Genomic DNA, 144,179 nt, shown 5'->3' with positions numbered 1-144,179 from the left:
TTCGAAAATCCAAAAAAGCAGATATTTAACATTTGTATTCAAAACTTATTTTGATATCTTTTGGTCAAAAGATATTGGCTTCGCATTGGGAAAAAAAGAAAAAAATCTGGTTGGAAATATACTCGGGGTTCAGACCTCTAAGAAATTTTTAGTTGGATGGATTTGGGAGAAATTTTTTAAAATGCATTTTTTTTGGCAAGGGGTTCCCCTTGGATTTTTTCCGAAATATTAAAAAAAATAGATTTTTAAATCTTTAACCTAAATTCATATGCCTGTTAATTTTGAACCAATATCTTTTATTAAAAACCAATTTTGAGACCTTGGTCAAAAGATATAGGCTTCGGAATGTAGGAAAAAGAAAAGAAGAATATGTTTGGTTAGAAACCTCTAAGAAGAAAAGTTTTCAGTCACAAAAATAGCTTAAAAATATCTTTGTTTTGATGTTTCACTCGATGGAGTTAGAGGAAATTTAAAATGTATGTTTTTCGGCAAGGGATACCTCTTGGATTTTTTCAAAGTTCTTGAATTTTCGATTTTCTAAAAATTAAAATATCATAAAATTAAAATAGAAAAAAAAAATAGGTATTTCACCCAAAGGTACTCTTCGACCTTGTTCAAAAAATTCCATATGATTTTTTTTTTCAGCAAAATCGTAGGAGTTGTTTATTAAAAAATTAAAATTTTTTATAATTGGTATATTACAGTATTAATTCTTTTAGTTTGTTAATAAAAATTAAATATAATAGGCTTATTTATTATAGGCACCTCACACCTTGCAACTACCTCCTACAACTAATAAATACCGAGGATATGGTCCCTCAAAACCCAAAAACAAAAAAGACTACCCCCAAGCCCCAAATTAAACCGACCTGTAACACAAAACCATACGAGAAGTAGGTAAGTTTAAATTGATATTGAAAAAAATTCATACAATCTTTAAGTAACAACACAATTTAAAATTCTCTTATCTCTAAAAACACTGAGCTTTAATCGTTTATATACCAACTACAACAACAAATAAATCAAAACTCCCAACTAGGTACTAAAAAATTATTTGATTAATGAAAAATTAATCACAATAAATAAATGGCAAATGAAACAAACAAGTCCAATGAACTATGAGTGAAAACTCTACAAAATAAAATGAATTCATTCCCTGTATTATTAATTTTCAAGTTTCAACTTTCAACTCATATTAACAAACTCAAATCTCTACTCAATTCTCACTGAATTCCTCCTCAACTCAAAAAAACAACTCAAACAAAATACTGGTTTTTTATTTTTGTTAAACACTTTCAATGGATTTTTGAGTTTGTTTTGATTATTATTGCCACTTATGCTCAAACCAGTTTTGAATATAATATTTTTGTATCTTTTTTTCTTTAACTCTATATTTACAACAAGATTATAATGGAGTCAGAATCAGAGAATGGATAATGGATTTAATAAAGATTTAGGTACTTTGAAAACGTATGTTGTCGTGTATATGTGCTGATAGACGTCATTTGATATTATGTTTCTTTTAATATTCTTTTTCTCTTTTATCAACTTAAGTGGAAAACTTGCTTTTGAATAAGGATTATGCTAATCACATTTATAAGGTATATCTTATCGAATTTGTATATGATGATAAGTATTATATTCAATTAAGTATTATTTTTCTTATAGGTATTTTAACAATTTAAAAATTCAAATTTTTTGTATATAAATTGTCTAAAAAAGTATGTAAACTTCTCATATAAATGTTTATTAAAATTATTTTAAGTAAGTGGATGTTTAGTATGAATATCACACTATTGATACTAACCGGAATAGATTCTTGGCTTAGACTTATGAGAGGTTTTAATATAGCTTCACGAAATTGATAAATGTAATTAGAACGCATGTAGGACGGAGGGAAATAATTAGAAAATTGTGTTTTGAAGTTAAGAAAAATCTTAAGAACTTAACTTATGGTTATTGGGTTTTAGATTTTAGTTCAGGAAAATGTGGAATTTAACAAATTCGATATTTTAATCTGATAAAATGATATTTCCCATGGTTGGTTGATAGGTAGCTATCTTGCTTTACCGTTATTGTTATATTTAAATGAAATTTAAATAAAAAGGTGAGAAGAAACAAATAATTGTGGGCATTTGAGAAAGATGGCATAGGAAAGATATTAAAGTCGAAAAGATGCAGTTGTACCTAAAAAAAATAATTAAATAAGGTAAAAAATCAGAAAAAAGGAATATGATTCCAGATTTTAATGTTGAACATTAAGAGAAATTATATTCGCTATTACCTATAATTGAAAAAGGGTTAGGTTTTAGTAAGAATGGATAGCTTGAATAGAATTCAAGCTTTCCGTAAACCATGTTTACCTGACCCTTAGAATTTTTGTGTTTTTTTTTTTTTCCTTGACCCCACACAAATAGAGTTGTATTGTACTGGAAATGATGATGGAAAACGCATACTCCCAGATCTTCGGAAGGCTAGTGTTTTTCAAAAATAACCATAGTCAATTCAGCATTCAGCTTAAGAGTTAAAATGAAAACCTTTTAGAGGCAAAAAAAAGTCAGTATCGCAATATTCTGTCTGCCAGTAATTCTGTCTGTATGTCTGTCCGTCTGTCCGTCTGTCTCTATCTTGGGCTACAGGCCAAACCACTGAAGCGATTTGCTTAAAACTTAGTAGTTATGAGTTTTGAAAGATTCTCTAGAGGAAAATAGTTTTTTTTAGATCATTATTAACATGTCTTAAGAATACCTCTAACAATCTATATTTAAAAAAAACCCAAGTACTTTGGCACATAAGGTTCTATAATTTTAAAATATAAACAGAATTTTTTGAACCTTTCTTAACGGTACCTACCTGTAATATAACCGTTTTCCTCATTTCTGTTTTTGTTTTTTAAAAAAACAAAAACCACTCCAAGAATTTCTTCAAAACGCATGCCAAATTTTTTGATTGAAATAATTTCGAAAATGTATAAATTAAAAATTATAAAAAGAAACTACTCCAACAGTTCTTTCTTGTACAAGAAATCAAATATCATACCCTATCGTTTGGAGATTAAAAAAAAATTCAAAAGGTGTTTTCGCAATTTTAAAAACATATTTTAATCCATTTTTACATTTCATATAAAGTAAATGATAAAATTTAATTTAAATTATTCTTTTATGAATGCTATAAGAAACTTTTATATTAACATTATAAGAAACTTTAACAAACTATTAGAGCAAGAAGGTGCAACCCATTCCTGCACATTGAAGCTATAGAAATCACTATAGCTAAAAAAAAGAGCATTATTTTGAACTCTAAACCATAAAATAGGGTAATTTTTTTATATTCAATTTCAATTACCTAAGCAATAAAAAATTTAAAAAAAATTCAAAGTACGTCACTCCATTTTTGAAACTATATTTTTGCATCAAATATCATAAAAATAGGTAAATATTTCTTAAAGAAGGTGTGTTTTTTCATATAAGACCTCCTGATTCCATAATAATATTTTGAAGTTCTATAAGTGGAATGTTTTTGATCCTTAACAGTGACTCCTTCTTATTTGAATCTTTTATTACATAATTTTAAAACTTCACTGACTGTTGCCAAGGACCACTTTCGTAAAATTATTATTTTTATCTAACCCGATTTCCATGAACAACATATGGAATCATTTTGCTTTCCAATAAAATTGTTGATTCTCCCTTCAAATCTTCAAAGCAAAATCCCTTTACGTAAAAACCAAAAAAATATATCTATAAAAATATGTACCTCCTAATAAGAGCAATTTTGATGTCATTTTAATCATTGATATCTATAACCCATTATGTTTGTTAAATTTTGTATTTGAATTTCAATAAAAATACCATAACAAACATTTACCATATATTTACTTTTGTTGTAACAAATAAATCAGCACATCGACAAGCACATTATAATTAATTGTCTTCATAAATATAATGCAAGTCATCGTTCCTACCTTTTATGTCTCCCATTTTTAGTCTAAAAATATCATCCATATAATTTTCCTAAACATGTCGCTCTTATTAAAGGTACATGAGTGTGAATGAATGAATAAAATAGTTTTCTTATACTTATTTTATTTTTGATTTCTTAAATCAGAAGCTTGTTAATTTATAGACTTTTGAAGTTCATATGGCACGTGCCTTATTTCTTATAAAAATAAATCTTATATGGGATATAGCTACAGAAAAGCCTTTGGACCAAAAACAAGACACAAAACATCATTCATTCAAGAAGAAGGTACTTACTTACACTTTGGCTTAAAATAGAAATTGTAGTCGTGAGTTTTATGATGTTCAAGTTCAATACTCTAGAGGATTAGTAAGACAACAATTTCCTTTGAGGTTTAGTAAATTCATTCTCAAAATAAAATAAAATCATTTAATGTACCTAGCATCTTCTTGGTTTTAATCCTTTATGTATCTGTATCTTTATAGTATTGTTATAGAGAAGCCTGTATGCTTATCTAGCTTTTTTGCTTAAATCATAAATATCTAATTATAGCTACCTTTCAAATCAATTAAAAATTGCATATTTTTTTTAGTTAATTTTCTTTGCTTCTTATTGATTCCTTTTATGGTCTGAAATGATGAGTTAAGATGGATTATGTCCGAAGTTTATAGATACAATTTGTTTCAACAGCAATCTGAAAATTCAGTCTGTCTACTGCTATAAACATTTTGTTTACATCCAAACACTTAATTTCTACTCAATCTCGTCTCGATGTTGAAGGTCTGAGAATCTATATAAAATACATTGTATAGAAGCGAATGAAGCTGGGTAGAGATATAAAAACATATAAAACCAGTTTAATCGATTTTTTAAATGACACCACGACAAGACTAAACAAAACATTACAACAATCAGTCAAACAGGTTAATTTTCAAAGAGAAAATAAAATTTCTCTTCAGCTTTTGTTTGAGTGGAAATAATTGTACTAGATTTTTTACTCATTTTATCGTATATTAGTGAGATTTTACTTTCAACAACAAGTTGCAGTATGAAATGGTTTTATCATACTCAAACATAACAACCAAAACAACCCTATTTTCAATTTTTATTTCTACTCTTCGACTTGTCGTTGGTTGGGGTGGATTTTTTCCGAAAATCCATTCCGAAATACAAAGTGCTTCCATACTTTTTGGTTATTGAATTTTGCAGTGCACCCTCGCTCGTTCGAACAGAAAAAGAAGATTCATATCGAATTAATTGAAAAGATAAAATCTAATGATTCATGCATGATAATCAAAAGTTCAATTCAATCAATTTTGTTATTATTAGGATTTATGAGAAATGCTCTTGTGAATAATTTAAGAGAATTATTTGTTTTTTTTTAATAAAAGATAAAAGATATTTATTTTTCTGGTTTCATCCAATTACCAAAAGCTACCTATTAAAATAGTTTCTAGAGAACTTTGAATACGTTATTGCAATTAAAATTTAATAATGTCGATTTTCAGTTATGGATGGGTAAGTTTAGAATTGAAAAATAAGATCTTTTTAGGCTTATTATAAGAAATAGTTCTTCGAGGGTCTGAGGACAGCGCTATAAGAAATACAATAGGAATCCGACTAATGGACGTTGGACCTATGTTATTCTTTCGGATATCGTGATGCAGATATGGAACTAAATTTTACAGGTGCAGGAGCAGGTAAGACCAATATCTGGAAGCAAATCGAATAAAGAGTTGTGCATCACAACAACAACAAAAAAAAAATACTTTAATGAAAAAGGGAACGGGTCGTTATTCTGTATTCCAAAATTCTGCCTTTGACCAAAATTCTGTATTTCAATTAAAAATGTATGAACATAATTCTGTTTTCCATTATTCTGCTTTTCTATTATTCTGTATTTCAAAATTCTGTAAATCCAAAATTCTGTTTTCAAAATTCTGGAAATCCATTATTCTGCTTTTTGGAATTCTGTATATTCCAATCCCATACATACTTGTCTTGCCTGTTGCCTTTTGGACAATTTGTATTTTAAATTAAGCCGTTTGGTAAAACGAAACTTAAGGATTTATGTTCTACATAAAACCTTATGTGACAGACAATAGGGAATAAGAGTTTATGTTCTACATAAATATTTAAGTTTCGTTTCAGACCTTACAAAAAGAGACAAAACCAAATAAAAAATTACAAAAAACAGATTCAGATTCTTAACTAAATATTACTATTTTGGTATTTAAGATATGTCATTCAAATTCAATGAAAAAAAGTGCAGAGTTTTGGAATACAGAATTTTGAAATCCAGAATTTTGTATTTATAGAATTTTAGAATACAGAATTTTGAATTTACAGAATTTTGGAATACCGAATTTTGGAATCCGAATTTTGGCACACACCTACAGAATTTCGACCTCAACCCAATGAAAAAGCTATGAAGTTATCGGAATGTAAAAATTCCGTACATTTCTGAAAAAACTAATCCAAGTATTATAAAAATCAAGCAGGTAACTCTAAAAAAATAAAAGGAAATTTCACTCATTCTTAGTGGACCCTTGGTTATTTCTTACCGTTAGATACCTGCCATACAGCGGTTTTTTATTTCTGTTTAAATTTGAACTAAAACACTCACAGTTTGGTAACTTTAATTAACCTACATATAAAAATATTGAAAAAATTTCAAAAATATCAATTTTGAATTTTCTTTTAATGTGATGTTTATTAAAATTTCTTCATGTTAAGGTATTGTACCTACCAATTTTTTTTTTGAAAAATATTTGCAAAAATATCAATTTTGAATTTAAAAAAAAAAAGAAAATATCAATATTTTTATCTATTTATGTATATTGAAAATTTTCATATTCGAAAAGTTAAGAAACTAGTCCAACACATTTCCAAAAAAATGTAAAAGCATGCATCGTTTAAAATTAATGATATGTAACTCTATTCGGCAACGAAAATAGGGCTTGAACCAAGCCAAGCCATACTTTTCTAAGGGATTTGTATGTGCTGATTTCACTGGCACGTCACTTTTTTGAAATTTTTTAATATTAACAGGTCAAAAACGTTAAATTTTTTATTGCAAAACTACTTATACAATTTCAGAAAGCCATATTTTATCGTCTTAAATATGTTTATTCTTTTAACAAAATTATTTTTTTCGAAAAGATATTTGAAATATAAATTTATGATATCTCAAAATCTTAGTGGTTAAGGTAACTTATGTTTTTTGAAGCAAATTTTTGGATTTGGATACAAAAAAAGCAAAATAATTCGGAAAGATATATTTTTTTAGACGAAATATCAAAAAGCATTTAATTCAAAATTAGTTTTTGAGACTCTATAACGAAAAAAGTGATGAGTAGAGGTCAAAAACTAGACGTGATGGAATAAATCTGTAAACAGTTTTGAATTCAGAACACTCAATTTCAATTAAAATCACCTAACAGAGTTCTTGCTCCCGGCTTTTTTTTTGTTTTTTTTTTGCCGATAAGTGTAATTTTTAAAATACATTAATATTTGTATTTTATTCTATAAGATGTTTTAACATTCTCAGTAACTTTTACCATAAGAACAAGAACTTGCGAGGTGCAATCCAGTTATGCATTTGATTTGGATCGCTTTTTTATCAGCGAATTGTTACAAAAACAAAAAATCGATTAAATAAAATAATTTGTGGTTGATATGTAGAAATATCAAAATAAAAAATTAATCGATATTAAGTTCTTACCGTTTTAAGAAAATATTCTTTTGTTATTTAAGTTTTATAGCAACATTTCCACTACATAAAACTAATATAAATAAATAGATTTCTCTGCAACACCGAAAAAGGAGTACTACACTTCAAATAATATGCAATTGATACCAACAACATGAAAGCAAACAATTTTTGAATAACAAGTACCTAGTACATATTAAATAGTTACCCATTGGCAGTGGATTGAAAATAGAAAGCAATGTAGTTACAAAATCATTTTATCAATATAAATTCAATTTTGTTAAATATTGTAATCTTTTTTTTATGTACACACTTGATAAAGTTAATCTGACCACTCTATTGGTTGCTTTGAATTCTGCTGCAATTCAATGGAAAACAATATATTCTGGAATGGGGTGTTTCATTTGTTATATAAACCTACAAATTGATATGATTCAGTCTACCTAAATGGTAGTTTTTATTGGAAAACATATTAAAAGCTGGATTTTACATAAATTGACAATGGTGTGTGGTTGCGATAAAATTAAAATCGTTTTAAAATTAAATGTGAATTTTTAAAAATTTTAATTCTTGTTAATAATTTAAACAAAACAAGAAATCCTTATCGAAATAGTTTCAACCTTTTTTATTTGTAATTCCCACAAAAAAAAAAAATAAAAATAATAAAATAAAAATCCTCTAATTTTTTTTTTTCATTTTAGGATTTTAAAAAAATTCTATTTTTAGAATTAAAACTAAAAGTTATTACTTTTTTTTTTTTGAATCCAAGAGTTTTAATGCCAGCTACAAAATTCCAAATAAAAAATGTTATTGTTCTCAAAATACATAGGAGTTGTGGCGTTGGTTGTGGTATGCCAGGTATTTTCTCATTAAATCTATTAGATTGCATTTTTATTCTTAAAAACCTATAAACACAAACTAGTTTATAGAAAAAAAATACCACAAATTTTTATTTCTTATTATATGGAAATCCACAAGATACCCTTCAGCTTTTATGACTTTCTATATAGAAAATTTAATAAAAACAAAAAACTAAAAAAAAAAATATGTTTTAAGAAAAAAATAAATTATCTAAATATTTTGGATTAATTTATAAATTCATTCAAATTTAACAGAGTTTATTTATTTTAAAAGTAAAAAGAAAAAAAAAAAAGAAAATTGAAAAATTTATAGAAAAACTAAGAATTTAAAAACTAAAAAAAATTTTAATTAAAAAAAAAAAACAAAAAATTGGTTTAGATTGGAAAAATAAATAAATAAAAACTAGATGTAGGGAAATTTTCAGAAAAAAAAAAAATAAGAAAAATTAAAATAAAAATAAAACAGAAAAATAAAATAAATTAAAACATAATTAAATAAAATAAAATATAATAAAAAAATAAAATAAAGTAAACTAAAATTTGATTAAATTAAAATGCTTGAAAAAAAAAAAAAAATACAAAAAATACAATAATAAAGTAAAACAATAAATAAGAAGGAAATCGTGTTTCCCATTTTCGTTTTATTGAACCAAATGATCAAAACCACAAAGTATATAAATAAAACACAAATTCCTCAAAGTCTGAAAAAATAAATCAAAATCATTTCGAATGCTGAAAAAAATTAATCCACATACGGAAAAAGTTCTATAGTATCTAGAAGAAGCAGCATGACATCTCTCAGAATTCAGACTGAATTACTCCAAAATGCATCTCACAAATATAACAGAAAATTAAGCAGATGATATTTCACAAAATACCAAAAAAAAATTGAGATACAAATTTACTCTCTCTAGCTCTCTCTCTCTCTCATCTCTGAAATGAGAACAAAAATAAAAAAAAAGATTCTATGAAAACAACATGAAAACATGATTATCTCTCTTCTCAAAAATCAAACATAAAAAAAATCCAAATTGAGAGAGTTGAAAAAAATAAAACCACCCAACAAAATTCTTCACTCATTCCATAGATACTTTAACAAATATTTTTGAGATACAAATTCGAAAAAAAAAACCCACAGAGAAAAAATCTCAAGAGTACGCATGTCAGCTACACTAGCGCCACAACCCTCCATAATGTTGAGTTTTCAAACTAAAATTTCAATCCCAATTTCATACAATTTTACTCAAGTTCGTGTGAATATCTTTTATAAAGAGAACAAAGTATCTCTCCATTATATTTTTCATTTCTATACGAAAAATCCATTGAACTATCTCCCATCCTACTCAATCGCCCGATATCAACCCTCTGCTAGCGCGAAAAAGAACCATTTTTACAAACTCTTGGTGAATTTTCCGAATCACATCAGTTCGAGTTCGAGCGTTGATCGTAAAGGACGTGTACTGTCTTCACGTTCGGTTATTAGAAAAAAAAAAACGGGTTTTATGTAGTAGTCTACCATACCTACTAGTTACAGTATAGTATCTGAGAGTTTCATTCAGTTTTTTGTATCTACCAAGAATTTAGGGAGTGATAGATAGATTTTTTTTTTTCATTTCCATTCCTTCCTTCATATAAAATTTTTTCCATCGACTTGTTATATTTTTTCGTCGTGAGTGTGGAAAATCTCAAATAAACGAAAAGATATAAAAAACCAAAAAAGTGAAATTATATATTTCCAAAAAGGAAACAAAAAGGATGTAGGCTATGTGATTATTCGAAATTCAAATTTTTGGCAAAAATGTGTAAAATTTTAAAATTTGATTTTTAAAATTCAAAATTCCCCCCTATAACAAAAAAAGATACAGTGACCAAGAAGTTAAAATGAAAGAAGTGTTAGAAAAATGAGTTCTTGTTTAAAGCCTCATCCTTGAGATAAAAAAAATAATAAAAAAAAAAAAAATTAAACAAACCTCCTTTTACCTAGGTTGTGTGAGTTTAATTTAAGATTTATATAATTTTTAAATTTTTTGGATTTAAAACAAAAAATTGTGAAAACTTAAAAAAAAAAAAATAAAAAAAAAAATGGAAATATCCTACCAATCGGTCGCGATAATAACTATCCTATTAGGACTTCGTGTCGCTACAATCTCAGCTAGCGATGGAGGAAGCATGTACGCTTCGATTACAGGTTCGCCAATTCTATCCGGTAATCATTGTTCCTGGGAATACAATGGAACCACATCAGTTACCTGCGAATTGCGAACGATCGAACGAACAGGATTAGATCTGCAAGGTGCAGATGGAGCTAATCAGCTGCTAATTAAATGCAGCGAATTGTACCTGTTTGAAAGTCAGTTGCCCCAAAATTCATTTGCAAGGCTTCAGACATTAGATGAGCTTAGGCTGGATGCCTGCAAGCTTTTACAATTGCCCAATAATGCCTTTGAAGGCTTGAGCGCTGTTAAAACATTGGCAGTCAATACAAAGAATGCCGATTGGGGACCAGCCAAAACACTGGAACTCTTTCCGGATTCTTTGATTGGTCTGAAACAATTGACCGAATTGGATTTAAGTGAGAATAATATTCGAGCTTTGCCAGCTGGATTTTTGTGTCCAGTGGGAAATCTACAGGTTTTGAATTTAACCAAAAATCGTATTCGATCGGCTGAAAATTTGGGCATTACCGATATGAATTGCAATGGTGGCAGTGAATTGCAAATATTGGATGCAAGTTTTAATGAATTGCGATCGATTTCGGAAAATTGGGGTATCTCGAGATTGAGAAGGTTACAACATCTTAATTTGCAACATAATAATATATCTGAATTATCTGGGGAAGCTTTGGCTGGATTGAGCTCCCTGAGAATTGTCAATTTGAGTAACAATCACTTGGAGACTTTACCTGAAGGGCTTTTTGCCGGCTCCAAGGAACTTCGTGAGATCCATTTGCAAAACAATGAATTGTATGAATTGCCAAAAGGATTGTTCCATCGTTTGGAACAGCTTTTGGTTGTGGATCTTTCGGGCAATCAATTGACGAGCAATCATGTGGATAATACCACTTTTGCCGGATTGATAAGATTGATAGTCTTAAATCTCGCCCACAATGCTTTAACAAGAATCGATTATCGAACTTTTAAGGAACTTTATTTCCTGCAAATTCTGAATCTTCGAAATAATTCGATTGGACATATTGAAGATAATGCATTTTTGCCACTTTACAACTTGCATACTCTGAATTTGGCTGAAAATCGACTTCACACTCTCGATGATAAGCTTTTCAATGGGCTCTATGTGTTATCGAAATTGACTTTGAATAATAATTTAATCAGTGTTATCGAACCGAGTGTGTTCAAAAATTGCTCTGATTTGAAGGAATTGGACTTGAGTTCGAATCAATTGAATGAAGTTCCAAGTGCATTGCAAGATTTGGCCATGTTGCGAACCCTTGATTTGGGTGAAAATCAAATACGAACTTTCGATAACAATAGTTTTAAAAATCTTCATCAACTTACCGGCTTGAGATTGATCGATAATCAAATTGGAAATATTACTGTGGGAATGTTTGCTGACTTACCACGCCTGAGTGTTCTGAATTTGGCTAAAAATCGTATCCAAAGCATTGAAAGAGGTTCGTTTGATAAAAATTTCGAATTGGAAGCAATCCGATTGGACCGGAATTTCCTCTCCGATATAAATGGTGTTTTTGCGACTTTGGTATCACTTCTCTGGTTAAATCTGTCAGAGAATCATTTAGTTTGGTTCGATTATGCATTCATCCCGAGCAATCTAAAATGGTTAGATGTCCATGGAAATTACATTGAAGCTTTGGGAAATTATTACAAACTCCAGGAGGAAATTCGTGTAAAAACACTCGATGCCAGTCATAATCGTATCACAGAAATCGGTCCAATGTCGGTTCCAAATACCATCGAACTAGTCTTCATCAATAACAACCTGATAAGCAATGTCCAACCAAATACATTTGTCGACAAAACCAATCTTGCCCGTGTGGATCTCTATGCGAATGCCCTAAATAAGTTGCAATTACAAACACTGCGTGTTGCTCCAGTTCCACCAACAAAACCCCTTCCCGAATTCTATTTGGGTGGTAATCCCTTCGAATGTGATTGCTCGATGGATTGGTTGCAACGCATCAACAATTTGACCACCCGCCAGCATCCGAGGGTAATGGATTTGCCCAACATTGAGTGCATCATGCCACATGCTCGTGGGGCGCCAGTTAGGCCATTGGCCACCCTCGATCAGACCGATTTTCTGTGTAAGTACGAATCGCATTGTTTTGCTTTGTGTCATTGTTGCGATTTTGATGCTTGTGATTGTGAAATGACTTGTCCGAACAATTGCACTTGCTATCATGACCAAATTTGGGCACAAAATGTTGTCGATTGTGGTGGCATGAAGAGTGTAGAGTTGCCTAGACGTGTCCCAATGGATTCAAGTATTGTGTATTTTGATGGAAATAATTTTCCAATTCTCGAGAGTCATTCGTTTGTTGGAAGGCGAAATCTTAAGCAGCTTTTTGTGAATGGCAGTCAAGTGGTGGGAATTCAGAATAGGACTTTTGAGGGGTTAATGAATTTGCAGATATTGCATTTGGAGGATAATAAATTGGAAATATTATTTGGATTTGAATTTGAACCTTTGACTAAATTGAAGGAGCTTTATCTTCAGAATAACCTGTTGACTCATATTGAAAATACAACTCTAGCTCCTTTAACCTCACTTCAAGTTCTAAGAATTGATGGAAATCGTCTTATCACGATTCCTATTTGGCAACTGCAACTGCCTCAGTTTAAGCAAATGAGAGCTTTGACACTTGGTAGGAATCAATGGACCTGTCGGTGTAAGTTCCTTCAAGAAATGACTGTCTATGTGGCTGACAATGCAGTGATTGTACAAGATTCTCAGGATATTTATTGCATTGCAGAAGGTGGTATCAAGAGAGAATTGGACTTTAATGCTACATCAGCATGCACCGATTACTTTGCAGGAGGCTCAATGCTTCAAAATGGTATTCCGAAACCTTACATTCCACTTTTGGCTGCTGCCTTGGCTTTGATATTCCTTCTTGTGGTTGTAATCGTCATATTTGTTTTCCGAGAGTCTCTCAGAATTTGGCTATTCTCTCATTATGGTGTACGAGTTTTTGGACCTCGATGTGAAGAATCTGAAAAATTATACGATGCTGTTCTCCTTCACTCAGCAAAAGACTCTGAATTTGTTGCAACTCATCTGGTCTCAGAGTTAGAAACTGGCCGTCCACCATTACGCGTCTGTCTACAGCATCGAGATCTCACTCATGATGCCACACATTATCAACTTCTTGAGGCCACAAGAGTTTCCCGGCGAGTTGTAATCCTTCTGTCCCGAAATTTCCTTCAAACTGAATGGTCAAGATGTGAATTGCGACGTGCCATACACGATGGTCTTCGAGGAAGACCTCACAAACTTGTCATCATCGAAGAACCAGAAGTTCTTTTCGAAGCTGAATCCGATATAGAACTCCTGCCATATCTCAAAACTACAGCAGTTCATCGAATTCGACGAAGTGATCGTCATTTCTGGGAAAAACTTCGCTATGCTCTGCCAGTTGAATTTCCCTATCGTGGCAATAACTACACCTTGGACCATAATCATGAACGAATCAAGCAGCCTGCCAGTCCTGGCATTCTCTATCGTCAGGCTCCACCACCAGCTTACTGTCCCGATGGTGAAGATCCCAACTATTCATCGGCAACAACTGCAACTCCTAGCCCACGGCCAAGTCGACGTGGGGCGCCAGGTGAATTAGCCTCCCACGCCAATACTCTCCACCATCCACACGCCCTCTATCAGCAGCATCAAAATCAAGCTTACAGCGGTCGTCCGCCATCGGAACACATTTACTCGAGCATCGATTCGGATTACTCAACGTTAGACAATGAGAATATGATGATGATGCCGCCACCATCGCCGCCACATCCTACTGCCAATAGTCTCCACCGGGTGATGCAACAACAACAACAGCATCACCAGCAACTTCATCATAATCCACAAGCTCAAACATGGCGGCCACAACAACAGGCACCACAGCATCATCATCATAAACAGTCATCGAGTAGTAGTTCCACTTCAACAATGCCCCATCAACAACAACAACAGCCCCAACAGTTACAACAACAACAACCCCAACAACAACAACAACAACAAATACAACAGCCAGGACAACAACAGGGTCAACATGTGCAAGCTTATTTGGTATAGGCTTTGGAAGAGTATCATCAACAGCGACAAACCACCGCTGGACGTGTGGCATACAACAATTTTAAACTAAACAGCTAAAAGTAGTGTTAATCTCCCCAACAACAGCCCTCTCATCAGCATCGCAGAAGCGCAGTCATATACATAATATAAATATATAGAATATAGTTGCAGTTTAGCAGCACACTAAAAACAAACAAAGAAAACAAAAAAAAAACTCACACACACTCTCGCTAACTTTCTATATATTTCTTCATATAAAAAAAATATGCTCTGACGTGTGCAAAAAAAAAATAATAAGAAAACTTCAAAAAAACAACAAAAAACACGTATGTAAATAGCTTTTTTTATTCAATGTAAGTTGTGTATATTTATTAAGAAAAAAACAAAAAAATATTTAGAATTTAAGAAAAAATTTTCTATTTAAAAAAAAAATTTTCTTTTTCAAATTTTTTGATGAGAAAAAAAAATGAATTTGAAAAAAGGACACACAATTCAAACCCAGTGATTAGTTAAATTTTGTTGATAAAAAAAAAACTATTTAGGCGTATAGGAAAATATTATCATCCTTAAATTAAAAACATACAAAATAATGTATTTAAAAAATTAAAACTGATTCGAAGTGTATCTTTAGCTGAACTAATGGTACTTTTGAAATTTTTAGTCTAAAACGATTTTAATTTAAAAAATTTCAATTTAAAAAATACCAAAGTTTTTATTTGAAAAATTAAATATTAAAATACTGCATACTCAAATCTTCTTAACTTTTCTAATTTTGTAATTTTTTACATTTTTATATTTTTTTTTGTTTATATTATTTTTACAACTTATTTAAAAATCCTTAAAAAAAAAATAAGAACAAAAAAAATAAACCAGATATTTCTCTGAATTAAAACTCACATCTTCTAAAAGCAAATTCCTTTCCTTTTACATGAACTTTTTTCGATACGATACCATTTCTTCTTAATTTTTTTTATATATTAGACAAAGACACTTCCATAAAAAATAATAAATACAAATTTCGCCATCTTGATTTCAAGATTTCAACCTCAACGAATAGCAGTTGTGTTTTTAGTAGAATTCGATAACTAGTCAGTAATAAAAACTAACTTATTGGAAACTACTTCACCTTTTGTTCTTCCAGTAGCAATTGGAAAAAAATTGAAACTATGGAACATCCTACAAAAAGAGCATTGAATCCTTTTCGTGAAAAAAAATTGCTTTAATATGCTAAGTTCCCACGAAAAATGTTTAAAAAAATTCTTGAAAATCTTTAAATATGGGAACCAACAAAGTTCAGAAGAACATTATTTGAAGTCTGTTACAGAAATAATTTTGCCAATACTTCAAAAAGCAATAGCTTTTCTGAATCTAAAAAATTCGAATTTATAAATTTACAATTTTGTAGAATCCCAATACAAAAATCTCATAAAACCTATTTTTACCGACTTCCAAAAAGTCATAACTTTGGACTGAGTGAACCAATTTTGATAATTCTTTTTGTATTGGAAAGTTGGTTAGGGAACTATTAGAAAAACCATAAAAGCCATTTAAGTTGGTTTTGTTTTTTGATAAAAATGATTATTACGAAGATATTTTTGAATGATTTTAACGTCTTATTTCTCTTATGTAAAGTGTAGGCAACCAACCACTGAACTTAATTTTTAGTTCAAAACAAAAAGTTGAAGGAGGTAATAGAAAAGTATTGTTTTATCTTTGAGGAAAAAAAAGCAAAACTTTAAATAAAGTTTCACTTAGGTATATTTGTTTGATTCTGAAAAATTAGTGCAGACAATGGTTCACAATTTTTCAATACAAATTTAATGAACTTTTTAATATTTCCAAACTGTTCGAATTAAAAAATTAATTTCCATCACTATTATTGCTACTTTTTGTAATATTGTTTTATCAATAATCTTGAATACATCGTTTGCAGTCAATTTTTAACAATTTGAAATTCTTTGACTTCTTTATAAAATTTTGAATTCAATAAGCTTTGAATTTATTCTTCTTCTTCTTCCTTTTTCTCGGCGCTGTTATGATCTCGATGTCGAGGGGATCATAACTATCCCACGTAACTGCTTCACACTAGTGATCCGCCTGTGGGGTTCGCCGGGTTGACCTCAGAAATCGGCGGCAAGCCTCCCGGTTTTGTATTGTTCCATTTCTAAGGCCAACTGAATGCTGGTGGTTTTGCATTTGCTTGTACCAGGAGTTTTTAGGCCTACCTTTCTTTCTATTTCGTGTTGGAACGTTGTATTTGAATTGTATAGCTTTGAATTTATTAAAACTGCAAAATGGAATTGAAATTCTGATGAATTTGCAAGCAAACTCTTTAGCGACAACATTTTTTGCAAGTTTTGGGTTTCTGGCCTAAAAGATTTGTTGATCAATTTAATGAGGTAACATCTTATTTTTGAGATTGCATAAACCTTAAATAATTAAGTGAAACAGATTAGTTTAGTATATTAAACTTTTAATTATCTACTTTTTGACAAAAGAAAATTCTACCTGTAGAAAAATTAAGAAAAAATCAAGGGAAACAAATAAAAAAAAAAACATCCAAAACGAGAGCCGATATTGAAAAAAGAACAACAAAGCTTTCAGGCTTAGAGTTTTTCTTACTGAAAAAAAAACCGAAGATTGATGTTTTGTCATGGTTGTGTATTTTCTAAACTTCGGCTCCTAAAATTTAGGTAAAGAAATCAGTTAGACCATTTTTATGGTATTAACTGTTTCGTCACTTTATCTTAGTTAAAGAAGTTTCAAATACTGACGTTTTTGAATGATGTCAAATCTGCTGTTTCTGTCTCTCTGAATAAACTTCGGAGAAATCAGTTATTGTTGTAAATTGACTGTTCTAATTTTTGTAAAAATATTTCAAAAAGATCAAATTTCGATGAATTTTGTTTAAAGAAACAAATTAAGTTCCAAACTATTTTCTTTCAATACCTTACTCAAATATCTTTAATTTCTTGCATTACAGAGTTTCATAAATGGTTATTCAGCAGAAAAGTTGAATCAACATCACCGAAATTTCTTAATAAAATGTCAGTTAAAGAGGTGTTATTTACTTATAACTTTATTTCTTAAAATCTTTAACCTTAAAAATCTTTTTTCCTGTTAATTCATGCCTTCAATTCCCTTAAAGTCTCTTAAATATTCATATAAATATATTGAAACAGATGTCATTTGCTTAACTACATTTCCAAAAAAAAAAAAATATTACTTAATCCTTAAACAACAAATAAAGGAAGAAAATGTCCAGCCCTCTGTTACACACTGACATTCATCAGAATAGAAGCTTATTTCCCTTTAATCTTAAATTTCCAAAGAACTCAACATCAAAAAACCCACCCACACCCTCTTTGAAATTACAAGAAGCAGCACTCGGCTCGACTATAAACTTTAAGTCCTTTTATTTTCTTCCTCCTTTTTTCTGTCTTTCTCGCTCTTTCTAGAGAATCTTGAATATATTTTTCCTACTATAAAATTAAATTAAAGGCATTGAAATTGTATATAAATACAAAAGAGTGTATATATACTTTGCAGAAGTTTCATCAAATTGCATTATAGTCCTTTTTGCTCCTTTCTATACTCTCCTTTCTCCATCAGTCAGTCATCTCCTTTCCTTCCAGTTAGAATGTAACATGATGGTTTTGTGAAGGAAAATTTTTGTTCGTTTTGTGGGTGAAATTGTTGTAGGTTACTTTTCCAAATTGCATCGATCGATAAATTATTTTGAAAACATATACTCAATTCTAGTATTTCAAATATATACCTACCTAATACATACATACATACACATATAAGTACAATAGAAAATTGCAATAACATAAAATTCTATTGTTGGTCTTGTTATTGCAGTTTTTGAAAACTCTAAAATCAATAGAGAAGACAGGAAAGAAGTCAGTTTTTTTTTTTAACACATAGGAGACAAAGATTTGTATTTGTCGTGTTCCTGTTTTTAAGGAGGACTTCTCTAGAAAAATATAGGTACCTACGAAAGCTCTTATATAAGGTACCTTAAAGATTTAAGAACTTCGTTGAGATGCTTCGACTAAAAATTTTTTGTCATTAAAATCTTAAAGTTCTCTTGTGTTGAGGATTTACTTTTATTAAGGCTCAGTTTTTCACTGCGAAATTAAAGCCAAAGCGAGATTAAAGTTGACTCACAAATAAGTTGACTTAATTTGTAATGATTTGGTCCTGAGTTCCAGTGTAGTAACTTTTTGGTTGAAATCGTTCAGAGGCTTTTGAGAGTTTTGTCAATCAGGAACTTTGATTAATTTCAAAAGGAAACTAATGCAGTTGCTTTGACTTCTGCAATATTACAAAAAAGTAAAACAAATTAGTAAGGCTTCACGCAGAAGAGCTAGAAAACTATTAAACATTCGTGAAGTGCGGCTAATTATACGATCTCTATTCCTTACATGGTTTGTTGATTCAGTTTTTATATAGTTAAAACTACAAATGTATCAATTTTAAAACTTTATACTGCTGGTCAGTTTAAACTCAAATAATAAACATTCGTGAAGTACGTTTTAGGATTATTTCACAGCTTTTCAAAGTTCGAAATCAAGCGTAAGCTCATGACTATAGTTAACAGAAAAATTATTTTTGACTAGGTTTTAGACTTTAATGATATACATTCGTGAAGTGCGGGTTTACAAAGATTGAGCTTTCAAGCTTCTTAGAATTTGAACTGAATGTGAAAACCTTCGCTATTATATAAAATACTATTGTTTGAAAATAGGACCGGATCTTAAAAAAAAAAAAAATTAAAAAATCCATACATTCGTGAAGTGCGTTTTAAGAATCAAGACTATTGCACAGCTAATTCAGACTCAAGAGTAAATTTGATGGATATTCCTAGTTAAGGAAAAACTTTTTTTTTCCAAAGAATTAAATTAGATACCTTCATTGACAAACATTCGTGAAGTGCGGCTAAAATAAAAACTCCACATTTGATGGTTCATCTTTTTGACTCAACGCTAAAGCGATGAATACACTAATAAAATTTTAGCAGTATAGACCTAGAACTTAAAAATGGCATAGGTACCTACATTCGTAAAGTGCGTTTCAAGAGTATTTCACTGATAAAATCAAAATTCGGAATAAAAATTAAACTGATGAGAATTCTCTGTGAGAGAAGTATATTTAATTCATTAATTGTGTCGAATTAGGCATTAAATTGGCTACCTTTAATGACCAGCATTCGTGAAGTGCAGTTTAAAATGTCTCAGTTTGGACAGTCACATTAAACTACCTTCTGGAAATTTATGGGCTTAAGGTAAGAATGCAATCGTCTTACTCCAGCTCAAAATTGCATTCATTCGTGAAGTTCGGTTTTGTACGATTCTCTCTACTTCTCAGTTTTTCTAAATTAACCAAAAATAATAAATATTCGTAAAGTATATAAATAGAATGAATACTTGTACTGGTTTATGAACTTAAAAGTAAGCAGAGGAATGACTAGATATTATCAGAAATGGATGTAACTACATCTACAGGTGTATGTATTATTTAAGAACTGTAATGCACCCCATTAAACCCTACACCTAAAGTATTAATTAAACATTTCGCTGCCCTATTTATACGTTATTTGTGTAATGTATCAATTGAATTTTGTTGTAAGATAAAATTTTACAAAATCAAATTCCAAAAAAATCATTACAAATTAAGTAACATTGTTCGAATTCCCATATCGAAAGATAAACTACTTTGTCTGCGAGTGTTGTTACAAAACTTACAAAATAGTATCTACAAGACATGGCACATATCCAGAGTACTGAATATAGAGTATTTTCTATGTGTTATCTTCTATTTTGCCCTCACTCGTACAATTAATTTCGATAGACTAAACAACTTTTAATTGGGTTTTTTCATTAGCAAAAGAACATTTTCCAAATTCGATATACTATACGATTTTTCTTTCATTCTTTTCTTTTGTTCCAAAAAAAAAAAAAAAATGCCGAACCAAATAGATAGTAGGATATAAATGTAGGTGGGTGTTTTTATTTTCTTTGTTTTTTTTTTTTCTGGATAGATAGAAGATACATTATTATAGATACTTTTTTGTACAGTTACAAATGAAATTTAGGACAAATTGAGAAACTTTACCACAACACAAAAGAGACAACAACCAAATTGACAAGACGTGCTGCTGATTACAATGAAATTCATTTGTGTGTTTTTTGGAGGGTGTTTTATTTGTTTTTATACAGATACAAATGTATCTTTTACATTATTTATTGTTTGTTGTTTGATGAGACAGTTTATGTGTCTTTCACTTTAGTTTTTTTTATCTCTTTAAAGTTTGATGAGTTAGTTGTTTTTTTTCTTATCAATTTTAAACATAACATTAACATTAGTAATTAAAGTGCAACAGCGAGCTGCTGAAGATACAGTATCTTTTGGTCCAATTTAGGTCATCTCATTTTCGGTCTATATCGTATATCAACCGCAGGCCTTCTTCCTACGCACCATCTGTAATAAAAAAAAAACTACAACAACTTTAGACAACTACTCACACACCTCTTCCGAACTCAAGTATAGTGTTTATAGTTAGGTAAATGAGGGAATATACAGGGTGTCCCAAAAGTAATGGTTCAAACGAAATATGCTGATAGGCCAACTTTAGGGCTCTCAGAATTTGGTAACTTGTTCATCCCAAATCTTTACGGTTTTCGATTTAATGCAGTTTTTGTAAATTTCGATAAATCCCGACTTTGCAACAGTATTTTGCTTCCTCCGCTCATAATTGATTTTTGTTTTTTACAATTCTTTCACTAAAACATTGCCTGATAATAAGAAATAATTAATTAATCCAAATATTTTTCATTTCATTCGCCATTTTGCTGCAAATTAATTAACAGTTCCATGTTTTATAAAAACTCAATTTGTTACTTTTATTTCAGAGCAACACCCTGAAAAAAATTTGTATGGTGTGACCCTGGTTTATTATTTTGAAAACTTGCCGTGTTAATGCAGATTTCAAAAATGTATAAAAGTTTCCAAAGTTAAAGTTAGAACTAAAGATATTACAATTTAAAAGCAACCAAACAGGGTCTTTCAGAGAAAAATAACAAAGAAAAATAAACAAATTTTGTCGACAGTTGTTTGTTTATTTCTTTTTGAATAAAAGCCTCTATTTTTGTTTGTTATTTTGCTCTGAAAACCTCTGTTTTCTTGCATTCAAATTGTAATATCTTTCGTTCTAATTTCATCTTTGGAAACTTTTATACATTTTTGAAATCTGCATATTAAAATGTAAAAAAAAAATGTAAAATGAATACACATATTTTTTAGGGTTTTCGCTCTGCAGTGTTCGTAAAATATTTCGTTAGGGACGATTAATTTTTTGCCCAGTTTGAAGAAATGGGTACACAAATCTTGAAAAATATCGATATTTTTACGTTTTTTCGGAATTTTTACTGTAGCTAGTATGTCAAAAATATATCGATTAATTGATAGCTCTTCTAAAATCGATTTCATTTAATGATGAATACCCTCCATCTTGCCTCCATATTTCAAAAATTAACTAAGGACAAATCTCAATATTTATCGATATTTCAGTATTTTTCCCCAAAGAGCTATAAACTAGTTTCACAAGAAATTTTTTATAGAAATTGTTCAAAGAATTTGACTTATGTTGAAGTTTCAACAAAACCTCACTTCCATTATAAAGTGATTTTTTTAAGAGAAAAACTTTAATTTTTCAGAATTAATATATAAAATGTTGAATTTATATCTACAAATACCCAGGTCATATTACTTCTCCCTTCACCCTTCCCGACCCTTAAATAAATATCATAAACGTTTGAAGTTTTAATAAAGGTTGAACAATATTATATTATAGATATCATTTGGTTTTAATAGTGAGAAAGGTGACTTGTATAACTTCTACCTTGAGGACAGGTTAAAATTGTCATATTTTAAAACGACACCCATCTTCAACTTAACTCACAAGCAGATGCAAAAATCAGAATGGTATATCAAATGTCAACAAAAAAAGTCTCTGTGTCATATTATACATTTTTTTTTTAATATTCAAAGACCCAGTCTTTGAGTCAACTTTAAACCAAAAATAAAAAAAAAAATGTAAAACCAATTGAAAATCATAACTCACACAATCTGCACAGTTTTTTTTTTTTTTTTTTGTTCAAAGTCCAACATGGATAACCGAAACCCCTTTGGCAGAAAAGTATCCATTACACATTATAAATCCCCTTTAAACCCTTTATGACAGTTTTTTTTTTCAGTATTTTGTTGTTGTTGTTTTTAAATCCCAATGTCCGTAAGAATGAAAACCAATAAGTTCATATTTAAGGTAAAGAAAAAGGAACTTGCTACCTGAGTTTGTTTTTTTAAAGGTACAGTAAAAAAAAAAACTGTAACAAGAAGAAAACACCAGGGAAAATAATTATGAAAGGTCATATTTTACTTAAGTGCACTTCACCCTCTAAACAATTTAATGAGCCATAGCTTTATGTTAAGGTATGTGTTTTTGTTCCTTTCGGTTTTAATGGTTGGTTCCCTTCTTTTCTTGTAACCGACCCTAATTTTGTTCCTTCTTTGTTATTTTTTTTTTTTTTTTTCATATTGTAATAATTCTGCATTCCCATATATTAAAGATTGTCCACTATTCAGGAAGTACGAGTATGTAGGTATTTTTTTTTTAAATCATGTGTCCTAAATCCTTGTATATACGGAAAATCGATAATCTTTCAAAAATTTGTATATCAAGGGTTTTGAATCCTCATAAGTGTGTATAAACTAGGTACATGTGACAGAAAAAAAAATAAAATAAAATAAAATAAAAAAAGAAACCGATAGGGGTAAATAAATTGTTTCCTTATTTTTGCTCATTAAAGTCTTAAAATTATATCCTTTACTTATATATACTTACATCGAGAATTTGTGTCCTTTTTTATCTTTTTTCCTGTACATTTTTTGTTCTTTTGTAATTTATTTATCTTTCTTTATTTCTTGTCAAATATTAAAAATAAAAAAAAAAAAAAATACTGTATGAAAGAAATATTCAAAGTTCCGTGCTACTAAATTAAAAATTTATAAAAATGCCTACTTAATAAAAAAAAAAATAAAACAAAAAAAAAAAAGAAAAAACAATTAAAATTTATTATCAAAATATAGACTGAGTGAGAAATTGTAAATATAATTTTAAATTAAATAAAAAATAATAGAAAAATAAAAAAAAAAATACATTTTAATAATTTTTTATTATGAAAAAAACTATTTCCATTTTTAACATTCTTGAACACAATTGTTTTTGTTTTTTTATTTTGTAATTTTTGTTAAATATTTTATAAATTTTATTTCACAACAAAGGTACTGGGTTGTATGATTGTTAAGGGCTCTTATAAATAATTTACTCTCTGAACTTCACTTCAACATTTTGTCTCATTTGTGGATACCATTAATCTCGCAATATTTACATTCTTGCTCTTCAAGGAGCCCCCACTATTTCATATCAGTTTGTGCACTGCCCTTTTATAAAAATTAAACAAAAAAAAAAAAAAAAAAAAAATAGATTCAAATACGATTTTAAAGACACACAAAAAAAATGTTTCAAAATATAAAAAATCAAGTCAAATCACAATCCCAAGCACATTGTACCTTCTATTTATTTTATTAAATTTAAAAATTTTATTCATTTAAATCTATTTAAATAAAAAAAAAATACTACAAAGAAAAATTAAAATTAAAAAAAAAAAAATAGTGTAAAACTCTCAATGCAATGCAGGAAACACAGGTAACCTGATTCTCTATTAAAAATTAATAATAAAAAAAAGAAAAAACAATTCAACTATGTAAAATAAAAAATAAAATTAAAAACAAATAATAAACAAAACTAAAACTTGTAATACCTACAACATAGTTATATTAAACAAAAACAAAACAAAAAATTGTATTTCAAAAAAAATATTTATATACACTTTCGAAACAAGATTAAAAAAAAAACTTAACAAAAAAATAAAACACTGAAAAAAAAAAATATATATTATATTAAAACAATTCTCACGTTTTACACGAATGCATTTATTCTAAACATCATCAACAACAACAAAATATTTTTGTCTAAATTCGTACAGATATAAAAACTAAAAACAAAAAAAAATTATTAAACAATTATAACACAGAAAAATAAGTATATTCATAAAAAAATGTAGCAAAAACACAATTAAAATTAAAACAACTGCAGCCATTTTGAATATTTATATAGAAAAAAAAAAAAAATAAGAAAATTGTAAAAAGATATAATTTATTAAAACAAAAAAATGATGATGTATATGTATGTATGTAATTGATTAAAAGAAAAAAAAAAATAATTAAAAGCAAACAAAAAAAAAAAATGCATAAATATGTATATAAAAAATGAATGGGAAAGAGAAATAAAAAAAAAAATATATTTGTGATATGTATTATAGTGTAGGTATTAAATAAATTGTAATATAAAACAAAAATAAAAAAAAAACTACTAAGTAAAACAAAACGCTATTATAATATGTTTACTATTATTATTATTAAAAAATTATTATTAATATTAATTATAAAAATGAAAAAAATGAAAATGGGAACTCATTGATGAAGGAAATCCAATATACTTAAAAGAAAAACCTAAAACTCGAAATAAAGTAATATTATTTCAAAATAATTAAAAAAATATAAATGTTTTTTCGTTTTAATTTTCTTCTTTATTTGGTTTTTGAATGTTTTGATGTTTTTATTTAGGAGGGAAGATTTATTTTGAGATATGATTAAATTTGAACGATGGGTAAGCTTTGAGGAATACAAAATGGAACTGGATAGAAGGAAGATTGGTTCTCTCAGTAAGTATTTAATAGAAAAAAAAATAATAAATTACACACTTGGGCCGCCTTTGGTTAGACTTAAAAGATCATATAAAATGTGAGTTTATAAGCAACAAATAGCAAATAGCAGCAATAGCAAATGGTCGTACCAAGTTTATAATATAAGAAAAAAAAAAAGAAATCGAATTTTAAAAAACGCTTGAAAATTAAACAGTTTGGTAAAAGACTTCCGTCTTTAATCAAATGGAAATGGACTTAAATTAAGATGAAAATCTTCTTAGTTTTATCTAATAATAAACTTAAATGAAATTTTTAAATTTTAACCTTTTTTTATTACATCAATTTCGTCATAACACACAACTTGCAGACAAAAAACCATAAAAATGTACATGTGGTATTTATAAGCATTGCTCGAGGCACATATTTCCATAAAAATCTCAAGCTTCAAGTTGCTTTTTCAAGCACTCCGATACAACCATTTTTAACAAAGATACTGTTTTTTTTTAATCCATATATAGTGGAACTGGAATAAACAAAAAAAAGAAACTATAAACAATTATTTCATGTCTTAAACCCTCCTTAAAAAGGCTTCAAAATAAAAATAGTAGTTTTTTTTCGTAATAAAATGAGCAATTAAAACGCCACCCAATACCAATTTCTGGTTTCTTTGAGATAGAAATATAAGGGGGTTCGAAAATATCCCAAATTAGATCCTCTAATCTAGATAAAGGTTTAGTGTCAAGGTTGTCTGAGAACTTAGCAGACCTCTTGGTTTAAGCTTTGACATTTGAAACAATTCAAATTAATTTCCTCTGAAGCACGTAAATACTTGAATTCACTCGAATTTAATGTGAATATCAAAAACTAGATTAAAAGCAATCCCTAGCAACACTTTTGATTGTGAAAAATTCTCAGAAGTGATGCAATATATATAACAGAGATATTTATCATGAGTTTCTGAGAATTTTTTTCTGATTACTTTTGGTGTATTGAAATATAGTAATAAAGTTAACTTTTGTAAAGGTAATTGTCTGTTATTTCTTTAAAGCAACAATTGAATAAAGTTTAAATTCGATTTATAAATTGATTGCATTTTACATTCAATTGAATCATAATATTCTGAGAGTAAAGTTTTTTTTCAACTTAAATTGAAAATGCTAAATAATTGAATCCGTGTTGAAACAAGTCCTATTAAGTAAGAGTTAAACAACTTATTCCATTGAAGGTTAATTATAACTTCATAATCCCAATGAATAGTATTTAAGTGCCGAAGTATATCCTAGAATACCTAGATGACACAAATATCGATTGTTTACAATAATTTAAAACATTTATTTACAAATACAAGGAATGGTACCTATTAATTTACTGATATGCATCACTCGCAAGTCCTTGAAATTTTTATCACTTCAGGTTTTTCCATTATTTTGATGATGATTCGGAAAAAATACACAAAAATCTGAGAGGGCCTCGTCTAGACAAATTTGATACATTTGTTTTTTAAAGGTCAAAATAAAAACAAGAATGAAATTTTTGGTAACAATTCAATATTTGTTTGAAATCATTGGAACTATTTTTTACCTGTTCAATGTTCACTGCAAAAAGTATAGTTTTGCCGTTCAAGGTTTTCCAAGCAGAGGGCTACATTTAGCTGCCGGGGCTCCAAGCAAGACTTAATTTTCGAGCTTTGATGTATAAAATAAGAATAAACAAAAAAAAGTACGTATACGCCATACTTCTTTTTTATTTGCAGGCCCTTATGTATAATTTGAATTTCGCTAAGATTATGCAAGTAATATTTTTTGGGGCCCTAAGCCAAGAAATAATATTTTCAAATTAACTCGAAAAATTTGGGCCATAGAGAAAAAATTATTAAGACAAAAGTTGTAGAAAAAAAATGTCTACAAGTTTTGATCAAAAATCCAAAATATTCGAGTAATTCAATGAAATTTCTTTTTCCTTCAATCCAAGATCGCGGCTTTGGCTCAAGCTCGATTTTACTGAAAAACTGATTTAATGCTCCCAGTGGCCTCCTCTACCATTATATGAAAAACAATTTCACGATTAAATTTTTTCCATTTGAAATGTTTGTTCCGACTATGGGTTAATAGACCAGTGCCAATAATTTTTGAAAATAAAAAAATTATTAGCAGCATAAGGGTGGTTAAAAAATTAAGGATAAATGGTATATGAAAGGGGAAAAATAAATTTCCCACAAACAAATTGGGGGAAAGGGGGTGGGTAGGCGAAAAAGTAGGGTGGATGTCAAAAATCGTGTTTTTTACGATTTCTGTCAAAAGTAGAACTCCTATCGAAAAAAGTCAAATGCAAAAGTTGTACATAATAAAAGTGTCTAAAACTTTTACTCGAACCATTTTTTTATATAACCTCAAAACCGAAAAAATGTTTGATTTTTTAAAAGTTGGGAATGCAGTTATATAGATAAGAACCTTTTTTTAAGATTTAATTTGAAAAAATAGCCGATTTTTCAATCAAAAAAGTTACCTACCGAAAAAATTTTTTATTTTGAAATGTTTGGAATGCTTTTATTTAGATTAAAACTTTTTTTTTGTGGAAAAACTATAGGTACTTTTTTTTAAGAAAATATTGACAAAAGTTCAAAAAACAAGTAAACCATTTTTAATATCGATTTGTCCGTAAATGACAGTAATATTGGCGAGGAATAATTTTGCATAGAAACCAAATTATATTTTTTTAATTGCCTTCTTAATTTAAATCTAGCATTAGAATAGCTCTAATGTGCAAAATTTTTCAGATATTGAATTTTGAACGTCCAAAACACTATTTTTGTGATGGTTTGACATGGTAATATTTCAAAAACGTGATTTATTATTTTTATCTTTTACAAAAATGGTTGGATTTTAACAAAACTTGGTTAAAAATTATGTTCTTAAGTTTTTTGTCTATTTTTAATGTTTTTTGAGCAATGAGTAAATTTTTGGATTTTTGACGAATTTAATATGAAAAAAATAGCCTATTTTTCAATCAAAAAAGTTACCGAAAAAATTTTTGATTTTTGAAAAGTTTGGAATGCAGTTATTTAGATTAAAACCTGTTTTTTTTAAGATTGTGTGGAAAAACTATACTTTTGTTTTAGAAAATATTGACATCAGTTCAAAAAAACAAAAATTATTATGTACAACTTTTGCATTTGACTTTTTTCGATGGGCGGTCTACTTTTGACCCACCACTACTTTTTCGCCCACCCACCCCCTTTTCCCCAATTTGTTTGTGGGCAATTTATTTTTCAATTTTCATATACCATTTATTCTAAATTTTGTAACCACCCTTATGCTGCTAATATTTTTTTCAACTTTTGCCCTCTGAAAACCGGATTATCACTGGTCTATAATATCTGGTTGGTCAAAGCTACTTACGAAACTTTGGTCCGCAGATACCTGCCTACGAATGTAAGAACAAAAATTGGATTAAAACTTATCAAGAATTCAGGAACATACCTAATATAGGTAGGTACGGTTTTATGCATTGGTTGAAATTAAAGCACATTGTACCTACCTATAGATAAGTATCTAGTAAAATATCTCATCTTCTCATCATCATCACATAAAAAAAAAAAAAATCAAAAAATCAACAAATTAAAAAAAAAATTAATTAGAAATTATACACAAACTCACGGATATCTAATTTTATCCTTGTTTTTATTTATATAAAACAAACAATTAACAAAAAAAAAAAAAAACAAAAACACACGCAATCCACCGTGATAACACGCAACATATTATTATTTGCTGACGCGTCGCCATCGTCGTCGGTCGTGTCATAATCATCAAACATCAAAATAGACTCAAAAGCAATCAAAAAACACAAAATGCATGCATCCCCCACCAATTTTCTTCATTCCATCCATCAATGTCAAATCAATTTATAACCCACCTATACGACGGGCGACCCGTAAACTGGCCCCCAAACACAAATTGAAAAAAAAAAAAAAAAACAGATTGAAATACATTCGATTATTTTTATAGATACAATCCAATTATTTAACTCAAGTCTTTTTAATATTCACAAACATTCGTTATTTTCCCTGGAGTCGGTATATCGTCCTTCCTCTCTCATACTTATTTGAGTTTGGATTGATATTTTTGTAGTACACATATTGGAATATGTATATGAAATGTCAAAACGCAATTCAAAATTCAATCAATGATTTTCGGTGCACAGAGTATCTTCATTCGTCGAGCTATGTCCATCCGTCTCTATATTCCACATAATACTCAATCTGCCCACAATCCATATGCCACATAAATTATTTTATATTAAGTTTTTTTTAGAATATTTCCCATTCAACATATTAAACCAGGGAATCGACCAAGCATTTTCGGACATGCTGACATATAAATTCAAACAAAAAAAAAAGTGGGAACAAATTTATGAGGAGTTATAACCCTATCTAAAGGTTTATTTTATTTATGGGACGCCTTGATAGGCTTAGAATATTTTAATTTTCCTCGGAAAATCAGAATGAAAAACAAAAAATAAAAGTTTATAATATTAATTGTTTCTGTTTCTTGTTTTACAATCCACACATCAGCATCAATCTGGTAGAATTAAGATCTATACCGTGTGTAAGCTGTTTTGTAGTCTTTTGGAAAATGGGGGAGGTAGAGGCTCCAAAACCAATTAGAGTTGTGATTAAAAAATCTGAAAAAAATTATTTATGAATGACTTCGAAAATGAAGAAATAATGCTAAGCAGATGTGAGTTTGACAAGAAAAATTAGGCCAAACCAATAACAATCAACAATGCAACAGGATGGTGCGATGGAGTCTTAATTTTCACTAAGAAATAAAAAAAAAAAAAAAATATGCTTTTCAGCGAGGTCTTTGCGTATATCTTCAGCTAATTTTGTGTGAATTTATTGTAATGGTGTTTTCATTAAGTGTGATATCGAGAATTATGATGTTGAAATAGTTTCATGCATCCGCAATCCAAATGCATATATCGTTCGAGAAAATGATGATAAGAAAAATATAAGTCAGTATGTTCGATGGCGAGAGCGAAGGTCATCATCATCATCATCATAACAGCCTTTTTGGAATGCATATATAATGGAATAAATGCATTCTTTGTAATTTATTGTTTTTAAATTTCTAAGAATTTTTTTTTTTTGATAATGGATAAAGGGGTGGCTATTAATGTCAAGATTCATAGATTGGTGTTAATTAATGGGAATTAGAAATTATGAAAAACTTTGACAATCACACGATACTTATGATTTTTTGTGTGCATAGAAAATATTTTTTTAATGAATTTATTCAGACAATTGTTGTTGTTTAAGTTACAAATTTTAATCATTTCAAAATTCTTGGCATACCAAAAATTCTAGGAAACTTTGAAAAATATAAGTTCTGTCGACCATATAATCTTTCAAATAATTAGAGTTAATTCACTTAGAAGTGATCTAATGAATACTATAATGGTCCTGATACTTTAAAATGTTTTCGTTTTCACATGTCTTTAATTAAGAAAAATTCCTAGCCAATTCATTTGTATTGATTAAATCAAGCTTATGATTATTGAAGCATTATTTAAAATGCTACCAGGACCTCCTCTTACTGAACTTTAATATCTCAACACAGAAAAACCTTATAAAAAAAGTTTCTTAAAAATCTGAGTCGTAGCTGGCTCTTTGAGGGCCAAGTATCAAATATTTTTTGGGACTCCTTCTTTCCTATGACAAATTTTATGTTTTGATAGGTTATGCTTTTATAGTAGCAGATAGCAGTAGCATAAGGAGTGACGGCCGTAACGAATGTACCGATTAACATCAAACTTGGTATGTAGCGTTTTTTGTTGGGTCTATTCAAAGGGGTTTTTGGAACTAGTTTCATTTTATTACAAATAGCGGTACTTGATGTCATACACAAATTATTTTGAAGAAGTTTAGTTTTCTAAAAAACGGCCTCAACAATGCAAATATGTAGTTTCAAAACAAGGCCCTTATTGCAACAACCACTTTACTCTTTGCAAATTTGCAAAATACGAGTAATATTTTTCTGCAAAGTAAAAGTGCAAAGTGATTCACCAAAAATTAAAAGCCTTTGACTTTGCACTTCGCAATTTTTGATGTTTTTTTACAAAGTAAAAAGTAGGGGTGTTTCACTAACTTAAAATGGAACTTTGCTTGCAAAGTATAACAATGTAAATAGATTCAACTTCTTTCGGTTGTTAAAAAATTTGAGATTTTGTGTTTTAAATTATTTAACAACGATATCTTTTGAAATAATATTTTATTTGTATTCTATTTTTTAGTCATAGTTAAGTACTTATGATCATGCTTTGCTGCTATTCGTTTAAAGAAAAAAATAACACAATTTCTAATTGATTGCAATTGTTTTAAATTTTTTTAATTCAAATATCTTTAATGAATTATGAATTTTAAATCTCTCACGTAACTATTACTATAGATACTCTTCATCTTCAAAAAGTCGTTCAAGAAGATTAATTTTAAATTATAATTTAATATACCCGAACTTTACACGGCAATTTGCCAACCGCAAATTAAATTTTTTCCTTGCATATTATTGCAAAGTTTTGCAGATTTCAAATTGCCAAGTGCAAATTTTTTTGTTTGGTGCAACTAAACCATAGAATTCTTTGCAAATTAGCAAAACTTTGCGCCTTTCAGAAAAGTGCTTTGTGCTTTGCAGATTTGTGGTTGATGAAACAAAATTTGTAAAGAAGGAATGTTTGTTTTACCTTTCAAATTGCAGTTTGGTGAATCAAAATTTTTAAAGTTAAAGTTCAAAGTGGCAAAATGTAGTTGTAGCAATGGGGCCGAGGTCTATCTCTTAATTTTTTTTTTGAAAATCATTATTAACGGTAGATACATGCGATCGTTTATTTTTTAAATATAATTTTCTCCTAAATGACTCATTCAATATCAGGGGCGTGCACTCCCTTGGCGCAAGCGTGGCGGCGCCCCGGGGCCCCGACCGACCCTAGCTAGAAACTGTTAGCATAAATTGAGTTATGAAATAGATTAAAATATATTTGAATCACTTTGGATACAAGGAAGACAAATTATGTCATTCAGTGTATAATGTATAACACTGGTTAACAAAATTAAACTTTTTTTTTGTTGCCGAAACAAAAATATACTTTTCTGAAGGTTTTCGATGTGCTGAACTTGAATCTGAAGTCAAAAAAATTAATCAGCTCCCGTTTTTGAAATATTACCGTTAGAACATGCAGTACTTCGGACCTTATTCTTTTATATAAGGAAAATTTTTTGAGCATATTTAGAAACGGTTTTCATAAGTCCTATTTACCACCTTTTTAAATCTGTTTAAATCTTTCCGATATCTTTTTTACTGCCCGAGATATCCTCAGTTGTTTGGTATTTTTATAAATTTTATAACGTCATTATCGTCTTTATGATATATGAAGCCAAACCCACTTCCTTCAGTTTGAGATATCTCGGGCAATATAAAAGATATTGAAAAGATTTAAACAGGTGTCGAAAGATGGAAAACAGTTCTTATAGAAACCGTTACTAAATATGCTCAAACATTTTCTTTATACAAAAGAATAAGGCCCGAAGAATTAAAAAAAACGTATTTTTTCATTTTCTAACGGTAATATCTCAAAAACGGGAGCTGATTAGTTCTTTCTGACTTCGGATTCGAGTTCAGCACACCAAAAACCTTCAGAAAAGTATATTTTTGTTTCGGCAACAAAACCCTTGTAAACCAGTGTAATGCATTGGTAGCCAAAAGCCAAACAATATATATTGATTTAAAAAAAGGTTACCTCAGGGGCCCCAAAAAAATAAACTGCTTTTTTAAAAGAAAAATTATAATTTTATCTTAGGGCCCCAAAAAATATTAGTTGCAACCCAAAAAAGCAAAAAAAGCTTTGTTAATGGCATACCAAATATTACTTCAAGTTAATACGTTAGGGGCCCCAAAAGCCTTTTCTTCAGGGTGTCAAAAAAAAAATTAAATTAAAAAAAATGTTTTTTTTAAATTAAACTACATTTGTTGATGGATTACTAAATATTACTTTAGGAGTCCCAAAAAATATGAATCTGGGGCTCCAAAAATATTATATGAAGGGTCCCAACAAATAATTTTTCAGGAACCCCGTTAGTTGAGATGCAATCAAATATTAATTTGGGGGCCCCAAAATCTATTACTAAGGATAACAAAAATATTCATCAAATTTTTTGATGGCATGACAAATGTTATTTGAGGATGCTCAAAAGCTATCACTTCAGTGGTTCAAAACAATCAAATGGAAAATTAAATATCAATTCAGGGGCCCGAACATAAATACATCAGGGCCCAAAATAAAAACATCACGTTATTGGTGGCATTCCGAATATTACTTCAGAACAGAGGAACCAATACCTATTAATTCTTGGCTCCAAAAAAATTATATTATACATATTTTAGGGGCCTCTAGGCACTTAATTTTGAGGCCGGAAATATAATATATCAGGGGCCCCAAAAGAAATAAACTATGTTTGATGATGGAAAATCATCAATCAACTTCAGAACAGAGGCCCCAAGAACTATCAATTCTAAGCTAAAAAAATTTTATTTTAGGGGTCTCTAAATATTTAATTTTGGGGCCCCTAGTACAAGTATTTACTACTTTTATGATAGACTTTTTAAGTAAGTATAGCAAAGTGGATTACGAACATATTAAAACATTCAAATAAACCTAAAAATAAATAAGCCATACAAAAAAAAATGTATGGCGTATACGTACTTTTTTTTTGTATCTAAGGGGCCCCCAAATATTTAAGGGGCCCCAAAATTTAGTCTTGTCCCGGGGCCACATGACTAAACGTACGCCACTGTTCAATATCAACAAAATTTTGTATGCAACGCATTTACACTGATTGCAATTCAATTTGGTGTACTTACGTAATGGTTTTAGCGATTCAAACTAAACTGCATTTTTCTTTAAAAATTCGTATAAGGGAAATATGGTGTTACCCGTTTTTTGGTGATTTAATTTGGAAAAAAGTCAGTTATTTAATTTGTAACTTAATTTAAAAAAGACACAGTAGGTATCTGATATTAAAAACCTATTTATTTTATTTTTTCTATATTATCTCAGTAACTCATTTACTCAACTATTTAAAGAACCACAAAAGCAAGCAAGTTCATACGACCCAGGCATTTATTTATGTTCTTCTTTCTCCTGATTAATGAAAATCAAATGACTGCTACTATTTGTTCAAATTAAAAATCTACATGAAAAATAAAAATAAACAAAATGTTTTTAATGTTTTCATTTTTATTCATTTCGAATCAGGGGGCAATCCGAGAATAGATAAAGAGCAAAGATTATAGGTAATATATAAAAGACTCAACAACATCGTGTTTGAGAGAAAATTATTTTTATGACATTTTTTTCTTTCTATTAAAAAAAAAAAAAAAAACAACACAAAAAAAAAGTCTTAAAAAGGAAATAAAATCTAATAAAATCAACCACAACCAACGACCACCATCATAGGCGGATCCAGGGGGGGGGCACGGGGGCACGTGCCCCCCCCCCCCCAGAACTTAAAGTTCATACTTAAAGGAAATCAAACTATAAGAGTTTTAAAAATATATGAATAATAACAGAAAGAACTTGAGTGAAACTCTTGTCTATTTCTGGCTGAAAATACGAATTTTGTTGATTGTTGCATTCCTTTCCCATGAATAGCTCCACCTCACAAATAAATAACAGGCTATTTGTTGGGTACACACGAATTTTTTTTTCGATTTAAAAAAAAGTGAATTTTCAAAGTGATTTTGGTGAAAAATTTTGATATGGACATCGAATGACATTGAATGATATCAAAAAAATAATTGTATATGCAACTCTATTTTTTCATACAGAGGGGTCAAAAAATTTGCACTTTTTTCGTTGTTTTTTTTTAACATTAGTGTTTTTAAAATAGCGGAACACGTCACAAAATTGCATAAACTATATACACTCCGCTTCAACTGAATAAGCACACAAATTTTCAAAGGTATTTTTTCCATTTTTTCCTAAGATTGAGCTTTCATGTAACATTTGATGATGTTTACATTTAGCTTGCGATGTTGAGAAACCAAATCAGAAAGAATAATTCTTAAAGTACCGCTATTTTTTTTCGTGTTCTCTTGCAAAGCGTCCCATATGGAAAAATGCAGTTTTTTTTTGCGTCAACTGAATAGACACACGGTCTTTCAAGGTCAATATCTTCGTTGTTTATGAGAGTTTTGAGGTGTTTGGCATACCAAATCAAAGGTTGAAATGTTCTCAGTGAGATTTTGTCATTTAATTAAAATTTAAAAAAAAGTAGTAGATTAAAAGCTTTGAATACTGTCGACAGAGCTAAAATTAATTTGTTAACGGAACAAGTACTGACCGGGACTGCTATAGCTACCAAAATTGACCGGAGTTTTAGTGTGTTGCCTATTCGCACCTAAAAAATAAAAGTTCGTACAGGAAAAATATGAATTAAGGTAAAAAAACGGCAAAAATAGCAGTTAATCGACGAGAAATTTTGAGATCTGCCTCCAATTCATTTGACTCTGGGGCAAAAATCAAACAAAAAGCTGGTGTTTCTGCAAGTGTTTCAACACTCTGCAGAGTAATTAACAGCACGGATCATTTTAACCCATTAAAAGTCCAAAAGAAACAAACTTTAAACAAGCAACAAAAAGGTATTCGTTTAGAATTTTCTAGACTCCATATGAGCTTTAAAAATGAGTGACGCAAAGTGGTTTTTTTCATTTGAAAAAGGTCAATTTTGATGGCCCCGATGACTTCAATTATGAATCCATCAAAATTGACCTTTTTCAAATGAAAAAAACCACTTTGCGTCACTCATTTTTAAAGCTCATATGGAGTCTAGAAAATTCTAAACGAATACCTTTTTGTTGCTTATTTAAAGTTTGTTTCTTTTGGACTTTTAATGGGTTAAAATGATCCGTGCTGTTAATTACTCTGCAGAGTGTTGAAACACTTGCAGAAACACCAGCTTTTTGTTTGATTTTTGCCCCAGAGTCAAATGAATTGGAGGCAGATCTCAAAATTTCTCGTCGATTAACTGCTATTTTTGCCGTTTTTTTACCTTAATTCATATTTTTCCTGTACGAACTTTTATTTTTTAGGTGCGAATAGGCAACACACTAAAACTCCGGTCAATTTTGGTAGCTATAGCAGTCCCGGTCAGTACTTGTTCCGTTAACAAATTAATTTTAGCTCTGTCGACAGTATTCAAAGCTTTTAATCTACTACTTTTTTTTAAATTTTAATTAAATGACAAAATCTCACTGAGAACATTTCAACCTTTGATTTGGTATGCCAAACACCTCAAAACTCTCATAAACAACGAAGATATTGACCTTGAAAGACCGTGTGTCTATTCAGTTGACGCAAAAAAAAACTGCATTTTTCCATATGGGACGCTTTGCAAGAGAACACGAAAAAAAATAGCGGTACTTTAAGAATTATTCTTTCTGATTTGGTTTCTCAACATCGCAAGCTAAATGTAAACATCATCAAATGTTACATGAAAGCTCAATCTTAGGAAAAAATGGAAAAAATACCTTTGAAAATTTGTGTGCTTATTCAGTTGAAGCGGAGTGTATTATAGAACTGCTGGACATGTAGAACAAACTTGCATTTCAGAAGTTTGCCCAAGTTTGCACCCCGAAAATAAAGACCCCTTGAAAAAAACTCCTCAAAAGCGACCCTTACTTATAGGCTATTGATTATGTCATTTAGAAAGGAACTAAGACGTTCAAGGGTTTTTATTGCAGGAATCGTTCAATGGGCTATAAAAGAACATAAAACCGCTGAGTGCTATTAAATGAGAGGGTGGAAACTGAAGATAGGGGTGTAAAAGCCCCCTTTTTGGTTTTTTCAATATATCTCGTAAACCGAGCAAAATTTTAATATATTGCTCTCAAAACTTTTTGTAGAGAATTGAATTTCCTATAAGAATAATGTTTTCTAAAAATTGAAAAAAAAAATTTCCATACCAAAATAGTCGAAACAATCATAAAAAAAATATCAAAAAAATCGATTTTTTGAGTTTTTTTGCTTTTTTAGTTGTACATTTTTTTTGGGTTGAGATAGACATAAACATTGCTCCAAAGAAAAAAAGAAGATTAAATTTCCTTCAAAACCCTGTACTCACTAAATTTTTTCATTGAAAATTAACCGAAGTATGGCCATTTTAATCTATCTTTTTTTCGCATTTTTAGTTTTACTCAAGTAAAACAGAAACATTTGAGGGGAAAGTACGATAACTTAAGCACCAAGAACTGATAATGAGATTTTGTAGAGGGATTAAATACAATCATTGTTTACTATGGAAGGGGGGATCTATGTCCCCCCGTTTTGGCGGGAGGGGCAATTTTCTAAAAAAAATACTTAAAATAAAAAAAAATTATTAAAAAACAACGGCAACACTCACAGTTTTGATTGATACTTTTTCCAAAAGCTGGAATTATAAACTTAATATTAATTTTAAAATGAAGTTATTTTAATCAATTGTTTTTGAAATACCCGTTTTCAAAGTCAAAACTTGTGAAAAAAAAGTTTAAAAAGCACATTGAGTACAATTTTCACAAAGACTGTGGACTTCAATACGAAATTGATCGACAAAGTAAACTGCCTTAATTGATTTCTTATCAAATCATGAAAATCATAATATTCCTATGCCTTCTACTTTTTGAGAAAATTGAAAAATAGACAAAATACTTTCATTATTGGAATCACTCGTTTATTTCAAAAACAATTGATTAAAATAACTTCATTTTAAAATTAATATTAAGTTTATAATTCCAGCTTTTGGAAAAAGTATCAATCAAAACTGTGAGTGTTGCCGTTGTTTTTTAATAATTTTTTTTTATTTTAAGTATTTTTTTTAGAAAATTGCCCCTCCCGCCAAAACGGGGGGACATAGATCCCCCCTCCCATAGTAAACAATGATTGTATTTAATCCCTCTACAAAATCTCATTATCAGTTCTTGGTGCTTAAGTTATCGTACTTTCCCCTTAAATGTTTCTGTTTTACTTGAGTAAAACTAAAAATGCGAAAAAAAGATAGATTAAAATGGCCATACTTCGGTTAATTTTCAATGAAAAAATTTAGTGAGTACAGGGTTTTGAAGGAAATTTAATCTTCTTTTTTTCTTTGGAGCAATGTTTATGTCTATCTCAACCCAAAAAAAATGTACAACTAAAAAAGCAAAAAAACTCAAAAAATCGATTTTTTTGATATTTTTTTTATGATTGTTTCGACTATTTTGGTATGGAAATTTTTTTTTCAATTTTTAGAAAACATTATTCTTATAGGAAATTCAATTCTCTACAAAAAGTTTTGAGAGCAATATATTAAAATTTTGCTCGGTTTACGAGATATATTGAAAAAACCAAAAAGGGGGCTTTTACACCCCTATCTTTAGTTTCCACCCTCTCATTTAATAGCACTCCGCGGTTTTATGTTCTTTTATAACCCATTGAACGATTCCTGCAATAAAAACCCTTGAACGTCTTAGTTCCTTATTGCTCTGTTTTTTTCGACATAATCAATAGCCTATTATAGATTTTTATAAATATTATTTTATTGAGAAAATTTCTCCAGGGATACCTCTAAAAATATGTAAAAAAATAGTGTTCCAAATTTCAAAAAAATCGGTGCAGTAGTTTTGAAGTTATGAGGAGCACCGGCGTTGAAAACATTAGTTGTGGGGATAACGATTTAAAGTTTTGAACTCTGGACTAAAAGACTAAAACGTTCCTAAGGGTAGTATTAAAATACTTATAACTTGGTCAATTTGGCTCCAAGAGACCTACGATTTGAACACAATATTCTTGAGGTATAAAACAATTTAACCCCTTGTAGCCCCATGTGACATTTCTGTAACAAACCGAAAAAGATTGCATAAAAGCTCTACAAACTATTTTTTTTTTCTTTTGAAGCTTCTAATATTATAATCTTTAAGTATTGCTTTATCGAAATAGTACTTCAAATTTCTAATAAATAGCACCAATATTTTTTATTGACAGTTAATGTTGAAAGTTGGGCTTTTTTTTGAAAATAAGCAAATTTGTGTAAAAACTACGAAATTCAGAAAAAAAATAGTTTTTGTTAGTAAACCCCACGGGGTTTTATTTTTGTATTTTAGGAAAGTGCCTAAAAATTAATATTAGATAGTTTTTTGCTTGAATTTTTGCATTTTTATATAAAAATCAATTATTTAAACTTTTTTTTTACTCCCAAAATATCGAAATAACTAAGTAAATAATGACTTTATTGAATTTTTAAAAAATATGTTTTTTATTAAAGATAAAGGCCAATCGATTGACTTATTAATTTTTAAATTTACGACCTTGGGTTACAAAAGGTTAATGCAAATAAAAAAAAACAAAACTGGGTTTCCCGGCAAAAAAGTATGATTCAGTTTTTTTTGTTATTCTTAGGAACTTTAATATTTATTAGAATGAAGTCTTTAGTATTTGACTAAAAACTACTAGGTCATTAACTAATGGTATAATTATGTCCATAATATTGCAAAATTTTATACAAAATCAATTAAAAAACGTAAACATTATTTTTTCATCTTTAAAACTTAATTTCTCAAAAACTATTTGGTGAAACAACTTAAGTCAAAAAATTAAATAAAGAATTGTACGTGCATTTTCTGATTTTTTATATTTTTTTCTTCCGGCTAATCCAGGAGTAAGAGGGTTAGCACTTAAGTGGCTTTTACTGTAACAAGAAAATGAAATATAATAATAACTTTTTGGTCATTTGGTCCCTATTTGATGTGGGAAATGTGCCTAAATATTTTTGGCCAGGTTTTAGACCACTGTGGGTCGTTAAAATTTTCTGCTTGTTAGTCAGTCGTATGGTACTTCACTTTATTTCTAACTGTTATTGCTGTTTTTTTTGCCAATCCGTCCCTTGTGCCCCCCCCAGAAAAAAATCCTGGATCCGCCCCTGACCACCATCATCATCAACCAAAAAATGAGGAAAAGAAATATATTATTCAGAGATACAAATTTACGTGACAATGCAGGAACAGTGCCGTAGTTTGGTTTGGGTATAAATGGTGCATTGACTCCCACCGACACGCACGCACGCACGCCTCTCGGGAATATTACGTTGAGGCTCAAGAAAAAGTTCAGATAGTGCTAAGATTTGTTTTGTATTTATTTTGGACTCAATTTAAGTAGGGAAGAGTATCCATTCAATATAGGTATTGTATTGTTAGGTTCAAATTTCTTCACTAACTACGCCACTGGCTAAACGAACTCAAAAACCATTAATGCGAAGGTGGTTAAATTAATAATAAAAAACAATAAAAAATTAGGCCCATCGCGACTTGGTGGGTAGAAACATATGTACATTCTACAATAGCCTATAAAACAAAACCCATTAAACAAAAACATAGTCAAGCATATTTTATGAAGGTATCCAAACTTGCCAAAGCAAAAGTCTTCAAAAAAGGGCCAAAAACAAAACACATCAACTTTCGACTTTGGGGGCAAAAAAAAGTTTAGTCGCGGACTAAATCGATTGATGGCAAAGATAAGTGGGATATATTTAAGAACGAAAAAGTTAAACAAAACCAATTCGAAAGAAAACACAAGAAAAAAAGCCTTTAATTAGGTTTATGTTTATTTCCTTGAGTGTTTGAGTGAGTTTCCTGTGTGGTTTTTTTTTTTTTTTCTTATTCTCAATGGGAATTTGTTTTGTTTTTGGGAATATATTTAGAACATAAACTTTTTCTGGAATTTGTTCTTTTCTAATTTTACGATCTTAATTATTTTTGTTTTTGTATTTTTTTTAGTTAATGAGTAATAAAATTTTATTTTATTATCATGCGGTTGGTTGGAATATGTCATCGGGTGCAATAGACTGCGGTGATCCCATCCCTCTATACGTCGATATTATAAACTCTGGTCTATGCCTACACTTTATGTTAAATCAATTAGATGGTAGTTAAAATTTTTAATTGTTTAATATTTAATTTGGTTTATGTGTTTATGGGGAAATGAAAAGGAAATTAATTTTTTTTTATTATTATTTTGTATATTTTTTTATTGCATATTGATAACTGCACGTGCTATGTGTTTTTAATTTTTAATTGATAATGCCAGAGAACGCATTTTTAAACAAAAGCTTTTATAGTATCACGTTGATAAAATACAAACTAAACGTTGGCGCATGCATTAGTATGTCTGTTTGGGTTTTATTGGGCGCCATAATTTCAGAGTGGGAATTGTTCGAACTATACACTGAAAATAATAAATTTCGTAAAATTACGAAAATCGTTTCATACACTACATTTTCGTTGGCCCAACGAAACTTTCGTTGGCTCAACGAAAATATGTAATTTTTCGTAATATGAAAACCTTCATCAATTAATGAAAACGTTTCATACACTTTTTCTCCCTTTTTAGTGCCAAAAAATCCAATTCAATGAAAAGATTCATCAATTAACGAAAAATTTCATACTCATTTTAAAGAATAAAAATAAGAATTTTTTCCTTACTTTATCAAAGTTTTAATTAAGTAACGAAAAAATTCATTAACTTATGAAATTCAACATTAACTAACGAAAATCTTCATAAGCTTATGAAAATTCTTCATATACTAATGAAATATTACATTGGCTTATGAAAAAATACATCAGTTAACGAAAAAAATCGTTGCCTTACAAAAAAAAACGTGACTTGGGTGCATTTCTGTTTTAATGATAAAAAATTGAATCTTGCTTTATATAGTTCACATTAGGTTTTTGTTTAAAAATCTATGTAAGCTGAGCTGAATATAAAAAATATTTGCGTATTGACAAGGTGTCTCACGATAAGTCGGACTCATCAGTTGACTTAAGTGAGCTCCACCGGGTCGAAACGCCAATTTTTGGTTTGGACTATATTAAATTTAACAAGTCCAATAAAAAAATACAATTAATACAACGAAAAGTTTCGTTAGCTAACAAATATTTTTTCGTAATTTAATAAAAATGTTCATTAAATATACGAAAAAATTCGTTAGCTAACGAAAGTTCTTTCATAAATTAATCAAAAAATACATTGACTAACGAAATATATCACCGTGGTTAATTAAATTTAAGTTAATCGATGAAAAATTTCGTAAGTGATGTAAAAATTCATTAACTCTCGATCAAAAATTTTTATGAAAAATTTCATTAAAATACTAAAGTTTTCGTTGATTGATGAAGTTCTTCATTAACGTATGAAAGCCATTTCGTTGAGCCAATTAAATTTTTCATCGGCTGAAAATTAATTAAATTTTCGTTGGCTCAACGAATTTTTTCGTTGTATTTACGTAAGGATTTGGTTCAGTGTAGACATGCTAAAAAATCTTTAAGTTTTAATTATTTTGTTCTGTTAGTTTGTGAGAAAGAATTTTTACAGCTTAATGAATATCAAACAACTCAATATATATTTTACTAAATTCTCGTTTTGATTTCCGAATATACTGATAAACAGTATTACTTTAGAATCGAGTTTAGAATTAAGTTTAGGTATTCTTCTGCATTCTCCAAATACCATCAATGCAAACGGGACCAAACATTGACATAGGACATAGAGTTTTAAAAATAGGTACCAACATGGGAGACTTAAAACTATCATATTTTGATATTTTTAAGAATCTTTCAGGTACCCTTAATACTATCCTTTTGCGTTAAGCCGCATACAATAAACAATATTTTTCCATAATCAAATTAATCAAATCATGACAAATTCTTTAGAGATTGTGAATACCAACAAAATTATAAATATACTTATAATTATTTATAATTATTATTTTATTTGATTTCCAAAAATAAAATATGTATGTGGCGTGTGGGTGTGGTGGGTGAGAACAAACAATAGTTAATACTTTTGTCATCGTCACATTATTTTCCTAATTGGGAGCTGACATTTTGTTAACCAAATGCATGCCATAATATACAAAAAAAAAAAAAAAAAAACAATCATTCCGGAATTGACTGAGTTATTTGTTGAGATTGAGATCCATTTATGGAAACTATTTGTATATTCTCACATGTAATTTGAGGATTTATTGACAAAATAAATTCAAACGAATAATTTGTTTTTTTTTTTTGTGTTTGTTGAATTTATTTATTAATTTAAATAGGTTTGTTGTTTTTTTTTGTTCAAGAATTTTTATTGTTTTTTATCGATGTGTTTTATATTATTATTATTATTATTTGAAAATTATGCATAAAATTGTGTTGGATTTGCTTTTATTTTTTTTTTTTGTTAAGATGATTTTATATGATACGCTATCGTCATGTTATTTTATTCATTAATGGTTCATTTTGAATGGAATCAAACAAAAAAAATAAAATGATTAGGCTTTACCTATAATTTAATTTAATGGGTGTGTGAAACTAATCTTTAATTAATTTTAAAATATAAAATTTATGCAGTTTTTTTTTTAAGTAGATGCTTTACTTTTATTAACATTTAAATACATTTTTTTTTAAAGCGATTAAATTAATTTAAAATATTTTTGTTTTTTTTGGCAGCAAATTTTGTTATATTAAAATAAAGTGTAAATATACTTTAACATTTTACGAATACATGAATTTAAACCTAAATTTAGTATTAAAATACACACGTAATTTATGTATATTGTGTATGAAAAAATATATAATGGAAATAATAATTGAAATTAGAGCTTATTTTGCCAAGCATTAGTTTTTTGTTACATAAAATTAGTAAGCACAATGTTTATTGTTAAAAAGATGAGGATTGTTCCTATAAAAAAAAATAAATGATTTCAATAATTTTTTTTTTTTTTTTTCATAAAAAAATTTATTTTTTATTATATTTTATTTTTATTTATTTTGTTATTGATTATTGTTTTCATTTCAACAAAATTCAACATTTCAACAACTTAAAAAGCGTTCAAAATTTAATAACCTACGTACACATACATATATATATAAAACACTGTTAATAAATGACAGGAAATGTAATTTAGATTTAGATGTTAAAGGAAATGAAGACCGAAAAATCAGTACAAATAATGAGAGAATAGAGTCCAAAGTACTAAGATATGTTTCTTTAAATTAAAAAATATTCTTTTATGAATTTTTAAAAAGAAATACTCCTATATTATTTTAATTAACTGTTAACATGAGAGCAAGTACATGCGACCCAATCGTGCATTTTATTTAATTGGTTTTGAAGCAACATAAGGAACCTACACAAATTAATAAAACAAAATGATGTGCCATTAAAAAAAACATTTATCGATAATAATTAAAAACAACAAATCAAAAACATTTTGAAATTTTTTGAAAAATTCATAAATTACACTGGCCAACAATTTTCAACTTTTTAAAATTTTCTAGAAAGATTTATATTAAATTTTATAGATTTGGGTTCAGTAAGCTCAAAATATTGGTTTCTTTCTAGCAACTCTAGTTTTTGAAATATTTATTTTTTTATACTTGGGGAAATACACAAAAAAAAAAAATTGATAATAACAGCTATCAAATTAACATTTTTGTGTGACAAAAGTAGTCCAACAATTAAAATATCAATTTTGATATTTTATCATATCATTTTGACATTTTTTAAAATTTCAATTTGACAATTAAAATATCAATGTTGACTAGATTTTACGTTTCAGTTTATTATAATGAAACCTATTTCTTTCTTTTTCTTTTTTATTATTTTAAGTAGGTACCTATTTTCTTTCTTTTTTCAAAACAATACTGAAAATGAATATTATTTACAAAATAGTGGTGATACTATTTTTTCTATTATAGATGATATAATTGTTTTGTTATTTTCTCCCAAACTATGTGAAGTAAAATGTTATTGCCGATCAAATTTTTTCAGTACATCTAACATTTTACTTCTAAAAAACACAAAGCGCCTTTAAATTAGTACACATTAAGAATTTTTTATTTAATATTTTCAATTATTTGGAATGAGAAATTGATATGAAAAAATGATAAAAAAAAAATATCAAAAAAAAATTTCAAAAATGTGACCTTTAAATATCATCATAAAACACATTTTATAGAGCATTTTTGGCTGATATTTAAAAAATGTTAATTTGATATTTTAAAAATGTTAAATTGATTTTGGTTTCTTTTTGAAGTGAAAACTTCTTTAGTATCGTAGTGATTTGAAACAAGATGAAACGAAAACGCGACACGACTTCAACTTGTTATAACTTTTTTGTTTTAATAGATAGATGTATGAAATTTGTACATACTGTAGATAGGTAATTCAATAAATTACAATTGTACAAAATTTCAATTAATTTCGTATTCAAAATTCGGAGATAACGGTAAAAAGATATTCTTTTCCAACACACGTTATATCTTTTGATCTAGTGCACATACAAATTTGATTTAACTTTAATACGCATGCTAATAACATAACCTTTTATTTGATATACCACACATAACGTTACGTGCTCTACAAGTTACACAATCTTAAATTGAAAAAAATTTAAAAATACCTCAAAACACCTGTGGAGATCTGTTGGCGATGACCAGCTACTAGTGTAGGAAGTACCGTAATCTCAGTCTGGAAATTCGACATGGTTGACTTTAAAAAACTCTAACTTCTCTTGTAGACATCTTTGAAATAAGATTTATACATCATTATACAAGGTGAAACAATAAGCTTTCACATGGTATACAATTTTTTATAGGTTTTCAAACAAAAAAATTGATTTAATAACATGAGAACATAAAAATAAATATTTTTTTGCTTTTTTTTATGAAATTTCATCGAGTTTAAAAAATTCTAGCTCTTTTTGTAGATGTGTCATAGGTCTGATCGATATATATATTTTGAGCTAAGACAAAAAGCTTTCAGATGATATAAAATTTATATAGGTTGTCATATCAAAAACATGGATTTGAAGGTGATAGAATAAAAATAGGTAGATTTTTTCTATTTTTTTTTTTTTTCAAGAAAAATGATTTTTTAAGGTTTCACTTCTACCACGTGTTAATCGCACACATGATATTTTTTTTCGGTGTATTCATACTAATTTTAAAGTTTTTCTTATTTTGACCGTTTATTAAAATTTTCCAAAAAAAAATGTATATTAAATTCAATGTATTGGGGGTCAGTAAATCTAAAAATCACATTTATTTTTTTCTAGGAGCTCTATTTTTTGAAATATTTTAGTTTTCCACATTTTTGGGGATAATTTTGTACTTATTTTAAAGTTCTGCTTATTTTAACTGTTTGCTAACATTTTCCTAATGCGTTTGGGTTCACTAAGCCTAAAAATCACACTGGTTGCTTTCTAGGAGCTCTATTTTTTAGATATCTTAATTTTTCACATTTTGGGGGTAATTTCATACTTTTTTTTTTTTTTTGATTTTATTATTATGTACAAGCGTACCTATTTAAAGTTTTGTTGAAAAAAATTGGTTTAGTTAGTAAAATAGAAATTAAAACAAAAAAAAAATTGTATGAATTTCTATGCCTTTTCATGTATGAATAATTTAAAAACTAGAGCTGCTAGAAAAAAAAACTAATGTTATTTTTGAAACCAGCAACCTAAATTTAGTAAAAAATGATAAACAACCGACGGTCTAGAAAATTTTTGTGTGTTGGGCAGTGTTATTTTATTTTTTTTTTTTTTTAATGTTTTATTAGTTTTAACATTAATTTTGTATCAAAGCCGTGAAAGCCTTTTTGAAAATCAAAAAGGATAAAACTTAAAAAAAAAAAATACTTTTGAGAATTCAATGTAATAATCATGTGGATTGTGGATTTCATTTCACTGGAAAGCTGTGTCATTTTTCTTTAACATGGTAAGGTACAACATCTACGAGAGTTATCAATATCAGATAAATGTCAATCATTTAATACAAATTTAAAATAACGAACGACAAAAAAACGAACGTATATTTTATCTTCCCAGAATTACTTACACAATTAATGGTGGATGTTTGAGAAACTCACGTGTTTTTATATGCCTATGTACGTGAATTCGGAAAAAGATTATTGAGCCAACCAGATAATCAATGTTTTTGACATATAATGTCAAAAAAAAAAGTTTTGCAAATACCTATTCATTCCATTTTGATAAAAAAGTAATATTAATTTAATATCTATATGCAATAATTTGAAACTTTTAAATTTAATCACAAAAATAAGTTAAAACTAAATTAAGACCCTATTTTTGTATTATTATTGAGGTCAATTTTTTTTCATTTAAAACACCAAAATAAATATATTAATTTTTGTTTGCTCTAAAGTGGTAGTATCACTTTAAAAGTAACACCTTCATTTTATATTTGTGCCTCAATGATATAAAATACGAATAATAAGATATTTTGAGTTAAAAACTTGTGAAATTGCCTTTCTTTTGAACCATTCTTTGTTTTACTTTATCAAAATTAGTTCAGAGACCAAAATTGAAAAAAATAAAATAATAACAAATAAATAAATCGATTTGGATATAATAACACAAAACTGGTAACAAACGCATTTCATATCTGCATAGGCAAACGCATATTACCCAAAAAAAACTACCTCCAAACACCAACACCAACATCTGGCCACATTGATGTCCGGTATGACCATAACATCAAAAGCTTTTAATCCGTTTGCCATCGTAATAATCTTTGTGGGCCAGCGCAGCAGTCCAGTGCGAGTTTGGCAAAAGCAAATTCAATTCCATTTCACTACTCTTATGTTCATGCTCCTTTGAATCTCTGTCGGATTTTAAATAATTTTGCGCCCTAAAAGTAATATTGAGTGCTTGTATTGAAATTTGTAAATAAGATAGTAGGGAATTAAGAATTATTCTGTTTTATTCCATTAAGATTGTCATTTAAAAGCAAGTTAGAAAAATGGTCACTGTGGTGTATGAGTAACATCTTTTTTTTTAAACAAATTTTTGTGAATTAATGATTTCAGATGAGTTTAAAAGACCATTTCATTTTTCCTACTTAACTTTGTTCATAACTTTGATTCAAATTGATAAAATTCTACTTATCCTTGTAAAACAAAAACATAAAAAGTTTAACACTTATACATTTTTTTTACAAAATGATACCATTGATTTGACGCAAATTTTTTTTGGCCTTCCTTTCGTTGATCACTTTTTCAAATCCAACACACACCCAAACATCATGACAAATTTCCTTTATGCATATATGTATGCAACAACATCATGGACTGTGGTCAGAATCGTATAACATTAATTACAACGAATCGAATTTGTTACTCACCTGACCGACAGGATATGAAATGATTATGGCAACATATAACCAGGGCGAATATATCTCCATATATTGAGGTTGAATTTGCTTTGGTAAATATTTATGAATACAATTGGCAGTACCATTATAGTGTAGCATAGCCTAGCTGAAGTAATATTAGCCAAAAGTGAAGTAATCAGAATTAAAAAAAATTGAATTGATATGTGACATATCCATATGGTAGGTAGGACTTTTTTGTTATTTTATTAAAAAAAAAAATATTGTGGGTTTAAATAAAATAAAGTTTACAGGTGCAAAAAAGTTATTTTTTTAATCGATAAAAATGTAGGACGTAAACGTAAACTCCGGGATGTGGTTTTTAGTATTTAAAATATCCAATGTTATAAATTTTTTTTTAAATTAATTTTGTTTTATTAATAAAAATAATATATTTTCGATGATTATTGAATCAAGCAATTGAGTGCATTTGGTTGAACCAGCCTATAGATGGCGGAAAAAATATAAATTAAATTAAATACATATTTGTTAAAACAATTATTTTTTCGAGGGAGTTTAAACCACAGCTATATAATATATAACTAAAAACTAGTTTTTAAGAATTTAAAGAAAGTGACAAAAATTTATTTATTTTGTTCTTAACTTACTAATAAAAACCTTAAAACATTACATAACTATCAAACTAATATTTATATACACTTACCAATAAGAATAGGTATTACTTGCCCACAAACGCTTAATCAAAAACGCTTAACTAAGTGTTAAAAAAAGTAGAAAAAAAAAAATACTTAAAAAAAACTTTATTTACCACAAAAACTTTTGGAAGTAATGGCTTCATTTATCAGTTTTTTTTTTCAAATAAAAATATCAAATGAAATATGAAAGCTTAAAACAAGTTATATACGTTTGCTAAATATTTTCAAAATTGGTTTTGGGATTTACAGATGTTTGAATCTGAAAAATGAAAGATCAATTTTTTTTCCAAACAAATTTTTATAAATTATTAGTTGCAAATTAATGACTGGAGTAGTAGGTACCTTTTAAATGAAACAATTATTTGTTTCTCCTAAATTCAGCAGTTTTTTTTTAATACCTATGGTTTTTGGATTTTTTAACTAATTTCATTAAAACTGTTTTCTACGTTTGATGTCTGTAAAAAATCAGTGATCACATATTTTTTTTTTTACACCGGAGCAGTTTGCATTTGATTAGCGGTTGTAGTTCCACATCCGAGGAATATGAGTATAAGTCCATTCGGAGGCAGATCGCAGATATCTTTTTTAGTTTACAAATATGAATTTAAAGTGAACAGCCCTATGCATTTAGGTATAATAAATTACAAATTTATTTTTTTTTTCAGTTTTTTTGGAAAAAAAATCAAGGAGTACCACCCCTTGTCGAAAAAATGCTATTTAAAAGAATTCTTCCAAATTCATCGAGTGAAACATCAAAAGAAAGGTCTCCTTAAGCTATATTCATAACTGAAAATAAAAAGTTTCGTGGACACGGTGGACAGGAAGCATCGATAGGTTGCACAAAAATGTCGACAAAAACTGCAAGTTGGGTTGTATTTGTTGATGATTATACGTGCAAAATCCGTTGGAATTGAAATCCTAGCTGCTCCTTGTCAAAAGTTATTCATATTTTTGTATTTCTAATCGGTACAATTTGGAATAAAAAGTTCTTAGGCGACAAGAATTGATAAATGTATTTTGTAGAAGAGTTTAATACAATAATTTTTTACTACGGGAGGGGGGGTCCATCTCCCCCAGTTTAGTCGAGAGGGGCAATTTTTTTAAATATCACGTTAAATACAAAAAAAATTAATAAAAAACAACGGCAACACTTACAGTTATGCATGATACCTTTTTCAAAAGTCAGAATTGTACACTTGATTCTAATTTTTAAATCAAATTATTGCAATTAATTGTTCTCGAAATAATGAACTTCAAAGTCAAAATTTGGGAAAAAAAAAGTAAAAAAAAACACATTAAATACTATTTTAACCAAGACTGTAAATTTAAATATGAAATAAATCAATGAAATAAACTGCCTCAATTAATTTATAATCAAATTCTGAAAATTATATGCTTCGCCTTCTAGTTTTTGAGAAAATTGAAAATTAAAAAACTACTTTTTATCAGATTTGTTTTTTTTTTTAGCTGTTTTCGTGTTTACATAAACATAATGCTTGCAAGCAGTATGCCCCCTTGAAACCCCAGCTTGGGCACACTTTTATAGGATTTGGGAAGGGTGCGAGTTTGGGTGAATCAAATTTTCTCCAGAATTCTTCAGAATATAAGCGAAAATAGTTAAGAAAATGAAAATCTGATAAAAAGGTAATTTTTTTATTTTCAATTTTCTCGGATATTATAATGGATAGAAGCATATGGTTTTCAGTATTTGATAAGAAATTGATTGAGGCAGTTTATTTTATTGATTTATTTCATATTTGAATTTACAGTCTTGGTTAAAATAGTATTTAATGTGTTTTTTTTTTAACTTTTTTTTCCCAAATTTTGACTTTGAAATTGAATATTTCGAGAACAATTAATTGCAATAATTTGATTTAAAAATTAGAATCAAGTGTACAATTCTGGCTTTTGAAAAAGGTTTCATTCATAACTGTCAGTGTTGCCGTTGTTTTTTATTAATTTTTTTTTGTATTTAACGTGATATTTAAAAAAATTGCCCCTCTCGACTAAACGGGGGGAGATGGGCCCCTCCCTCCCATAGTAAAAAATTATTGTATTAAACTCCTCTACAAAATACCGTTATCAATTCTTGTCGCCTAAGAACTTTTGATTTTTATTCCAAATTGTCCCGATTAGAAATACAAAAATATGAATAACTTTTGACAAGGAGCAGCTAGGATTTCAATTCCAACGGATTTTGCACGTATAATCATCAACAAATACAACCCAACTTGCAGTTTTTGTCGACATTTTTGTGCAACCTATCGATGCTTCCTGCCCACCGTGTGGAGGTCTGGTTGCTGAGTTATTCGCATTAAAAATTTTTTTTTACCAAAGCTTTGAAAAAAGTTTTTGTATACAGATTTCAATGACAAAAAAATCAAAATTAATGTAGGAATCCAGAAATTTTATGCACTAAAGGGTCGTATCCAAACATTCGTAAATCGTAAAAAAAATTTTTCTGAGTCAATTTTCAATCGATTTTGCATAAAAAATACTTTTTTGGATTTGGAAATATATATCAAGGGGCACGGTAGTGCCCAGCCAAGTTCTCTTGCAACTTTGGCACTACACAATTATTTACATTAAACAACTCAGGCCATTTTCGACCCCCTTCTAACTTCCACACCAAAGATGCTAGAAATTTCAAACTCGCTACATTTGTTGAGCTGGTGAAAACCAAACTCCTTTCAGCTTCTTACGATGAGTAGTTTCAGAGATATAGGGCTTCAAAAATCGCAAAAACCGTAACTGACTCACTGACACACTGACAGATCATCAAAATTATAGAGAACTTCCCGTTATCGTAGAAACTTGAAATTTTACACGGTGATATGACTTGTGGTGTATACAAAGGAAATTTCAACAAAAACATTACTGTTAAAAAAAAGATCCAAGTTCTCCTATGTTAAAATTATGCTGGCACAAAAAGTACTGAGAAGTTTGGGTTCAAATTCGTATCAATAACATTTTGATTGTTTACTTGGCAATTTTTTGAAATAACTTTAAAAATCGGTAAATAAAAGAATTGTCAAGAGAACAATCAAAATTGTATTGATGCGAATTTGAACCCAAACTTTAGAACTTGGTACACTTTTACATCTCAGTACTTTTTGTGCCAGCATAATTTTAACATAGGAGAACTTGGCTCTTTTTTGTAACAAAAATGTTTTTGTTGTGATTATTTTTAAAAGATTACTTAAACATTACATGTTCTTGTTCAAGTTTTTTGAAAAAAAATCGATGATAAAGTTAAAATTAATAAAATTTGAATTACATATTCTAGAATTTTGAGAGGTTTTGTACGAAAAAACACTCTTCTATTTTATTATAATTTTTAGTTTCATAAATTATTTATGTAGGTATATTTCCAAATCAAAATTAATAATGAAACTATTCACCCAACGAGCTTAGCAAATAAATCTAAAAATATCTACTAATAAAAACAAAAACTAAAATATTCAATCTACAATTCTACATACCTAAGCCTATCATGTCAACGTATAGTATTTTCATCAATATCCCATATGGTCTAGTGGCTAGGATATCTGGCTTTCACCCAGAAGGCCCGGGTTCGATTCCCGGTATGGGAAGTATTTTTTTTTATTTTTTTTTTGTGTGTTATTTTGTCAGAAAAATAAAACAAATTTGACTCATGTCTTACCTACAGCATTTCGAGATCAACTTATAAGCGTCTTCTCTGTCATCATTATGTCATTGGACTTCAAGTATCTCTGTCACAAAATTTCAATATTATAACTTCTTGTATATAAGGTTCCATTCCCCTTTTGTTCTATATTTTTTACATTATATCTCTTAAAGACCTTAATTACTCTGTTTTTTATATAAAATACTTGTGTGCAATTGAAATCAATTCAAATCGCAGCATGATGCTAAACGCACTTCTTCATTACAATATACAATGTATAAACCAGACGATACAAACGCATTGCGCTGGCATCAGCCATCAATCTTTTCCCACAGATCATCTGCTTTTTATTTTTTGCTATATTCCATTATGATGGTTTTTTATACATACTCATTCAATCCGTGGTCATTCACTATCTCTATATGAGGAGAACATTAAACTCAATATAAAAACTATATAGAGTTATAATGACCATATATAATAATGACTCGCTGGGCAATTGAACGAGTCTATTATTTGCACTGCATAAATTAAACATGAACGAGATACGAGACGAGAGTAGATTCAGCGAAGAAGTGAGATGAACTAATTGAAAGAAAAAAATGAAAAAAAAAACTATCTTCTCTGCCTTAAAGGTCATTGAAACGAGCCGACAATCGGATTGCGATTCAGATTGCCAATTGTAACAATAATATAAAATGTACAAAAAAAAAAAAGTAATAAAAGCCTTCCCTCAAGCCTTCAATGTCTTCGCTCGCGAAAGTAATGAACTGATCATGATTTTAAGATAGCAAAAGAGTGTAACTTCTTATTATTCCAAGAATCGTAACGGCTGGCGCGGTGGCGGCCATCCCCACAACATCGGCTATAGAGGTTTCGGGTATGACTGGGCTAGTTTTGATGAAACAGTGTTGCCACTTTAAAGCTACCAAATCGCTTTCTTGGTAAAATCAACACAAGCTAAAACTTCATAATATTTTGACCAACCCACATAGGAGTATTTGCAGTAAAAACCTGGTCATAAGTCGATTTTCTGAAAATCAAAATTGACACCAAAAAGTTTGGCAAAGTGGGTGCAAAATAAACCTGTGTCAATATGCTGCACTCATTTTTTTGTTTTTAGATCGTGTCTTGTTAAAAAATGAGTTCAAAGTTAACTGTTACATCTACCTCATTTTTATTTGAATTCGGAGTATTTTGGTAAGTTTTATTCTATATGCGATATCGAGGTGTTTTGATAGAAATCTAAAAAAATTTAAATGAAGAATTCTTCTTCAGTTATTTATTAACGATATTAATAAAGTTTTGAAAATTTTAGATGGTTTTTTCTATTTTAATTCGGGCTTAGAGCTAGTATCTAAAAACTTGATATTTTTGGTAAGTTATTATTTGAACTTTAATGATTTTTTTTTTTAGTATACCCCGTTATTCTGCGATGAATTGAAACTTATGAGTTAGTTTATATATTCTTTAACACAATGCAACAAAAATTGGGTGCTCTTAGGTGCTCTTTAGAGAATCGAGGGTCAATTAGTTTTTCACTTTCTGATAGAAAATACTCCTTACTTTATGCAACGTTTTTTATTTTTAAATTAAATTTACTGATGTTATTAGTGTATTTTATTTTGGGTGATCTTAATTAAGGTTGGGGAAAAGAGAAAAGAAACTGAGAATTGCGTATTAGGGATGAGGAAAAAATTTTGAGAAAAATAATGACGACAGGCGAAGTACAGGCCATTAATCAATTTTTTTAGTTTTTGGTAAAAAAAATAAAAATAACAAAAACTAGATTTATATTGTATTTTCTTGTAGAAATACTCATTTTAAATAGAAATAATAACAAAAACCACGAAAAATAATTATGGCCAGGTTTTTGATGACAATACTCCTATGTGCAACGGTTCTACAGCTTTCAAACCTCAAGATGCTTAAAACCATTACGAATCAATCTCAGATTTATTCGAAAAAGTGGTAACACTTCACCAAATGGCATCTTTGTTGGCAATAAGGCGCACGTTTGTGCGATCTCTTCTCTGAACCCGCACGAATGCTTTCCAAAGTATTGGTTGATTTTTGCCTCCGATATCGCCAATGCGATCCACTTGTTCGCACCTGATCAATGTTCGTGCCGGTAGCCCAACTATAAAAATTGAACGCAAATCGAATTGAAATTTCGAACGAAAACAAAAATGAAAAAAACACTTTAGGCGAAGTATGTTTGTAGCTGCTATATAAAAATTCTTCTTCTTTGGAAATATCAAGCATTCTTTGACGGGTCACGCGAATTGTAATTAATTTGGGGTTCTTTAACCTCTGGACATTTTCGACTCCACTGTCTTATAACTCAATGTAGATATTCTGAGGAAGTATAATCCTATTAGAATGCACGAACTCAAATAAAGGAAGGATCGTTAGTCAGTAGAAAAGCCCAGCTGGCATAAATTAGAAAAAATTTCGATTTTCATGAGCGCATAATAACAACAGCGGAAGTGATTGACAATTCCAATGTCAATGGCATGGGTAGAGGTTTTCGAGGTAGGAATAGGAACTCGAATATGTGTTTATACAGAGATGGTACCTTATAAGTTTATAGAGGTCTGACCTCCCCCCACCATATAATATATCTAACTCTCTGACAACCGAATAGGAATCGAACGTGACTTTCCATTTTTCGGTGGGATTTTCATAGATTTTGATAATGTGACGAGGAAATCAGGGACAGAGTAGTGTAGTGGTGGTGATTGCATTTATTCGAGGTGACACTCTATGTTTAGGTTGTTTTAAGAGGGTTCCACTTTTATAATGCATTCATATGCTGGTTTTTGTATACCATCAGAGAATGAGCTTAGTTCGAAACGGACATAACCTATGTTTATTGTGTGTGCGCCTTTAAAATGCGGGTGAACACTGTGAGCAAATGGGGAAGGGTCAATGATACTTGCAATTGTATATATAAATAGGTAGACAAAGTGGGCTCTGGAAATATAATTCTTAGGCAGAGCACCACACTGACACTTCAATTATTTGCAGTGCTGAGGTTAAATTGTGTTCAAACATGAACGGGTATCATATTGATTGAAGCAATGAACCGGGAAGTATTGGTTTAGTGGAGTTGATCCCTTAATTATTGATGGGTTTGGTTCAAGTCTACACAAATAGAGTTGTCTGTATTATTTTTTATTTTTATTTTTTTTTTGTTATTCTATGATATTAAATTAATAACCAGCAATTTATTGAAAGTGTTTTTATAATGCCAGAGAGAGAGATTGTTGTGTCAAGAGTTTTGCAATGGATGTGGTAATGGTTTTAAACTTTATCTTTATAGTTTTTTTTTTTCTGTCCACATTTTTTTGCTCTTAGAATCAATTAATTACTGATCCATATCTCTTCCATTGTGATGAGTGTTGGTTTTACAATTTAAAATTATGAAATTTTTCATTTAATTTATTTTAAGGTATATAATTGTTATGTGAGTTTTTAAAGGGTTCTTAACAAAATTAAAGGATAAAAAAAAGCTAAACAAATATTTTTTTAAAAAATTACTTAGCTAGCTCATAAGGTTGGAGGTTGAAATTGGTGTGAAAAGAAAGAAAAGTTGATACTGAAAATGAAAAAAAGGGTTGCCACTTCAAAAATGGGAATTTCTTTGTTGTTTGATCAGATAAGAAAATTTTTGAAATTTCAAACAAAAGCCGCCTCACTGAGGGAAAAAATAAATTGAAGTTGAAACGTCTTTGTTTCAAAGATGAACTACTTTGATTTATGTGACTTTAAAATACGAAACCATAAAAAATTAACCTTTTTTCCATGTTGATTTTAAAATGTTCATCTTCAACACAAAATCATTCCGAATAATATCTAGTTAAATTAATGTGGTTTTCATTGATTTTACGTTGTTTTATGGTGGCTTTCCCCCAATGATGCAATACAGGTTGTCCCCTAGTGAGATAAGAACTTAAACTATAAAAATAAAACTTTTTTGACTATAGCAAAAAAACATATTTTGCAGGTTTTCCTAGGTATCATAAAATCATAAAATCTACGAGTTTTTTGGCAAACTTGCATTTGACTTTTTTTGTTCATTATTGTTTTATTGATAAGAATAAATTTATAAAACAATATGTTTATAATGCATTTATCGAAGAAAATCGATCCCAAATTCAAAAATTATCATGAGTAAGAAAAAAAATAATTCACTTTAAAATTTAATATCTGAGCAATAAACAAAGATATTAACATTTTTTAAATACAGTAACAAAGAATAGCATTTCTTCTAAAAATCAAGACATTACTGAAGTTTCTATCATAAGTATTAACGGTCATATTAACATGAGTAAAGACATACCAAAGTAAGCGTTTTCTTAAATCATCGCTAAAGGGGGAAAGCGGCTATGATACGCCAACAAATGTTACTAGCAACTATGATATGAGCAACTATGATACGAGTATAACGATGTTACGAATTCAAATGCCCCGAATTCAAATGCGACGAATTGTATGGAGGCTTTTTTTTCGTGTTGTATTCGATCTGGCAACAATAAGAGGAACGTTGTGAAATAATGATAATAATGGAACATAAGAGATGTTAGCTGATTGGTCAAACATTAGTATATAAGCCAAACAGAAGGTGGGGTGGGTTGAAATTTTTTTGTAAGGTCTCAAAGAATTATGAAGTCTTTGTCGGTGCAAAGGAAAAATGAAAAAATGATAGAGAAGCAAAAGAAATAAAATTGGAGGGGTGATTGCCATTGCATGTACATATGCTTGAAAGTAAGAAAGCTGGAACATTATAAACGTAAAGGCAAAAACAATGTAAGTAGGTTTGAGCATCTTGCAGACCTTTTAGAACAAGTTTTGGTCTTGTAAGGAGTTTTGTTTTTTAGATTTTAATGAAGGGAGGTCTTTACTAGAGCCTGTCGTAGAAGTGTCCGTGCATCTGTTCAGTTAAGGGTCCATTTGTTAGCTACTGTTTTGAAGTTTGATGATTTTTATGTGACTACATTTTTTATGTTTTAGGTTTAGGTTTTAGGTTTAGACTCAAATAATTTTGTTAATATATAAATACCTACATATCGTCGTCGGTGGAAAGCAAAATTGTTCTTAATCCACTTTTTACCATTAATGAGATAAAGATGCAGTTTTACTAATTTGAGGGTGCTCTTTCCGAATTTGAAAAGCGTTTTTGTCTAAAAAAATTTCTGAAAGTTAGACCCGAGTATTCTTAATTGTTCTAGGTTCCATCATATTTTGTTCTAAGTCCACTTTTTATTTAAGGAAAGTGCGTAGATAGGTACTTGTATAGGAATTTTTCTATGTTCAATTTTGGTTTTTAGTAAGAAAAATAGAAGTAGGTTTGTAGGGTTTCTTCAAAAGGAAAAAACAAACTTTATAAAAAATATAACTTGAAATACCGACGAGCAAAAAAATATCACTTTCAATCAAATTGAAACTTAAAAATCGCTTTTTAGTGGGGTGGCTTAGCATTAAAAAAGACCTCCATTATGCACTACTTTGTGATAAAAGCGTGAAACTTATATCTTTGGTAGTACTTAATAGAAGAGTTATTTTGAGATATTGGACCAATTTGTATTCCATCCGGTATGGTAGATCCAAAAGTTTTTGTCTGTTGCACCCGCATTGTTGCATTTTATAGTAAAGCTAATGAAACAATTTTATTAATAAAATACATGATTTCGAGGTAATTTCAAATGCCCGATCGAATAAAATCAATACCAAAATGTCTGAACCATCATGGAAAAAGTTATTGCACTCTTTATAAATAGTCATTTACTTAAAGAACAAGAAGTGAAGTGACATGATGTTCGAGACATTTTGGTATTGATTTTTTTTCGATCGGGCGTTACAAAACACTTCGAAATCATGTATCATTTTACTAAAAATGTTTCATTGTCTATATACTATGATATGCCACAAATCGAGTGCAACACAGAAAAAGTATTGTATCTACCCTTCCGGATGGAATACAAGGTTTCCCAATATCTCAAAATAACAAAATAACGATTGAACTATTTTTTAACGCTAAGCCTCCTCACTATAAGTTTTATGTTTGACTTCGTTCTACATAAAATGCTTCAAAAGCCAAGTTTAGCTATATGAGCAAATACGTGCGACACTTTCGTGCATTGTACTTATAATTATAATTACATATGCAGAACCTTCTCGTCAGGAGGCTATTGAGCCACTAAAAAAAAAACAAATATAAGAAACAAAATCTTCACATTTCAGTTGTTTTGGTTTGGTGGGGGGTTACTTATAAATTTTTATTTAGTCAAAGTAACCACCAATCAAAATTTTTTAAAATGACCAGCCAATAGAAATTGCTTTTCAAATATATACTTAACCTACCTATTTAAAAATTTTCGCAACTACAAAAAAAAAATTCAAATTTCCTATTGGCTATTGCTTTGATAAATAAATTACAAAAATGAAACTGCCCCCACCAAATTGAAACGACTGAAAGTGAAATGCAAATTTGTGTTTTTTTTTTTAGTGGGTCTCTGACCTCCTAAGCAGAGGGTGGTGTTGTTTGTATTACTCTTCTTCTATATTTTTAGCAGATATATATAATATAGATGAAAGATATCTTCATTTATGTGGTCGTATTAGTCTAGGTGGTAAGGTGATTGCCTCCCACTCTCACTGTTTTGGGTTCGCATCCCAAAAGTTACATATGTTTTTTTTTTTAATTTTTAATTTTTTTTTTTTATTTTAAATTTCAAAAAATATTGCAATATAGCATATGCCATATGAATTTAAAATGATTTTTTTTTTTTAAGAAAACCTTGAAAAATTTAAACGCGCAGTCTAATTTTCAAATGCTCAGAATGATCTTCAAAAATTTTTCAGCTTCCAACGTCTAGGTATTCAAAAGAATTTTTGGGTACACTCAGGTGTATACGTACTTATTTTTATTACTTCAAAAGAAATGATAATATTTGAAAGCTTTTAGCATTTTTATTTTTGAACTCATTTTTATGTGGAATTAGAAGATTTACACTTTTAGTCCACGAAATTACATAAAAATTATAATTAATTAGTTTAGTTATAGGTTGTCATCGAAAAAAATTGATAGAATAGCGTGAGGACATAAAAATAAATGTTTTTTTTGCTTTTTTTGATGAAATTTGATTGAGTTCAAAAAATTCTAGCTCTTTTTGTAGATGTCATATAAGGATGATCGATACGAATATTTTAAGCTCAAACAATAGGCTTTCAGATAGTATAAATTTGTTTAAACACTGTTTCAGAAAAAATTGCATTTAATAGGTTGTTTTTTTGTTTTTTTTTGATGTAAATGATTGTTTTCAATGATATATCATTGAAAACAATCATTTACATCAAAAAAAAACAAAAAAACAACCTATTAAATGCAATTTTTTCTGAAACAGTGTTTAAACAAATTTATACTATCTGAAAGCCTATTGTTTGAGCTTAAAATATTCGTATCGATCATCCTTATATGACATCTACAAAAAGAGCTAGAATTTTTTGAACTCAATCAAATTTCATCAAAAAAAGCAAAAAAAACATTTATTTTTATGTCCTCACGCTATTCTATCAATTTTTTTCGATGACAACCTATAACTAAACTAATTAATTATAATTTTTATGTAATTTCGTGGACTAAAAGTGTAAATCTTCTAATTCCACATAAAAATGAGTTCAAAAATAAAAATGCTAAAAGCTTTCAAATATTATCATTTCTTTTGAAGTAATAAAAATAAGTACGTATACACCTGAGTGTACCCAAAAATTCTTTTGAATACCTAGACGTTGGAAGCTGAAAAATTTTTGAAGATCATTCTGAGCATTTGAAAATTAGACTGCGCGTTTAAATTTTTCAAGGTTTTCTTAAAAAAAAAAAATCATTTTAAATTCATATGGCATATGCTATATTGCAATATTTTTTGAAATTTAAAATAAAAAAAAAAAATTAAAAATTAAAAAAAAAAACATATGTAACTTTTGGGATGCGAACCCAAAACAGTGAGAGTGGGAGGCAATCACCTTACCACCTAGACTAATACGACCACATAAATGAAGATATCTTTCATCTATATTATATATATCTGCTAAAAATATAGAAGAAGAGTAATACAAACAACACCACCCTCTGCTTAGGAGGTCAGAGACCCACTAAAAAAAAAAACACAAATTTGCATTTCACTTTCAGTCGTTTCAATTTGGTGGGGGCAGTTTCATTTTTGTAATTTATTTATCAAAGCAATAGCCAATAGGAAATTTGAATTTTTTTTTTGTAGTTGCGAAAATTTTTAAATAGGTAGGTTAAGTATATATTTGAAAAGCAATTTCTATTGGCTGGTCATTTTAAAAAATTTTGATTGGTGGTTACTTTGACTAAATAAAAATTTATAAGTAACCCCCCACCAAACCAAAACAACTGAAATGTGAAGATTTTGTTTCTTATATTTGTTTTTTTTTTAGTGGCTCAATAGCCTCCTGACGAGAAGGTTCTGCATATGTAATTATAATTATAAGTACAATGCACGAAAGTGTCGCACGTATTTGCTCATATAGCTAAACTTGGCTTTTGAAGCATTTTATGTAGAACGAAGTCAAACATAAAACTTATAGTGAGGAGGCTTAGCGTTAAAAAATAGTTCAATCGTTATTTTGTTATTTTGAGATATTGGGCCACCTTGTATTCCATCCGGAAGGGTAGATACAATACTTTTTCTGTGTTGCACTCGATTTGTGGCATATCATAGTATATAGACAATGAAACATTTTTAGTAAAATGATACATGATTTCGAAGTGTTTTGTAACGCCCGATCGAAAAAAAATCAATACCAAAATGTCTCGAACATCATGTCACTTCACTTCTTGTTCTTTAAGTAAATGACTATTTATAAAGAGTGCAATAACTTTTTCCATGATGGTTCAGACATTTTGGTATTGATTTTATTCGATCGGGCATTTGAAATTACCTCGAAATCATGTATTTTATTAATAAAATTGTTTCATTAGCTTTACTATAAAATGCAACAATGCGGGTGCAACAGACAAAAACTTTTGGATCTACCATACCGGATGGAATACAAATTGGTCCAATATCTCAAAATAACTCTTCTATTAAGTACTACCAAAGATATAAGTTTCACGCTTTTATCACAAAGTAGTGCATAATGGAGGTCTTTTTTAATGCTAAGCCACCCCACTAAAAAGCGATTTTTAAGTTTCAATTTGATTGAAAGTGATATTTTTTTGCTCGTCGGTATTTCAAGTTATATTTTTTATAAAGTTTGTTTTTTCCTTTTGAAGAAACCCTACAAACCTACTTCTATTTTTCTTACTAAAAACCAAAATTGAACATAGAAAAATTCCTATACAAGTACCTATCTACGCACTTTCCTTAAATAAAAAGTGGACTTAGAACAAAATATGATGGAACCTAGAACAATTAAGAATACTCGGGTCTAACTTTCAGAAATTTTTTTAGACAAAAACGCTTTTCAAATTCGGAAAGAGCACCCTCAAATTAGTAAAACTGCATCTTTATCTCATTAATGGTAAAAAGTGGATTAAGAACAATTTTGCTTTCCACCGACGACGATATGTAGGTATTTATATATTAACAAAATTATTTGAGTCTAAACCTAAAACCTAAACCTAAAACATAAAAAATGTAGTCACATAAAAATCATCAAACTTCAAAACAGTAGCTAACAAATGGACCCTTAACTGAACAGATGCACGGACACTTCTACGACAGGCTCTAGTAAAGACCTCCCTTCATTAAAATCTAAAAAACAAAACTCCTTACAAGACCAAAACTTGTTCTAAAAGGTCTGCAAGATGCTCAAACCTACTTACATTGTTTTTGCCTTTACGTTTATAATGTTCCAGCTTTCTTACTTTCAAGCATATGTACATGCAATGGCAATCACCCCTCCAATTTTATTTCTTTTGCTTCTCTATCATTTTTTCATTTTTCCTTTGCACCGACAAAGACTTCATAATTCTTTGAGACCTTACAAAAAAATTTCAACCCACCCCACCTTCTGTTTGGCTTATATACTAATGTTTGACCAATCAGCTAACATCTCTTATGTTCCATTATTATCATTATTTCACAACGTTCCTCTTATTGTTGCCAGATCGAATACAACACGAAAAAAAAGCCTCCATACAATTCGTCGCATTTGAATTCGGGGCATTTGAATTCGTAACATCGTTATACTCGTATCATAGTTGCTCATATCATAGTTGCTAGTAACATTTGTTTGCGTTTCATCATTACTAATTCCGCTAAAGGCTATCAAATTTGTAGATAGAAAGTTACTGTAGAACAATTTTTTTCTTAAAATATACCTACCCAAGAATCATCCCCTAAAATGTTTTTATCTTATTACGGGACACCCTGTTTAGTAAGGTGGGTCGTTTTTGGGTTTTTTTTTTCGAATCACAAATCGTAATAGCGCGAAAAAGTTGTGAATGGTGAAGACTAAGAAGGGGTTAAAAAATAATCAAAATCGGTTAATATCTTCAATCCGCGCATCGGCTCTAAAGCTTGAAAAAAATATTTAAAAAATATTATTTTTACAAAAAAAAAACTAAACACCCTACCATCTTTTTTTTTAAATAAAATAGCTTTAAAATTGTTCAAATTGGGTAAGATGTCCGGTCATACATGCGTTTTGAAATTTGTCGAAATATGGTAAAATTCCTATTTTTACGAATTTTTTTTAATGGTTTAGACTATTTGGTAAATTATTATTTTTACCAAATTTGAAGTAAAAATTAAGTTGACACAATCAGTGAATGCTATGAACTCGTTAAAGATTTGAAAATCTGTCGGTCAAGATTGATTTGACTATGTATCATTCTCCTCGTCGCACAGTGGTGCTTTATGGCGCCAAAAATCATTTACACGGCCATTTCTTGACGAAAAGTCATGAAATTTGGGACACTGAAGCATATTAGTAGGTATGAGAAATACGAAAAATCTTCCAACTTTTATTTTTTCAAAATAGTGGTTCCAAAATGGCGGACAGAATAAGCGTTTATAGAATTTTCTTTTACAAAACTGAATATAAGCTAGAAATTTAGCTAAATTGATGCCAAAAAGATGTTTGCTCTTGGATTTGTTTAGAATTGTTTATATTCAATGAAAAACAAAATTAAAACAATTTAAAACAAAGACCAAAAGTACCAAAGTAGTAAAAAACACTTGTATACCCCTTTTATGCTATTTCTTGGATTTTTTGATTAAATTAGCACATTTTGTACACCCAGAGAAAAAACGCATAGTAATTTTTAGTCCGTTCTACATTGAATCAATGGTGAAAAATATATTCATTAATTTTCTAAAAAATCGTCCTGTGCTTAACTTACAGTTTGTCACATCAATTTTTATAAGTGAGATGGCACAGTGGTAAAGCACAAGCTTGTCAACGCAGGTATAGCAGGTTCGATCCCCAGCGGATGCCAGTTTTACTTTTTTTATTTTTTTAATGTATGAACAACTTTGATTTAATGTGTGAACAACTTTGATTTAATGTGTGAACAACTTTGATTTAAAGTGTGCTACTTTGATTCAATCATTTTCCACTTTAGGCTAAAAATGTAGTGATTTTCCATTGATTCAAAGTGGTTTAGATTGATTTTACGTTGTTTTTTGGCTCAGTGTACATCTTTCCTATATATTTTTATAAAAACATAGTTGCCAAATATATAACGCCAAAATAATCAACTTTAATTTTCTAAAAAAATTGACTTAATTTGGAAACATAAATATTACAAATCAGCTGTTACACCTACTATAAAGTGGTGTACCTTTTTGTTATCCAAAAATCACGTCGTATTTCTTGTTTAAAGCTGTTTTATGTAATGGTTTTTGAAAAATTAATTTTCAAAATCAAAATTTAAAAAAAAAAACTTTAAAAAAAATGAATGCAAAACGGAAAATTGTCCATGTAAAACCCAAAATAGGGCTAATTGACACCAAAAACAGTATAAAATAATAATATGTAGTTCATTTTAACACTTATCAGTTCCAAATACAGAATGGAACTGGGTACATAATGCGGTTCTTATTCAGACGGACGTTATTGCATTAGGTTTTTTTCATCATCTCTCTCAGCCTCATGTTAACTTCAGGTGATTTGAATGCCAACCATGTAATCAAGAATGCAGTTGTTCTTACATATTATGAGAAATGGTATAGTCTTATTTCTTATTTATTAATGAGATTACTGTTGAATTAAGAAGTTTTGATGGAGCTAGCAGGAATTATTTGGGAATAATGGAGTTAGCTGTTTTACTCATCACCTAATTTGGCTGTCTTATAAGTGGAGTTGAACGAAAATTTTAATGTCAGACGATGCGCCTTCATTAGACCTCTCAAACTGCATACCTAACTAAATTTTGCCCAAAAGTGGAGCTAGCAGGTTTACACTCTAAGCCGACAATATGAAAGATGTAGGAAATGTGGACACGTACCGTTAAAAATGGACCAATTAATATATTTTATATTTAAAAATTGTTTCTTTTAGCCAAAATAGTAAAAGCAACCGTTAATTTGTTTGGTCCTAAAAAAATGTCTATTTCTCCACTATCAAAAATCATCATCATTCAGTAATGCCATGTCTAATTATTACCTCGAGTCCGATTTTTTTTACGAACTTAAAGTTGCCCTACTACGCAAGTTCAAAAATCAAAATTAATAAAAAAAACTTTGAACCAAAAATAACAAACTTTTTGTAATCTTTTCAAACAAAAAATATCAAATTAAATAAATGTCTGTAGTGCTTTTTAATACTTCCTTTTAGTTGTGATTTTTTCCATTTTATTTTAAAAATACAAACTTTAAAATAACTACAAAAATTACAATTTCCTAATATGTATTTGGTATTGTGGTGACACTTTGTCTAATAAATTAACTTTCTTTTGTATTTTTTTTTTTTACATTTATTTTTAATTAAGAAAAACAAATATGTTTTAAACATTTTTATGCGTTAATGACACAATAAAGTCAAATTTTAGTGCTAGTATAAAGAAAAACTGAAACTTAATGTTTGTTATTGTACAAAAAACTTCTAAATCTCCATTATTTACATGAAATCACATTAAAGCAGTCCCCATTCTCTACTAAATTTTCACCCAAATAAGTATAAATGAAAAATTTATAACAAAGGTAGGTTATTAGGTTGTATGAACCTACAACAGTTTTTTGTTTAACAAACAAAAAAAAAAAAAATATATAAAATATTTAATGAGCTCTCGACAATGCTTTTAACTTTACATCTTACACTAATTGTCACTGATTCTTTGAAAGCATTTAGATCATTTCCCAAAAAATATATAACAAACTTTTATTTGCTTTCACTCTAGAATTTGTTGTCTACCTCCCTTCAACATTATACTATACTTATTTGTGAAAAAAAACCAAACAAAAAATAAAACTTATTCGACAAATAATAATAATAAAAAAAAAAAACACAACAAAAAACAACGACCGACAGAAAAATTACATTCCCGTTGGCTTAAGTGCGTTTTCCATGTTTTTAATTTTTTATTCCTCTTGGAACATTTATTTGATGGCAAAATTAGTTTTACGATCTTACTGTGTGGTGTTGAAGTTTTATGTGCATTTTGTAAGATTTTTTTTTTTTATATCACTTTCCATTGCTACGTTAGAATACAAAAAAGCCTTACTCCCTCCTGCATCTGGAAAAAAAAAACACGAAAAAATAACTATAGTATCAACAGGAAAAAAAAGGAAATAAAAATTTGTATCCAAAGCTATAAAAGCAACCGAAAATATTAAAAGTGGACTCACTGTTGTTTTTTGTATTTTTTAAAGACTTATCGTCATCGAATTTAAATGAGAAGACACCCACCACGATTGAAGAAGAAGTCTGATCCGGGGGTCTTAACAAATTAGGCCATAATTTCGTTCATCCCTTTTTTGCCACCCATCGCATCATTATCGAAAATGAGTAGAAATCAAATCAATATGGGAAAAAAGGATTAATTTTTTGTTTCTTCTTCAATTTATCTCCCAGTCAGAAAATGAACAAAAAATAATAAATAATAATTTCATCAAGCTGATAGGGTTGCCAACTTTTCGAAAAAAAAGTATAAATCTTCTTTTACTTTTTCACAAGGCTTTGTCTTTTAACTTGGAGAAGAGCTGAGAAAGTCAGTAACCTTTCTTTTAAAAGGTTTTGTCAAATATTGGAGGATTTAAAATATTCTTGTTCTTGGAAGAAGCTTAACAAAAATGAATGTTCTTGTCAGTTTAATGACAGAAAGATCAATGCAAATGAATATTGTAGCAATGAAAAATCCAGTGGAAAAACTTTTTGTAAAATTATTACAATACAAAAGCGTAAAAAAACTGTGATGGTAACCCTAAGAATTGCAAGACATTTTTGTTTGTGGTGGCGCTGGTAAGTTGAAGAGTAAAAAACTTTTCTAATTAAGTTGAGCTTAAGTAACTGAACTGGACATAGAGCCAAAGCACCAAGACTGTATATTTTTCTGAGAACCAAAAGTATGTTTTTTTTTCAAAGCCAGAGAGATGATACCTACTCTTCTACACTTCTTCTCCCTCAAGATATTCGATCAGAATAAAGTTAGCTCAAAAAAAAGCAAAACCGAAAACAAAATAATAAAACTTTCTTATTTTTCTCTATTCGATTTCTCCTTTGATTTCTACGAATCCTTCCGTCGAACTTGAATAACAAAAAAAAAAAAAAAAACAAATGCAAAAAAGAAAAATTTTAGTACTTTTAGTTGTTGGTATCGAGTTTTTTTTTTTTGTTTGTCTTCTAAGATTCAAAAGTCTTGAAAGTGAAGGACCAACTGCTTCAATTGTTTTGTTGCTTTAAGTAGCAAAAAAAAAAAATTACTTTATTTTTTTGGAAGACTAAAAATTACCAATAAACCAAAAAAAAAAAGATAAATCGAGTCATAAAAAAATAACTTCAAGGAAATCACTTGATGAAAATTTTCTGCATTAAATCAATTGAAGTGAATTATACGCTCTGCAGCTAGTTGAAACTATTTATTAGTTTCGATGAGTTGAACCAATGAGGATAAAGGATGATGATGATTATTGGTTTTTTCTCTTCATAAAACCCAGGTTGGCGGTTTATATATGCTTCACTAGATATACATAAGTATAATGAAAGAAAGGAAGAAAGTTTTGGGTTGAGTTTAACATTTAATTATTTATTTGATTCTTTTAAGTAACTGTACCTACAAAATATTTCTGATCCTAAAATATCTGCTTGCGAATGAAAACAAAATATTTGATTGCAAATAATTCAGCAATCCGAACTCCTACAAACTTTTGGTTATCAGTTATGAATAGAGTCTAAAGAGTCCTTTCTATATTGATGTCTCATTCGATGGATTTGGAGAAAATTTTTGAAAATTCCGAATTTTTAGACGAGGGGTACCCCTTGGATAATTTTCGAAAATCTTAAAAAAATGAATTTGTAATTTTTTAAGCCAAACGCAAAGGCCTGTTCACTGTGATCTCATATCTGTTAACCAAAACTTGTTTCGGAACTCTGATCCGAAAATATCTGATTCCGAATGAAAAAAACAAAAATATTTCGATTCCACATAATTCAGCAACTCAAATTCCTACAAACTTTTGGTTTTCAGTTATGAATAGAGTCTTAAGAATCCTTTCTTTTGATGTCTCATTTGATTTATCAATAGAAACTTTTATTTCTGATCATAAAATATCTGCTTGCGAATGAAAATAATATATTTCGATTGCAAATAATTCAGCTACCCGAACTCCTACAAACTTTTGGTTTTCAGTTATGAATAGAGTCTAAAAAGTCCTTTCTATTGATGTCTCATTCGATGGATTTGGATAAAATTTTTTAAAATTCCGAATTTTTAGACAAGGGATAATTTTCGAAAATCTTAAAAAAATGAATTTGTAATTTTTTAAGCCAAACGCAAAGGCCTGTTCACTGTGATCTCATATCTGTTAACCAAAACTTGTTTCGGAACTTTGATCCGAAAAAATCTGCTTCCGAATGAAAAAAAAAAAAAAAAAATATTTCGATTGCAAATAATTCATCAACCAGAATTCCCACAAACTTTTGGTTTTCAGTTATGAATAATAGAGTCTAAAAAGTCCTTTCTATTGATGTCTCATTCGATGGATGTGAAGAAAAAAATTTAAAATTCCGAATTCTTAGACAAGGGGTACCCCTTGGATAATTTTCGAAAATCTTAAAAAAATAAATTTTTATTTTTTTTTTAACTGAATGCATAGGCCTGTTCACTGTGATCTCATATCTGTAAACCAAAACTTGTTTCGGAACTTTGATCCGAAAATATCTGCTTCCGAATGGAAAAAAAAACAAAAATATTTCGATTCCACATAATTCAGCAACTCAAATTCCTACAAACCTTTGGTTTTCAGTTATGAATAGAATCTAAAGAATCCTTTCTTTTGATGTCTCATTTGATTGATTAAGAGAAACTTTTTGAAAACTCCAAATTTTTAGACAAGGATAATTTTTCGAAAATCTTAAAAAAATAAATTTAAATTTTTTTAGGTAAATGCATAGGCCTGTTCTTTGTAATCTCATATCTGTTTACCAAATCTTGTTTCGGGACTTTGATCCGAAAATATCTGCTTCCGAATGAAAAAAAAATATTTCGATTGCAAATAATTCAGCAACCCAAATTCCTACAAGCTTTTGGTTTTCAGTTATGAATAGAGTCTAAAAAGTCCTTTCTATTGATGTCTCATTCGATGGATTTGGAGAAAATTTTTGAAAATTCCGAAAATTTAGACAAAGATAGTTGGATAATTTTCGAAAATCTTAAAAAAATAAATTTGTGATTTTTTTAGCTGAATGCATAGGCCTTTTCACTGTAATCTCATTTCTGTAAACCAGAACTTGTTGCTGGATTTTGATATGAAAATATCTGCTTCCGAATGAAAAAAAAAATATTTGGATGATTTTCGAAAATCTTTTAAAAAAATTGTAATTTTGACGATATTTCAACAAATTATTTTAAAAAAATGTTTCATTGACCTTTTTATAACGTGCGTACTGATTTTAAATATTTGTCCTCATAGCAAATTTTTTTAAAGCAAGTTTTTTGAACTATTATTATTTAATATTTAAGATCGTAAACGAGATATGTAGCTTATGTTAACATTTTGGTAAAAATCAAACACACTTTCGACTTGCCTACTTGAAATAAGTTCCCACGTGCTACAAAATTTACATTAATAATTTTCGTAATTATTGACTAACAAATTTAATGTAATTCGTTCTGCTACTGTTTCTTCCTATATAGTTTACTTTAACGAAGAAGCCCCAATAATAATATACCAAAGCGACTTTTCCATCAATAATTCTCAACTACCCATCATATATTACGTGCATCTATCAGCTATCTGACACAAATCATATTAAAAACCAACGCATTTTCATTTTCTATTCTGCTATTATTTACTCTGAGTAAATATTATTTCTACAATGAAACAGGTGAAAATTAACTCTGCCACAGACCGTGTATACACTGTACAAACTGTAAAAGACACAAATTCAGCACGTCTTGGCTTCCTGTGTGTCGTCTATCTATATTCAGTCATAGTGAATGGTGTGGTGCTCTGTGATTGTGTATCTACGCCATGTCTCTTCCGCTCATTGAAATTGCATCTAGATACATTATTGATTCTCAAATACATTATTCATATTGTGGGCACAAGTAATCAGATCATTTTGTCATAGTGCTAGTTGCCAGAGCAAAGTGAGTTGTCAGCAGCTATGTCTTCACTGTCATCATCATCATCGTCTTCGTAGTCGTCGGTAGTTGCTGTGTCGTCATAATCGTCATTTTGTGGTTTTGTGGCATATTGATTTCCATAATTTGCTTGACCTGATATCTTTTAGGAAGTGATGCATCTTTGAAGTTTTTTTTTTCAATTTTTTTTTTTTTTTTGACAAGTGACTCAAATTGTTGAAGCTGATAAGTAAAATTATCAAAGAAATGCTAATTGTTTGAATAAATTCAAACAACTTTGCAAAGGTATTCATTTCAGTTGTGATTAGTTTGATGTGTGGCTGGTAATTTACGACCCTTTAAGTGATTGTGATTTTTGAAAACCAAAGCAAACAAAGACCTCTTATTATAGCTTGCCTTGGGTTTGAGAGGGAGCGCCGTTTTGTGAGCGTATAAACTAATATTGCGAACGTAATTAGACTATCAGCTTATATGATGGTTGGTTGGTTGAGGTGCCATGCTTGGTCTGGCGGTTTAATGGGAGTTTAACTTGCAGTGTGGGCAATATCTGACCTAGTTGTGGGCTTATAGGTGCACCGAAAGTGGTTTCTTATCGTTATATAAATTTTTTTTGTATGAAATCAAGTGTAATTGTTTTCTTTCATGGGAATATTGTTATCAAAATAAGCTAGAATAAGGATGGTTGAAGTAGGACAATTATAGTCCATAATTTTTATAAAAATCAATTTCTTTTACTTTAAGTTAATATATGATATAAGATTTAGGAAGAACACACCTAGGTAGGTTTTGATACTGATTTTGATAGAGACCTCTTAATGTTGGGCTGATAGTGGAATCAAGAGTTTTGAGAAAATATTCATTAAGTACCTACTCGAAAAGCCTGATAGAATTTGACCCGATTCTTGGAACTGCTAAGCCAAATAATATCAATGAACTAAAAAGCTAAGAGAATCGTCAGTAAAGAAAATGTTTGGACACGGAATTTACAGAGTTTGATGGAATTTCACTAAGCTGAACAAATAAAGAATTTCGCTTTATGTCTAGACCTAAAAAAGGCCGCAAGAAGTCGAGACCTTTGTGGAGTGAACTTTGTATAGATAAAAAGCTTAAACCAAAATCATATAGAAAATGGAACGTGCGATGTAATGCAGAGAATATACGTAAGATGAAAGTCTGCTAGATCTTACACGGAAAACGACAGAAGGAGCAAGTGCAGCAGATATTTTGGTATGATCATGTAAAATGACGAATACTTCGCTACAAAGTATGTACCCAGTTATGGAAAAAGTCCCTGCTCCACAGAAAGTGGTCAAAAGCCTAGAACATTATGACATTCAGGAAGCTAAAGAAGTTATGCAGTGATAACGTGTCTTTAGCCCCCCTAGAAATTCTTGAAAAAAATAAAAACTACCCAATTATAATTCTAATTATGTTATTGATTTTATTTACCGTCTTTTATATACTTCTCACTTACAGAAATTCACTAAGTAGGTTCATACCATAACAAAACTATTTTACAATTATTAGATGGTGCTACTTGTTAATCTCTTTCACATAACTTTTTCAAAAAGTAAATTTTTATGCTCAACACCGCAAAAGAAGTATAAGTTTTAAAAATTCCAGTCCGCCCGTTGAGTTAACATTAACGTACTCCTGAGGTTCAACCTACTCACCGTCTGTCCTTAAACAAGCCAACCACTCGTTCCATCGTCTTTACCCCCTGATGAGGAGAAGGAACGGACTAAGCCAATAGCCAACCAACAAAAATCCTGATTTATAAATAACAAAACGAAATTTTTTATTAACAAGTTAATCTGTTAAAAGGAACAAAATTTGTGGTCTCGATTATATTAAAAAATTGATTTATAATCAGCTTCTTCAACCTGTCATCACCTATAGCTTTCCAGTATGTTATATCACACCCAAAACAGCTATGAAGAAACTTCAAATTTTTGAGAGAAAAATACTAAGGGTCTGCACCGGACTCTACTTCGATCGATAGCGGCAAAAATATTACAGCAAAGAACAACTCTAACAGGTAGCAAACATCATAACATGGAAAAGTATCTGCTGAAATCTGCAAAGAAACTTGTCGGAAACATCGCCCCAATGATGAGAAGGATGAGAACCCTACAACGATATCGCATTATCCGAAACGACAACGAGGAAGTAGTTTACTTTTACGGCACCAAGCAGTCAGTTTACTACTGCCGTCTACTAATAATATAAGTAATACCTAAAAGCCTGTCTCAATAAAGTACGGCATCCCGGTATTACTGTAAAGAGGTTGAGGAGAAAAAGCAGTTGAAAATCGTTCTTAAAGAAATGTTCGGTTTTCAGCGACATTAACCCTGTCAGAAAGTTGTCACTATATCATGTTTTGAGAACTGAGTCAAGTATGGAGCGTTTTAACACAGCAAAAGTGTGACGAATCTAAGCAAGAAACCTTCTCACAATTGAAGAACACCTTTTACAAACTTGATTACGCGCAACTACAGACAACTAGTATATAAGAAAAAACTTGGATCGGAAGGCTTCTTGATTGAGGACGAGATCTATACTGGAATGTGATGTCTTCCATCTGTCACACGAAAGTAGCTCCTATTTAAACGGTACCTACTCTTCGAAATATTATTTATTCTATCTTATGCCCTCTCAATACCATCGTATTTCCTATGTTAGGTCTTAATATTAACTCTTACATATGAACGGGATTAAGGCTTGGACGATATTTTTCTCATTTCAAAAACAGAAGTCTTAAGTGTTAAAAAACTGTTAGCAAACTAAAGGTATTTACTAGATACCATTTAACATTCATCAATTCCTAAATTTAAGATAATGTCTAGCCACCGTTTTTTACTCCTATAATCTTTGAATCTGAAGAAAATTTATCGACTCCCTTGAGAAACTTGCGTTGTCTTACAATATAGAAAAAAAAATAACCCTGTGACATATCTCTAAGACATATCTCATCTAACCAAATCCCTTTACAATCAAATCTCAGACATAAACGAAACAAAACACAACGACCTCTATCAAAACCTTGACTACTGTCCAAATTTCATATAAAATCCCCTTTCGAAAATTTAGGTAGAAAAAAGAACATGAAACCAAATACCACTATTGTCATCGAAATCGAATTTATGTTTCATAATTTTCTATATTTTTAGGTTTTTTTTTTCATATTCATTTTCATTATGGACCTCCATCACACGATCCACTCCTTCCACTTCTTCTACACACATCAAATCCAAATATACAAATCCCCCAGTATCTTAATAAATTAGTATGTTTTATCGCTAAAAACTATCTCTATGAGAGTTGAAAAAAGAGTGTGTGTACACATGTACACGCGACTGAAGTTATACTTCTCATTCAGTATATGTAAATGAATTTCATTTGATATTTTTAATTTCTATTATTAAATTAATTAATCCACACTTCGTTTTTTTACATTTTTATCAAGTGAACAATAAATTAATTCTTTCATCCTCCTTGTGTCCATGTAGTTTTCAATTTATTCTGTGAAATTTACTTATGTTGTAATATGGAACTTGCAGGGTTGCTACAAAGCTCAAAAGTGAGCTCAGCTCAGCTCACAGCTCAGCTCACAGCTCAGCTCACAGCTCAGCTTAAATTTTGAGCTAGCTCACTTTTGAGCTATGTACCATAGCTCAGCTCATTTGAGCTGAAAGTGAGCTGAGCTGATGGTTGAGCTGAGCTGTTGGGTGAGCTGAGCTGTCGGTGAGCTGAGCTGTTGGGTGAGCTAAGGTAAAGTGATCTTATAGCTGTGATGGGTGAGAGGATACATTGATTTTTATTTGGAAAGTATAATGAAATATGAAGATATTTTAAACTTTTATAAAACACCATAGCTTAAGATGTTTGGTTCTAGTTATTAATGGAATTATTTTAACACATGGATATTTTTATAAATAAAACAGATAATTTTTCGTGATCTTTTCTCTTGGTTTTTTTAATAGTAAATATATTTCTATTTTTTTAGTAAAATATTTCTTTTTTTATCATAAAAAAAATTTCGGTACAATCCGGTTTTTCGACTTTTTTCAAAATTCCGAGAAAATCGCGTTTGAAAGTTGGGGTAAAATTTTTTTTCGAAAAATCCCCGAATCTTTGAACGCTCCTGGAAGCTAAACCGCTTGAGAGCAATTTTTGGGAGTGATGCCAAATGATAGCTTGTGCCATGGGCCTACGCTTTGCACATTGTCAGATTTTTAAAAAATCGCCTTCCATGTTAAACCGCCACATCATGCCTATTTTTTCAGAATCGTGCCTATTTTTTTTTTTACTTTTAAATTCTCCCGGTTTGAGAACGCGTGGACCTACAGGGATGGGAGTTGTACCCAAATGTAGGTTAGAGTCCCCGCTACCTTTTGGCATCAAAAATTTTATTTTCATTTTCTTCAAAATTCCGCGATATAGGCGTTGGAACGCTTTGATCTAGAGACATGGGAGTGGTGCCATATGAAAGCTTATATTCTCAGCTACCCGATAGTGGTATAATCCGGTTTTTCGATTTTTTCAAAATTCCGAGAAAATCGCGTTTGAAAGTTGGGGTAAATTTTTTTTCGAAAAATCCCTGAATCTTTGAACGCTCCTGGAAGCTAAACCGCTTGAGAGCAATTTTTGGGAGTGATGCCAAATGATAGCTTGTGTCATGGTCCTACGCTTTGCACATTGTCAGATTTTTAAAAAATCGCCTTCCATGTTAAACCGCCACATCATGCCTATTTTTTCAGAATCGTGCCTATTTTTTTTTTCTTTTAAATTCTCCCGGTTTGAGAACGCGTGGACCTACAGGGATGGGAGTTGTACCCAAATGTAGGTTAGAGTCCCCGCTACCTTTTGGCATCTGAACATATTTTTTTTCATTTTCTTCAAAATTCCGAGATATAGGCGTTGGAAGTTGGGGCGCTCAGTTTCAGCTCAGCTCAAATGAGCTAAGCTATGGTACCTAGCTCAAATTTGAGCTGAGCTGAAATGTGAGCTGTTTGCAACCCTTGCCACATGGAAATTACCACATGCAACTTGCCACATGCAACTTGCCACATGTAACTTGCCACATGCAACTTGCCACATGCAACTTGCCACATGCAACTTGCCACATGCAGCTTGCCACATGCAACTTGCCACACGCAACTTGCCACATACAACTTGCCACATGCAACTTGCCACATACAACTTGCCACATGCAACTTGCCACATGAAACATGTAACTTGCAACGTGTTGTGTGTTTTATGTTTGCCGTACTGCGGCGTACTGCATTTTTAAATACTAAAGTACTGCCTACTCTAAAGGTGAAATGACAGCCCTGCTTCCCAGGGCGATCGCGTCATAATCCCTTTGACATTCTTGTCAAAAAGTAAATTTTCATACCCACCCTCCCATAAGAAGTATAACTTCAATAAAAAAAAAAAAAAACAACGTTATCTTCCAGATACTCATTCAATGACATACCCATTCTGAATCTTTTAAAGATCAATATCTTTGAGATGGATTTTCTCTCTCTCATACAAACACACAGAAAGATACAAAATTAATTTATTTTACTTAAAAAATCATAATTTTTACGGATATTCTAATTTTTATTGTTTTCTTGGAGCGATTTTTTTTTCTTTTTTTTTTTTTGTTTGGTCTTGCCAGTCGCATCATCATTAAAAATTTTAAGATCGATTACCTAGACGTTCATACGAACTGACTGGGCTGGGTTCAAAAACAGTGGGGCATTTTGAAGGTATTTTATGTTTATTTACCCATCACTGTACAGCAGATGTCGCCACTTTAGGCTTCTGGGTTCTAAAAAGACTTCAACAAATAAACAAACACAAAAAAAAAGGTAGGTATTGGTAGGTATTGGATCTTTTGGACAAATATGTAAATTAAGACTTGCGTATACGAGAGTAACGTACAAGCTATCAGTTGATGATGATAGAAATCATTCTTGATGAACTTAGGAACTACATTTTTGGGTAAGAATCCAGAAGACGAAATATGTAAATTGGTCTTTGAAAAAATAAACAAGATTCTCTCAAATCAAACTTTGATTTTAGAGCTCCGAGGAAAACCCACGATGAATTCGATTGTGTCGATTCGATTCGATATTCCTCTTGGGTGAGATAGATATGCAAATTTTCATGTGTATCGGAGGAGGACTCTGATAGAACTTGTTGCTGGCTGTACACTGAACTGAACTCTATAGAACTCCCAATAAATATCAATTTGTTTTGGAAATTGTGATACAGGTATTTCGGTTTATTGATGCGTTCATTCATCTGTAACCCAGTTAGATCAGGGACGTATTGGAAAAGATGCATAGCTTCAAGTATGAGGCCTCAAATCAGGTTACTAGAAAATTATTTAAGAGGCCTTAGGCAAAATTTTATTTGCTGTCAGACTTTCAAAGGTGATAAAAATGTTAAGCTTAAAAGTTCAAGCTTTTAACACTCTTCTATTCATAATTTTTTAATCTTTTCCAGGCCCAAGTTTTCAAATCTAATCCATCCCTGAATTCAGGCGCTCAAAGTTGCGTAGGCTTACATATACTCAAAATCTCATATTATGCGTATGAAGAAATGACAACAAAATTCAGTGTGAAAGCAAATTCAAAGGAATTTCTGATATTCTATATCGAATGTGGATAAAAATAGAAGAGATTTGCAGCAGTCAAAGTTTTTTTCTTTCAAAGGCTTGGATATAATAGAGGCACACGATAAACTTTTCGTGTATAACTAATTTACGAACAAAGTTTTCAAACCTTGTTTTTTTTGTTTTATTCAAAGATCGAAAATTGAACTGTTATAGGTTGATCGAATGTGTGTGAGAAATTAATATGATTCGACTCATTAATGAGTTGCACATAAGGTCAAACAATAGTGCTGCTGAATGGAATGGAATAGTAGAACACGAGTGAATGCCAAGTCCGTTTTGTTCTTTTTTGTTTTTTTTTTTTATTCGTTTTTATTATGTTTTTATTTATGTTTTTGTTTTGTTCTATGTGAATGAAAATGGGGAATATAATTTGAATTTTGAATTGCATTGAGAAATGAAAATCTATGGAAATATTATTAAAAGAGTGGGTTTTGGAATAAATACGAAAGTGTTTTCTTCTTGATGTGCACACGTGGGTTGTTATATTATATTGTCGTCTTTATATATTAAATTGATTAAAGGAACTAAGGTTACAAGTTACTTTAAGAGAAAAAGTTTTTCTTTTCATAATTATTATATGCATTAATTGGTTATTAGAATTGATTAAAATATTAGGCATAAAAAGATTAAAGTATTAAGAACGGTTTTTTACGGATTATTTGGTTCTTTTTCACCAACAAAAATAATCATAGGTATAAACTTGGAGTTGGAGTTAATTTTATTCATCTTAGCCCACCGAAAGAGATATCTTTTAGTAAAGCGTGTTGAGAGGTTTTTTTTATGGATAAAACTACCTGAAACTAGAAACAATAGATGGGATCATTTTAAACATTTCTTATTGGATGTTATATTATTGTGAAACATTTTAAATTTAATAGGTACTATAGTTTCCATTAAGTTGTTTTTAAACTATGATTCCAGGTACATATTTTAACATAATATATGCATTTTAACTTGATAAATCAAGTATCAAAATGAGTATTTGAAAAGGGTTGCCGCCGAGTACCAACTATGGACTTACAAATTACAATCCACCTAAGGGTGTCAAAACACCACAAAAAAGTGAACCAAAAATTTCTAATTTAAAGAGAATGTGGTTGAAACTCTCCTAAAAAAGGGGTACAATGGTTGGCACCCCCGATTTTTGTACCAATTATTGGCACCCTTCATACAATTAAGCATTTCACAAAAACTACTATTCCCAGGAACAAAAATCATGTTTTTTTCATAAGCTGTATTAATTCTCTACAATTCTCCATTTTTATTTAGGTCTATTTCATTTTCAGTTCCTTTTAATTAGTAAAAAAGTTTGAATTTGGTAACTGTCCGTTTTTGATTATTTTTAGAGTTTTTGGATGAAGATTTATTTTTTTTTAGCTTAACAATATAATAACTTAAATGTTTTTAATTGTTTTTTATATAAAAAAATATGTTCAAATTAATTAAAAAGGGGTGTCAATAATTGGTCGAATATAAAGTAGTGGTTTTATTATTGGCAGGTGGGTGAGAATAATGCGTGATTTTGGACATCAATCTTTGGCACTGCCAATAATTGTACCTTGTCTTAACTGCCAATAATTATACCGTTTATGTTATAAACGGTATAATTATAAGTTTATGTTTGAAAAATGGGGAAAAAAAGCTCAAAATATTTGATAGATTTGCCAAAAACTCATTACAGACAATTTGTACGTGATTTCCAAGACCCGTTTTTATTTTAGGTATTTTAATATTTCGTTCTTAACGAATATCTCCTATATAAAGTTTTCGAGAAATTGCAATTTTCTCGAAAATGGATCCAACGATTTCGATTAAATTTCTCGTACGAAATGTTCTAAAAAATTCAAAAAATTATCTAAGATGATGGTATGTGATTTGAAATGCAAGAACCAGTACATACGACCCAGTCGTACATTTTATTTACTTTTTTTTTAATTACGTTTAATGAAGATTTTTTTTTGTACCTACTAAACTGTTTTTAACTAAACGTTGGTAAAAGCTATCATGAAAAACACTTGTATTTCTTTCATTTTTGAGGGTGCTAATATTTGTACCCTCGGGTGCCAACAATTGTACCTGGGTGCCAATGATTGTACCTTTTGGGTAGCTTTTCCTATTTGAATATTTTAAAAATTCTTTAAACTTTAATTTGACATATTAAACATATTTCTAACTCTTTAAATGCGAGAGTAATTCGCAATTCAAAGTGAAAAAATGCTTAGGGGTGCCAGCCATTGTACCCGTTACGCTAATGAGAAACATACGGAATTTTTAAAGAAAGTTTGCAACTTGATTGTAAAAACGAAGTAAATTTTTTTTGAAAATTTTATGAACTTTTTTTCAAAAACTGACGGATTTCGATTTTAAAACTTAAGTAATGAAGTTATTTTCGAAAAGTCGTGCAAAATTTTGAAAATTAATTAGAACCCTGCAGCAATTTTAGTACACAATTCGATCAAAAAACAGTTTTATACAAGAGGTTACATGGTAAAATTTTCGATATAGACTTAGATATTGCTTAATTACTTCAATACTTCAAATTCGTTACATCATTTATAAGATTTCAAGCCATATGTATTTTCAAGGCCAACTTTCAAAACACATAGATATTTCTAATCCAAGAAGGCATTGTATATTTCTCTTAAAACAAAACTTTAACTTGCCAACAAAATCTGTTAATGTGGCGCCATTTTTATTAAATAGTCTCCCAAAATCACTTGAAGCACTATTCACCTCATTAAACGGAAGTTTTATTCTTTCGTGCGTATATACATTTTGTATAGGCAGGTAAACCTGCTTCCAACTGAGCTAATTATCTACTCAAAATTTTCAATAATTTTGATTGGCATCATGACATCAAAACAGCAGCAGTCTTCTTTCCTCCTATACAAATACTTTACTACCTCTTAACTGATTCCACCATAATTATCAATCACAAAGATCATATTTTCAAATTTATAAATATTCTCGCTGCTAACAAAAAAAATTAAAATAAAAAAAAAAAAAACAAAAAACAAACCAAAAATCAAAAACGATCGGTGTTTGAATTTTTCATTTTCGTGACTCTCTTCGAACATTAATCATACGACAGACATTTCAAGATTTAATTAGCCGAATTCGTTATTAATAAACTTTAAATATTTTTTTTTTCTTTTTTTTTGTTTTTCTTCGAGCAAGGCTGGGAGTTCTTTTATTTTAAACTTCTCCCCTGTTAATGACCCTGCTTATGAAGATCCATCATTTCTGTGATTTGCTTATAAGATTGTCAAAAGAAAAAAAAAAAAACTTTATCCTCCCAAAGTATGATACCAATGAATACAATGTAGACAGAATAATGCAGACACTTAAATGTCTTGAATGAATGATTCCCTAATACAGCTTCAAACTCTTCTGGAATTCAATTAATTTGTGTAATTTTTGTTGTTTTGGTGGTTGTTGTGAAATAAAAAGATGAATTTTATTAATTGCTTACCAAAATTTTGTGCGATGATGACACATTCGATGCATTAATCAACGTTTTTAGCGGTAGCTGAGCTTAATTTGTCACTTTTTAGCATATCCAAGGTAGATTGATGATTGATTTTGTATCGAAATTAAATTGAATGTTGGAATAGTTTGATTGACATGAAATCAATAGGAAATAATTTATTGATTGATAAAATTTACATTTAATGTCATCATCATTATAATTAAATAGTTTTAGGCCCATTTGCTCATACTAGTCATAAATTCTAACCTTAGTTAGGTCAAACATATTTCTTATGTTTTACTTAGTTTATTCTACGTTGCTAAAAAATATTTATTTTCAACCTAGCAATGATTTACTTTCATGCGAGAAATCGCTGAGAACTTCAAATAAATTTGTCAAATCGATAAAAACGTCAGTTAGTTTTATTTGTTTTTTGAGAAAATTTATCAAAAATATCGTGAAAAATGCTTTTAAATTAATAGAATATGGTGAAATTAGTGAAAGTCTAACAAAATTGGTGTTAAGTTTAATAAATGGCTTAATTTTAGTGAATGTGTATGTGTTTTGTGAATGTATATGTGCGTCAAAACTAAAATTGAGAATAAAACAAAAAAAGGGTTAACATTCCCTTAAAATTTTGTTCAGTGAATTTTTGCGTTTGCAGATGGTCACTATTTATAAAAGTAAGTTAACTGATATTATTTTATTTAATTTTTCTCAACTTTTGTACCATGGCATCATTTATTGAGCTGGATTCTCCCTTTTTTACCAAATAAATATGCTTAAGTAGAACGTAAACTACTTATGTTCTACTATTTCTTCCCCCTAAGTTATGTTAAACTTAGAGGAATTTATGACTCAATTTGAAGTTCGCGCAAACGGCTGTGTAGAACTTAAGGGTTTATGTTTCACATAAATATTTAAGTTTCGTTTCAGCAAATGGGCCTTAGAATTTTAATTTAATTGAAATTATGATATTTTGAAATTTGACCAACAGGTAGGGTGATTGACTAATAAATTATGGAACTTGTTAGATTTAGGCCCATTTGCTCATACTAGTCATAAATTCTAATCTTAGCTAGGTCGAACATAACTCTTATGTTTTACTTAGTTTATTCTAAGTTGCTAAAAAATATTTATGTTCAACCTAGCAATGATTTACTTTCATGCGAGAAATCGCTGAGAACCTCAAATTAATTTGTCAAATCAATAAAAACGTCAGTTTGTTTTATTTGTTTTTTGAGAAAATTTAGCAAAAATATTGTGAAAAATGCCTTTGAATTAATTGAAAAAGGTGAAAATAGTGAAATTCTAACAGTATTGGTGTTAAATTTAATAAATGAAGTAATTTTAGCGAATGTGTATGTGTTTTGTGAACGTATGTGTGTGTCAAAATTAATATTGGAAAAAAAAAAACAACAAAAGGGTGAACATTTCCTTAAAATTTTGTTCAGTGAATTTTTGCATTTGCATTTTGCAGATGGTTACAATTTATAAAAGTAAGTTAACTGATAATACTATACTTATTTTTTGTTCATTTTGGTAATATGGCGTCAGTTTTTGAGCTGAATTCTCCCTTTTTTATCAAATAAATGTGCTTAAATAAAACATAAACTACTTAAGTTCTACTATTTCTTCCCCCTAAGTTATGTTAAACTTAGAGCAATTTATGACACAATTTGAAGTTCGTGCAAACCAATATGTAGAACTTAAGGGTTTATGTTTCCCATAAATATTTAAGTATCGTTTCAGCAAATGGGCCTTAAATGTTGTTGGAAAATTAAATTTTTTTTAACAGTTATTTCTGTGTTTGTTGCAAAGACTTCTTTGTTATTTTCACTATTTTAAAGTGACTGAGTCCTTAGCTAAAGTGTGCAAATATTTTGTACCAGATGTTAAAGCAGCAATGAAACCAACACACAAAAACAATTTCAAAATTGTTCTTAAATACTAAACAAAAAATTGATAAAACAGGAAATAGTGGATTAGTTTACTCGGTAAACCGCAATAATTGTGAAAAAGTTTATAGGTATAGGTGAAACAATTAAAATAAAATGCACGACTGGAACGAACTTGCTCTTAGAGTTAAAGTTGCTTAAATTTTGAAGACTTTTTATATAGAAATTTGGAAAATGTAGGTACCTAGGTACTATACTGCCGTACTTAGCAAAAAGGGCGCATGAGCCAAAAATCCAAAACTGAGTTAAAGGCATATTTGACATCCTGAAACAATTCCTCATATATATGTTAAAATTTCAAAATCGTTAGAGTCGTTTTTTACATAACTAATTTTTCATAAATAATATTTTGGAAAAAAGTTTTAAAATAAAATTGGTACGCCATTTTGTAAAAATCACTAATCAACATCTAAACATAAATTTCAAAAAAAAAAAAATCAATGTCCCGTTTTCGAAAACTTGACTTTTCAAAAAAAAAAATTTCAAAATTTTTTTCAAAATCCAAAAATTATTTTTTTTTTTAATTTTATTTTGGGCTTATATTGAAATTATATAAATGCTTCTTCACAAAAAGTTTCCTTAAAATCGAATAAGCACTTTCGGAGATAATCGGATTTGAAAAAAACGGTTCTATGCGGCAGGTACCGTTAATAATGATTTTCAAAAAAAAAAAAAAAAATTGTATTAGAAGTTAGACCTTGTCTTTAAACTTATATTTGAATTTTTTAAACCAAATCGTTGGAGCCGTTTTTGAGCAATTTCAATTTTACTAAAATCGGTATATGACAAGTACCGTTATTTTTGGTCCTAAAAAATTAATTTCAAAAACTCCTCTCTAGAGTCGCCAAATAATGCTACATACCAAGTTTGACATCAATCGGTCCATCCGTTTAGGGAGTAGCTTCGTTTACATACAGACAGACGGACAGACTGACAGACGGACTTCCGGGACCCACTTTTTTGGCATTCTCTACCATCGTAATGTCATGGAAAAATGTTATCTCAACTTTTTTTTTTGTACGAATGCATAACTTGATATATAGTACCTATATCGCAAGTAAAAATTTGAACAAGCATGAGTCCACATAAGAACGAATGTGAAAAAATTATTCAAGGGTCGATCAACAAAAACTAAGCTGCTTTGACTGATCATGTCAAGGAAAGTCGAAATTCTTTTGATTTCGATGGAAGAAATTTTTAAAGTTAGAAAGAAAGAAATTTAAGTTGCAAATACATGAGGTAGACCAAATTATAAAAAAATTAACAAATTGCTTGTAATAATAAAATTGATGAACGTGATTACACAAATACATTACTACAATTTAATAGTCAATGCCAATTTAAGAAACAGTTAAATTCAAAATTTTAATACATTTTTGTACTTTAAATACTTTTATAAATTTTTTTTTAATGTTCTTTAATTTTTTTATTTCAAAACAAATGTCTGTTTAAATTTAATTTATATAATTTTTTCAATGGAAACAGATACGAATTAAATCATTAATTGTTAATATTTTTGGTAGGTAAAAGTGTAAATTTATTAGGTTATGTATTTTAGTACCTATTTTAACGCATATGTTTTTTATTATATACTAGATCCTGATGATGATTAAAATAGGCCCTCGTAATGCGAAAAATGCGTTTTTAATGGACTTTAAGAAGTAAAACAATAAGGTAAAATAAGTACGACTGAAATGATTTAGTCAATGCTTTCAAAGTTGTTTTACAATATTCTAATAAATATTTGGATGAAAAATAGCTACTCATTTTGAAAGTTAAAATTTCCATAAAAAAAAATTGTATTGAAAATAAAAATTTTATTGCAAATAAAAGCATTTTTTAAAAAAGAAATTTTCTGCATTGAAAAAAAAAAAAACAACACAAAATGATATTTTTATTTAATAGCTATTCGTCGAATCTCTTACAATTTTGACGAAACATAAGCTATTTCAACTATTATTGAAACTAATGAAAAGTCACTTAAGTAGTTAAAATTGTAAGAAATTCTACGAGTATTAAAAAAAAACTATTTCATTTGCATTTAATTTTTTTTTTCAATGCAAATAATTTCTATATATTTGCAAAAAAATTTTTTTAATACAGAATATTTGTTTGTTTTCAATAATATTTTTTTTTATGAACATTTTTTTTTTATTTGCAATAACTTTCCAAATGCATTTAATTTTAATTGATATTTTTACAACCCTGAGCCAAAGTACCAAAAAAGTCCATTTATAACGAAAATCGCTTCTAAAGTTGTCAAAAATGTTGCTAATAAAAAAAAAAACCACTTGGCACATTGCATGCCAGATTGGACTTTGTCAACAAAAGTTATACCCAAATTTACGATTGAAAACATTTATTTTTAACGTCAATTTATATAAATTGTTTGCTTATCTATTAGTAGGAGATCCCGCCATAAGACTACCTACCCTTATCGTTATACCAGTTGAGAGTTATATTTTCTGAAAGGTAGTGTCTAAGGAAATAAATTGCACATGGGTTGCCTAGTGATATCCTGTCGAGGCATAGGGTTGCCAAGCCTTAAAGTTTTGAAGAAATAATTAATTTACACATAAAAACTTAATTTCAAAATTTTTCATTGATCCGTTTTCAAAAAATTGATTTTTCAAAAAAAAATTTTGAAATATTTTTTAAAAAACCAAAAATGCGTTTTTTGAAAATTTTCTAAAATTTTAATATTATATTTACTTACACACTTTTGTATAAAAATTTTCATTTAAATCGGGTTAATTTTGTACGAGATATTCAGAAACGAAAAAAACCGTTCTATGACAGGTACCGTTAATAACGGTACAAAAAATATTTTTTTTATTTAAAAAGTTGGTCCTTATGTGTAGTACTACACACAAAAATTTTAATCAAAATCATTAGAGCCGTTTTTGAAAAAAATTACCATTTCTATTTCCGTTATATGGCAGGTACCGTTAGTTTTGGTCATAAAAAAAAATTTCAATTTCCCCTCTAGGGAATCACCAAAAACTGCTAACTACCAAGTTTGAATAAAATCACTTCACTCGTTTAGGCTGCAGCTCCAGATAGAGACAGACACACAGACAGACAGACAGACAGAATTGCCGGACCCACTTTTTTGGCATTCTCCATCATCGTAATGTCATGTAAAATTGTTATCTCGAGTTCGCCACACATACAAATAAAAAATGTAAAAAAATCTACAACTTGAGATATACCTAGTCTTCTTAAAGTCATGACACTAAAATTCGATATTTGAGAAATAATTCACCAAAAATCAGAATGAAATATGTTTTAAATGATTTTTATGTTATTAGACAGCAAAAACAAAATAACTTGACACGTATCTGCAAAATTTTTGATTTGACTTAGTTTTTGGCTACTGTGAATTACAGATTTTTACAATTCAATTCACAGACGCACGACTTGCTCGTTCAAAGCTTTTGTATCATTTTTATTTAAATCAAAAACTGAATGTTCAAAAATGTATGATTCAAGAAAATGAATTTTTTGTTTAGGGTTTTATAAAAAATTAATGGTACAAAATGGCATACCAGATTTTTCAAATTTTGTTCTCCAAATAATGTTTATAGAAAGTCACGATCCAGTCATAGTTATTAGACTTTTTATTTATTTACTTATACTGTTCAAATTATATCCCATATGGTCTAGTGGCTAGGATATCTGGCTTTCACCCAGAAGGCCCGGGTTCGATTCCCGGTATGGGAAAATATTTTATTAAAACAAATCGATTCGACTAACTATTATTCTGAACGTAAATACATTATCCCACGCAATACAGTATGCATTCCAATAATTCAAGTTCGGATGACAGCTCTTTTGTTTTGGATTACTTACATTTCCTCTATACACCAAAAAGAACACTACTGTTTGTAGTAGGTGCATTTTTTATTTCATTAAATTTTACTTGGCATTTGATGACTTTTTCGTCGATTTAATTTCATTGATATTTTTATTCTTACAGCAAATTTCTTAGATGCATAGACAATTTTTATCAGACACTATAATTTAAAAAAAAGTATTCGACGTCGATCTTGCCAGGAGTCGAACCTGGAATCTTCTGATCCGTAGTCAGACGCGTTATCCATTGCGCCACAAGACCGTTAGTTTTTATTCATTCATACAAAAAGTGGATGAAAAGAGAAAGTGAATTAAATTTTGTTTGTAAATTTGTGTAACCATTAGTGTTGTACCTGATGATCTAAGAATTTTTATAAAATCCATTTCATCCAATACAAATAAAAATAATTCATCTCAAAATCATAATTTCTAAAAAAGAACAGTTTTGTATACCACTTTAACCAACGCCAACGTAAAAATTAAAACAAAATGTTTCGTAATTTTGCTCTGACAGTTTTTTCAGTATTATAGGTCCCACACTCTCTTCTGACAGACGGGATCATTATATTATTGGACAGAAAAATTAAAAAAAAAAACGAAACTGACAAAAAAGTGAAGAATTAACTTTCAGGTTATTTTTTTCTTTCTTTCACCCTTCATCATCATTTTTAATTAAAATTTCTGGCAACATCCGATAAAGCTTAGCTGTGAAAACGAGGTGTTGATGTTAACACACACCATGCACTTGGCTTATTGATATCTTTCTTCCTTCACAACCTGTAAGAATTCAGAGACTCTGGATGGCGTTACATTTTCTAGACTCAAGATTATTATTAACTTCAACTGAAAGTATTTTTCTTCGTTTTTTTTTTTTATCTCGATGTTTTATATTGCTTCAGGGATAGATACATGACCTGCATGTGGATGGACAGCTTCATCCCTAAAAACAACCAGTTTATTATTTTTTTCAAATAATTCCTCTTTTTGTTGGTGTGTCTATAAAAACGCCTTTCACAAAAAAAATTTCAACTTTTTGAAACATCACATATGCTCACATGGAATTCCTAATTGGTCGCGCTGAAGCTAATTTTATAATAACAAAGCTTAGACAGCCTGCAGGTGCCAGAAACAGCACCATCATACAGTAGCTAACAGCAGCAGTAGCAACAAAATACATTGCCTGGCCTTTTATTTAATTGTCCTGTCATCGTCCTTTTGTTAAGGATTTTTTTGTGTTTTGTAATTTTTCATCTTTCTCCTTTTTTTTTGTTTTATCTGTAAAACACTCGCAGTTAATTGTCTCTTTTTGTTGAATTTAGCTTGGAGCTTGTAGTTATTGTCACTCATTTTGTTTCAATATTTTTTGCTTTGTTTGAAGAATTTTTTTTTTTAACTATGGATAAAAAATGGCATTTAGAATTTTTTTTTTTTTACATTTTTTGCGTTTTAGTGACCTAATTGGTTTGAATTCGTTCGAAATTGTACTAAAACTGACATAGTTTTAATTAATAATTTAAGTGTTTAAAACCTTTATATGAAAAAAGGAGCCACAAAAATTTAGTAAAATAGGTCATCAGCTTAAATTGGAGGGTTTAACAAAAATAAAATATAGTATATTTGTAATTGGGAATTTAAATTGAGGTAAAAATTAAATTTAAGGATTTAAGGATTATAATAAATCATGATTTCAAATGGAATATTCAAATTGTACTGGTATCAGATTATGATTATTATTTCTCAGAGAATTATTAATGAACCAAACATATGCTAATGTTGTTTAGGATATCCATTATTAAGAAGGCATGAAATTATGTCTTCAAAGTAGTTGATTTACTTACAAAATCATTATTTGTATGCAATAGATATCAGGGGCAAATATTTCCAGTTCAATAAGATTTTTGATTTTTTCCGAAAATCGTAAAAAAGGCCTCGGGTTTTTGTTTATTTCTTTTCAATTAGTCTCAAAATTACATGAGGTGAATACTTGTCTAATGCCTAATAAAATCGCTATTGAATTTAACCTTTTTTAACTTCATACTTCATGAAAAGCAACCGCGTTTTACAAAGCTAATTGAAACAAAAGAGCTGACCAGCGAACTTACTTTTTTGTATTTTTTGTTACTTCTTTTTATTTTAAACTCAATTTCAACTACATTGGGTAGCAGTGTGTACAAATTTAAAATTGCTACATGCTACTCAAAAACAGGACCCTCCAACGTGGTCACATACTTCAAAGACTACAACTACAACCACATTTTTGGTCAACGGTAACTTATTAAGAAATTCAATAATTTTTTTTATTTTTTCTATTGTCGGCTTCCTAAAAACCAAAGATGTGTTAGCTAAACAGAAAAAAAATTTTTGGGCAAAGGTATTCTTATAAGTTCAGTTACAAACCATATAAATTTTATTGCAATAAAATCTTTGGCGCCATAAATATCTGTCTTTTTCAAACGGTTTCAGTTATAATTTACCAACGCTAAAATATTTCACAAGCTTGTTTCAATATATGACTACGACGATTTTGTGTTAAAGAAATAATAAAAATAAAAAAAGTTAAAAAAAAAAATTGTCTGAATACGATGATATAGCTTTTCCAATCATCTTCACCGCCGCCACCAATAAAAATCGGAAATAAATTTGAAAAAAAAAAAAAAAATAACAAAATAAGAAACGAAATTCCATTCCTAATTAAATTCTTCATGAGAGATACCCTCATATTATGTTCCCCAATTCAATTCATTTTTATTTTAACTTTTTTTTTTATTATTTCTTTTTTGTAAGAGACCACAAAAATCTCCAAGGTAATGGACAAAGAATACCAAAATAAGATACAAACAAAATAAATAAAAATAAAAAAGAAAAGAAAATCAACCTTCACCGCTTAAATATAAAAGAAGCTACGAATCTTTTCGTAATCAATCCCTTTTATCTGCAAACACCAAACCAAAAAATAACGATACAAAATCGACGGAAAAGAAATAAAAGAGATTGAACTCCTGGAACGGGTTCCCAATGGAGAGCAGAAGTCGGCAGCATTTATATATAGTGAAGCAAAGAGGCGACTGCCTGTAGAGTTAGCTACCTACTGTGTTTGTGTGTGCTGCTTCCCTCCTGACGGCAGTCTGGATCTGGACCAAACTGCATTTGAGGCAATTACCGCCTTCACAAATATACACCTTCTTCTTGTTTTTTTCGTTGAGAATATTTCTTAAGACTCGAACCTTATCATTGCGCAATCGATACAAATCTGGTTCGATTTTTATTCCGTCCCATCGTCATCGTCCGTCGTCGTTCAACCAAATTGCTCGACTTCTCTTTCAACATTTAGACCCAATGTCGTTGAAGATTTCCTTTGTCTTCTCAGAACAACAACAACAACAAGATCGAATATATCTGCATCCGTATAATATTGGAGTATCATCAGGTGGCATGACAATTAAAATCGAACCAAGATCACATGAAAACAGCCGCACCTTTGATCCAGACCGCCACCGGCAGCGCGATCCAGGCTAAAAGGTCAAAAACGCTACTGGCAACCTGGGACTGATGATCTGATTCTTGAATCAAATCAAATTGATGTGAGTGCCTGGATGCTGTGTGCAGAGTGCACGTGATGAGATGTTGGGAATCCAAAATGATTGCTGTAAACATTTTGACCCTCGAAAAAAAAAATACCAACTAATCTGGACTTCTTGCCTAATTCGAATTTGGTGTTTTATTTTAATTTTTATATTTAGGTAATGCAGCAATAAAGGTACTCTGTAGCCGATTTGGAGGTAATTAGTTGAAGAATTAATTAAGTAGTCGATAAAAAATAGTGTGAGAGGGTCCAAGTCAATCCATTGCACATCCGATAGACCTTACCTGGATGGAAGTGATGGAAGGACGAAGGTGAAATTTCTCATCAAGCAAAGTGGAACGAATTGTTTTATATAGATGAAAGAGGAAAGAGAAAGGTCTGCTTGGGAGATATTTCTACAAATCCAAAATCTTTGGGGTCTTAAGATCCGATAAACAATTTGGAAAATGGGTTTGATTTGATTTCAAAATATTATATGCACCCATGATAAGAATTAGTCATGCAAATTTCAAGGCGGCGCTTGATCAAGGATTGGGTTGATTTAAAATTAAAATTTGACTTTGTATTAATTCTTGTTTATGTTCTTTTATTAATGTTGGACTAGTTTAGGAACATAATTTGAATAATTGAGGACATTTACCTTAAACTGGGAAACTTCAAACAAGAAAAACTATTGAGCCAAGGAGAGATTACCAAAAAGTTTTAAAAAAGAATTTTCTGTTGATTGTGTTATGGATTCCAATGATAGCATAGAAGATATTGAAGTTTTTGAAGAACTGTCGATGAAGTCACGAAATCTTTTTGGAAAGTTAAGTATAGGTATCTTAAAAAATACCGTTTATTGTTGAGACAACTGAATTTTTCTTCCTGCACAAAGTGTCGTTAAATGAATCAGCATTAAAGATGTCCAGTGAATTGCATGGAATCACATAGCTAAAATCGTTCGTTATCACCAAGCTTTGTGGTGGGTCTTCCTATCTAAATCAATAGTTAATAAAACAACAAAGTCTTGTTAAAAATGGTCATGTTTCTGAAATTGATATCTTTCCTTACAGAAAGCATCACAAAAAAAGTGTTTTCAGGAAGTTCAAAATTTAAATACCTCAAAAACTTTTTTTTCAAGTTCAAGCCCAGCTCGGGCAATTTTCAAAATCAATTGAACATAAGCGACTTAGCACCACTGAAAGGAGTCTGATGATCGGGTTGGTCCCCGTGAAATAGCTATAACTCCAGCATATGAACTTGGTGGTAACACACACAAGTTGTTGTTGTTCATTCAAATTCCTCAATATAAATTGATTACACAAGCAGCTACCTGCAAGTATGAAAATACACAAACCTCTTTTTTTCAATGTTTTTCCAATATTTTTTGAAAAAAAAAGTTTAGTTTTTCTACATAGTATTAAATAAAACGTTTTAATCTTAATCATGGCATCCCAAAGTTTTGGAAAATCAAAAAAAATTTCTATAATTTTTTGATTAAAAACAAGGCTAATTTCCAAAAATTAATATTTTGCTGAAAAAAATAAATAAATAAAAATTGTTAAGAGCTAAAAGAAACAATATTTTTGTAAAAGTTGTAATAGTTCTTTTTATTTGTATTTGTATTAAGTTGTGTCGATAGGAGGTCTACTTTTGATAGAAATCGTAAAAACCCATGATTTTTGACTCCCATCCCACTTTTTCAAACACCCTACTGCTTTTCCCCAATTTGCTCGTGAGGAATTTATTATTTTCTAATAATTAAGTACATAAGGCAGGTATGCGGAAGTAAATAATGCAAAATTTACAATCAGCAAGTAGGTACTTTACAACTTCTGAGCCTGTTCAATATTTTAAAGCCACGAATACAGCTATTTATCAATTTGCTAACGTTGGTTAGTTTTACTGCGTAATCTTCTTAAAATGGATATTTTTAATACAATGAATTATTTTTTTTTAAAAGTAAGGATAAATAGAACTTAAAAATGTAACAAAAAAAGAATTAAGTTCGCTGGTCAGCTCTTTTGTTTAAGCGATGCAAATTTGTATTTTGCTTGCTAATAGAGATGGATCTGAATTTTAGCGATAGTATTGTGATAGTGTTACTTTGGTAAATAATTGTGATAGTGTTACTTTGAAGAAAAAACAACTCAAAAGCCGTTTCTATATTGCACAAAAAGCGAGTGACGTTAAACATATATATATTTTTTTTTATTTAATTCTGATTCATAACAGTCAAAATATTTTAAATATATGCCAGTGTTATGACTCAAAAAATAAGCAAGTTGATTTTATCAAAACATGGAATTTTTTACGTGCGTGCAGATTTAATTGTTTTGAGTTTTGGACGAAATCTAGCCGTCCTTCTAGAAAAACCTTATATAAAAATCATAAATACACAAAAATAGTCTTATATTTTCATAAGAATTGGTTTCTTTCAATTTATCAGTACAAAGTTTTACATACAAACCAGACGCACCATACCAAAGTCCCAAGTGTCATTATGATATGAACGAACGAACATATTTTTTAAATCCCTTACTCACTCGTCCGACTCGAACCGAAATACTCCATTAGCTGAGGATAACCAAACAACCCACAAGAAAGCTCATCTCATATCCCGCGCCTCCACCCGCATTATATCCGCGAATGGTATACTCTTGCAAAATCAAAATTTTCCAAGGAAGCAACTCCATATATTCAACACTCTTCCACCATCGCAGGCAGCATCATGGATGATGATTAATCACTCGAATTTTCAACGCCGCGTCATAAAATCCATCGTTGATATCCTTTCGATAAATTACATATAAACAAGCCAGTGCTAAGTGAAGAAGCAATGGTTTCTCTATATCCAAGAAGTATTAATTTTCCTTTTTGGCTTTGTTTGTGTGTGTGCGCTGCTGCTACGAGGTATACTATACTTAAGCCAAACAAGAAGCCGAATTAATGTTGTATTCGTGTATATTCCCAGGATAATGGAAGCACAACTCGCAATATCAACACCTCTCCATTAAAAATTAATATTTCAATCAAAGTTCACTGAACCCCCCGACCACATCACGTGTGGGGGCCATCAGAAGTATGCAGAAACCAGCATCCGAAGAAGGATAATGTACAAACATTTTTCTCTGATGGTTGTTGCCTCTCTCTCGTCTATGGGGGACACATAAAATGAGACACTGATGAGCTTTGGCCTTATATACACCCACTGCCACTGGATGTTTGCCTGGTTCACACACACAAACCCACGAATCTAGCCAAGAAGCACACAAAACAACAGAGACGTCGTCAGGAGTACTCGCCGTATCGTCCTTTAAGAAAATGCAACCTTGGAAGAAGGGTGAATGAATGAATCCTAAGCCCATGCAGAGGCATCAATAGTAGCAAACACTTTTACGTCCGCAAATATTTGCCAATTTGTTGGGCGGATGCAAGAAGCAACTTCTTATTATGTGCAGTTGAAGCTGTTGTTCCTGGCTGCTACCTGTACGAACTGTAGCAATAGAAGAAGAAGGAAGAAATGCCAGCAGAGAGAAAGTCTGCCTCCCACTTCTCTAAATGACTGATGATGGTTGCTTTTCTGCTTCAAGAATCACACAGGAACACACCAGCAGCAGGAGCAGCAGGAAAATACACATAAAAAGAAAGTTTTCCCAGTTTTCCAGCTTCAAAAGTGTGGAATTTTCAATCTACTCAGTGTTGGTTTTTTTTTTTATACTTAAGGGGATGGTATAGCAAGCAGGCTTATATGAACGCATACAAATGATGCTGATGATACCGATGTGGTGGCAATTTTTCATTCGACAAAACACTCCATATATACCAAGGTGCAAAGTTAGTGTTAAAAATAATATCCTAGTGGAAAACTTTGGCGATTTGGTGTCGCGCTATATAGAAGTTATAATTTATTGCCAACTTAAATTGAAGGTATAACGAGTTCAACAGGTTTTTAAGAAGGAAAATAAGAAGTTTTTTTTTGTCTATCTAGAATGTCTTTGGGAGCATTATTGAAGGGTAAATAAAGTTGATAAAAATATTGCATACGAATTTTCAAGACAATTAAAGGTGCAATTTTGGTAATTTGAAAAAATATCAATTAGGTATACAAAAGATATTATTAGAAGGTAAGATATTAAATAAAAAAAATATTTCCCATACCGGGAATCGAACCCGGGCCTTCTGGGTGAAAGCCAGATATCCTAGCCACTAGACCATATGGGATATAAAAAATTAGCTGGAAACTTAAGATGCTGACATGTTGGATATTTTGATTGACGTTTCTATATTTTTAAGGTATTTTTAGATTGTTATATAGATAAAGAGGAAAACAACCAAATTTAATAAAATTTTCCTTAAAATTATTTATAGCACTGCTGAGAAAAAATAAAAACTGAAAAAAATAATAAGTTGTTTATAAATGATAATAATTTCAGTTGTATGTATATACCGCCAAAAGCCTAACACAATATTATACTCGCTCCTAAAAATTTATGATTTTCGATTTATCGAAATTTGGCCCTTAAATTTTGAATTTGGAGATTTTAAACCTCTACAGGGAACATAGACATTAAAAAAAATTGTTACCTTCATGAAACTTGGCAAAAAGTTTGATTTTGGGATCAAATACGTCTATACACAAAAATACGAAACATGTTTTTTAAGTTTTTTTTATGCTGAACCAAAAGACATCATAAAAAGAAAGTCAATACGATTGCTCTAAGAGAAGTTTTTGCCGATTAAAACAAAGTTCTTGTTTTTTGATTTCAACAGGTAAAATATAACCGAAACCCATGTGAAAAAAACTTGATACACGATAAAGCAGGGACAAAGGATCCATTAAGTTCTCAAAATAATTTTTGGTGAAAGGGTGTTTTTTGAGGAGTTCAGTTATGTGTGAGAAAGGTATCATAAGAGCTAACAAAAAATTTGTTAATTTCTTAAACTTGGTGAGCAAAATTTGTTTATTATAAGAACTTAAAATCTACAGCCTCTACAAAATTATGTTGAGCAAAAGGGTGTTTTTTTTTCAAAGTAATGATGAAATTCGGAAAAAAAACTGGGAAAAAAATGTTACTCGAATGGAAATTCGAACAAACGTTTCATTTATAACAGAAACCAAAAATCTAAGGCTAAGCAGTCAATAAAAATGTTTTAGGTAGAAGGGTGTTTTTTTGGGAAATAAGGAAAATCCGTGATAAGTAAATTAATGGTATCAATTGTCTTTCCCATGGAAATTACGAATAAAATAAGTCTATAAATTTTGTTCACGTGAGAGGGTGACTTTTTTTTTTAAGTTAAGAGAAAATATGGGAATATTGGAAAAACTAAGTAATAATAGTGGTCTTCTATTGAAATTCAGCAATTATGTTACTTTTGATATTGGAAACAATAATTTAAAGTGTCTAAAAGAATATCATGGTTAAAACGGTGTTTATTTGAGTGAAAAGAAAAGTTAAAACCAAAACAAGACCTATAGCCAACTAAGAAGATATCATTTATTTAAAAACTATCATAGGCAAGAAAAAATGAAAAGCTTTAAAAATTAACATCTGAGGAACTAAAATAGAAGTCACCATTTTTTAAACGTAGTTACAAGGGATATTATTTTATAAAATAAATTAACGAAGTTTCCTTATCTTTTACTAAGTGACACCCTATATGATACAATTTGAAATAAAATATTTTCCCATACCGGGAATCGAACCCGGGCCTTCTGGGTGAAAGCCAGATATCCTAGCCACTAGACCATATGGGATATATTCCTAGCATTAAATACAAAGTGTAAGGTAAAAATATTTATACTCCAATCGAAATAACCCAAGCATTTAACAAAAAAAGGCAAAAAGCACATAAATTGATAGATTAAAAGTAATTTACAAGAGCTCCCAAAGATCTAAGGCATGCAAAACAAAAAATAATCAAGTTAAATCAAGGTTAAAGAATAAACTCAGAGAAAAAGACAGAGTATTTTTTGAAAAGAAAACTATTTTTCTTGAATTTCAAGCTTTTTTAATGTCACTGAATCTATATTTAATTGTTGCAATTTAAATTTCAAAAAATAACTACAGAAATTTTACTTTAAAGAAGAAGTACACTATGGCCTATACGCAACCTTTTTTGTTGAATATTTTTATTAGTAATTTAACAGGTTTGAATCTGTATACAAAGTATAATTATGTTTCACACACATAAAGGGGACTATGTATCTATTGTATATATCCATGAATGTTAAACAAATCCTTAAATCTTTTAAATATTCCTCGAGCATTTCCTATATAGTTTTTAGATATTTAATATAGTTTTTAGATAAATGCTATGCTTTAAAAAAAATGGCTATAAATAAATCAATAATCTCTCATTTTTATAAATAATACAAAACCACAAACTTCATTTCCAATTCAATAATCTCCATCATAGAAAAAAAACCTTCCCTTTCACTACCTATACCTTTTTGTTGGCCATTGCACTCTCAATAGTTTCAATTCAAATGACTCACAAATAACAATTGCTCCTTCATATAAAGAAAAACAAAAAAAAGCAAACATAAACTCAATTTCAAAAAGTCCCTAGATCTAAACTTCAATCTCAGTCTCCGCAAGCAGAGCCGGATTAACCATGTCATGGGCCCCTAGGCAAAATAATTCTTGGGCCCTTTTCCGATGCTTTTTCAATATCATAAGCTATTTTTAAGTTAGGTTAGAAATTTGTGCAGGTAACTTACTAGAGACTAATCGGATATAATCTGGTGTCCTATCATGTCATTTTATAAATGTAAACTAAAAGTTTTGAAATAACTATTATAAATATTGCAGTGATATCTCAACAAAAAAATTTTAGCAACTTGATGGTTCACAGATAATTTTAATTAACGATAAGTTATAAGAAAATGTCTTAGATTCAAAAGGTATAAGTAGGTATACCTATGCCGACTTTTCACGAGTCGATTTTAGCCACATGATATGTCTCACGTTTAAAGTATGGGGATTGTCACTTTAGTCGCGTACGGCTTACGTTCACTAGGGCTGCCAGATAAAATTTAATTGATGTCGGGACAATAGGTCTTAAAAGTCGGGACAAATGGGGACACCAAAAAATTACTTGAAATCGAAAATTATTAAAAACAGATAAAAAGAATCACGTGTGTGATTGCAATATTTTCCTTGACTTATTTCCTACATTTTTGTGGATTTCACGCAAAAATATGAATTGTTCAAAATTTCATTTTTTGAAAACTAAACTTAGTCTCAATTTATTCACTCTCCATTTAATTCAAAGTCACCATATAAAATGGAAAGTTTTAATATTCGTATGCGATTTGAAAAATTTTTATTTTTTAATGGTGTCTTTAAACTTAATGGATAGTCAATACATTGGGCCTTATCCATAAAAAATCATCAAAAAAAATGTCAATTGATGTATCTTTTAATAAATGTAGGCAACAATCTCAAATTTCCATAAAATTTAACGACGCGTCGCCTTTTAAAAAAAGAAGTTTTAAAAATTCTATGTGATTTGCCAGTTTTTTTTATTTGAGAGTTAATAAATTGAAGCTAAAAACTTTTTTGCTTAAAATTTTTATTTTTTTTTCCCAAAGTTTTTGAAGGAAATCGGAATGTCGGGACAAAATCGGGACAGTTTGTAAATCGGGACAGATATCGGGACAGGGTCCAAATGTTGGGACTGTCCCCTTGAAATCGGGATGTCTGGCAGCCCTAACGTTCACTCGACTCGACTGACGCCGAAAAGCTTCGCCGCACGGCGAAAATCGACTCGTTATAAGTCGGCATTACGGTTTCATTATAAAACTGGAAAGAGAAATCATATGAAAAAGTTTCAATTTTGATTTTATTATTATAGCCAAGGAAAATTACTCAAAATATGGGCATGAAATCACATTTCTCAAAATTTTTTTTCATGGAATGTGTTTTGCTGGTTGTCCTTATCATAAAAATTAATTTGTTTGGCTGACAGGAGGTCGGGAGCAGCCGCCATCTTGGAAAAGAGATTGGTATCGTTTTTATTGAATAGCTCCATTGTTGTTCAAATTAACAAAAAATGACAAATTTAAGATTTATTAAAAATAAAATTATCCTAAAAAATGATATACAAACCAATTAGGTACGTGAGTTGATTAAATAAAATTTTATAATTTTCATACTACCCCAACAAACTTCGTCAGATATATGAAAAAATTCCATTTTGCTCCTACCTTGCGAGACAAACCCGCACTTTGACCAACTATAAAATTTTATTTAATTAACTCACGGAATTGGTTTTTATATTATTTTTTAGATAATTTTACTGTTAATAAATCTTACCTTTGTCAATTTTTGTTAAAATTAACAACAATAGAGCTATTCAATATAAACGATACCAATTTCTTTTCCAAAATCTTCGTGTAGAAGCAGACGTTAGAAATCATCAAATTTCTGTAGATTCTTAAGCTACAATACAAGTTGGGAACGTTTATTGGACAATTTTATCTAATATTATTTTGAGTAACTTTTCTGCATGCACAATCTCAGATTTTTCTGACATATTCACTGATTGCAACATGAAGAGCTTGAATGGCACCATCTCTAGCTAAACTCTGGTTCGATGTCGTTGGAATAATATTCGAATAGACCAGTAGGTAATAATAATGTTTTTTTTTAAGAAGAGATTTACAGTTTAAATATTAATGGTGAAGCACATGGGAAGAAGTAGTTTTTTTTTAATTTGTTGTATAAATATGATGAATTTTGATTTTAAATGTTGTAAAAAGAACGTTTGGTATTTAAACGTGGTATATTTTGAGCTGACTGTTTTCCCATTTTCTGGGTTGATTTTCCATTTTTCCCTAATCAAAAATACCGAAAAAATACAAATGTAACGCTGTTTTTTATTGAAATTTTTTTTGTTTCGTAGTCAGGGCGAGGGGCCCCTAGCTGAAGTGGGGCCCCTAGGCAGCTGCCTAGTTTGCCTTGAGGCTAATCCGGCACTGTCCGCAAGTTTTATTTTTTTCCATTTTTTGTTTTCTACAAAACTAAACTGAAAAAGCAAGAAAATAACCCTTTTACTTAAACCAAAATGCACAATTGGAAAACCATCCGCTGCCTGTCACTTAACATCATGTTTCAGTTCAGTTTGCAAAAAAAAAAAACATACATACGTACATATATAGCCTAGCCATGCTCCATAACCAAATAGACATACCTTCTTTTATAAATCTGAACCAAAGAGCCGACCAACGACCGACGCCAACCATACGACGACGCGATGACGACAAGAGACGTAAGTTCCTAGTTTGAATATTGATTCGCAGGATTTTTGCCATACACAATATTCCTAACTCCAACTACAAACTATCCCCTACAACACACAAGGCCCCTTCCAATCATTTTTCATTGGTGCGTAGTTTCTATGAAATTTTCCTTTCGGAACTTACCGCATGTTGTGTGTGATAGTGAATGTTCTTACAGGGACGTATTTAGTTTTTGTGACCAAACATAGTTAAGGCCTGAAGTTAAAAATTAGGGCCTGAGAAATTCTTCAACAATATCCAAAAAGAGTTAATAGCTTCGGCTTTAGGGGCTTACGTAAAGAACAAAGGCTTTTGTGAAAAGTAGGTACAAACATCGAAATACGATTTCGTACGATTTCGTCATTTTTATCAAAAGCAGCCAGGCGCCTATTGACACAGTTTCCTCAACCTAAAATATCGCAACTTACTTCTGCAAAAACTATTGACTTATGTCTCACTGGTAACACTGTTTATAAGATGTGGACTTATGTCCCACTTGCGTAGAAATTCCATTTGAAAGGCTTTAACTAGTCCGGCCCTGATTTTATTCGTTACGTACACCTATTTCACGTTTGCTATACAAAGCTTCACGTTTGACTTTTCATTCGACGAGGTTCGTTTAAACGGATTGTATGAAGTTGAAGCAAAAGCAATCACATCCTCTTAACGTCTCCCATTGATAGCTATTTGCGGTTATCTTTCAGCGCACAATGAAATCGATGCATTTTGGCGGGAAAACGTTGAGTTTTTCAATTTTTTTTATTTTTTTTTTATTTTTTAGCTTTTCCATGCGGCGTTGGTTGTTGGCGGTGACGGCAGCGGTGGTAGTAGTAGGCACCTATAGACACTCATAAAACAACACAACACACAGAAGAGGTACCCTACTCGGCCCAGATATGAAAGACTCACTCATTCGAAAATGAAAACGCTGTCAGACATTAATGCGAGCTTCAGTGAGCTGGCGCGAGCTAACGTTCGTTCGCTCGTTCGTTCGTTCGTTGTTTTTCTCTGAAAGAGGAAATGACGTGCAACTGAATTTGGCGCGAGGGAGGTTGTGTAGTGATGGTTATAGTGAAACCACCTTCCTTCATACTTCTTCACCTATATACCAATCTAGGTATATATTCCCTTCCAGAGTATAAAACTTAAATCAATTGTAGGTACAAAAGGGGTTTTCATATACCTATGAATTGAAAAATATAACAGCGGTGGTATCAGACGATGGTGGCGCGCTGGCATTGTGGAAAACTGCCAAAAACATTGAAGCGGCACTCATAACGCCACTTTCGACAACAACAAAAGATTCAACGAAGTGAAAACTTGGCGAACAAAAAAAACAACACACTCTGACAGAAGAAAGTGGAAGAGAGTTCTTTTTTTTTGATAAAAATGCACTTTTGATGGAACTCAATTACTTGTTGTTGTAAAGGGTTTTTGACTTTTGGACGCAACGTTATCTAATAAAATATTCAAATTAGCTTTCGCTTTGAAGAGCTTTGAAAGGTGCGAGATTTCAGGGTTGTTGGTTTATTTCAAAAGAGTAGGTATTCGTTTAGAGGTGAATAAAAAAAAAAAACATTATGTGAAACTCTCTTGACAGCTTGAATTAATTTTGAAAATATAAGGGTATGGTTGGAGAAATGCATATTTCAACCCTATTTCATCTGAGAATATTTTATGCTTCAAAATTTTGATACATAACGGGTTGTGAATTTTTATAATGTAGAATGAATGAAAGTTGAGGTGTTGAAATGCTATAAGGAGTTAACTTATTGACTCTTTGCATTGCTCATGGAAGCAGTTTAGAAGCGAAAATTTTAGACTAAGTGGATAAAGTTGAAGCTGGTCAACAAATGTACGAATGGCACCTATTAAAATCGAAGCTTGAGCAAAACTCAAAACGATATAAACTGTCAAAAATGTATCGTTTAACAATCAAGAATTTAAAGAGACAATACAAATATTTAGATTAAAGGTGTTTTTGGGGAAGCAGGACCCGATAGTTCCAATAAATTGAACATTTAAATGGGACGCTTACTAATTTAGCAAAAAATGTTTCCTTCGACATTTGAATTAAAAATCAATTAAATCCGCAGAATTTTGAAGGTTAGAAACGGTGGTTTTTGAAATGGAGCAAAAATATAGGATTATTGTCAAAAATCGGGTAAATAGGAAATGTTGTAAACATTTTCCTTTTCGTTGAGAGCACTAGCTTTTACGTTGTGCGTTTGAATTCTCTCCAGAATTTTCATAGCATTCAGACACATATCTCTGAATGTCGGCGCCGCGCCTGCGTAATCTCTCAACTTATTTAAACATTTTATTCCATTCTAGCTCTAATGCAAATCCATGTCTTCAAAAGCTTTTCTTTTGAATTATTATAGTTTTTAAATATCTCTGAAATAGTTACCCGATTTGGAAAATTGCAACTGATGATTTGCCTGAATAACTGTTCAGTATTAGACACAACTACTATGTTGGTATTTTTAAGGATAGTCATTGATAGTGGGTTGAACTTTAAAATCTCATTGAAAGCTACCGAAATGTACTTTACAATATTTTTGGCTGATATTGTTTTTGCTACTTATATAGAAACCTCAATAACAAGATACTGCAAGTTGCTGTTAAAGGAGTGCTAGGGGCTGCTTATTTCGGTCTCCTAAAACACATAAGCTCTAATTTGGCTGTTTTATTGCGGATTCCCTACAGGTTTTTATAACCCTCAGTTGGCACATGTGCTTCAATACTTTAAAGACTCCGGTTTTGATAAACTTAACTGTCGACTTGCATTTTTTGTGCTCAACAAAGAGTTTTCGAGAAAGAAAAACAAATTATTTCTGTAGCTGGAGCAAAAATTGTCAAATTTTCAGGAGTTAGTGAATAAGTGCTTCCATCCTGACACTGGGCACGTTCAGGAAATATTAGGGACTAGATATTTAGGCAACGTCATTTTCTGAACGGAAATTTGAGTAAATTGACTAAATTAGTTTGGATATGATGCTATTGTCAAATTTCGAAATTTATTTAAGAATTTTACCGTTCGTATGGGTAATACACCAAATTTCACTTAACTGTAATGAATAAATAAAATTAATTATAACCGGTAATGCACTTTTTAGTTGTTTTTCACACAAATAAATTTAATTTTGCTAAATAAATTCTTTAATTAAATACAATCTGCTGTCATGTTGACAAAAAAAACTTTCCTAAATTTTTAGGGAAAATTTTCTTGCCTAACTTTCCAGTCAGCTTTCCAATAAAATTACCTAAATTGGAACGATTTTTTTTTTGACAGCTGACCAATCAGAGACCGAGAAATTACCTAAATATTTAGTCCCTAACGTTTCTGAACCTGCCCACTATCAAACAAGGAAAAGTTTAGAAAGTATCAAAGCTCCTGAGCACTGAGTGACTTCTTGAAAGCCATAATTTTAGGTTAGTGATCTTATTTTCATAATTAATAGGTACCTATTGAATTTTTGCGAAAATCTGAAAAAAACTTTGGTTCGCAGCAATCTGCCGAATGTATAGTAAGAAAAAATATGTTTGGAAGCAAATAACTTAGCAACCAGATCTAGAAGAAACTTGTGGTTTTCAGTTATAATTAGAGCTTAAAGAGAGCTTTCCTTTGATATCTCACTCGATGAATTTGAAGGAAACTTTTTAAAATGTACTTTTTTTAAAATTTTTTTTTTGTCGAAAATGTGAAAAAAATAAAATTGTAAATTTTTACCTTAATGCACCGAACTTGCCATATCCTTTTTTTTCAACAAGTGGAGGTGACAATTTGCAACATAATTTAGTGTGAATATGACTACAGTATTAAATTTAAAAACAAAGCCCATTAATAATAAATATTTCGCACTGCTGGTGGTCGCTATTGTCAAATCGCGATTTCCGAAAAAAAAAAGATCGAAATTCTTCCAAAAACAAAACTAATGGCTACCACATGCTTTGTCTACCTTATAAATTTCTTGCAACAATCATCTTATTATTCTCCATCCTTTCCTGTCTAAGCTCGGTTTTGATCTTATCTGGAATCTTTATATAAAATTCTCTATCCTTCTCGTGTCCATATGTTGAACCAAAAATAATAAAAAAAACCTTAGAACTTATAACTTCAAAAAGATCGACTGCATTATTTTGTTAAAGAACCGCCAAGCCAAATGCCTTCAAGGTGGTTATAACTCATTATATGCTAATCTGTCACAATGAATTTGCACGCCATTGTGATGGGCTGCACCAACAACGCATCCACAGCGCCCTCTATATACTCCTTCCTCCCTTTGCTAATCCGTTCAAAGTGACAGAGATAAATGCTTCCATCCAGATTATTCAGAGAAAACACCTCCGCCTTTGTCTCTGTATCTTTTGATGTTTTTGGTATGTGATTAGCTAAAGGGCACGTGAGTATGAGTAGATACGCAAAAATGTTTTTTTTTTTTCTGAGAGTGTGTTAGTGCTCCACAAAACCCAACAACATGGCAACCTTAACTACTGGGAACAAAAAAATGTAAAAATTACCAAATCATGGTGTCAGCGAGAATTAAGTGCTGTCCATGGATCAATCCATGTGGAAAACTGGCTCTGTCGAGGCGTTCTCTTGATGTTTTTTTTTTATAAGTTTTGTTTTTAAACTCCTCCAATTTTTTTGTTTAATTTTTTTCTTGGTGTAACTCCTTTGAGAAGCCGAGCCAAAACATAGCAAGTCTTAGAAACAGACAAGGGTTAAGAATGAAATAAGGCTGTCAGTCAGTTTTGAGCATTGTTATACCTAAAACTCTGCGACCATACAGCGAGTCAGGTATTCAAAGGTGTTAGAGGAACTATTATTGCGGCAGCGCGGTATCAGAATTGGACCCATTATTCTTTTCGGTTTCTTAGGTCGCGTCGGTCGTTCGTCTATCTGACAGATATTTGAATAGTTTTCGCCTTTTGTGCTATAGATCTCGATATGGTCTTCTCTCGTTGCGCGGTCACCATCATCGTCGTGGGTCCGAAAATTGAAAAAAATGCCCAATGACTTGCATTCAAAGTCCCGTCAGATTAATTTTTTTTTTCTCATTTTGCTTTGTTTGACTGACATCGGGCAAGTAGAGTAAAGAGATTTCCAAGGAATTCCACCTTTCAAGTGGATAATGCGGTGTTTCCTTGGCAACACAGTCAAGTTGATTTGAGCTCAAAATATTTTCTATGAATTTCAAAATAGTTTCTTGGCTATAGGTTTGGAATTGGTGTGTGAACTCAAGTGGATGTCACTCAGTTGGATGGAAAAACAAAAAGAAAGGTGTTTTGTGAAAGTTGAAAGAAACTGTAAATGATTTTTCAAGTGGGGGCGAGTGTGATGAATCAAGCCGTTTAGCGAACCTTAAACAATTACTATTAAGATATAATGATTTTACAGAATATACCTTTTTCGTTGTTGCATTGAAATCGTTTGAATGCAAAACAATAATTTAAAATTGTTATCATTTGTACTTAAAAATGTCAAATAACTGTCAACTGTTTTGAGTTTAAGGTTTGTCGTTATAATTGTATAATTCTCTAAAATCATGAAGGTAAAAAATGTCAAGTTGATTTTCAAAAGAAACATTCAAATTAATTACTTACTTGTACGTTCTTTTGTGTACTTATACCCCATTTGAAGGAGTGAAAGCTTGCCAGTATCTAATATAAAAATGACAGGTATGTAGTATGTTTAAAAAGGGTTTTCCTACACCCGTTTCAAAAATATACCAAAATCTTTACATTTGTTAATTGTTACAAGATACAACTTACATTCAAAAATTTACAATATGGCTTCTTAAAGTTATCAAAGTATACTGAGTCAATTTTCGTTACACCTATTCTTAAAAGATTGTGCCGTTACAAGACACGTAAACAATATGTATGTAATTTTAAAAATATATCTATATATTAAAAATAGAATACATTAGGTAAAAAAGTTATTAAATATCTTATTTAGTGGAAACAATTATAGTTAGTGTGTCACACCCGTTACAGTGGTAACCTTGTAAATAAATAAAAAAAAAAAAAACAAAAAATATGGCTATGTTGGGCGATTATTTTTTGAAAATTGACGGATTTGAACAATTTCGTCCCTTACATTAATACCGATCATTAGGTACAACAATATTCAGGACAACAATATTCGTCCTAAAATTTGGAAAAAAAAATGTATCATTAATTTTTTCATGAAACTCAAATTCGAATTTTTAGAAAATCTTATTAAGATATTCCAAAAAATTTAGTTTTTCTTTTGATTCTTTTAGCAGTTGTTGTCAGTAATCAAAACAAATTTAACTTAATAGCTGTTAAATTTAAAAAAATTGTTACCAGCTTGGTAAGTCAAATTCATGTTAATAAAATAATTTTACAGTTCAAACGTAAATGTTTCTCTAGATAGGAATAACTTTTACAAAAAAATAAAAACGCATTAAAGATCATACTAGGGCTTAAAACCATTTATTTTGAGGAACCATTGCTTATATCTACTTCTAAACATTAGCAGGAAAAAGTTGTCTGCTAATTTTGTTAAAAATGTGAATACCTTTTTAGGTAGGTACCTACTTCTAAAACAATAATTTTATGCTCTCAAGATCAATAAAAAGTATAAAAATGTAAACAACTTTACTGCATTCAACAAAACATAATAAAAATTTGAATACGAATTAAGTCAAACGTTTGTTTTTTTTTCTTCATTTTGTTATATCAATTGAAAACGATTTAGATTCATTATCATATATAAACCGTTTATACTATCCCATTTATATCTATCTATGCTTTGAAAATAGTTTTAAACAAAAAGTAAACTTTCATGTGAAAAACTGACTGTGACTCGTTCTTCACCCCATTCAAGATGACTATCAAAAAAACAAAAATCCTCGATTTAAATAAATTAATACAAATTCTTACTTAACCATCATTAACAGAACATATCATGCAATATATGGTGTGTCCCCATAGTCAAATAATATCTTCTACAACCGGGCGACCAATTGACCCCCCACAATCACTCAAAAATCCACTCTCTCAAATTTATTTTTAACATATTTTCTTTTTTTTTTTTTGTTAATATTAATTCTTTTTTAAGGAAAAGAAACTCATTTGTCATTATTTATTCGACAGCCATCAGAATGACACATTATACACCATTGGGGTAACTGCATCAAGTCGACAAGATAGAATTCTTAATTCTCACAACGACACAGTGACGACGATGTATTTCGTCGTCGTCATCATCATCATCAACGTCATGATCCCATGACCCACTTTTCTATTATTATTATTTTTTTTTTATTTTAATATTTAAGTGACACTTTGGTCGTTAAACTGCACTTTGGATGGTCAAAATGGTGGTAGTGGCTGTGATCACTTTCCTCATTTGCTATGGAAAATTGCCTTCGTTTTCTTGTTAAGTTTATAGAACAATCTTTTTGGCTACGTTTTCAATGGAATTGCTGTTTCCAGTTCCACCTACTGTGAAGTTTATTGATATCGAATTTCTTAGAAGCGTGGGCTATTTCAAGGCAGCTTCTCTGTGATAGTCTATAGGGAAAGTGTGACGATTGAATAAAGCTTGAAGTTTAATAGACAAAGGAAGTGATAAACAAAACCACAAACTTGTAGTTTTTTGTTCAGATTCGGAAATAATCGTTGAACTTGCTACTGAATCAGAATAAAAAGTGGGACATTTGTATTTAAATTTCAGTATTTTATAAATTCGAAAATTTAAAATATCGAAAGCGAGTAAATCAATAAAAATGAATTAGAACTTCAGTTCGATACCTAGCAGGGTTCTTCTCCTACCCTCCGATTCTTCATTCAAATCCTTCTTATTTCGAATGAGTGAGTAAATATTTTCCTTGTATTATTGTTATGTCACACTTCTTAAAAAAAAATTCTATCCTACCCTCTGATTAGACTATGACAAACCCTAAACAAACACCCTAGAAATGATGAAAGAAATAAAAAAAAAATTAAATAAAACAGACAACATACCCCAACTCCAAATTCCCAACACTACCAACCTCCCATCAGTCTCCCCAAGGTATATATAGAGAAAGAGAGGAGTCAGAAAACTTCCATCCCCGAAAATACAATTGCAAAGCGTAAATGATTACCACTTAAAGGGTACTCGGGCTGCCACCTAATACCGATTTCTCTACAAGCGGAATGGAACATATGTTTCTTGCGAAATTCATTCCTCTTTTGCTTTTGGCCTGATGTTGTCTGGTATACTATATATAGTGGTTTCAGCTTCACTGCCACATATACTATATATGGAAACCTCATTCATTCATCCATCTCGTCGACAGCCAAACCAAGCATTATCATCATCATTCCTCTCCTCCTCAGCCACCGATTCAAAACCAACCGAAAAAAAAATAAGGAAGCGCTCCTCAAGCTCATACATATGAATGAGCTCAGAGTAAAACCGAATTTGAACAAATGAACGAACATTCGAAGGATATGTATGATGGGGGTGTGGATGGGTGGCAGTCACTTCAGCCCTCTTTCCTGTACAATACCCCTTTAGACATCCTATTTTTTTTGCAGCCCTTTTTTCTTGTCCTCTCATCATCATGGGATGTCTAAAAAAAAAGAAAAGTGAGACTTTCAGTGTTTTGTTTTCCTTTCAATTTGTATTTTTTCTCGCCCACTTATCGTAAACTCCACTCTCTCTCTCTACTCTCCCCCCAAATATATATCTTTTGGAGTTTTGTATAAAGGGAGAATGGGATTTTAAATTATGCACCCGAAATTCGAACTGTTGTCCGGAGAAATGAACATCACAAGGCCGAAACAAATAAAACTGAATTATTTGAGCTTTTTGACGGACAAGATGGAGTTACATGGAATTAATGTTGTTTGAAGTAGTGGAGGGTGGTAAAAATGATGCATCAATATCGAATTTTGTAAGGGTACAATTGAAGAAGTTATGCGTGCAAAAATAAAGTCATTTCAATCCTGATAATTTTTTAATGGATACAAAACCGTGCACCATTTTTGCATAATGTTAAAAATCTGAGACTAAGCTTTGATGTTTGTGAGCCAATTAAAATGCTGTTAATTGAAGACATAGACACATGTGCAATGAAATATTTAAGTTACTTCAGGCATCATCACAGGAAAGCCAATATTAAAATAAAAAAATAAACAATTCAATTCCACACTTGCATTTCTACAACCAGGGTTTGACCAATGAAATGTGATCAATGAGGTGTGAAGTTAACTCGCCTTTTTTGAAATTTTTATTTTTAAAAGCTGTTTCGATATTTTCCGGGATGTTCCATTTTTTTTTAAATGCAACAATTTACTGTTTCAATTTGGAATTAGAAGAAATTATACTCGCAACCACGTAACTTGGCACACAAAATGACAGATCTACAGGTTAGTTTGATAGAAACTACCTTTTTTAGTAACTATTGAGCACTTCTACGTGTTCCTTTTTTATTGGTGAAACACTTTCTAATCACATCAACACTCCCGTTTTCTTAATAAAAAATTGTTTTAAAAAAGAGGTTGTCTGCAAAGCCGGTTAACGGACGATGATTTTACGTGATAACGTCGTCAGACAACAGGTTGTGTGCTTTTGTTTAAAATGAGTCAATTGAAGCGTTTACTTATTTCAAACAATCATAATTTACAAGAAAAAGAAAAAAATACCTTTTTTTATTTTCTCATTACATTAATTTTTTTACAAAAAAATTATGCTAAGTATTTCTTCAAGAATAAAACTATTTTAAAATTTTTACAATGCGCAAAACGTATAAAAATAATTTATTTATTTCTTTTATCTTAATTCTATTTTTTTCCCTAACAACCTATACAAAATTGTATACCATCTGAAAGCTTATTGTCCTAGCTCAAAATATATATATCGATCAGGTCTATCAGACATCTACAAAAAGAGCTAGAATATTTTGAACTCGATCAAATTTCATTAAAAAAGCAAAAAAAGCATCTATTTTTATGTTCTCACGCAATGGAATCATTTTTTTTGTTTGACAATCTATAAACAAATTTACCATGTGAAAGCTTATTATTTCACCTTTCAAATGACGTATCAATCTCATTTCTAAGATGCCTACAAGAGAAGTTAGAATTTTTTACAGTCAACCATGGCGAATTTCCAGACTGAGTACCTACTTCCCACACTGGTGGCTGTTCATGATCAACAGATCTCCACTGGTGTTTTGAGGTTTTTCGCAAGTTTCTTGATTTAACATTGTGTAGCTTGTAGTTAGTCTACCGTTATGTGTGATATACCAAATAAAAGGTAATTGTATCAGGATGCTCATAAATTTTTAATAAAATTTCTATCTGCTCTTGGTCGAAAGTTATAACCTGTTGAATTCTAAAATTTTATTTTACCGTTATCTCAAAATTGTGTTTACGAAAATATTTGAAACTTCGTACACATTTAGTAGTGGTCATGGTCTATCATTATTTCATTTACTTTATTCCTGTATCTATTAAAGAAAAAAAGATAAAAATAAAAAACGATGAAAATCGGTTAAAAATGGTCAAAAAACGTGTTTTTTAAAAACTTGTTTCTTCCGTTATTCAATCAAAACTCACTAAACATTTCCAAGTTTTCGCACATGCATAAGGCCAAAACCTACATGTCCTATAAGGTTGAGATTTTTTGAACTCTCAAAAAAAAAGCTTAAAATCAAAAATTAATCAAAAATACCCCTAAAAAACAAGGTGTTTTTCAAAAATTCATATTTCGAAACGCAGAGTGTTGGAAAAAAAATCCGTATCAGACCCCTAATTTTTTTTCCCTCATCTTTCACTTGGAATCTTTAGAATTGTCAAAAAAATTTCCTTTACCCAAAATCATCATTTTGTCATAGCCCCAACACGTGTACAACATTCAAACAATACGTTTTAGCTTAGTTTAAAATTTTTTTGGAATTTTTTCTTAAATGCAGTTATTCTTAAATTAGTCTCATCTATCTATAGGAAAAAAAATCAATTCTCTACGACTTTGCGTTTAGATTTTAGCCCAAATTTCATCTTTCCATTTACCCCTGTTTACCCTATTAAATGACGGAATTTTTAAAAATCCTTCATTTGGATTAAGCTTTAGGTTATTATCTTTCAAATTTAAGCTATAGAAGATTTTTGTATCTCTAATAGTTTATTTTTAATTGAAATTTTTTGCCGCACTGCGAAAGTGCGAGAGTGTAACGTTAGAAACTGGCGTGACTTTCTTGTGGTGGCTGCCATGGTTCATCGATTTAAAAGACGTTATCACGTCAAAAACTTACCACCATCCGTCTTAAGATAATAATCAATTTCAAAATCAATTACAAAAATACTCAAGGCTCGAAGTGGGATGAGCATACAAAAGAATTATCAACCGAAGATAACACCGATCTTTGCCATTTTTAAATCATTTAAACCCCTGTCCCTTGACAAACGAAACAACCCTTTAGGAGGAAAGAAGTTCATTTATGTTTATACAAAAGAATTATCAACCGAAGATAACACCGATCTTTGCCATTTTTAAATCATTTAAACCCCTGTCCCTTGACAAACGAAACAACCCTTTAGGAGGAAAGAAGTTCATTTATGTCAAAGACCAAAGTTAATATTTCATAAAAATAATCAAACGTCATAGTTACCTTTAAAAACTCCGTTACCTTCCTTATTTTTATGAAATTGATTCGAAAAATTCTCCGTGTCCTAGTTTTTCTCTCACACAATCAATAAATATCTAAAATTCCTATTATCAAAATCAACTTTTTTTTGCAAGTGCAGAACTGGTAGTTCCTTGGTCCGTTTTGTCATCTGTGAGAGTTCTTGAACGTTTCACGTTATCAAATCGTTTATGGAATTTCTCTATCAGTTCCATTCGTTTGGTTATTGGCATTTCAAAGCGTGCGCTTGGCATTAAAGCACAAGGGTACCCCCTCTATTAGATAGATATACCTGTCTACATAGAACGTTCAAGCTTTATTCAAGACTCCATATCGACTGTGTTTGTACATGTGTGTCATACATCATCTATCTACTAGCTGCAAATGAGAATTATATCGAAGCAATACCTTATTATTGCAGAAAAGAAGTAAAAGAAGTGTCTATTCACAATTCCAAAGTGCTGCCGGTTCGTCCTTCTTATTTCATTTTTTTTTTCTTTTTTATATAAATTTTGTCGTCTGTTCATTCCTTCGAAATGAATGAAAGTCTTCTGTCGAACGTGACATTTATGCGAAATGTGCGTTTTCGCATTTCCTCTCAGGCAAAGGCACACACCAACACTTAAAGCTAGAACCTCTGCTCTGACTGACTGCCTGATGTGTTCCAAAAAACCCCCCCTTAAGGGCATTCATATATACAGGGAAAGGATATCAACGGAAAGCATTTGTTCAATTTCACTTTTTTATCCTTTATGGTTCGTTTCTTTTTCAGCTTTCGTCCTTTTCCGGTATATATTTTATATGACGTACGAGATGTGCACATTTGAAGAATACTCTCTACCATCAAAGATTCTCTGGGAGCAAACGAAGCAGGAGCTATACCTACTGCAGAATCTGCGATGGGTGTTAAAGAAATTGAATAAAACACACATAAAGGACCTCGTGTCTCACTCCCTTCCCATATAGCAAATGACACAAACAAACTCATAAAATTACAAAATATTTTTCTGTTATCGCATCAAGGACATTATATTCCCCGCCACCATGTGTAATGATCTACAAGTACTCGTATTCGTATTCATATGACTGAGAAGAATATTATATAGAAGTATTTCTCTGCCGCAAAGCAACGACACCATTAAGGATGGTTGAAGAACGATATTCTGATGAAATTACCATGGAATGTAGGTAAATATAGAAGAGAGGCATATTGCGAATCATGCAGAAGCTTTAAATTGAATTAGTCAAAAAAAATGAAAAATGGAAAATAGAGGTTCCCCCTAGTGTTGCTTTTGAAAAGGTGTGTGTGGCTGTGTGGGTCATATAAATAAGTAATAATGGTAGATTTTTGTGTATATTACTGATGATTTGAAAAGTTAACATTTCAGTACATTAATAGCTCAGGGCAATTAGTCAAAATATGGGCATGAAATCGCATTTTTCGCGGGACAAAATTTTTTTCATGGAATGTGTTCGGGTGGTTGTCCTTATCATAAAAGTCAATTTGTTGGGAAAATTGGAGGTTGGGAACAGCCGCCATCTTGGAAAAGAGATTGGTAGCGTTTTTATTGAATAGCTCCATTGTTATTCATTTTAACAGAAAATGACAAAGGTAGGACTTATTAACAATAAAATTATCTAAACAATGATATACAAAACAATTCCGTGAGTTGATTAAATAAAATTTTATAGTTGGTCAAAGTGCGGGTTTGTATCGCAAGGTTGGGACAAAATGACATTTTTTCATATATCTGACGAACTTTTGATTTGTTTGGATAATTCTTCAAGAATGAATTATAGTACTTATAATTACCTATAAAATGAGCCCACAATTGTTATTGTAACCATCGTATTGTAGAAGTAATCTAACTCCGAAACTCTCCATGTACTAGTCAAAAGTGAGAAAAAAGCTAGTTTTTTGCTAGTAGGCCGAGAAAATTTTGGGAGTAGAGGTATAACCAAAATATAAGTACGCAGTTTTGCTGCCATACTCGTGTTAATGTCGATTTCAAAGGTCTGACAACTCTAATTTTGGGCTTTATACGGGTTTTGGGGGGTTAAATAACGTAAGTTTTCCAGTTAACGTGAATGGGCTAAATTTATACTATTTGAAATTATAAATATACAAGCTGATTCCCTATTATTTTTCCTAAATCTAGACACCCCAATCTTGAGGATGTGACCAATAGAACTCAAGATATAAGCCGTTTATACGATTATGTTTTAGAGGCTTTTTTGTTTCGATTTTTGTTTGTTTATTTGAATTGAAAAGCCTGATATGGTTAGTTAAAAAAGCTTATATCGTGAGTTCTATTAACCCCATAGCCGAGATTAAGGTGTCCAGATTTAGGAAAAATAATAGAGCATCAGCTTTTATATTTATAATTTCAAATAGTATAAATTTAGCCCATTCACGTTAGCTGGAAAACTTACGTTATTTAACCCCCCAAAAACCGTATAAAGCCCAAAATTAGAGTTGTCAGACCTTTGAAATCGACATTAACACGAGTATGGCAGCAAAACTGCGTACTTATATTTTGGTTATACCTCTACTCCCAAAATTTTCTCGGCCTACTAGCAAAAAACTAGCTTTTTTCTCACTTTTGACTAGTACATGGAGAGTTTCGGAGTTAGATTACTTCTACAATACGATGGTTACAATAACAATTGTGGGCTCATTTTATAGGTAATTATAAGTACTATAATTCATTCTTGAAGAATTATCCAAACAAATCAAAAGTTCGTCAGATATATGAAAAAATGTCATTTTGTCCCAACCTTGCGATACAAACCCGCACTTTGACCAACTATAAAATTTTATTTAATCAACTCACGGAATTGTTTTGTATATCATTGTTTAGATAATTTTATTGTTAATAAGTCCTACCTTTGTCATTTTCTGTTAAAATGAATAACAATGGAGCTATTCAATAAAAACGCTACCAATCTCTTTTCCAAGATGGCGGCTGTTCCCAACCTCCAATTTTCCCAACAAATTGACTTTTATGATAAGGACAACCACCCGAACACATTCCATGAAAAAAATTTTGTCCCGCGAAAAATGCGATTTAAATTACTAATTTCCCTGGGCTATAAGAACATTAGCGTTAGAGACAGGAGACAATCACTGAAAGAAATAAGATGAAAAAAAAAAAAAACAATATACTTGATTTTTTAACAAATAAGCTTGTAGTTTATACCATAAAAACTATACTTTTTGAAGTGAAAACTTCTTTAGTATCGTAGTGATTTGAAACAAAATGAAACGAAAAAGTGACACGAAAAATCAATTAATCATACCTTTTGTTTTAATAGATAGATGAATAAAATTTATACAGTGGATAGGTAGTTAAATAAATTATGATTGTGCAAAATTTCAATTAATTTCATATTCAAAATTCTTAGATAACTGTGACAAGATGTTCTTTTTTTAAACACGTTATATCTTTTGATCTAGAGCACATAATAAATTTGTTTAACTTTAATACTGATAATGCATGCTGATAATATTACCTTTCATTTAATATATCACACATAACGGTACATGCTCTACAAGTTATATAATCTTTAATTGAAAAACTTGAAAAATACCTCAAAACACCTGTGAAGATTTGTTCAATCTCAGTTTGAAATTTCGACATTGTTGGCTTTAAAAAATTCTTACTTTTTTTGTAGGCATGGTAGAAATATGATTGAAGCGTCATATAAAAGGTGAAATAATAATGATATAAAATTTATTATAGGTTGCCGTTTAAAAAATGGATTTAATGGAGTTAGAAGAGAAAAGAGATTGATTGTTTTGCTTTTTTTTATATGAAAACTAATTGGGTTAAAAAAATTCTAGCTCTTTTAGTAGATGTTGTATAGACATCGTCGATATAAATACTTTGAGCTGAAACAATAAGCTTTCAGATGGCATACAATTTATTGTAGGTTGTCATATAAAAAAAGTGATGGAATAAAAAAAAGTTATATATTTTCGATTTTTTTTTTTTTTATGATTTTTAAGGTTTCACTTCAACCACGTGTGAATCAGTGGCGTATCCAGAAAAAAATTTGGGGGGGGCTAGAAAATTTTTTTAAATTTTTGTAGAGGGAAAATGTACGAAAAAATTTGTTTCTCTTTTTTATCCATCTTTGATCGAAAGTGAAGAGCTGTGGTGCGGTACTGAAAGTGGTAAAGTAGCATTTTACTGCTACTACTCGACAGCTTCGTACTCTGTCCCCTCCTTACATAATAAAAGTAGTGTTTTTTCAAAGTTGTTATATGTACTGCAAACATTTTACACAATGAGCAAGGAGTTCAGTCATCCATAAAAAAACACTTTACATCGTTCGAACTTTGTCATGTTCTGAATTCAAAACTGTTAACAGATTTATTCCTATCACGTTTATAGTTATTGAGCTATAGGCTCATTATTATTTTCGATATAAATGCTCATGTTCCGAATTTGAAAACTTCAAAATTGCTTCAAACTGTCAAAACTGAAGGATCATTCATTTTTATTTTGTTTCTAAAGTGAAATTACTACTGCTTTGGACATGGATGCAATTTTATCCGCAATTTTAATGGAAAAAGCAGAATTTAAAAGAAAAATGAAGAAGTCACATTTTGCGAGACATATGAAATATGTAAGTGAAATGCAGAACATGGGTGATATTATTGCAAATTTTAAAACAAAAATAAATTAGTGTAAAGCGAATGAGGTTGTTAACACAGAAGGAGTGCGCAATTCCCGAGGGTACCTGGAGAATTGCGCACTGCAAACACAGAGGCAGTGATAAATTATAATATTTTATGCCATGAGGCATTACGTATTTTGTATTAAATCAACAACAAATAAACTATACAAAACAATAAAAAAATAAGTTTTGATAATACTTTGTCCAAAATTGCAAATTTATTGAAAAAGGCACTAAATTCAAAGTAAACTGAATTCGATGAGAAAATCTAAATGAGTGAAACAATGCAGAACACCTAATTTCACTTTCGGCAAGTGAATGCCCAAAAAGTTAAATGCAGAATGTGAAAGTCTCAAATATTAATTTTCAATGAAGTTCTTTTTTATGTTTAATCCAAAATACATATTATTTTTTCGTAATATGTTGCTTTTTTAATCCAAATCAGAAGCGCAAAATGGAATTTGCTAAGAGAAACCATTAGATATGTTGGCCACTAAGATTTTGAGATATCAAACATATCTAGTTGTAATATCTTTAAAAGACGGCGTTTTGAGATTGCATTTTGCATAAGAAGTTTTGCAAAATTTAACGGTGATGTAATTCGACGTCAAAATATCAAAAAAAAAAATGATATGAAGAATTCCAAATCGAACTAAAATCCGAAAAAAAAAATTACGCCAACCCTCAATGTCAGCGGAGGCTCTTACTCAAACAAACATAAACATCCGTTTCAGATTTTGGAGGGGGCTCGAGCATCTGAGCTGCCTCTAAATCTTTAAGATTTACGAAAAAGTTTCAGTAAATCATGTTCATTATGATGAAATCAGCTAAATAATAACATGATCTTGAAGGCTTGGGGGGGGCTTGAGCCCCCTGAGCCCCCCCCCCCTCAATACGCCACTGGTGTGAATTGCACACATGTTTTTTTTTTTCCTTCTCATGTTGAATTGAGTTCTAACTCCTAAAGCTTACCAACTTACTTCCAAATAAAAAAAAATTGATTGATAAAATTCCTACATTTGGTTGTACTCCCAAAAAACTTTCCACGCGTAATAAATATTGCTTTAAGACTTTTATCTAAAAGATCTAAATAGCCTTAACTAAGGACTTTAATTAAAGTCATTTCCGCTGAACTCCCACTTTAAAAATTGTCCCTGAATAGTATTTAAAATATTCCCGAAACCCACATAATCTCCAAAAAAACATCATATAATTTGAAAACTTTTAGTTCCCACAACCCACAATATCGTAGATGGTAATAATAATTGTTATTACGCATAGCATGGTCCCCAGCATATTGTTCCTATACCTCTCTGGTAGCCAATCAAAGTTTAACGATCTTCTCACTCTCCAAAATCGCACATTGTCACAACACAACAACTTGTCCTTTAGAGACAAAACCTGTAGGAGGTAGGTCCTCCTGTATCTATTAGATTTGAAATTATATAAAGGCTCACCAGTCGCAACATTCACCAAAAAAGCAAACGCAAACAGTTGCTAGCCAGTGCCAGTCAGCATCAGCATAAGCACAACAACAGTAGCACCTGCATAATTTCAGCACTCCAACACCTCTCGCTTTGGTTATTAAAACAATTAAATGAAAATAAAATACAAAACTTTGCCCATAATGTCTAATGACAGTTTAATTACCCGCAGAGCGGCTATTCAGCTCGGTTTTGGTGTTGACACTTCCTGTTCGATATGGGACATGGTAGAAGATGTCCACGTTCAGTATTGTCATGGTCCCTGGTATTTTCGGGGGCGACAATTTCGGAACACAAAAACACCAAATACGAATATATATAGGTTTTCCTCTGCTGATGTATATACGCACAATAAGCAATTGCGAAAGTGAAATGACAATTATCCGGGAGAGGGCGGCTTCCATCAGAGTTGGTATAGAATTGAGGCCGGAGACTCTCTTTATCTACCCTTAGCAATCGATGCAGTCGACTGGAAAATACGTTTCTGAGTTTCAGAATTCAGACCCTCCACTACCACTGCCACACAATTGTTTGAGACCGATCTAATGATATGATTACGTGATATGGTGACATGGAAATGCAGGATGGAGTATCAAACGACAAATAAAAACCTGATGGTCAGAGCGTACGTGAATTATGCGAATGCGAAGCAAAGCAAGCAAACGGTCGGTGGTGCTTCTGTCACTTGCAGGGCTCTCTTTCTCTTGTTGGCAATGCCTTTTGTGACACAAAGGCAGCAATTTATCAATGCCTTTCCCTTTTGCCCTTTCTATCAGCCAGCGCAGCGACACATTCAACATTTGGTGGTAGCGGTAGCTATGTTGTATGAAAACTCTTTTGAGTGGCACCACCACACCGGCCAACCGTCTGAAGTTGCAGCGCGCGGCGCTGACAGGTTTGATGTAGTGGAAATAATCGTGCAACTTTAAATGCACAAATCAAAGCCGAGAGAGGAAACTATTTCTTTAATTAAGTTGAGGTTGAGTTGCTTCGGCAAGGTGGATGGATGGATGGATGGGTGCCAACGGGAAACACACATAAGTAAAAATTAACGCAGCAATTGGATAGATGAGGGCGATGATAAGGATGACAGTTTCTTATTGGTCTTTTGGGTTTACAGCTGCATGCACGTACGGAAGCGGTATTTTTTTTTTGTAAAATTTTCTAACCTCAAACCGCTATTGAGGAAAATTTAAAATTTGTGGTCACGCTCAACAAAAATTGATTTTAAAATTTTTAATTAGTTTAACATGAAGGTTGAAACTTAAACTATTAACTTAAGAGAGAAAAAAAAAACATTAATCAATAAAAAAAGTACTTCCCATACCGGGAATCGAACCCGGGCCTTCTGGGTGAAAGCCAGATATCCTAGCCACTAGACCATATGGGATACATGCTTATGCCAATCATTTTAAAGAAACGATGGTTTTTACTACCTACTCAAAATGATGTTTCAAAAATATAATGTTTCGTAATTATTTTTCGATTTTAAATTTTGTATTGTAGGTTTTAAGGCATGAGTATTTTTATTTTTCAATTCAAACCTCATAGGAACTTATAACACTTTTAAACCAGTGCCAATAATTTTTGAAACAAAAAATTATTAATAGCATATGGGTGGTGGTAAAATTTAGGAAAAATAGTTTATAAAAGGGGAAAAATAAAGTGCCCACAAACAAATTGGTGGATAGGGGGTGGGTAGGCGAAAAAGTGGTGTGGATCCCGAAAATCGTATTTTTTTACGATTTCTGTCAAAAGTAGACCTCCTATCGAAAAAAGTTAAGTACAAAAGTTGTAGATAGTAAATAGATCTACAACTTTTTTTCAAACCATTTTTTTATACAACCGAAAATTTTTTTTAGAAAAATGCAAAAACACGATTTTTTGGTTTTTTATTTTTATCTTTACAAAAATTGTTGGATTTTGACAAAACCTGGCCAAAATTTACTCTGTTATCTTCTTTTATTTATTTTTTTAGGAAAATACTAATTTTTGGATTTTTAACGAATTTAATTTAGACTATTTTTCAATCAAAAAAGTTTACGAATAAAGTTTGGAATGTAGTTATTTAAATTAAACCTATTATTTAAGACTGTGTAGGTATTGAAAAAAAATGAAAAAAAAAACAAATAAAAAACAATTTTTAAGTTCGATTTTGCCTTAAATGACAGTAGATAATATTGGCGAGAAATATATATCTCTAAAAACCAAATTATTATTTTCTAATGGTCTTTGATCTTATAAATTTAAATCTAGCATTAGAGTGGCTCTAACTTACCTACTACTTTTTTGAGATATCGAATTTTGAACTTCCAAAAACACTATTTTTGTTATGTTTTGGCATACTTATATCTCAAAATCGTAATGTGATAGAATTTTTCTGACTTAAGATTCGAGCTGAGAAGAAAATATTTTATTTGAAAAAGTTGGAATAAAAAAAAAAAAAAATAAACCAAAATATAGTCTTTTTGGTGAATGAATTCAAAGTAGGTATTTAAAAGTCAATAAAGTCATAAATATAGAAATATACCAGAAGTAAGGTAATCCCTGCGTTATTTTCTCGCTGTGTACCGGCTTAGGCTGCAGCTTCACGCAGGTACAGATGGACACACAGACCAACAAACGTCATACCGAAAACCATTTTGTTTTAAACTTTTCCATTATCGAAATGTTAGTTTCTATTAAAACCTTGAAAATTTTTGCTACACGTAACCAAAATTAACAATGTTCCAAATATTCTTTCCTTGTCAATGTTATTAGATAGGTTAGTGTTGATTTCAAGACGTTTTTTGAAGTGAAAACTTCTTTAGTATCGTATTGATTTGAAACACGATAAAACGAAAAAGCGACATGAAAATTCAATTGATTATAACTTTTTTGTTTTAATAGATAAATGAATGAAATTTATATTGTAAATAAGTAATAGAATAAACTATAATTGTATAAAATTTCAATTAATTGTGGAGATCTTTTGCCGATGACCAGCCACCAGTGTAGGAAGTACCGTAATCTCAGTTTAAAATTTCGACATGGTTGACTTTAAAATATTCTAACAATTTTTCTAGGCATCGTAGAAATATAAATAAATTGTCATATAAAAGGTTCAATAATAAGCTTCAGAACATATAAAATTTACTATAGGTTGTCATTTAAAAAAATGGGATTTAATGGTGTTAGAATAAAAAAAATATTTTTTTTTGCTTTTTTCATGAAAAAGATTGTTTTGAATAAATTATTTTTATACTTTTTAGAGCGGAAGGATCCATCACTAATTATTTCAACGTAGGGAATATAAATATCTATCTCTTGTAGAAAAATAACCGTTGATAAAAATCTAATGTTGCCAGTGTCTTATTAAAAACATTATTTTTCAGAGTATAAGGCTGCACTGCAGAGCTTTTCCCACTGCAGGCATTCTTTTTTTCTTAGCTTCATATGATTATATAAGTTTTCTATATTCTCCAACCAATAAAAAAGGATCAATTTCAATTTTATTAGCTCAATTAAAGTTCAATACTTAATGTCGTTATATTTATTTTATGTTAATTTTTTCCCATCACTCCTAAGTATCAAACATAATAATCACTCCAAATAATCTACATAAATCAAATTAATCTCAAAACTCATTAACATCGTAAATACTCATTAAAAAATAAACCTCTCCATTTATTTCACTAAGCTTATAATACAAAATAATTTAACCTAATCTCATCTTAATCAAAACACAAACAATGGCCAAGTCAAGTCGAAGTTAAGTTAAATACTATAGCCAGTCAGTGGCAGACTCTCATAAAAGCAGTTAAATAGAAGTCACTATGCCATCTATTAACAGAATTGGTCAATTGCAAATATTATACATTCCAGTCCAGCACAATTAACCCTGAAATAATAAATCTATTGCACCTTTCACTTTGTGTCGACTCCACCAGTAGGTAGAAGTAGAGTATAAACGCCCGGCCGACTTGGCGGCGGCAGCGGATAGCGTGGACAAGATCTCATTTCAAAACTGCAATTAGCTAGAATTAGATCTGCAACTGTCAGTACAGTACACTCCCCGAAAAAAACAAATCCACTTAATCCCACCGAGAAACAAATTCAATTACAAGAAATATGATCACTTGATCATGATTGTCTCTCTGTGTGGACCACTTTTGCTCGTAACTTGGTCAAATCGAGTTGAGACTGAAACTTATATTGTTGACTTAAAATTTACATTATGTTTATTTTTTCTTCTATCCAACAATAATTACACGTGATTTGTGGTGGTCCAGAGTTGTAGATTGACCCAGAGACGCACGATCGTATCTTGGCCACTCCCAAGCTTGGATTTAAGTTAATAGTAGATTGAGATTCCATCATTCGTACGGTTGTATTGTTATGGTATGTCCACCTGCGGACATTTATTTTCGAGAGAAGATAGGCTTCCCAATTAAATAGAAAATTATGTCAAATCAGCCTTTACCATGCTGATACTACACTCCTACTCCTCCTCCTCTTCTATCTTCAATCACGAACAACATTTGAATAGTCTTGAAAATGAAATTCAAGCGCGAGTCTGACATCCAGCACTAAAGCGTATTAACAACAACAACATGTTCACTAATGGTCTAATGGATCACTTTCGCTTGTTAGACGATTGAACGAGCAGCCAAACAAGCGAGAAAGGTAAGGTAAATACGGAAAGGTAGTTGTAGGTTGTTATAGGTACCCCTTACCCAAAGTTAGAAATAAAACAATTTTAGGTTTTTGATTGATGGAAACCCAGGAGATGTGACATGTGTGCCATGGGCTGTGACAAAAATTGTCGGGACTCATTTGTAGGGCTCGAGTTACAAAAAAGGTTTCTGGGTGGTAGAAGATAGTTAGGTATTTTTAGGTATTGTTGTTGTTGTTCAATTTTAAATTTCTTGTTCTGTTAGGGCTTTTTTTGTGTGATTGATTGGTGGTCTTTGGATTTGTTCGCCCGTTCAATGGAATTTTACATAGAAAAGAAAGTTCATTAGAAGAAATGTAGGTTTTTATAGGAAACAGAATAAGTGACATGATATCAAGATCAGTAGTTGTTGTTGTTCTATTTGAAGGGTTTTAAATGAATTTTATCTAAGATTCTACTTACAAAAGGTTTAGGAGTTTATAAGAACTTGTAATCTCTTTTCTAGGAATGATTACTGTTTTTGTTCTACACTTTAAAAGCGAACAGACTTTAAGTAAAATGATAGCCTCCACTAAATAAAAACAAAGGACAGCGGTTTCAATTAAGGTCAAATATTTGAGTAGAAATTCAGGCTCATGTTACTTTAATTTTCTATTTCCTTGAATTATTGAATGTTTTCAAACAGAAAATTTATAAGTCATCCATTAAACTGACCATCAAATTTGAGAGCTGTGGTAAGCTCGGTCTTAGCTTTAAAGTTATATCTTTTTTTACGTTCTTACCTACTAAGGATGACCAACGCCTTAAGATGGCAACAATCCTCTATACAGGTCTCTATAAATATATTGTCATTCACGGCCTTAAAATCGATAAACAGGTGGTGGGTATCGATTTGTTGTTCCTTGGTTTTTTCCAAGATCTGATGGTGGACTTTCCTGGTCTAAGGATAAGGACCTATAAGATTGTTGAAGAAGGGCTTCAGGCGTTCGCAGAGAGGAACTATTTTGTTTTTGCATGTGACTATTTAAATAGTCATTTTTAACTATTTTGTAATTATTTTCGGTCAAAAAATAGTTATTCGCCAAATTTCATTGAATTCTATAGAGTGCACTGAACCAAATCCTTACGTAAATACAAAGAAAAAATTCGTTTTTCAGCCGATGAAAAATTTAATTTGCTCAACGAAATGGCTTTCATACGTTGATGAAGAACTTCATCAATTAACGAAAATTGTCGTATTTTAATGAAATTTTTCATAAAAATTTTTGATCGAGAATTAATGAATTTTTACATCACTTTACCAAATTTTTTTTATCGATTAACGTAAAATTTAATTGACCACGGTGATATTTTTCGTTAGTCAATGTATTTCTTGATTAATTTATGTGAGGAACTTTCGTAAGCTAACGAATTTTTTCGTTAATTTTATGAAAATTTTAATTAAATTACGAAAAAATATTCGTTAGGTAACGAAACTTTTCGTTGTATTAATTATTTTTTTATTAGATTATACTTACATTCTTTTCGTTGTATTACGAATTTTTTCGTTAGCCTACAAAATTTTTCATTCATTTTTCGTCCCTAAATTTTGGAATAAAAACCTGAAATTCAGAAAAAGTGAAGCGGAGCGAAAATTTTTAACCATTCAAAAAAACATAAGTATTTTGAATTTTAATTTTTGAATTTTTAATCATGGTAATACAAAAATTAAATTGAATACATGGAAAGTTTGGAATAATACTCCCTTGAAGTATTTAAGTCATTCCTTCAGGTATTTAATGTCATCTCCTATGCTGGATGCTCAGCTTTTGAGTTATTCCAAACGGTTAACACGTGTTAGTAAGCTTCCTGAGAGTTTTTGATGACGTTCTTTATAGAAATTTTTCCGTTACAGTCCTTTTAAACTGTTTTTTTTTGCGTCGGAATCAGGACGACAGCTTTGGAATCTGAAAGAAAATAGATTCATATTAAGAAAAAAGTTATTATATCTTAAGAGACAAGAATATTTTTTTTATAAAATATATTAAGCAATAATAAAATGGTACTTACTTTCCTCTATTTCATCGTTCATCCAATCTTTCAGGACTTAAGTGTGAGAATTTGGTAATTGGTACGTTCTATTTATCGTTGTCGGACTTTGAATATCTAGAATGTTGACGCAAACCGTTTAATATTTTTGAAAAGATGTAGGTAATTGAATCAAAATCATTGGGTTGGGAGTCAGTTTACAATAATTAATGTTACCTATAAAATGCTCGAGTAAACGACCCGTTTCTTATTGTTTGCCCAAAATATTTTTTTTATTTATTCCGAGTGATAAGTCTTAGCACTTTCGGTTTTAAATTTAAACTGTTTCGACTTCGACTACCAGAAATGCGCCCAGGTCTATTTTTTTTTTTTTTTTTGTAAGGCAACGATTTTTTTCGTTAACTGATGTATTTTTTCATATGCCGACGTAATATTTCATTAGCATATTATGAAGAATTTTCATAAGAAAATTATTTATTTTCATAAACTTATGAAGATTTCCATTAGTTAATGTTGAATTTCATAAGTTAATGAATTTTTTCGTTACTTAATTAAAACTTTGATAAAGTAAGGACAAAATTCTTATTCTTATTCTTTAATCTATAATGTATTCTTTATCTTTTCATTAAATTGAATTTTTTAGCACTAAAAAGGGAGAAAAATTGTATGAAACGTTTTCATTAATTGATGAAGGTTTTCATATTACGAAAAATTACATATTTTCGTTTAGCCAACGAAAGTTTCGTTGGGCCAACAAAAATGTATAGTGTATGAAACGATTTTCGTAATTTTACAAAATTAATTTATTATTTTCAGTGTGACTATGCAAATAGTTACAAAATAACTATTTTTTTCCTTGAGTGTGCAGTCTGCCTGTGGGCGAAGTTTGTTTCATCATCACCATTATATAGATATTCCAGAAGTGATTTCTCCAAATTCTCAGCATCACTTGCGACTCTAGTGTTGGTCTTAACCAGGCTTCAGTTCTAGGCGTATAACCTTGAGATAGATAGAGGATAAATAGAGGAACAATACTGATTCTCATTACCTTCTGGCATAACTTCCAAACCTCATTCCTGTTATAGTATAGCACAATCAATTTGGAACAATGCAGCCATTTTAGCTTGTTGTATCTTGCATAGTTTTACTTGTTCTAGGGCAAGTATTGGTATCGTGTCAAAAAAATTGGATGTGTGTCGTAGAGCTGGGCAACTCGTTCATTTCAAAAGATCGAATCGTTCAAAGATTGATTTCACCAAAGATTCGGTCTTTTCTATCAATCGTTCTTTCGTTCATTTATTCGAAACCATTTCTTTTTCACTCATTTCGTTCTGAAAAATGAGAGAAGAAACAAGAAATGGCATATAACCTTACATATTAACATTTCAATGCAACCATATAAAACAATTTTTCGTTTATATTTTCTATGAGAGTTTTTTAAAAATTTAATTATCTCCGCTTTTTTTTGAAAATATATTTTAGGAAAATTTTATATGGTAACTTTGATTATCAGTAAGGCATTATGTCTCCACCAAGTTCAAAACGTCGAAATAGATACATCAAAAATAAAAAGAAGTCAAGGTCAGATATTCGATAGAAATTCCCAATCGAATCCGATTCAATTCAAACTCTGAACCTGCTTATATAAACTTGTATCAGTTGTATGCATGGAATCGAAATGATGATTGAGAATGAATGGAAAATGGAATGAACGAAATCCGAGTTCTGAGAGATTTTTTAGATGATTTTTGATTGTGAACGATTTGGATGAACAAAACGTTCTTTTCCACTTCGTGGTTTTTGATTGTAAACGATTTGGATGAACGAAACGTTCTTTTCCACTTCGTGGTTTTTGATTGTGAACGATTTGGATGAACGAAACGTTCTTTTCCACTTCGTGGTTTTTGATTGTAAACGATTTGGATGAACGAAACTCACTTTTCTACTTCGTACTTTCTTATTTTATGAACGAGATTGATATAACGATTGATTGATTTGGTTTATAGTGATTGCAATCACTCAGAATTTTCGGTGAACGGGTCAAAAAGACCGAATCAATCACGATTGACACAGCTCTAGTGTGTCGAAATTTTCGAGTTATTGGATTTTTTTTTCTAAAACAGCTCTAAAGATTTTGATTAAATTTAACACACGTAATACTGTAGGTAGTTCTAAAATAAAATTTTTCAATAAAATTCGTATAATGAAAATATGTTATTGAATCGATCATGTCGGCTCTTTCTGTACATTGTTAATTAATAAAATTTTCTCGAAAACGATTTTTATTAAATTTTTCAGACGTAATATTCAAAGCAATTACACAGAGAAAAATAGACCACATAAAATAGAACAAAAACAATAAGATTTCTCTATGGTTTTCATCCAAGAAGGAAACCTTATTAAAACAATCGGGTTTTCCTTATTGTTTTAAAATCTGCAAAAAAATAAAAAAAAACGATGACCAGGCTGGGAATCGAACTGGAGACTTCAAATCATTAGTCGCCCACCTTACCACCTGAACCAACCTGCCATGAAATTATTGATCGCGATTTTTGTTCTAGTGCTAAGTTGCAAAAAAAATCAACTTTTCAGTCAAATTTTAATAAGATTTTCTCTATAAAAATAATAAGAAATCTCCTTAAAAAAACCTTATTAATCGTTGACTTTAATAAGATTTCCTTATGAAATGTATGGACGGTAAAACAATACGGCAATCTGTTAGTTTTTAGCGGGTCATATTTTTCTCTGTGTAGGTACAATAAAATTGTATTTTTAGTCAAATAACATATAAGAAAAAAAATTATCAAAATTTGGTCTCCATGTCGGCTCTTCCCCTACATCAACCAAATTCACAAGTAAACTAACATATGTATAAGTTTTTTGAACTGCAAGACCAATTACGTGCAATCCGGATCCAGTCGTGCATTTTATGATCACATTCATAGATTAAATCAAATGCCAAAAAATTCAAATCCTCCAAATTCATCGAGTGAGATATCAAAACACAAGTCTATTTAAGCTTTAATACGAAGCTTAAGTCTCATATCAACTGAATAAACATCGAGCCATGATGATTACTTGAGAACAAGAAATTTCCAAAGAAACCCCAAAAATCTGATTCTTAACTGAAACCATGGTCGTTTCTCTCTTAAAGTACATACTTAATAAATAAAACATAGTAGGTATACATATTATGTACATACATATCCCTATTTCAAGTTCAAATAATAATTCCAGTAGACTTTCATAATTATTTTATGAAAGTTATCCATTAATTTATTAAAAAAAAAAATCCTTAAAACAAACTTTCATAACTGTCTTGTCTCAAGCTCTCAAGGCCTCAAGGAATAATATATACCTTCGCTAATAAAAACCCAAATAAAACAACTCAAACAAACCTTAATTCACTTTATTCTAATCTAAAATTCCCCAGATGACAGAGGCCTATCATCTTCTGTTTTTTATTTTTATTCGCTTCATAATAGATATACGGTATAGGAGATACGCACTGTGAAGTAGCCTAAAAGTGTTGAAGCAACCTAAAATATAATTTAATTACCCTTTTCGAAAAAAAAAAAAAATAATAAATAAATATAATTCAAGATGGTATTCCTAGTTTTTCTCTCTCTCTCTCTCCACCTTCGTCTATAAGATTATTAGCCTAATTAATAACCATATTAGCCCTATCTCCTTTCTGAAGCCATTGAGACTGGAAGACTACTATGTGCTAAGCCCCGAAGCTAGGTTAGTTACGTTGCGTATCTCTAAGAATGTTTTTTTTCTATTTTTCATAATTTTTTTTTTTTGTTTTTTTTTTTGTTGTTGGGAAAAAATGATTGTTTCTTCGTTTTTTGGGTTCTTCTTCGTTCCATAGACAAATTTTTAATTAACTAACGACTTTTGGCATCTTTGGCATTTTCATTGCCTTCTATACTATCCAGAAAACAAAAAAAAAAAAATAAATGTAGGTATAGATAGATAGGTAATGTTTTGAGCTGATATTATGGACCACCATCCTGAGGCATGAAAAGTGGGCGGTGAAGGGGATTCATTCAAATTAAATGAAAAATTCAAAATAGGAGTTGTTGTAGGTTGATGATGATAATTATAGCCAATAATTGGATGGGGCGAAGATTCAGAGCCGGACTTTGATGTCAAAAAGGCCTGTTGGCCAAAAAGAAGCTTTTTAGTATATTTCATTCTTAGCAGGGAGACGGACACAATCCAGAAAACCCAGATTCAAAAATACCCAGAATCTCGAAAATCAAGGATCCCGAAAAAACAGAATCCCAAAAATCCAGAATACCGAAAACCCAGAAACCCGAAAAACCAAAATGAAAAATATGAGCAAATTTTTCAACTTTTATAATATTTCGGGATTTCGGGATCCTATTCTGGATTTTAGGTTGTTGTTGGGGTTTTTGGATTAACGAGATTCTGAGTTTTCGGGATTCTTTATTTTCAAGATTCTGAGTTTTCGGGATTTTGGATTTTTAGGATTTTGGGTTTTCGGGATTTTGACCTCAATCCTTTTTAGCAGTTTTCGTCGATTAAACCATTATGAGCCCCGGACCCCGGAGGGGGCACATTAAAAATACTAAAATAAGCCTAAAATGAGACATGATGAAGATGGGCAATATCGGGACCCAGTTATCGATGTTAAGCTTTCTGTGTTATTATGTTTCATCTCAACTCTAAAGGTCTGAAATTGAAAACAAGCCTTACAAAGATTCGGTAACTTCATTATTTATAACTATTTTAAGTGTTCTTGCATTAAAAGCTAGTAAAAGCTTAGGTAATATTAACCCTCGGTAGGCACACCTCTTTTTTGTGACGTGATAGGCACACGGGTGCAAATTTGGTTTATACTTTTTCATGACGCTAGAACTTTTTTCGGTCACAATACTTTATAGAGAATCAAGCATGAAATTTATGTAGAATATTCCGAGGAATTCGAATATTGTATTCACAATTCCGAAAAAAAATATTTTCACCCTTATAAATAGACTTTTTTGTGGCCATTTTTTTTAAAAATCGTAATTTTTTTATTTTTGTCCTGCCAAATTCGCACCCGTGTGCCGACAGAGGGTTAAAGGCTGAAACCAAGTGAAAGTCACTTCTAGTGTCAAACGCCCTTATATTTGTCCCTTAAATCTATCATTTAAAATGCGGCCCTGGACAAACCTTCGCTTCTTTAAATGACCGGCGAAAATTTTGTTTAAGTCAAACTAAATTGTTGAAAACCCTTAAGAAAAAAAAAACCAAAAAAAAAAAAGAAATATTTGTAATTATGTATGGACAGCGGATGTTGAAATGTCAAAATTAATTATGACAGCTGTCAGCGTGAAAAGGGGGCCTGAAATTGTGATTTCCCTGTGTTTTGTCTCTTCTTATTCTTATTTTTATATAATATTTTTTTTGGACATCAGAAAATCTTGTTTATTAGAACAATGGATGAGGCCATACAGACAATAACAAGAAAAATAACAACAACAAAATTAACTGACATTTAGAGGGTTGTGCGATGATGATGGAGGCATAACAACAATGGGGGGTAAATAGCCACAATGTATAGCTAAAAGATGACTTTCCCAAAATGAAAAGCTATGAAGTCAAAAATCCAAAAATGGTATAGTTTAGGTTTTATATTTTTTGTGTTAAAAGTATGAAAGAGGGTGGAGAAAACAACCAACGACAACGAAAAACGAAGACATTTTGGTGAATGTGGCAAAAAAGGAATTGGGTCTTTGTGTAGACACTGAAATTAAGCCATTAGCCTAAGTTAAGTATAGATGATGGGTATGCTGATGATGGTGGAGTTGTATGTTTTATATTATTTTTTTTGCCACTTTGACAGCAGATGGATTTCGGTTATGCAAATGAAGTCTTCTTTTTTTTTTTTTGGGGGGGGGGGGGGATAATTTTCTCATTTATTTCTTCTTGGACTTGAATTTCGGAAGCATTGATGGGTGATGGGTAGATATACACGGAGTGTCTAAAATGAAGAATTGTTTTGTTGTCGACACTTTATTGATGTTTGGGGATTTTAACATTTAATAACAAACGGATGAGAAAATTATGTTGAATGAAATAAATCAAAATTTGAGTTTCGATGAAAAACGTGGAGTTTATCGAATTTTTAGTTTTATTATAAGCAAGTTTGTAATTCCTGGAAAAAATCAGGTTTTTCCATAGTCAGTTTATATCCATAGCTAGCATAGAATCAAAATGTAAGACTAACAAAAATAATATATTTAATAGTGAAATTGTTCATAAAAATTTTTCTTACCAAAGCAAGCAACGATTGTAATCTGAAAGTATTTTTATTATAAGATCAAAATTTTTGATTCTGATTACATTTCGATATCACTTCTAGAGGCAATTGTGCATTGGGCTACCAAGGTCACAAAGTACATAATCTTATTCTGAGATAAAAATTGGAAATAAAATGATGTTAACAAAAACCTTTACCTGAGATTTTCGGTTTACTATTTGCAAATCTTGTTTTAGAGATACTAACAACTTTTTGGAAAAAAAACTCCAACTTTTGAAATGCTGGTGTTCAAACAATTTTTTGATCTAGAGAGCTGCCTTTGCCTTTTTTCATATTATCCATAAGAATGTAGGTAAAGGTACATTAGGGTGCTTTTTTTAAAGGTTACCACCGATTTTTTCACTCCCACGCACAGATGAAAACCACTTTCTTACTTTGCGATGTAGGTACTATAGGGCAAGTTTAGGATTCGTAAAAAAAATCGAACTCGAGATAACAATTTTAAATGACATTACGATGATGGAGAATGCCAAAAAAGTGTGTCCGACAATTTTGCCTGTCTGTCTATCTCCGTCTGTCTGTCGGTATACCTATACCTCGAGCTACAGCCTAAATGAATAAAGTGATTTCTTCAAACTTGGTAGTTAGCAGTTTTGGGTGATTCCTTAGAGGGGAAATTGAAATAATTTTTATATGCCCAAAACTAAGGGTACCTGCCATATAACGGAAATAGAAAAGATAATTTTTTTCAAAAACGGCTCTAACGATTTTGATTAAAATTTTTGTGTGTATTTCAACACATAAGAGCCAAAAATATTTGTTTTACCGTTATTAACGGTATCTGCCATAGAACGTTTTTTTTCGTTTCTGAATGTCTCGTACAAGATTAACCCGATTTTAACGAAAAGCGTTTAGATAAAGGTAATATTAAAATTTTAGAAAATTTTCAAAAAACACTTTTATGGATTTTTAAAAAATATTTCAATTTTTTTTTTTTTTTTTTTTTAAACAATTTTTTGACATATTGGTGAAAAATTTTGAAACTTCGGTTTTATGTGTAAATTAATTATTTCTTCAAAATGGCATACCAACTTTTTGTTTGGAAAATGTTAGAAAATTTTTACATATATTACTAGCTAACCCCACCCGCTTCGCTGAGTGCATTTGAATCATTTATTTTCAAAACATGATAAGTCCACTTTTTTTCAAAATTCGTTTTTTTTTTTGACTAAATTGTTACTCTAGGGATAACCACGTCTATCTTCAAAATAATGTAGTATCTACTCCATCTATATCCGATCTTACAGCTAAGCGAAATATTTTTTTAGTATCAAAAACAGGATAAGTCCCGGACTTATCATCTTTTGAAAATAAACAACAGCTTTTTATGTGTAAATGCTATATTAAGCTACTGGCTGAAAATCTTAAGTTTAAAGCTTCTTTAAAGTTAAAGAAGCACTCCGAACATTATACATTATTTTTTAATCTCAAATACTATTTTGTGATAGACTGGAGATGAAAGCAAAATTGTGTACCCATTTTAAAAGTAATTTCATATCCGTATATTTTCAAAGTATGATAAGTCCAAAAGCGTTTTTTTTTTTTATCTTTTGAACTATCGTTCCAAAAATTAAAAACGAAACGGTATTTTGTACCTAGGCAAAAGTTCTACAAAATATATTTTTTATAAATTTTGCTACACACATCAAAAGAAAATAGAACGTTTTTTTCTTCTCCTGCAAAATTTTAAATCATGGACTTATTATGTTTTGAAAATAATGATTCATTTATAAAAAAAATTTAACCTGTGTGAAAATATGTTAACAATTGCGCTCATGGGCAGTCTTGCCCCAGTCATATCATATCTGATGTACTGGGGTCGAATTACAGCATACGATTACGATCATTCGTTAACGTTTTTACTATTTAAGAAAAAGTTAAAAATTTTATTTTTTCACTGTTAAAAATACAACTGACATGACACATGAACAATTTGATGAAAAATCACAAAATTTACCATAATTCTTCGGCGCCTCAACTGAGCTTGGTAAAACTTACAGACGTGTTCGATTATACTAAAAGGCACGTATTTTATATTGCAAGTGTTGCCAATTTTACTTTTTTTCATACAACGTAGTACAAAAATGGTCTTGCCCTAGGGTAGCCAGATAAAATAATATTAATGTCGGGACAACAGGTTTTAAAAGTCGGGACAAATCGGGACACCAAACAAACTTATTTCCTACATTTTTTCGGATGGTAAAAATTCCCTGTTTTGACAGTTTTCTAATTTTGAATGCGGACTTAAAATATAATGGAGTGTGAATAAATTAAGGCTAACAGCTTTTTATCTAAAGCTGGAAGTTTTTCATTTTGGAAATTCTAAGCTTTTGGCATTTACCAGATTTCAATTGTCTGAACTCTAACGAAAGTTATAGTGCTTACAAACATCAAGACGCCACAAAATATCTCAAAAACATGTTTGTAAATTTGGGCCGGTAGTTTTACTGTTCATTTATACACGTGTAATAATAAAAGTGGTAATATATTTTCACCAAAAGGGAAACAACACGTAGCAAATGTTTTTAGGAAGAAAATGTCACCTCAGCTAAATGTTTTCGAGAGAGAACAAAAATCATTTTCATCAATTTCAAGGGTAAAGCCATTATGAATGTGTTATATCTGAGGTTTCAAAAACTTACTTTTCATTGACATTTCAACATTGTATTTCTGTTTTACCGGTTTAAAAAAAAGATCAAAATGTTTGATGAATATGATTGTTCGAAATCAATTGAAATTGCTGCACATCAATAGTGATTCATTACACAGTCACATTTTTTTCTTGCCGAACGATTTCAAACAAAGACAGATTAAAAAACAGAATGTCGGGACAATATCGGGACATTTTGTTAATCGGGACGTCTAGCAGACCCCATAGGCGGTCTTGAACCCCATTTCCACTATACTTTTTTATTTAAACACGAACATTGTTCCAATATTTTTTGTAAAAATAAGACCGAGGATCAGAATGTGTGTATTGCTGATCCTGAGTTATGTTATCTTAACAATAATGCTAAAGTCAGGATTTAAACGATAATAATTAATAATTATTTTGAAGCCTGTCTTAATTAATTTATTAACAAATTAAGCTAAGTTAGAATTTTAAGAAATCGAGAGTGTTTCTTCACTCGTACAAATTAACAGCAATGTAAAGATGGAAGAAAAGGTATTATTTTTTTTGATACAAACCATCTACATATTAATACCTTTCAAACAAAAAAAAAATTACCAAAATCGGACCAGCCAAACTCGAGTTTATCGGCCACACACACTTAACGAACTCATTTTTATATATAAGATTTCGACGTGATAACGTCTTATAAATCGATGAAATATGGCAGCCACCACAAAAAAGTGACGCCATTTTCTAACGTTACACTCTCGCACTTTCGCAGTGCGGCAAAAAATTTCAATTAAAAATTAAAAATAAACTATTAGAGATACAAAAATCTTCTATAGCTTATTTGAAAGATAATAACCTTAAGCTTAATCCAAATGAAGGATTTTTAAAAAATCTGTCATTTTATAGGGTAAACAGGGGTAAAACGGAAAGATGAAATTTGGGCTAAAATCTAAACGCGAAGTCGTAGAGAATTTATTTTTGTTGCCATAGATAGATGAGATTAATTTAAGAAAAAATTTAAAAAATTTTGAAACTAAGCTATAACGTTTTGTTTGAACGTTGTACACGTGTTGGGGCTATGAAAAAATGATGATTTTGGATAAAATTTTTGAAAAATCTAAAGATGCCAGGTGAAAGATGAGGGAAAAAAAAATTAGGAGTCTGATATGGATTTTTTTCCAACACTCTTCGTTTCGAAATATGAATTTTTGAAAAACACCTTGTTTTTTAGGGGTATTTTTTTAGTAATTTTTGATTTTTAGCTTTTTTTGGAGCGTTCAAACTTATAAGACATGTAGGTTTTGGCCTTATGCATACATGTGCAAAAACTTGGAATCATTTAGTGAGTTTTAACTGAATAACGGAAGAAACGAATTTTAAAAAAAACACCGTTTTTAACCGATTTTTATCGTTTTCTATTATTATCTTTTTTTGTTTAATAGATACAGGAATAAGATAAATGAAGTAATGATAGACCATGACTACGACTATATGTGTGCGAAGTTTTAATCATTTTCGTAAATTTTGAGATAACGGTAAAATAAAATTTTAGTTTTCAACAGGTTATAACTTTTGACCAAGAGCAGATAGAAATTTTATTACACTTTTATGAGCATCCTGATACAATTACCTTTCATTTGGTATATCACACATAACGGTAGACTAAGTACAAGCTACACAATGTCAAATCAAGAAACTTGCGAAAAACCTCAAAACACCAGTGGAGACCTGTGGAGACCTGTGGAGACCTGTTGCCCCCCGAACAGCCACCAGTGCGGGAAGTAATGTTATCTCAGTCTGGAAATTTGACATGGTTGACTTTAAAAAATTCTAACTTTTCTTGTAGGCATCTTTGAAATGAGATTGATATTTTTTTTTTTTGCTTTTTTTAATGAAATTTGATCGAGTTCAAAAAATTCTAGCTCTTTTTGTAGATGTCTCATAGACCTGATCGATATATATATTTTGAGCTTATATAATAAGCTTTCACATGGTATAGAATAATTTTTTTTTTTTAATAATTTAATTAATGACGTGAGAAGATAAAAATGCATGTTTTTTTTGCTTTTTTTGATGAAAATAATTGTTTTCAATAAATTATTTTTATACTTTTTGCGCATTGTAAAAATTTAAAAAATGGTTTTATTCTTAAAAAGAAATATACTTGGCTTTTAAATTGCATTATTTTTTTTTTGTAAGCTGTTAAAGTAATGATTGTTTAAAAAAAGTAAACGCTTCAATTGACTCATTTTAAACAAAAGCACACAACCTGTTTTCTGATCACGTAAAATCATCGTCCGTAAACCGGCTTTACAGACAACTTCTTTTTTTTAACGGCTCTATTGATTTTCTAAAATTTTGTTCTAAAAATTCTTTCTTATACAAGAAATCAAATGGCGTACTTAGTTAAGTGTAAAAGATCATTTAAAACGGTGTTTAGTCAATTATAAAAACAGATTTTATTATTTTTTTTCACTACTTATAAAATTCCATAAAAATATCAAATTTTCCCTAATTTTGTTCAATAAAAAGCTTTTACATTAGAATAACTTTTACCATAAGATCAAGTACGTGCGACCCCAGTCGTGCATTTTATAACTTTTTCGTCGTAGTTTTGGTTTGCATGAGAACAGAATGACTCGGCGGCATATTGTTGGAGCCAAAATTGACATTTTTTTTAGTTTTTACTTTAGTTGGTTTTGATATGTTAAATAAAACAAGTTCACGAATTATTTTTTGTTGCATTGAAATAGGTACATAGATACTATTTTTATATGATTAAAATATTTCAAAATTCTTCTTATTCACATTTTTGAAATAAGACTCTACCCAGTTAAAGCAGTTTCTATCTAACCTTATAACCCGCTTACCTCATTATACATTTCGAATTAACAAAATCGCTTTAATTAATCGCCCCAAATATGCATATTCTTGAAAATTAAAATTAATTATATCCAACTTCAGTTAGGTATGCGTATAAAAGGGTATAGGTAGGTTAGGTAGATTATATTCAAAAATTCTTAGAACAAAAATGTTACTATATGTGTATTTTCTAACAACCTACTTGAAAACCCAGTTCACCCATATTTGCTCAAGTATTTTCAGTAAATTAATAGGTAACACCTTTAATCCATTCATCCTTTACTTCTGCCTTTTTTACTTATAAAGGATCCCACTCTTAAACTTTAGTCATGTATATACTCAATTGCAAGAGTGTATCGTTTGTATCGCATGGAATTCAGAGCATACGACATGGAAAGGCAAAAAAGACCTTGAAACGTGACATAATTTCCATTCCAAAGAGTTTCCTCTGCAAAAAGTCTAAAAAAAAATATATAACACACAAATCCAATGTCAAAATTTTACGTAGGTTTTATACACATAAACTTTAGGGGATTCTTCCCCAAACACCAGCAAAAATCAAGAGATTCCTTTCAAATCTTATCATCTTCCATCATACTGTCGACTATATACGAGAAAGCAACCAAGACCCAAAGATCCTTGGCCCAATTAAAAGTATTATTGCTTGAGATAAAATTTCTTCCCAAAGCATTTTACGTGCGGAAGGGTTTTTCCTAATTCTCTGATGGCATCAACGCTTTTAAATTGATATCACAGCATTTCCATTCCAGAACCGCCTTTCGTTATGATTATAGAAATAATTAACGATAAATACAAAGTTTATGGATGCCATTCTCCATTTCTCTTTCCTCCCCCCTCAACAAAACCCAAAAGCCTTCCTCAAAAAACCTCATCGTCATTTCTAACCGCTGTACGCGCCATCATCAATTCATCTTTTTTGAAACATCATCCCCCGCAGTACTCCATTTAGCAGTGTGTCGGGTGTCGGTCTGCTTTTTGCTCCTTTATATATTCTCGACACAAATATTCCAAACACAACCACTAAGTCCCGTTTGAAGCCATTAACCCAAATCGTAGCTCCCGGTTGCATTTTAGATATATACAACACATAAAACTCTGCGAGAGAATCTTGTCAGGGATTAATATAATATTCTCCTTTGCCACATCCGTTTTGCTTGTGTTTTATTGCGTTCCATACAGCGAGTAGCGAATATCTTTTTTAACGGGGCTAGTAGAGATTCTCACTCATCTCATCTATATCGCTCTATATACCTAGAAATGAAACCTCAAGAAACTTTGTTGATAATAATAATGATTCACAAAGAGCACGATTCGTGTCCCGGAACCTTTTGCATAGATAAACTGCTTAACTTCTGATAAATTAACTTCATAAGATTTCTAGATGATCGGATTTAATCTAAAAGCTCTCGAATGGGGGGTGGAATGAAGGTGCTAGTTGATTGTTAAGATTATGACTTATGATGAGTATACATAGTTTAGTTACGATGGGGTTGAATTATTTATGTTATTTAATAACCTACCGCAGAATTCTGTTACTAAATCAAAGAACTTTACTTGAATTCTCAAAACTTAAAAATGAATTTTTTTCAGTTTCAAATATTTTAAAACCTCTTTTAAAATGAGGATCAAATTTTAAAATAAGTAGATATTTATCGATTTTAATGTGGAATCTCCAGCCAAATAGTTTTACTACTCAGTCAGTGATGAAATTAAAAGGAACTTAGAAAGTCACTGAGGTGTATACGTAACTTTTTTTTGTATGTTGTAATATGTTATTTTTTTTAAGATTTGTAGCTACATACAAAAAAGTTACTCATACCTAAACCACAGTGACTTAATTAGTTTCCTCTTATTCTTATTCTTATTTCTTATTCTTAGTTCTTATTATATTCTGTTATAACATGTGCCTTAAGTAAAGGGCTAAGATGTTTAAAAATTTTGTTTGGGGAATTTTGAGGATTTTGAATTTTTCCGTATAAATTCTGATTTCTGAATATCTTCTTAAAGTAGGATGGATGGACATTGGACAAACGACGATTTATGTGTCAATGGTACCTATATGTAATGAACTCGAGGTGGACAAACGACAGAAATTTTAATTTTTGAAAAAAAGCAAATTTTGGGGATTTTATGGGACTTTAAAATTTTTAGTGCAAATTTTATTTTTCGAGTTTCTCCTAAACGATTGCCGTTTGAGTTTTTGAAAAAAAAAATTTGGGGATTTTAGAAAAAAATTCTGTATCTTTTAATACAGCTCTTGTATTAAAGCAATTTTCAATACAAAAAATATTACATTTTATTACTTCTAAAATATTAAAATTATTTTTAATCTTTTTTGTATTAAATTTCAATATTTAAGTATTAAGTTTATAATTTGTAATAAAAAATTATTAGAAAATAACCTCCGTATGTTAAATTCTAATCTTGTATTGAATTTTAATACCACTGTATTAGATTTTAATATTTTTGTATTACATTTCAATATAATTGTATTAAAATGTAATACAAATTTATTAAAAACTAATATAAAAAGTATTAAATTGTAATACAAGAATATTAAATTTTAATCAAACGATGCCATCCACAGTACACATAATAAGGTAATATTTTCCGAAAGTTGTCAAAATTTGTTTGTCAAAAATGGGCACCAAACTGTCAGGTTGGCCTTTAATTTTTATATTTCAATCGCAGTAAACAGGAAATTTGTTTTTGTTTTAATTTATAAAATGTCATTTGAAAAATTATAAATTAAAAATTAACAAATTTTCTTCGCGGAAAATGGTGAATAATTGTTAAAAAATTAGTGTGGTGTGTTAAAGTGGTGTGCGTTGTTTTTCGGTTTTTGTGCGTTTTTCGTCGGTAATTTAAACAATTAAGAATTACGGTAGCTGACATTGGTCGCCAAATAGTCATGTTTTTGACAATTTGGCGACCAATGTTTTATGTGAACTGTGGACGCCAGCAGCCATTAAAAAAAAGAAAAAATCCATTGTTTGAGGCACCTTTTCAAAAAAAAAAAAAAATTAAATCAAAAAACTGTAAATTTGTACTAATTTGAAGGCGCTTTGTGTTTTTTCGAAGCAAAATGCATACATTGCAGATGAATTTTGATCGGCAGTAAGATTTTACATGCCACAGTTTGTGAAACAGATAAAATAATATCACCATTATTATATTATTTATGATTAATATTTGTTTTCAGTGATGAATTTAGGAAAAGAATACATTTTATTAACTTTAAATACATTTGGTATTGAATTGAAATATTTTTGTATTGACTTTTAATAAAATTCTTATTAGAAATTAATATAAAAAGATTAAATTTTAATATGCAATACTTTAAATTTAATACATTTGGTATTAAATTCTAATATAAATTGTATTATTTTTTAATACAACTATATTACATTTTAATACAGACCTATGTATATGTAACCCAAAAAATATTAAAAAGTTATCCAGAATTTTTAACAGTGTAAGAAAGTAGCTATCTACATAAAAAAAATTGTTTTTTTTTTTAATATTTCCTAAACGGAGGGTGAACAAACGGTGATAGCAAGATCATCTCGAAGAGGACAAGAAACTGCAATTGGTTAAGTATGTCTAATGTCTACATCAAAATTTGAGTGAATTAGACGATTTTTTACTTGCGATATAGGTACTATAGGGCAAGTTTAGGATTCGTAAAAAAAATCGAACTCGAGATAACAATTTTACATGACATTACGATGATGGAGAATGCCAAAAAAGTGGGTCCGGCAATTCTGTCTGTCTGTCTGTCTGTCTGTCTGTCTGTCCGTCTGTCTCTATCTGGAGCTGCAGCCTAAACGAGTGAAGTGATTTTCTTCAAACTTGGTAGTTAGCAGTTTTTGGTGATTCCCTAGAGGGGAAATTGAAATTTTTTTTTTATGACCAAAACTAACGGTACCTGCCATATAACGGAAATAGAAAAGTTAATTTTTTTCAAAAACGGCTCTAACGATTTTGATTAAAATTTTTGTGTGTAATACTACGCATAAGGGCCAACTTTTTAAATAAAAAAAATATTTTTTGTACCGTTATTAACGGTACCTGTCATAGAACGGTTTTTTTCGTTTCTGAATATCTCGTACAAAATTAACCCGATTTAAATGAAAATTTTTATACAAAAGTGTGTAAGTAAAGATAATATTAAAATTTTAGAAAATTTTCAAAAAACGCATTTTTGGTTTTTTAAAAAATATTTCAAAGTTTTTTTTTGAAAAATCAATTTTTTGAAAACGGATCAATGAAAAATTTTGAAATTTAGTTTTTATGTGTAAATTAATTATTTCTTCAAAATGGCATACCAACTTTTTTTTTGAAAAATGTTAAAAAAATTTTATATATAAAAAATTATTTTTTTAAAAAACGGCTCCTACAATTTTCAAAATTTTTTTTCTAAAAATACCTTTTTATACGAGAAATAAAATGGCATATTTGTTTTTTTTTTTAAGATATTTTAAAACGGAGTTTTATTAATTATAAAAACAGATTTAATTTTATAACTTATGAAATTTCTTCAAAATATCGAATTTTAAATTTCTTGAATAAAAAGCTTTAACATTATAGTTACTTTAAGCATAAGAGCAAGTACGTGCGACCCCAGTCGTGCAATTTATTATTTTTCACACTTCCTATAAAAAATGAATTTGCTCTAAAAAAAAACTTCTGTTGGTGCTGTTCTGGCTTCACGCAGCTAAGAAAGACGTATACGCTGATTAAATAGAAATTTAATATTTGAAAAATATCAATATCAATGTGAACACTGTAATGCATAGCCAAATTCTTGACAGTACAGAAATTAACGGAGGCCATTTTCATCTCCACTTTTCTATACCAAAGATACGAACAACTAACATTATTTGTCAGCCTAGTAAAAAAGCGACTTCCCAAAATTTCAGGTACCTACTACCTAAGTATGAATGAATTTTGAGATGAAGAAAAATCAGAAAACAGTAAAAACTAAGTTGTCTACGTTTTTTTTTCGTTTTTATCAAAACCCTTAACTACTATTAGAGCTGTTGGTCGATATACACACGCAGATTTTTATCTCGTACGTACAACCGCAAGTAATTACAAAGCATCAATTTTTGGATTACAGATCTTATATTTTGAGCAATCCTTAAAAAAAGTACGTATACGCAACAGTGACCCACAAATCGTTCGATTTGTTACTTGAAATGCGCTGCTAATCATAATTAAAATTTCTCAAGACATACACAGTTAGTTCCGATAAATAATATATTAAAAAGAAGAAAACACTTTTTGTACCTAATCTTTTGATTGTTGGTCTTCATCATAAAAGAATTGTGTTAACACAAAAATAAATACCTGCTGTAATTATAAATTATTTAAATAAAAAAGATACGACTTACCAAAGGTCTTTGTTTTAGGTTCATATAAGATTCATGATCTTTGTTAAATGTTAATATTATTTGTTATTTATTAAGGTCATCCTACTGTCGTATTTAAGGTACTTAAGGCAAAAAACAAAAGCTATTCTTGACCAACAAAATATTCCCCGTAACCTACAATAGAAATAATCCTTTAAAATAAGACCAACAATAATTCCATTCTTTAAAGAACACATTATTCTCAATGGAATATTGTTACATATTTAACACAAATCTCCAGGCGCAAAACAAAGCAAAAGGCTCGATGAACTTGTAAAGCTACAAACCATTGCATTGTGCCTGGTTTTTAAGTTAATATTTGCTCCAATTCCATATCACCACTTTTTTATTTTTTATTTGTTATACCCCGGACACAGTCATTGTCGCCATTGCATCGTCGTTGTCGTTCATCGCCAACATCATCGTATAGTCAAGTCATGCATCATCAGAACCAGGCAACACGATATACGACCGGCTTTGCACTGCATTTCCATATAGTTTTTCTTTGTTTTTTTGGTTAAGGATCTCTATAGTCCTTTGATAAAGGATGATGATGATGATGCTGCTTTTCTTGTTTCCATATAAAAATACATTCACATATCTGCATTCAAAAGAAAAAGAGTAAGAGAAAGACAGAGAGAGAGCGAGTTCAAGTCGTTTCATTATTATAGTCTGTGGCGTTGTTTTGATGATATTCTTTTCAACATGAATATAGTTTTGTGTCTATAGAGACTTCTTGCAAATGGGTGCAACTTCGTTATAGCAGCAGTCCTTTGTCAAAAACAAAATAAATCCACTCAAAGATACAATGAACTTTTGAAGCACACACAACCCCCCCACAATAGGCTTAAGTACAGTCTGAAAGGTTCTTTTGACTTAGTTCCGTACAAATATGATGAATAAAAAGCACACACATGGGAATTGAGACTATGTGTATAAAAAGAAAATAAATTGATATCGTCTACTAAACAAGTTGCGAGAGGAGGTACCTACTTTTTTTTTGTAATCCAGCCATGACCTTATTTAAAATTATTTCATGTCAAAGGAACAATGTACACTCAACGAGTGTTTTGATTGATTACAATGTTTTGATCTTTTGAGAGATGTATTGCCAATGAAACTTACAAGTGGGTATTGAATTGTATATATATATAGATTGAGTGTCCAGACGCACTTTAAGGAAATCAACCTACACTTTTTTAGTCCTCCTTTGATGTCTGAATAGTTCTGAGAAATCAGGTAAACAAAATCTTTTGCAAAATTCTAAAGTAAAGAAAAACGAAGGTTATGATATGTTGTCTAGAGAATATCTCGACTAAAACGAACGATTTCATATAAATTAAATATAGCTAAAACCGCATGAAGTAAAATGAAAATTCTTGGTCATTGTTGTTCAAAACGTACAGAAATAACCAAGTCTAACCTAAATTAGAATTGAATCATGAAAAAAAAAAAAATTAAACTTGACATTTTGTGACATTTGATTCTTGCGAATAACAACTTAAACCTTACCATTTTCCAATAATTTATTTACCTTTTCAGTTCAGCACAGCAAATTTCTTAATATTTGTCTAAAAAAGTCTAAATTTAAGAGAGAGCCAAATAGTGTAAAAAAATAATATTAATAGTATTAATAAGCTTATTTAAAACAGCTCTAATTGAATAATCTATAAGTAGGTATGTATATTGTATATATGTATTGTTATTATGATGATTTTCCATAATTTTTTTCCATTATTTGGCTGGAAACGATTTAAGTAATATTTATAACATCTATGGAACAGCCATTATAAAAAAATCAATATCAATTTCTTACCAACATGTAGATTAGGGTAGGTAAAAAAAATCGAAATTTATTTTTTGGTTTGGTACTCCAAAAAATCGATTGCTAGACACCTCTAGAATATACACACCAAATATGAACTCTTTATATTAATGGGAAGGTCCTCCGCTTCGCAATTTTCCATTTTTACATCAAGCTTCTACTAAAAAAAAATCATTTTTTTATTAATTGACTTTTTAGCAAATTTCTTTGCATATTCTTGTAGGAAATTGAACGCTTTACAAAAAAGGCCTTATACACTTTTTTCGTTTATCTTACTGTTTAATAGATATTTCAGGTCCAAAAATCGAAAAAATCTTTAAAAATTCGTTTTTTGTTCTTAATTTCGTAAAAAATTTAAAAAATTTTAATCATCAAACGCGCAAGACATATTCTTGTAGGAAATTGATTACTCCACAAAAAAGGTTTTATTAATTTTTTTCATTAATCTTACCATTCTAAAGATATTCGAGGTCAAAGTTAAAAAAAATTATAAAAACATTTTTTACTTTTAAAAATTTTCCAGTTCACTGAAAAATTATTATTTTCAAATTAGCAAGATATATTCTTGTAGAGGCTTAAACGTTCTACAAATAATTCCTTGACATCAAATTGATTGCTTTAACCGTTTAAAAGATATTCGTATCCAAATCACAATGCATGCGGGTCATAAGAAAACTATTGAAATCAGTGGGCATTGGTTTGGATTCGAATATCTTCTAAACGGTTAATGAAATCAATTTGATGTCGAGGAATTATTTGTAGAACGTTTAAGCCTCTACAAGAATATATCTTGCTAATTTGAAAAT

The 144,179-nt window shown here is 30.3% G+C and overlaps 1 protein-coding gene, 1 long non-coding RNA gene and 6 other non-coding genes across 8 annotated transcripts; 3 read left to right on the top strand and 5 right to left on the bottom strand.

The window, feature by feature from the left end:
- The first annotated feature begins 9,945 nt into the window (after nt 1-9,945).
- Nucleotides 9,946-15,032, top strand: LOC129920079 (toll-like receptor 7). Its single transcript, XM_056001247.1, has one exon. It carries the CDS (start codon nt 10,615-10,617, stop codon nt 14,797-14,799), a length of 4,185 nt encoding a protein of 1,394 aa, XP_055857222.1. The 5' UTR covers nt 9,946-10,614; the 3' UTR covers nt 14,800-15,032.
- Nucleotides 15,033-24,074: 9,042 nt separating this feature from the next.
- Nucleotides 24,075-81,358, bottom strand: LOC129920086 (uncharacterized). The gene is made up of 3 exons (XR_008773185.1): nt 81,134-81,358; nt 48,180-48,388; nt 24,075-24,306 (listed from the first exon to the last, which is right to left on the bottom strand). It is a non-coding gene; the product is annotated as an uncharacterized LOC129920086 (long non-coding RNA).
- Nucleotides 53,085-53,156, top strand: Trnae-uuc (transfer RNA glutamic acid (anticodon UUC)). The gene has a single exon. It is a non-coding gene; the product is annotated as a tRNA-Glu (tRNA).
- A 5,381-nt stretch (nt 81,359-86,739) lies between the features above and the next one.
- On the top strand, nt 86,740-86,811 carry Trnae-uuc (transfer RNA glutamic acid (anticodon UUC)). The gene has a single exon. It is a non-coding gene; the product is annotated as a tRNA-Glu (tRNA).
- A 321-nt stretch (nt 86,812-87,132) lies between these two features.
- On the bottom strand, nt 87,133-87,205 carry Trnar-acg (transfer RNA arginine (anticodon ACG)). Its single transcript has one exon. It is a non-coding gene; the product is annotated as a tRNA-Arg (tRNA).
- A 7,455-nt stretch (nt 87,206-94,660) lies between these two features.
- On the bottom strand, nt 94,661-94,732 carry Trnae-uuc (transfer RNA glutamic acid (anticodon UUC)). The gene has a single exon. It is a non-coding gene; the product is annotated as a tRNA-Glu (tRNA).
- A 1,462-nt stretch (nt 94,733-96,194) lies between these two features.
- Trnae-uuc (transfer RNA glutamic acid (anticodon UUC)) lies at nt 96,195-96,266 on the bottom strand. The gene has a single exon. It is a non-coding gene; the product is annotated as a tRNA-Glu (tRNA).
- Nucleotides 96,267-118,930: 22,664 nt separating this feature from the next.
- Trnae-uuc (transfer RNA glutamic acid (anticodon UUC)) lies at nt 118,931-119,002 on the bottom strand. Its single transcript has one exon. It is a non-coding gene; the product is annotated as a tRNA-Glu (tRNA).
- Nucleotides 119,003-144,179: the final 25,177 nt, after the last annotated feature.

The sequence above is a fragment of the Episyrphus balteatus genome, chromosome 4 (assembly GCF_945859705.1).
Source record: "Episyrphus balteatus chromosome 4, idEpiBalt1.1, whole genome shotgun sequence".
Taxonomy (NCBI): Eukaryota; Metazoa; Arthropoda; class Insecta; order Diptera; family Syrphidae; genus Episyrphus; species Episyrphus balteatus.
This window is presented reverse-complemented; position numbering and strand designations above follow the sequence as displayed.

Bases quoted from the DNA above. Each gene is read 5' to 3' on its own strand.
- LOC129920079 (XM_056001247.1), top strand. From the start codon at position 10,615: ATGGAAATATCCTACCAATCGGTCGCGATAATAACTATCCTATTAGGA.